The 144,179-nt window shown below is 39.5% G+C and overlaps 1 protein-coding gene and 1 long non-coding RNA gene across 11 annotated transcripts; one reads left to right on the forward strand and one right to left on the reverse strand.

The window, feature by feature from the left end:
- Positions 1-2,643: 2,643 nt before the first annotated feature.
- Positions 2,644-118,157, forward strand: tbc1d4 (TBC1 domain family member 4). 10 transcript variants are annotated; one of them, XR_010004395.1, is made up of 21 exons: positions 2,644-3,243; positions 54,897-55,499; positions 57,513-57,602; positions 59,846-59,950; positions 63,224-63,356; positions 68,909-69,000; positions 69,302-69,412; positions 70,851-70,973; positions 75,555-75,629; positions 76,820-77,046; positions 81,105-81,254; positions 91,023-91,183; positions 98,462-98,671; positions 103,043-103,201; positions 103,535-103,693; positions 106,211-106,455; positions 109,104-109,263; positions 109,664-109,833; positions 111,222-111,398; positions 113,750-115,029; positions 115,152-118,157. XR_010004395.1 is itself a non-coding variant. In XM_008106892.3 (20 exons), exons 1-20 carry the CDS (start codon positions 2,776-2,778, stop codon positions 113,966-113,968), a joined length of 3,834 nt encoding a protein of 1,277 aa, XP_008105099.1. In that variant the 5' UTR covers positions 2,644-2,775; the 3' UTR covers positions 113,969-114,972. The 10 variants fall into 10 exon arrangements, 9 of the variants coding, with proteins under 9 accessions (XP_008105099.1, XP_008105100.1, XP_008105101.1 ...); XM_008106892.3 differs by lacking the exon at positions 115,152-118,157 and having other exon boundaries at positions 70,854-70,973; positions 113,750-114,972; XM_008106895.3 differs by lacking the exons at positions 2,644-3,243; positions 115,152-118,157 and adding an exon at positions 31,452-32,580 and having other exon boundaries at positions 113,750-114,972.
- LOC134297601 (uncharacterized) lies at positions 51,780-61,177 on the reverse strand. The gene is made up of 3 exons (XR_010004396.1): positions 60,966-61,177; positions 59,146-59,292; positions 51,780-52,090 (listed from the first exon to the last, which is right to left on the reverse strand). It is a non-coding gene; the product is annotated as an uncharacterized LOC134297601 (long non-coding RNA).
- Positions 118,158-144,179: the final 26,022 nt, after the last annotated feature.

Here is a 144,179-nt window from a genome sequence, read left to right on the forward strand (position 1 = left end):
GGAAATGGGGAACCTCGGTAACAAAGAAAGAAATCTCTTCCATATGTTCCCTTATCCACATCCTGGTGGGTTCTGACCACTGGCTTACGGGCCCCGTCTTGAGGGGGCGGCCGTCTATGGCTTGCACCACACGGGCATTCTTGAAGTCATGATATTGTAATCCCAGAGAGTCGGCATACTCTCTGTCAATGAAGTTGTTGGTGGCTCCGGAGTCTATCATGGCGTGGATCATGACGGGTCCCCTTTTTGCTGACCATAAGGTGACCACTAGAAGGAACAGGACCCCGGTTGGCGGCTCTTGAATGGGTTTTCTGACCGGGTTGGCGAGCCTCTCTACGCCCGGTCGTTGGCTTCCCCCGCCGGCTGTGTGCCAGCCGGCTCAGACGCCTTCGTCTCCGTGGAGGACGCCGCCGCAAGACGGGCGGCGGGCTTCCCTTTGGCTGGACACTCTCTGGCGAAGTGGCCCCCATTTCCGCAATACCAGCAGAGATTTAAGCGTTGGCGACGGGCCTTCTCGGCGGCATCTAACCTGGGTCGCACGTTGCCCAACTGCATCGGCACCTCCTCGCTCCCTCTGGGGTATGGGGTTGGTGGTGGGGGTCTCCACACTGGACGCGGCTGGACGCTGGCGGGAGCGGGGGGTTTTGCCCCAGTTCTACCGCTCTGACCACGTACCCATTGTTTCCTGTTGGCAATCAAGACTTCAGCCCGTAAACATTGGTCAATGAGTGCTTCGAGGGACTGGGGAGGGTCCACCTTGGAGATTTCTTCCAGCATTTCAATGTTGAGACCCTCCCGAAATTGCCCCCTGAGGGCTACATCGTTCCAGCCGGTGCTGTGGGCCAGCACTCGGAACTCAGCTATGTACTGAGACATGGGTCTGTCTCCTTGAAAGAGGCGCCGGAGTTTATGGCCGGCTGCCTCCAAATTGTCCTCGATTCCCCAGGTCTCCTTAAGGTGATCCAAGAAGCGTTGCGCTGTTCTTAGGTGGGAAGAGGCTTGATCGAATAGGGCCGTCGCCCAGCTGGCCGCTGGTCCGTCTAGAAGGCTGTAAACCCACGCCACCTTGATGTCTTCTTGGGGAAACTCGGCGGCACGGGCCTCTAGGTAAGCCTGGCACTGGCGGCGGAAAACTTGGACCTTGGAAGCTTCTCCAGAAAACTTAGTTGGCAACGCCATGGCCGGGAGGCGGACTCCGCGCTCCCTCAATCCTTTTATTTCTCCATCCTGCGCGTTGAGTCTGTCACGGATGCGATCCACTTCATCTTTGCTGATGGTGTAGCTGAGCGGCTGCCCAGCCGGCGCGGCTCCGGTCGACATTCTGGCCTTGGTTAATTGGTGCTTATGGGTGGCGGAGTCAAACTGTCAGGACCCAGGCTGCAAGGCACCAATAACCAAACACAGAGGCCAGAATCTAACTAATATCTTTATTGAAGGAATATATAAAGTTAATAAAAGCAAGTATATGAAATTGTCCAAAAGCAGACCTTTCAGGAAAGGTCTCAATTAGCCCAAAAAAGCGATGTCCAATATGAAATATTAAGGTCCAAAGTTGTAATCCAATAACCGAAACACTCACTTTGCCAGGCAAAGTGAGGGGAGATGATAAGGTCCTTTAGTCCATAAACTTGAGCAAGGCTAGGAAATAACTTGATACTTGAAACAAGGCTTAAAACGTGGAACAAGGTAACAAGGAACAAGAACAAGGTCCGTGGAAAAACTTGGTAAAATCCGTGATACAAGGCAATGTTTAGTCCTGGGAAACAAGCAAGGTCCGTAGGTAAACAAAGGCAAAACAGGAGCGAAGGCTGGAAAGCAGGGCAAGGCTTGAGCAGGAGCGAGGCTTGAAACGGAGCGCGCTGTCCAGACACAACTCGCTCCGGAGGTTGACGAATTGACTCCGCGAAGTTACTTCGCGGGTAAATCACCTATATAGAGTCTAACTTTCCCGCCGAAGCAGTTCTCTGGGAACCAGAAACGAAAGCTAATCTTTGAGACCAGATGTTTGACTCCTTAAGGATTCTCACGAAAAAGGAGACTTAATTGGCTGAATTCTTGGCTGCTATCCTCGCACTCCTGCGCGAAGCAGCTTCCAAACCTCTCTGTTGTTTACAAAACTCATGGCGGGAGAACACAGGAGAAGTGGGCTCCGGATTTGTTTGACATACTTCTGGGTCACAACTTTCTTGCAGGTGCAAGGTTCCCAGATCTGCCTGGGAAAGATCTGGCTGAGAAGATTCCAGTTCAGACTGGGAAGGTAAAAAACCCAAGTTTTCTTCATCATCAGGTATTACAGTGTCATAAACAGGACTACAAGGCCCATGAGTCATCACAGGTCAAGCCAGTGCTTCCCTCTCCTGGGCTAATGTGGGCTGCAAAGGAAGGCCCTGAGGGCAGGGAACAGCAGCAGCGAAGGGCGAGAGGGAAAGGGAAAGGGGCGGGCCGTGTGTCGTCGTGCCTTTCCGCCTTCCTTTCGGCCCTTCTCCGTTCCGCGAAGGGACTCCCTCCGGAGGGGAGGCGCTTTGTGTGGAGCTGCCAGAGGGCGCCCTCCGCTTCCCCCTTGGTCGGCCGGGTGGGCGGGAGGGAGGGCGGACTGCAGCAGGACGGGGCGGGCTCTGCTTCCCTCCAGGAGCGGAGCGGGAGCCCAAGGGGGCGGCTTCCCCGAGAGGTCTGCAGCAGAGCGCGATCCTTCCTTCCTTCACCGCAAAAGCAATCTTTGCTTAGCCGAGTGGGGAGTGCTGCTGCTGCTGCTGCTGTGCCTTTCTCGCTGGAGCCATGGAGAAGCCGCAGCCCCGCGCGGAGCCCTTCTCGCACCCCTTGGAGGGCTCTCCCCCGCCGCCGCCGCCGCCTCTCCCTCCTCCTCCGGGGGAGAAGCGCTTCAGGCTGTGGTACGTGGGCTGCTCCTGCCTGGACCGCCGCACCACGCTGCCCATGCTGCCCTGGCTGATGGCCGAGATCCGGCGCCGCAGCCAGAAGCCCGAGCCCAGCGCCGTGCCGCCCCGCGAGGTGCTCCTGCTCCTGGGCTCGCCCACCCTGCGCTGCGTGCCTTCCTCCTCCTCCTCGGCCGCTGCCTCCGCTTCCAACCCGGCCGTCTTCATCTTCGAGCACAAGGCGCAGCACATCGCCCGCTTCGTGCACAACAGCCACGACCTCACCTACTTCGCCTACCTGATCAAGGCGCAGCCCGAGGACCCCGACTCACGCATGGCCTGCCACGTCTTCAGGGCCGCCGAGCCCGGGCAGGCAAGTCCCGCGGGAGGGACGGAGGGAGGGAGGGAGGCGCGCCGGCTGCGGAATTGGGGCGCAGCAGGGGACAAGCTTGGCAGCGGGAGTCCTGAAAGGTCTTTCGCCTTCCCTGCCCAAGAGGGCTGGGGACTCACCCAGGACTCAATCTGATACCATTAGAACTGCAGTGGGTCAACGCTATGCAATCCCGAGAGTTGCAGTTTTGCAAGGTCTTTAGCTTTCACTGCCTAAGCGTGCTGGGGCCTCACTCAACTGCAACTCCCATGACTGAATTTGATATTACAACTGCATAGGTCAACACTATGCAATCCTGGAAGTTGTAGTTTTGAAAGATCCTTAGCCTTCTCTGCTTAGGAGTGCTGGAGTCTCACCCAACTGCAACTCCCAGGATTCAGTTTGATACCCCTTGAAGTGCCATGAATCAAGGCTATGCAATCCTGGGAGTTGTAGTTTTGCAAGGTCCGTAGCCTTCTCTGCTCAGGAGTGCTGGGGCCTCAGCCAACTGCAACTCCCAGGATTCAGTTTGATACCCATTGAACTGCCATGAATCAAGGCTATGCATTCCTGGGAGTTGTAGTTTTGCAAGGTACTTAGCCTTCTCTGCTCAGGAGTGCTGGGGTCTCACCCAACTGCAACTCCCAGGATTCAGTTTGATACCCCGTGAACTGCCGTGAATCAAGGCTATGCATTCCTGGGAGTTGTAATTTTGCAAGGTCCATAGCCTTCTCTGCCCAGGAGTGCTGGGGCCTCATCCAACTGCGACTCCCAGGATTCAGTTTGATATTACAACTGCATGGGTCAACACGATGCAATCCTGGGAGTTGTAGTTTTGTAAGGTCTGTAGCCTCTGCCCAGGAGGGCTGGGGCCTCACTGAACTACAAACTCCAGGGTTCAATGTGATACCCCTTAAACTCGCATGGGTCAATTCTGTGCAATCCTGGGAGTTGTAGTTTTGCAAGGTCTTTAGCCTTCTCAGCCTCACCCAACTGCAGCCCCCAGGATTCAATTTTATACCATTAGAACTGCCATGCAATCCTGGGAGTTTTAGTTTTACAAAGTCTTTAGCCTTCTCTGTCCAAGAGTGCTGGGCTCTCGCCCAACTGCAACTCCCAAGATTCAATTTGATATCATTACAACTGCCATGGGTCAATGCTATGCAATCCTAGGAGTTGTAGTTCTACAAGGTCTTTAGCTTTCACTGCCTAAGTGTGCTGGGGCCTCGCCCAACTGCAACCCCCAGGATTCAATTTGATACCATTAGAACTGCCATGGGTCAAGACTATGCAATCCTGGGAGTTGTAGTTTTGCAAGGTCTTTAGCCTTCTCTGCCCAGGAGTGCTGGAGCATCACCCAAGGACTACTCCCATTACTCCACAGTATTGAGTCATGAAAGGGGGTCAAGCTGCATTTATTCTACAAGGCAGATGCACCCCTTGTAGGCATGGGCAAACTTCGGTCCTCCAGGTGTTTTGGACTTCAACTCCCCAAAATCCCAGACAGCTGTTAGGAACTGTGGGAGTTGAAGTCCAAAACACCTGGAGGGCTGAAATTTGCCCATGCCTGATCTGCACTGTAGGATGAATGCAGTTTGATACAATTCCATGCAAAGCGTTGCAATCCTGAGAGTTTACAAGGCCTTCAGCCTTCTCTGCCCAGGAGTGCTGGTTCCTCTCCCAACTACAGTTATAGCATTGAGCTATGGCAGTTCAAGGGGTGTCAAACTGCATTCATTCTACAGTGTAGATACAGCCCTAGGTGACCTTGGCCAAGTTACACTCCTTTAGGGTGCATCTATACTGCAGAATGAATGCAGCTTGACACCACTTTCTCTGCTAGGGCCAGGGCCGGTCCAACAATGAGGTGAATTAAGCTGTCGCTTCGGGCGCAAAACATACGGGGGCGCAGTCAAGACTGCTTTTTCTGTTGATTTCTTGTAAAACATGATGTTTTGGTGCTTAATTTGTAAAATCTTAATGTAATTTGATGTTTAATAGGCTTTTCCTTAATCCCTCCTTATTATCCAACATTTTCGCTTATCCAATGCTTTTATTTTTCAGTGATTGGTTTTTTTGGGGGGGCGCCAAACTTCTGTTCGCCTACACTTGAAAAATACCTAGGGCCGGCTCTGGCTAGGGCTCAATGTCTTTTTGGTCCCTTTTTGCCAAATAGTGCTGGTGCATCACCAAACTATAACCCCCACAGCACTGAGCCATGGCAAAGGCGAGTCAGATTGCACTCATTCTGCAATGTAGGCACATGCTGGGATAAACACTTGCACTCACTTTCCTTCCTGTGCTCCTCCTCCCCTGAAGCCAGGCCTGCCTCTCTTGGACAGCCCTTTCCCTCCTGAAAAGCACCGCCTCTCTCTAACTTATATCACTGTGGTTTTGTTATGTTGCTAAAATGGTGCGAGGGGCGACCTGGGAAAGTGCCAAGGCAAGGATAAAAATAAATATACTTGGGCAGGTTTCCTACGGAGGGAGGCCCCGGTGGTGTCCAGGAAAGCAAGTCCTGCATGGGATTTTGTAACCTCGAAAAAGTGTTGCCTCCATAGGCAAATAAACAGGGATATCGGGAGGGCAAAATGTGCCTGCATAGATTAACATGCTTTTCTCGTACAGGAATACTGAAATACTGTACCCCCAAAATTGTCCACATGGATCACTACGAATGCAACTTCTTTGCTTTCTGGGGGTTCAGTGTGCACAGACTTGGTTTCATGCTAAAAATTATTTAAAACATTGTGTGTGAAATTATTTTCAGGCTATGTGCATATGAAAGGTAAACAAAACTTGTGTTTAGACTTGGGTCCCTTCTCCAAAATGCCTCAGCATGTATGTTTATGCAGATGCGGGTACAGTAGAGTCTCACTTATCCAACACTCACTTATCCAACGTTCTGGATTATCGCATTTTTGTAGTCAATGTTTTCAATACATCGTGATATTTTGGTGCTAAATTCGTAAATACAGTAATTACTACATAGCATTACTGCGTATTGAACTACTTTTTCTGTCAAATTTGTTGTATAACATGATGTTTTGGTGCTTAATTTGTAAAATCATAACCTAATTTGATGTTCAATAGGCTTTTCCTTAATTTCTCCTTATTATCCAACATATTCGCTTATCCAGTGTTCTGTCGGCTCATTTACGTTGGATAAGTGAGACTCTACTGTATTTCAAAATCCAGGAGCAAAATTTAAAAAATGTTGAATGACTGAAGGAAGATTGAACTTGTGCCAGGAGTACAGCTAATAAGCTTTGGTTCATTACATCACCCTTCCTCCTCAAATATTTGGAAAGCTGGCCATTATCTGCATGATATGGTAATAACATGACACTCGGAGGCTCTTTATGACCTCTTTAAACTTTGCTTGCTTCATAAGGCTCACATACTGTAGTGGCAAACAAACAGACACTAGAGATGAAAAAAGGGGGAAGTCCTTTACCTCTGTCTGTGTTAATTGTTTGTCATTGTGTAAAAGGCGTTAAATGTTTGCCTCATATGGGTTCATCCGCTCTGAGTCTCTCTGGGAGATAGAGCGAAGTATAAATAAAGTGTATTATTATTATTATTATTATTATTATTATTATTATTATTATTATTATTTCTATTATTAAAGTCCACTTCTGTTGAAGGGTTCTGATTTCTCATAGTTTGCATTGCGGTTTTTAACTCTCATCACAATTAAAAATATTGCAGTCATAAATTAGTAGCAGTTGAACTGGGATTTGAACACAGCCCTAAGAGTTCGAATATGATACGTGTAGATGTTTAGAAGTGAGTGGAAATTTAGAAATGTAATTTTCTTGCTTCTGCTTTCATAAATGGTATTTTATGTATTGTCGAAGGCTTTCACGCCCGCAATCACTGGGTTGCTGTAAGTTTTCAGGACTGTATGGCCATGTTCTAGAAACATTCTCTCCTGATGTTTTGCCCCCATCAGTGGCAGGCATCCTCTAAAATCAGGACAGTAAATAAAGAACAACACTCTGAAAACAGGGGAATTCCAGACAGGAAACAATCAGGGCCAGCTAACACCTCCCAACAAAAGATTTCCCCAAGCAGGAAACAGGTGGACTGCAAGCTGCAAGGCTTTTCAGTGCTAATCAAGGTGGTTAATTGCAACATTCATATTTGCCTCCAACAGACAAGAGTTCTTTCTCCCACCCTGGACCTTTCACAGATATATAACTCTCACTGACCTAGTTTCCAATATACCTCACAACCTCTGAAGATGCCTGCCATAGATGTGGGCGAAATGTCAGGAGAGAATGCTTCTGGAACATGGCCATACAGCCCGGAAAACTCACAGCAACCCAATGGTATTTTATTTCCCTAAAGCGCATCACAGAATGAGATAGTCCAAAACAGGCACTTTTTACATATTTCATAGATGGCGTGGAGGTTTGTGGGAATGCCTAGATGTCTTGAAAATTGTATTAATCTGTTCATATGAAATCTCTGGAGGAAGAAAGGGATACCTGGATGTGCATGTCTATTGAGTTTGAAAGGATATTACCCCAAACTGATGTTTCCCGGATGAGTATCATGTTTTCAAGGTTTTCGTCATAATTTCTTGAGAAGAATTGCCATGAATCATATATTACTATCCAATTCTATGCACATTTCATCCAACGAAAAATTTATAAACTTGGATAGTAATACATGAAGACAGTAATGGGTTTGTGAGTCTTCAGAGATCTAGAGTTTGAATTCGGAAGCATAGATGTTTCAGGTCAGTGGCAATGATACTTTGATGTTTTCAGAGGCTGTTCTGTGAATTGCAGAGGCATGTGCGTAACCAAAAGTGGCTTTACAAATGAACTGTGGAGAATGAATGGATTTGCAAAGGTGTCTGGTTAATAAAAATAACTAGGTGAGAGCCTTCACTTTGCATTTTGAATATTGTGAATCATAGTGAGACTGTACAAGTGTTTGGAAAACAACAGCTAACACTTTTCCCCCCAAAAATATGCTATTCAGAATCAGTCATGCGAGTCCTGTGACTCTGCATTAATGAAGGGACTTCTCTTAGTGCTGTTCTCTGAATCAGTTAGTGGAAGCCAGCAGTCAAAATAGGGCAGTGGGGGTAGGGAAAGAAGGGGGGAATGCATGTACTGTTTCGGATCTACGTGTATGTATGTTTGATTTAAAACTATAAACATGCAATTGAATACAAAACACAATCACACTTTCATTTAACCTAACAATAAAAAACAAAACAAAACGTAATACTGTACTGCAGTAAGCATGAAGTGAGCACAAATGCTTCAAAACCCTATTCTATTTCCTTTTGTTTTCTTGCAGCAAACTCTCTGAATGCAACAGTCCAATGCATGCTTACTGTTTGGTCACCGGCCATGATATCTAGGGCTTATATCCAGGGCTTAAGTCCCCTTTGGGGTGAGAAGAGCAGATTATAAATGTCTCAAATAAATAAATAAATAAATAAATAAAGGGGAAATGTAAAACAAACTTTGAAGGGTACCATTTGAGGACAACTTTCTTTTAGAAAATATGCCAAAGATATTTGTGCTTCAATTTTCCTAATGTATTAGCTAAGCTGACACGGACTGGTTGTAGCTGCAGTCCAATAGTAGCACATGGTGGGCCTGATGTTTCCAAATAGAAACAAAACCTAAATAGGGTAAATGGTTATTCATGGATTCTTATAATTATTAATTCTTATGGCTCTTAAATCATCATCAACATCATTAAAACAAGATATAAAACACGATTAAAACACATGCAACAAGATGCATAGTTAAAATACAAGTTCAAAACCTCTCATGAAATGCAGGTTAAAATTTACAAGTTAAAATTCACAGATTAAAAACCAGAAACCAATTTTACCACCTCTCTTTTTATCCTGGAACTACCTTTAGATTGGCTTCAAACGCATGCTGTAGTGTTGCGAGGCACACAAGTAGAAATATCAACTACAGTGTTCCCTCACTACTTCGCGGTTCATTTTTCGCGGATTTACTGTTTTGTGGTTTTTCAATAAACTCTAAAAGACAATTTACAATTTACAGCCTAAGGAAGGGAGGAAGGAGAAGCCAAAGGGAGAGAAAGGAAGCCCAAGCGGCAACAGGAGGAGAAGGTGGCAATTTATCAACCCAGAATTGGTTGATAAAGACTTAAATAGTGTATAACTACTGAAATAATGTATAAATATTAAAATAAATATAGTATCCCTACTTCGCTGATTTTCACTTATTGCGGGTGGTCCTGGAACCTAACCCCTGCGATAAGTGAGGGAACACTGTATATAAATATGTGGATATGCATAAAAATACTTTTTTTTTTGGCTTAGACTTATTCTCACTCCTCTACATTCACAGATGTTGGGGCACAGGTGGAAAAAAATGAGGAAAAAAAATTTGAATAAAAAGCTATTATTTTAACTCCAGGGAATATCCCTTTAGGAAACTCTAGTCTAGACCCTTCTGTATGTCTCTGTAGTTGACTAAAGATTTCTACAGATAATATATTAATCAAATCTGCAAAAGTGAAACTCACAAATGTCGAGGGCTGATTTTATAATGTGAACCAGAAAGATGAATCACTTGATCTTTCTGTTCTTTAATATCCACTCGTCCAACCACCAGAAATCAGTTTTAGATGATACCAATGAAATATGATGTACCAGGTGCCCTCATGATCACCACATATCAAGGATATACAGTACATGATTAAGAGGCAGAATTTGCAGTATAATTTTGCTTTCTAGTGTGAAATCTACCATTCTTCAATATTTGTAGGGGTGTAGATTTAAGGTACACTCAGACGGGCAACCTGTTTTGGCTAGTATGTGTTTGGATCAATTCAGTTCTGGATTACAACTCCTTGTCTCTCTTAGCTCCTGGCTGGGAGTGTCTGCAAGTTGTAGTCCCAAAGTACATTTCCAAAGCTTAGTTACTACAGAATGCACAGGAACAGGGCGAAAGTTAACCTTTTTGTAATGTTGGTCATTTCCAATAGAAATGATGTTAGCGTTGGTTAGATGTGATCTAGCTGAACTGGTTGATTTCCAAAAAGGCTCTTAGGACCTCATCACACTTACCAATTTAAACGTCCTTGGATGCTTGCCAGCCAGTTGAGGGATGGATGTCCCTCAACGTCCAACAGAGCTCTACCCCCAACCAGCATAGAAGCATCCTAGGATGCTTCCTTTTCAATGGAGCCAGCACACTTCTACCTGGGTTACGTGACGCTTCCCTGTGTAATGGGGAAAGTGTCACCGCGGCTACTATTTCGCCACATTATGGCATGATGTGTGTGTGTGTGTTAAGATTCTTAGGTCTGAAGGTACACAGTGCACCTCTGTAGCTGATGCTAACAACCATGTATTATCTCCATAGTCATTTGGACTCCTCCAGTAAAAACTGAGACAGGTCCCAGTTTTGGGCCTGTCTGGATGGGCCCCTAGTTTTCTGTAATGGGTGTCTTTTATGTCCTGCAGAGGACAACATAGGCTGGCACTGCAAGTTCTTTGGCTGCATGTTTGCGTTCCTCATTGAGACTGCTGTAGAGATTGCGCCTTAAGCTTTACATCAGATAGAAAACCATGGGCAACTTGCATGAATGGAAAAAGTGTTACGTGTGTTCTTTGAGTGTTCTGTGGTGGAAGTGATCAACTAAGTGTGCAGCAAGACTTTTCAAACAAACTGGCGTTTAATCCCGGTTAAAGAAAATAAAGCAAACCGGCTATTCCAAGGAAAGAGATAAAAGTCTGCTTCCTACACTTTGCTTTCCTTTATGTTCTGACTGAAGTAGGTTGTTTGATTTTTTCAGCTGTTTTGTTCCTAGTATGTACTTTATATCAGGGAAAACAAATCAGATTCTTGGATATTAGCATTAAATTTTGGTCCACTGTCTTGAACCTTAGCCTTAGAGTTAGTGTCTTATTTTAATATAGGTGGATATATAAAGAGCTAAACTCTCACTGTAGAATTAATATAGTTTGATATCACTTTAACTGCCATGGCTGAATGCTTTGAAAGTATGAAAATTGTAGTTTGAAGAGTCACAGAGACTATTTGGCAGACAAGGCTAAAGACCTTGTAAAACTACAACCACATCACTGAGCCATAACAGTTACAAGTGGTTTCAAAATCCATTAATTCTACAGTATAGATGTACCCAGGACTGTTTCCCAACTGTAAGTGGCTTAAATCGGGAGTGGGCATCTGTGCCCTCCAAACATTTTTATATTGCATCGCTTACCATCCCTTATAACTGCCAATGCTGAGTAGCGCTCATGGGGAGTTCCATCCGAGCGCCATTAGGATGACCACAGTTGCCTACTTCTGCTTTAACTTCAATAGAGTTTCTGTTTTTAAGCTTTTTTTCCCTCTCCACCAAAGTCTGAGGAGAATGTTTTAAATCAATATAACAATGATATGTTGAAAGAAAGCGAAAAAATTGTAGCTTAATCCAACAAGATAGGTGTTTTCTCGGTCAGTTGACAGGTGAACTAGGGAATTGTGATTCAGTTTTTGTTGGAAGGGATTACTCCCCACCCCAAGAAGTCGATTCTCTTTTTCTGTGTACTTCTGAATTCAAACTTAAACCTGAATTCCCAGATCTCAGCAGCGGCCAGGAATGCATTTACATAACTAAAACTATTTTGACTGTCTTTGTCTAGTTTATTTATTTATTTACTGTGCGTATACCCCGCCCTTCTCACCCCCAATGTGGAACTCAGGGCAACTTACGAACTATGGCAATAATTTAATGCCAGAACCAGACAAAAAAGAATAACAATAAAACAATATTATAAAACTGTGTGTGTGTGTGTGTGTGTGTGTGTATATATATATATATATATATATATAATATTTCAGATGATTACAACATATGAAAAGTCTAGCACCAACTGAGCTTTGTAAACATTAATCCAATTGCTTTCGCTGTTCTTATACAGATTCTGTCATACTTATGGGTCATATTAATCCTCAAAGGCTTGCTTAATACATCTTTTGTGTGATGAAGACATCAGTGGAGCTTTGAAAACTTGCATGATGTGTTTTGTGTATTTCAGCTGGCCAATAAAGTTATCACTCTTTTGTGGATTTTGGATTTTGTTTATTTAACTACTATTAACAGTCAGCATTTTTAAAATAGAAATTCTGGACTTCTTAAATTTATTTATTTATTTATATTTTAGAGTTTTTACTGAGTTTTGTATATGACTTACGGCGTTTTAGTGGAGCATTTTAAAAATGACATTTTACATCTACTTTGCATCCCAACCTTGAAAGAAAAGAGGAGTTAAAATCAATTACATAAATCAATAGCTGTATATTGGATTGTATTGGAGAAGGCATATAGACAGGTATTTTATTACCTAAATTTAAAAATGCTTTGTATTTGCATGGCAGGGGTGGATTGGATGGTTCTTGTGGTCTCTTCCAACTCTATATTTCTGTGCCTAGGGTCCTTTCTTCATAGATTTTAGGAGTGGATTGCAGACTTACTTCAAATGGCGTTCACATACTACAGTTTCAGAGCATGATCATTGTGAATAAGTAACAGTTGGGTCTAGATTTCTTTTTGTTTAGTGTTTTTTCTCTCAGGCAGTGTTTTCCTTGTAGAGCTCATTCAGTTGCCCAACGTGTGGCAGCACATCATCATATCTGTTATGATGATGTTTTATGTCTAGAAAATATGCCTGCCACTTTTCTTGCTGTTGTATATCTTCAAGACATTTCTGACTTATGAGACCCTAACCTAAGGCAATGCTAAGGAGCAACTTGAGAAACTGCAAGTCACTTCTGGTGTAAGAGAATTGGCCATCTGCAAGGACGTTGCCCAGGGGATGCCTGGATGTTTGATGTTTTACCATCCTGTTGAAGGCTTCTCTCATGTCCCCGCATGGGGAGCTAGAGCTGACAGATGGGAGCTCACCCCATTCCCTAGATTTGAACCGCCGACCTTTCGGTCAGCAGTTCAGCTCGCATAAGGGTTTAACCCATGAGCCACTGGGACACCTGGAGCTGAAAGTGTATGAATTGCCCCAGGGATACCCAGTGAATTTCTGTGGCCAAGAGCAGATTCAAACCCTGATCTCCAGAGTTTTGTAGTCCAACACTCAAACCACTACACCACATTACTTCTGCATGCTACCCTACTGTTGTTTTAAAATGAAATGTGTTTATGTACCCTCAAGTCCCCTGTTGACTTATGGTAACAAATGCAGTACTGGACTATAAATAGGAAACTGCTGTAATTGTAGTTAGGAGCAGGCCTGTCACTTCTTTGTTTTCAAGTATGCAATAAATAGTGAGCTAGCTTTGAAGATTTGTAGTTAATATCCTCATTACTGGATTTATTAACTGTATCAATGGGAACAATAAGAGATAATGCCTTTGTGCAAAAGTGATCAGAAGAGGTTTGTTTAAAAGACTGTTGTGTTAAAACTGTATGTTTTTTTGTTTTCAAAGGCAAGTGGGATTTCTTATCTTTAAAGAACACTTATGGTTTTTACAAAGACATAGCCCATGAAGTATTCTCTTCCATGGTGAAATGTATTTTCAACAGGTTTGCCCAAACATTTGCTGGCTGATGTGGAAGAGGAAATGACACAAAGAAATGTGTTCCAGTTCATTTTGCTGTGGCCGATTCTGGGCTAGCTAAATACCCTTTTTAAAAATCGTGTCAGAAGCAACTTGAGAACATATTACAAGTTGCTTCTGGTTTGAGAGAACTGGCCATCTAGAGAGATGTTGCCCAGGGAATGCCCAGATGTGTTACTGGGAGGTTTCTCTTATATCCCCGCAAGCTGGAGCTGACAGACGGAAGCTCACCTGGTCTTGTGGATTCGAACCGGCAAGCATCAGGTCAGCAATTCAACCTTCAGGACAGCAGTTCAGCCGATACAAGTGTTTAACCCATTGTGCCACCGTGGCTCCTAGCTAAATACCCTTAATAATAATAACAACAACGACAACAACTTTATATCCTGCCCTATCTCTCTGTTGGGGACTCGGGGTGGTTAACAACATAAAGCGGCAATATTCAATGCCGTATAATACAACCAACAATAAACAAGACATAATATAAATTAAAAATGACACAGTAAACGTTAACATAAGCAGTAATAAGATCCTTACTTCCCAAAACAGCAACATAATTTTCTAAGAGAAGGAACGAACAAACCATTGTGAAAATGTGTGTCTCTGTGTGTATAAAGTATTTATAGTCAGTGATGTATACTGAACAGAAAGTGGGATTTCTTGCTTTCAACACTTGTGATATTGTCTGAAGTGCCTCTTCAGCAAGGTTATCCTTTTTCTAAACCAGCCTACTGGCATAAGGCTCTATGCAGCAGTTACGATCTGATAGACTGCACATCGCAGCAATTTTCTGGATCAGTGCCACAAACCAGGAGGGAGCCGTGCCACCCAATATTTCCATACATGAATGCCTTGGGTGTGAATTTCATCTCTGGTTTAAGGCATGCTGCAGAAGCAGTGGTAGATATTGCTAATAAATGTATGAGTTACAGATTTTGCTCTCTCTTTGTGTTTGAAGTTGATTAGCATTTTAAGAAAATAGAGTTTATATCCTGAATATAGCTCACTCTAACCACTAGAATACCACCCCTTCTAAATGAAAGCCTGCAGAAATAATATAATTCCTATTTTTCATGTACTGTTGGTCTTATTCTGTGTTGGAATGCTGCATTGAACTCTACTCTGATATAAACCTCCTGCCTTATGCTACATTTTGTGTTTTTTGGTAACCAGAGGTGCATCTTTAGTCCAGTAATAGATGGATGAGGACAAAGTGATATTCAGGCATTTGGAATTCTGCACTAGTTGCCAAACAATTGTACCAATTGAACTATCAGTAATCCAGCACTGAATGAAGGCTCCTCTCTGACTTCCTGCTGTATTTGGAAAGAGGTTGAGGCAATGTTGGTTGAAAGCAACCACAAATTCCATCTGGTTGTAGCTGTTCTGTTTAGACAGTGTGTTTGTTTGCTTCTTGGCTCTCTGGGTTGTATAGGCATGCCTTAACTGGTTTGGAATACACTTTGTGCAATTGATTTTGAGTTATAGCAGTAAAGATGTCCTTTTTGTTTTGGATAGCTGAAGCAATTGGCATGGGATGAAAGCTTAGGGAAAAACCCTGACAATTTCCAAACCTACATGTCAGTGAGTGGGCCAGTGAGTACTCATAAAACTCATAAAACAGTACTCATAAAACAGTACTCATAAAACAGTTTTCTTTCCAAGGTTTCATTGGCCCAGGGATAATCTCTCAGAGGTCACCATCTAGTAACAGTAAAGGTAAGACCAGGGGTTGGCACATATGGAGGAGGAAACAAAAACAGTCAAAGCCTCTGATAAAGTAGCTCCCTTTAACTATTATCTTATTGTGTTGTTGAAGACTTTCATGGCGGGCATCATTGGGTTGCTGAGAGTTTTCCGGGCAGAATGGCCTTGTTCTAGAAGCAATCTCTCTTGACGTTTGGCCTACATCTATAGTAGGCATCCTCAGAGGTTGTGAGGTGTGTTGGAAATTAGGCAAGTGGGGTATATATATCTGTGGAAAGTCCAGGGTGGGAGAAAGAGCACTTGTTTATTTGAAGCAAGTGTGAAAATTGTAGTTGGCCACCTTGATTAGCATTGAAAAACCTTGCACTTTTAAAGTCTGGCTGCTCTCTGCCTGGGGGAATTCTTTGTTGGGAGGTGTTCACTGACCCTGATTGTTTCTTGTCTGAAATTCCCCTGTTTTTTTTTAGTGTTGTTTTGCACTCAAAATGCCAACATGGCCATATAGCCCGGAAAATTCACAGCAATCCACTTTTTTTCTTCCTTGGCCTCTATCTAGCTAGTAGATTTGGAAAGATACTAAAGCAGTAGTTTCAACCTGTGGCCCCCCCAGGTGTTTTGGCCTACAACTCCCAGAAATCCCAGCCAGCTCACCAGCTGTTAGGATTTCTGGGAGTTGGCGGCCAAAACATCTGGGGACCCACAGGTTGAGAAACTCTGTGTTAAAGGAAGGGCAAAGAAACATAGACATTTGGCATTGGAGTACAACAGTGTGTCTGGGGAAAAACAATGGAAAAAGGCCAGGAAAGAAAGAGATTCTGTCTTAGTTGTGTATCTGCCTACAACAGGCAAGATAAACAGCAGTTGCCTTCTGAATCCCTTCCTGGGTATGAGTCAACAGTGAACAGAAAAAAAAAAAACAGAAAACAGATAAGCCTGCATTATCAGATAGACCTATATGTTAAAAAATATAGGTATATGAATTTGGCCACCAGAATAGAAATAATAATAAAAGTAAGGGATGGTGAAAAAACAATTCTCTGGCTGCATATTGGAAGCTTTTAAAAGGGCTCTAGAAGGTTTACAGCATTTGTTTACTTACACAAGGGTTCCCTGAACTGGTTGTTTCATTTCACATGTGAACATTGATAATTTAACTTAAAGTTTGCTGAAACATGTTCACTTGCCTATCTTTTTGTGATGTAGTCACTTAACCTTATTCTTCCCATGTCATTTCTGCCTGTGGCACCACACTTTCTTTGAAAGAGGTAATGCCCAGGAATACGTCTATTTTGTTAACCTGTATTTCGCTTCTGTTATGTTGTTATTCCCTTCAGTTCTGAAATGATCACTTGCAGAGTGGTTTTGAAATTAGGTTATGGACTGCATTGAGAGGTTGCCAGTCCTTTATTACACTTTTAAAGTGCACATTAGATCATAGAGTTGGAAGGAATCCAAAGGTCCATCTAGTCCAGCCTTCTCTCAGTGCATTAAAAAAGCCTTGAGGGGTAGACACGTGATGTCTGTCTAAAAGGATGGTGCTCTTGTTGATTTTCTTCTTCTTCTTATGTTTATGAAGAAGATAGCAATCTTAAAATTGTGGCCAAAACTGACAAGATAAATAGCCCAGTAACACATATTTTCTTTTAAAGTAAATATTAACTATAATTATTTCATAATAGTTTAGTTATGATCTTAATCTGGTGAGGGAACTTGCATTAAGTAGACAGTTTTATGTATCCATATATGCATTTACATTAGAGTCTCGCTTATCGAACCTTTGCTTATCCAACGTTCTGTATTATCCAACACAGTCTGTCTCCTGCCCGGATACACAGCTGCTTCTTTAGACAGCAACGCATAGTGGGCCAACATGCCCAACAACAATAGAAGTGCAGCCATGCTCCCAAACAAATGGTAGATTTATAGTTAAACATGATGTTTTGGTGCTTAATTTGTAAAATCATCACTTAATTTGTAAAATCATAACATAATTTGACATTTAATAGGTTTTTCCTTAATCCCTTCTTATTATCCAACATTTTCTCTTATCCAACATTCTGCTGGCCTGTTTATGTTGGATAAATGAGACTCTATTGTATATGCTACCTGTCATACAGATTATTATTAATTCCGAGTAATGTCCTTTAAAAATTATTAATTGATGTTGAAATGTTAATAAACATAAAAACATAATAACCACAACCGCAGCATTTCTGGCAAGAACATACCGCTGTTGTTTTGACCAGAATCAATTACATGTGTCTCTCCAAAACATCATTTGTGGTGGTCTGGACCTTCATTGAAAAAGAAATAGATGGATGGCAAATAAAATGGTTCTGCTGATCCGTAGACATCTGTTTTCGAGTGTTATCTTTTCTAGGAGATCAGTTGTCCAAATTGTCCATTGTTCATTTCCCTCTTTTCACGAGCTGCTATTAGAAATAATGATATCAGTACATCGTTCTGCAAGTTGTGGTTGTTTCCTTTGAATATTGACATAAAAACTAGATCATTTCTTAATAGTTTGATTTGTGATGTTATTTATTCTACTTACAACACATTTCCAAAAACCACACATTTTTCTATACTGGACCCAGAGACAAAGGAGAGAGCTGAGTGCTCCATACCACATTCAGTAAAGTGGGAATGTGATTGCTGTTATTGATATGATTTAATTTCCCATGGGTATTTTCTTTACTTAAAGCTGAGATTGATTTGTAAAGTGAGGAAGACCATATCCTGTTCTATGTCCCTTCAGGAATTGATATTTTGACATCACTGTCCCATGCAACTCTGAATCTGTTAAAGGAACTACATCTTTTTGCCATTTGTTCAATTTGGAAAATTGTCCCCTTGTTTCATTTTTGTCTGCTACATAATTCCTCAAAAATGTTTCGTGCTCTGATAGATGCTGATATGCACATTGTTGACTGTACCAGTTGGAATATCAACTTCTGGGGTATCTTAAAAAAAATGAATGACAGCCCTCATTAATGTCAGGATTTAAGTAGATTTGCCAGAGGGTGAGAGGGGGCTTCTTTGTTTGATGCCTGTGCCAATCTGTACACATAATAAAAGTGAACATCTGTACGTGTGTATGTGGCACGGGTGTCCGTTTATACAGGCAGCCTTTGGCCTCCACACACAGGCTATAGTTCCCAGTGCTGAGGAGCCACCAATTCACTCCCTCCTAGGACATTGCAGGTTACAGCAAACACATCCCAGTATTCCTTTCCCTGTCCATTTGCATGACCCAGCCCAGTGCCTCTCCTTTAACCCTTTCCTATCCTTTCCTATGGCAGACAGAAAACAGGAATTGATCAGCAACTGAACATACTAGGGAGAGAGGTTTGGGTAGACTTTACCATGATTTATAGGAGTTGTAGGGACTGGGATGTATAGTTCACCTGCAATCCAAGAGTACTTTGAACCCCACCAATGATGGACCTGGAACTAACTTGACACTTAGACCCAACATGGCCAACTTTGCATATTGACCTTTAACTCTGGCAGTTATACTTAACCTGTATTCCGTGAGCCCTCTGAACCCCACCAATGATGGATCTGGACCAGACTTGGTGAACAGACCCAATGTTGCCAACTTTGCATACTGGTGAATTTTGGAGTGATTGCCCTTGACGTCAGAGTGTTATAGCTCACCCGTTTTCAGAGAACACTGAATCCAGCAGATGACGGATCTCGACCACACTTGGCCAACTGTGAATACTGGCAGGGTTTGGGAAGGATTGATCTACGATTCTGCAAATTGTAGTTCACCCACACGCTCATTCATTTTCTAATGGGAGCATTCATAAAAAATAAAAGCAAAGACTGGCTTATTTCAAATACATAGCATTACAAATTACCAAACTGATATGACCTCACATCAAAAAATAAACAATGCCTTTCTCAAATAACCCAGGCATTCCTGGGTCCCCAAGCTAGTGTTTAATAAAGAGGATTAATTATGATATTTAATTAATTATGATACATTTCCCCCCAAAATTCTGTTTTGTTTTAAGTCAATATAATTCATTAGATATTTCCTATTAATGTGATTTTATTTTATTTCGTGTCAAAAGCATTGCATAATAAATAAGTTAAAAAGTGATAAAATAAAGGAATCACAAACAGCTAAAAAGTTTTGGAACAAAAGAGGGCAATAGCAATCGCATTGTCCGTAGCTTTAAACAACTCCTCCTCCGTGCATGAGGCAGGGCATTGTGGGCAAGCATACACATGAGGAGTTGTTTGTTCAGCTCCACAGTCACACAAGGTGGAGGATTCCTCCAGGTAGTGCCATCTTGCCAGGTTGTCTTTTGATCTGCCCACTCTGCTTCTCAGTCTATTTAGGGACTTCCAAGTTGCCCATTATTGTGTTGTCGAAGGCTTTCATGGCCGACCTCATAACCTCTGAGGATGCCTGCCATAGATGTGGGCGAAACGTCAGGAGAGAATACTTCTAGAACATGGCCATACAGCCCGGAAAACATACAACAACCCTGACCATTCTTGGTTTGCCCCTGGAGGCAGACCCTCATGGGGGGCCATCTAGTTGGGATTTCCTGGTTTAGCTGCCCAGAGGGACACCCTTGCTGTTGCTGGAGGAACATCAAGAGGAGTGATGGTTCTCATGAAGCTCCTCCTTGACCTGAGTCTACTGGGAGGAGGCTGATAGTCATGCAGTGGGTGGCTTTCACAATGTTCGACCTTATTTCTCTTACGGTTAGCAGCAACTTCCCGTCGCACATCAGGAGGGGCAATGCCAGCTAGCTTATAGAGTTTATCAACAGGTGTAAGTTTAAGGCATCCTGTGATTATTCTACATGTTTCGTTCAGTGCTATGTCCTCCTGCTTCACATGGGCAGACTTGTGCCAGGCAGGACAGGCATACTCTGCAGTTAAGAAAGACAAGGCCAGGGCTGATGTTCTTATTACTTGTGGGTCTGCACCCCATGCACTGCCAGTCAGTTTCCGCAGGATGTTATTGCATGCAGCTACTTTGTGCTTGGTGTTCATGCAGTGTTTCCTATAAGTTAGTGTTTGGTCTAAGGTGGCACCAAGATATTTAGGATGGAAACGGTGTTCGAGCTCTTGGCCTTCCCAAGTAACTTTCAGTTTCATGTTGGCTTCACGGTTACGTAGATGGAAAGCACACACTTGTGTCTTGAAAGGGTTAGGCTTCAGGTGGTTGTCTTTGTAGTAGCTGGAGAGGTCTTTCAAGGCATTAGTGAGCTGGTTTTCAACTGTTTCAAAATCTTTTGCTTGTGTTGTCAGGCCAAGGTCATCAGCATATATAAAGCTCTTTGTCAGTGGTGGTTGTGGCTGATCGTTCGTGAAGATGTTAAACAAGGTTGGTGCAAGAACGCTTCCTTGGGGTAAACCATTCTTTTGCCTCCTCCATCTACCTTTCTTGCCCTGAAGCTCCATATAGAAGTTGCGGTTTTCCAGAAGGGTCTGGACAGTTTTTGTAAAGTCAAAGTCCCGGGTAATATGGTAGACTTTAAGCAGCATTTTTCTATGTTGCACCATGTCATAGGCTGCCGTAGGGTCCACAAAAACTGTTCCCGTAATGCAGCCTTATTACTGTGATCAGATGCTTTCAGAACATGAAATGTTACGGCTATCCTAACTTCGTTGACTGTTGCATAGTGGATGGCATAAAACCCTAGTGTGTGGCGTCAGATAGTTGCTGATTGGGAGTGAATTATGTTTGATTTGATGAGATGTAATTCTTAATCAGTGTATTTGTGTAGTGGGCCAAAATGGATGAGAGAATTTTGCTATATTGATTTAATAACAACACAGTTGATTTGTATGCATACAGACTATCCAAATTGTGCTCATTAGAAGGAAGCCGCCTTCCAAAATGTTGGAATAGTCAAGATAGTAATTACATTAGCTTTATTTCTACTTTTTGGGAAGCCTTGACCTAATGCATTTTTGCAGTGCTCCTGGAGACTTCTAATTGCACGCTTAGAACGTATTTGTACTCTGCATTAATGGCTTCCCCGAGTTACAAACATCTGACTTACATATGAATCATAGCTAAGAACAAGGGAGAGACAACAGGAAGTGAGAGAAATCTATCTCTTGGAAGGAAAATTGACTCCTGGAAGAGTGATCATGGGGAAAAGGGGTCTCAACTAAAGCTTTACCAATAATCCTTGTTTCCACAAGCCAATTTTTTCAAAATCCATTTGTCACAGGCATAGAAAATTGGATGAAATCTTCTGAACAGCAAAACAAACACCACAGGGGTGTTAATATTTCTGTATGCTATCCAAAGCGATATATATGACTGGAGTTATACTTAAAAATGTCCTGTTCCAACTTGCATACGAATTCAACTTAAGAAACCTACAGAACCTATCTTGTTCGTAACTTTGAGACTGCCTGTAGTTTATGTTCATCTGATATTTTTTTTAAAATTGGAAGAAATTGTAAGACTTTTTTTTGGCTCTACTTCTGGGATTGCCTCTTTCTTGTGTAATTCTTAATACTTCATACAATTAGAGGAAAACTGTATCACTCATCTTAATAGTAGTAACAAATTTGCCTGTGTTAATTTTGATGGATTCAATTTTGCCTTTGTTGACTCTGGATTTACAAAGTCAAACTAACAGATGAGGTATTTTATTTCCATACTCATAAAATGCTCTCCTTGTTGCTTGGATCTATTGCAAGCTCTAAATCTTGCACATTTTGTTTATGATTTCATTGTTTGGAACTATTTGGCCTTCCCATTTGTTTAAATTTTTGTGCCAGCGCCTCAGTTTGGATGAACAGTTATTTCTTTCATGCATTTCACATCAGCTCCTTCCTTGATGCAGATTTCCATATTATAGCTTTAGAATGCTCAATTCAGAGCAACTTCTTGTCTTTCCAGATAATGTTTGGATAATGTGTTGTTTAAGGCATTCATGGCCAGAATCACTGGGTTGCTATGAGTTTTCTGGGCTGTATGGCCACGTTCCATCCAGAAGTATCATCTCCTGATGTTTCGCTCACATATATAGCAGGCATCCATCCCCACTTGCCTAGTTTCCAACAGACCTCGCAACCTCTGAGGATGCCTGCCATAGATATGGGCAAAACGTCAGGAGGGAATGCTTCTGGATCATAACCATACAACCCAGAAAACTCACAGCAGTCCAACGTTTGGATAGATTTCCATGTTAAAATCAGCACCTGTCATACATTTAAATTTTTTTTTGCAACGTGCTAGAGAATGGCTGGAGTACCTTGGTGTGTTGCATATGATCCAAGGCACAGTTGACTCTCAATAGAAGAGTGTGACATATAATTAGCACACAAGGAAGACAGGAATATCTTAAGCGGGAGCAGGAACAAACTTAGAGTGACCACAGCTTGATGTATTTCCTAAAAGAAGCTGTTACAAAATTGTGTAAGAAAATGCACAAGTTAAATTTATGCTACACTACTCCCCCCCTTGCTTTCCTTCTTTCATTTCTTTCCCTTTTCCTCCTCTCCTGCCTTTTCCATTTTTTTCTGCATTATCTTACATTAAATGCACTCCTAATGCCTACGGCTTAGATTTCATAGTGAAGTGAGGTGGTTATCCCTACATGTTCAACCCTGAAGAACTTTAAGGTTCTAAATTTTGCAACAAGCCCAGTCTCTTGTGGTTGCTGCTTAACTTTGAAGTTATGTTATGTGTAATTATTGTTATTTGTAATCAAGGCAGTGTGGTGTAATTATTCAAGCATTGCACTACAACTGTGGAGAGCAGGGTTTGAATCCCTGCTCAGCTGTGGAAGCCCACTGGTGATCTTGGGCAAGCCACACTCTCTCTGCCTCAGAGGAAGGCAAAGGCAATCTTCCCCACAAGGAACCCTGTGATAGGTTGACATTAAGGTCACTATAAATTGGAAACTTCTTGAAGGCACACATTATAATTTGTATTTCTGCTACAAAGCTCTGTCCTAACTTAAGCAATCAAAAGATACATGTATTTTGGTAAATCTCAATAGCAAGAAAACAGAATTGATAGAACAAGATTTCAACACACAAACACAGTGCAATATACTACAGCTATGCTCAATAGCTTCAGGAACAAAATCTCCAATTATTAATATGAGCAGAAGAGAAGTGCCAAGAAAGTTCTGCTGGCTTCATTCAATTCAAATGACAGTAAATGTAAACAGTTCCCACAGTAATAATGGAAGTTGACTAAAGCAGTGCTAGAGAGAACATTTAATCAAATCTGTGAATAATCAAATCTGCAAAAGTCGAACCTACAAACAGACCAAGTGTTATTAATCACCATGACCCCTTGAGGAGGAAGGCGGGATATAAATAAATAAATAAATAATGTATTCCTATCACACATAGTGTATATAGAGATTGGAAGAAACTAGAAACTTGAAATTGCTAAAAGAGCTTGTCTTTAATTTTTGGAGAGGCAAAACTTCGAAGTTTATATTAATTGAAAATTCTCAAACTCCTATACAGCCTCCAAAGGACTTGAAGATAATTGCAAAATAACATAAATCAATTGACTTTGGCATCAAGAACAAATGTAAGATGTCCTTGCCATCACAATATCACAAGTTCTGGAGAGAATTAATTTGTGAAGTCTGATCAACATTTCCAATAAAATTTCTGCAGAGTGAGCATCACAAAGCTCTGGAAATATAAACGACTCGGCACTTTCCCGCTGCTGTTGTGCGGTATTTTATATAAGAATATCCTAGGGATTAAAATGTGTTTTGCTTTCCGATCTATTCTAAATATAGTCCTTATTAACCATTTGTTCATCAATATTAAACCTTTCTATTCATTCAGCTTTTGTAGTTTTTAGGTCCTTGTCTTTTATGTATCTTAGTGTATTTTTTTATGGTTTGATTAGTGGATATTTTTTCTGTCAGGAGTGACTTGGAAAACTGCAAGTTGCTTCTAGTGTGAGAGAATTGGCTGTCTGCAAGAACGTTGCTCAGAGGACGCCTGGATGTTTGATATTTTACCATCCTGTAGGAGGCTTCTGTCATGTTCCTGTATGGGAAGCTGGAGCTAACAGACGGGAGCTCACTCCACTCCCCGGATTTGAAGCGCTGACCTTTCATGCAGCAGTCCTGCCAGCACAAGGGTTTAACCAATTGCGGCACTGGGGACTCCTCGTGGATGATACTATGATATCAGTCATATTTCAAGTGTAACTGCATTGCTTTCTGCACTTAAAATTTCTGTAGTGAAGGCTCATGTAGTAGTATGTTGTTGGGGAAAGCTAAGAAGGTCTTGGGTCCACTCAACATTGGAGAGAAAGAAGAAGAGAAATGCAAGGCATGCCGTCTCTTGGGTTATAGCTTCTCTTGCACAGAGGAGGTTTTCTCACAGGTCTAGCCTGCCATAATTACGTATTTCTGGACAGGATTCTGGAGGACCCTTGAATTATTCAGTGAGAAGAGCACTGATGATAGATATTTCTGAAGAAGAGCTTGGTCACTTTTGCCAATCTTTTCCTGGAACGTATAACTGCCAGGAGTGTGCGAAGTGTGTTGTATATCAGTCTGAACAGAAAGTGGTGGTCTCTGAGCTGATCATATGCTTTCCATCCCTGGAGGGTTTTTTGGAAAGAAAAGAAACAATTGCAGTGAGTAGGCAGAAATGTGATACCGATCCTTTGCACATTGTGATGTTCACATCAGCTAGTCATTACATTTTCCCGTCAAACTATTTAATATAAGAATATTTAAAGCTGTTTAACACAATACTGTTTAAATTTAATAACAGAACTAGCACTAGCAAACAACCTGCTTAGCTGGTGAAATGTCCCCTTGCAGTGTACCTTTGTTTTGAAATGCTATTTTAAACTTGATTGTCTTAAAGTCAATATTATGCTAACCAGATAAGAAAAGTCTGCTTTTACTCTGCAAAATGAGTCCCAGTGTTACAAATGAAAGTGCAACAATAATGGATTCCATTTTGTTGACGCAGTTGAGAATGTTCTGAACTTCAGAATTGAATAAACCATCTGTGAGAAATAGGTGATTTTAACAACAAGATTGCTTTCTGAACTTGGTAAATATGGACAGTTTGTCCTTGGTGCATTCAATACTCTTTGGATTTGCTAGAGGTCCTCTTATTATTACTGCAGGGCATCTTTTATTTGGTTCTGGTAGAGTATCAACAAATTTGCTCATGCTTTCAAAAAGTATAATTTGATTTGTGTACTTATTCTGAAGGCAAAGCAGTTTGGATATTCAGACTCATTTGTCACTGAAAACTGGTTTCTGATTGTTCTTATCTGGTGTACTTAGAAAATACCCTTGAGAATGTCCCTAACCTTTTTAAAATTAACTTTGGTATAGTTAAAAAGTAGTCCTTCTTTACCAGTTATCTGTTGTCGTATCCTTCACAGAGCTTCTTCTGGTGCCTGTAAAGCAGGCATGGGAAACGCTGGCCCTTCGGGTGTTTTGGACTTCCAACTCCCACAATTGCTATAAGTTAGCAATTGTGGGAGTTGAAGTCCAAAACACCTGGAGGGCCAAAGTTTGCCCGTGCCTGCTGTAAAAGATAGAATTCCTAACAATGGGGGAAATGCATGAGAAATGAATTCTGCTGCACTCTGTTTTCCCTTTTTTCACTGGCCCCATCTATACTGACTAGTTCGAAGCTCACTTCAAACTGCGATATCTAGACAAAAAACTCCCACAAAAGTGTGTGAAAGAAAACCTTTAATGTGCACGCATGCTCTGTGGTTTGTGTCACACCATTTGGGTCTCAAACCGGTTCCAGTATTTCCTTTGTAATCACTTAACAGTGAAACCACTTTCTTAAATACCACTTTGAAACCACATTAAATTGTCAGAGTAGATAGGGCTTTTGACAGAGAGATCAAACCCATGCAATAAAGTATAGGAGCATTTTTAAAGCAAGGTAATAATAAAAACAGACAAAAATAAAAGCAAGGCAAAAATATAAAAGAGCTGGAAAACCTGGCTACAGAGAGAAATGTCTATCACTAATAACATTAACTGGCCATTTGAGTTCTCATTTTCTTGTAATAGGACCTAGATGGAAAAAATTGGTATCCCTTCAAGTTCATTTCTTAAAAACTAATTTTTAAATATTCTCTGTCATAGTATTTGATATTTAAGTGTGGTTTGCTTTCAACAGTGTATCTTACCGAAAGATGAGGGATTCAGCTCTATTTTTTAGAAACATTTTTTCTGTTCATCAAGCAACTATCAGAGGCCAAGTGAACGCTGCTCTTGACCTATGGACAGCATTTAGTCATCATCCTGTTTTTCTGGCCTTCAGTAGTAGTTTTCTTATTACAAGAAAATATGTGTCCTGCACCGTAATCCAAGGTTTTTGTAGCTTCCTAATTGTATTCAGTTTATCTCATTTTAAAAGGGAAACATATAACCTGGGGGTTAACACAACTGAGACTTCCCAAATCTTTCAAGCAAGAACTTCTGGGAAATTGACATTTCCAAGTAGTCAGGGCTTCGAAAATGGGTACTTTTAGAATATTGGGCAATGATGTTACTTTTGTGACACCAAACGCTAGAATAAATAATTCTTCCAAGTGTTGTGGGGTCCTTTCTTACAATAATTGTGTTATATGGGAAAATTAGGATAACAAAAAGCTTGAACAGTTGTAGCCTTGAAGTATCAACCCATTTTGTGTTTGTGTTGTGGGTCATGTGAGTTCCCAGTAAGGTCAGGAAAAAGACTCTTTCCTCCTAGGATGGACAGAGATGAATAATGCATGGCATGTGGCAATGTGCAGCCTTGGTAGTCTTGAGGTTTCGGAATAAATTAACTGAACCAACACTTCATGATCAGGATATATTATCATCCCCATGGCAAGACTTTATGAAGAGGTTAGTTTAGTCTGGGACTCTAGACAGGAAAACAAAAGGCCAATGTACGAGCCAGAGCTCGCTATTAAAATACATCATTGATATTACGGTAATATCCCTTAGGAATCCTAAATACGGGCAAGCTTTCAAGGTTTTAGTCCACTTTATCAGGTAAGACCCTGCCTCCCCCAAAAGGAAGGAGACAGAGTGGAAGTGTGGAGTGACAAGTTGGGGTTCAAGTGACAGCTAAGAAAAGAGTTCAGTTGAAAGCCTCACTTGAACCCCAACAGGTCTTCTCCATTCTTCCACTCACAGATTGTTCATTGGTGAGTAGAAGGATAGAACTAGTGTTTAGCTTTCACATCTATTCCAAATATAGTATCTTACATCAGAGTAAACATTCATAGGATGGGGGGTACATACCTTTGCAGTCTCCTGCCACCTCCCTACATTTTACTAAATGAATATTTGCCTTTACTTTTAAGAGATGTTGTTGATCATACCTCTTGCTTTACAGCAGTGGTTCCCAACCTTTGGTCTTCCAGGTGTTTTGGACTTCAACTCCCAGAAATCCTAGATGGCTTACCAGCTAGTAGGAATTGTAGGAGCTGAAGCCCAAAACACCTGGAGGACCAAAGGTTGGGCACCACTGCTTTAGAGCATATTGTGGTCAGTGTGCTGTAATGATTTGTGTGTTGGACTAGGACTCTTGAGAAAGCAGGATTCAAATTCCTGTTCAGCAGTGGAAACCTACCGGGTTATCTTGATCAATTAACATTGTCTCAGCTTCAGAGGAAGGCAATGACAAATCTCTTCTAGATATTCAACAACCTTTTAACAGTTACGTTTTCTTACATTTTGATCTATGCATACTTACTTAAGTAAGTCTTACAAACTTTCATCTTTGAATTGGTTTGCAACCGTAAATGGTTAGCTTTATCAATTGTTCAGTGAATACTAATTTAGGTTAAGAAAATAATCTTAAAAATCAACTCTGAATAAATCATTCAGTTGATCTGCAAGATGACCCTAGTAAAATACTTCTGTGCAAGATATTTATACTGTAACTGTTGCTATCTTTAGTTATGCATTGCAGCTTAAAATCTCATTTAGAGCTACAAGATGAGATGGCAGACAGTGCAACAGCTGTAAGACTTGTTCCAAAATTATTTTTTCTTTCTGACATGTATATGTGATCTGCCAATAAGAAAACTAATTTCTTATATTCTTTCAACATAAATTTACATACTCTACTGGCTTGGTAATAATTAGCTGGGTTTGCATCCCAGTGCCAGAAGCTGACTTTGGAACTAGAATTGGAAGTATGCTTTTCTTATCAAAGAGAGTAATTGAGTTTAGCGAGACTTAAGATGAGTTAGTGTAGCATTCTGTACTTCTACTCCAAACAGTGGCTGTTAAAGTCTTCAGACTTGTCTTTTTAAAACATCCTTTCTGCTCTTCTGTAGTTTTTCATCCCAGGATGTGCAAATTACCTTCAGGTTTTGAAACTTAAAGTTTCCTGTATAGACTTGGGTTCCATTTCCAAAACATCTCATTATGTAAATAGATGCAGTTACTGGTATTCTGAAATCAGGACAAAACCCCAGAAATCCTAAGCATATTGGGTAAGGGATACTCAACCTATATTCATTTTATTGCAATTACTGTCATTTTCATGTTTGAAACAAAAGGTCTTGTATAATTTTTCTAGTTAGTGAAACACTGTTACTAAACACATGCCAAGTTTTGAATAGAGAATGATTTTTATTCATTTGTGCTTGAATATACATACAAGAATATGCAGAACACATACCCACTGTTTTTGAACTTTATAAGAATTCATTAAACGCATTCTGTACATAACCACTCTTCTTTCATATTAGGTTTACATTTTATTTGTATTTAGGTTTATGTGTATATGAAAGCTTTGGCTACAATTCTGGAGACAAGGATAGGAATCTTTGTCAGCCATGGAAATCCACTGGGTTCCCTTTGGGCAAAGTAAAGGTAAATGCCCTCTAAGCAAATATTTCCAAGAAAACCCTGTGGTAAGGTTGTTGTAAGTCACAAATAACATGAATGCACAGAAGAGCAACGATTGCATATACCTCAATGATAAATTGAGATGGATACTGGAAAAACCTGTACTATGCCTTTTTACATAATACTGGAAAAATTTATGTTGTGGAAATCTTTAGTGGGCCTACTGCATTGTTTCTTGTGCAGCTAGGAAAATCTTCCTCCCTGTGTAAGTCACAAAAATGTTAGAGGAAGCTTTCAAAGCTGATGAAAACTAGTTGTAGTATAGTGGGCAGATTTGATTTAACTCATAATCTAAATAGGATAGTACCTTACTGTGAATTGGCAGAGATTATCTGCTTCATCCTTGAGTTTTGTAATTTTATATAAGGGACACCATTTTACTACGGCATTGTATATAAACAAGGACAAGAACATCCATCGATTTTGGTATTCATTGGGCAGTCCTGAAACCAAGCTTCAGTGGATGGATACCAATAACAACAACAACAACTTTATTTATATCCTTCCACCATCTCTCAAAAGGGGCTCGGGGCGGCTTACAGAACAGCACACAATAGTGCCATAAAACCACATAAACACAAACCAAGGACCCACAGTATTTACAAAATATTGCCAGTGAATAAGCAGGGATGGAGGTTGCAGGAGAAGGAGCAGTGCATGTTGGAAGTTCATTTTTTGTGGTAACACAGATATCTCAAATAATTTGAAATCCTACACCTTTTATGTCAATGACATTGAGTTAATTATGGTGATATAAACAAACAAACAGACAATGAAAGCATAAACTCACCGTTGTACAAACCTGCATTTGTGGAATTTAAGCCAGGTCTGAAAAAGGAGTCCTATATCAATTTGACCTTGCAAATACATACCATGTGGGAGATGATCAGTGTCTTAGAAATTTAAAAAAAGTTGGGGGATGGTTATGTTACTCCTTCTGGCTCCTTTTTTCATTCTAAATTTTCCCTTCCTAGACACAGCTGGGTTGAACAGGGAACCACTTTGGGTACGTTGTTATATTCTTTAGTATTCACTCCCTGAGAAGCTGCTTATATGTTTAAAGAGAATGTTGATCCCCCCCCCCCCAAAAAAAAAAACAACATATCTGTTTCCTCCTCCTTTCACCAAGACACTTAGGGTTCTGTGTCTGGAAATATTCCACTTAATTTTTACAAGTTTATTCATTTATTATTTATTTACAATATTTATATTCCGCCCTTCTCATCCCGTAGGGGACTCAGGGTGGATCACATTGCACACATATAAGGCAAACATTCAATGCCATAACATAGAACAGAGACAAACACAGGCATGGGATGGCCTTGAACTCATGACCTCTTGGTCAGAGTGATTTGTTGCAGCTGGCTGCTAACCAGCCTGCACCTCAGCCCGGCCTTAGGATCCAGAGAGAGACGTACAAGACAGTCAGTCAGACAGACTAGTGAGTGAGGTTCAAGCTCAGGATTTTCTTGGCCAGATTTGGTCAGAAAAGACAGTGACCTTCCTCTGAGGTTGAGAGAGTGTGACTTGCCCAAAATCACTCTTGTTAGTTTCCTGGCCAAGCACGCATTTTGATTCTGAACTCTATTTGTGGTCTAACGCTCAAACCACTACTTCACAATGCCTCCTTTATTTTGTATAGAGTCAGAAAAAAGCTGAAAACTGTATCTTCACCTAAGTTTTGTCCAGTATTTCATGTTATATATGTATACTAGCTGTGCCCGGCCACGCGTTGCTGTGGCGTTGTCTGGTGGTGTTGGTGAGAAATTGTTGAGCTAGTGGTGGTATTGAATGTCTGTTTTATGGTTGTCTTTATGTTTAATATGCACACTGAAGTGGATTATATGGCAGTGTGGAGTCAAGATAATCCAGTTCAAAGCAGATAATATAAGATTCTAAATAGGTTATATAGCTGTGTGGAAGGGCCTTGAGTCTACATTGCCATATAATCCAGTTAAAATCTGATAATCTGTGGAAGAGGCCTAAGTGAGGCCTTACTGTGCCTGTCCCCTGGGCTGAGTAGGTTGCTAGGAGACCAAGTGGGCAGAGCTTAGCCTTCAAACTGGCAGCAATTGGATAAAAACTATTATTCCTCTCCCTGTAATTAGGACTTTATTTTTCTTTTCCTTTTTGTTGTATCAACCTAGAGCCGTGAATGATGGGTTGTGTTGTCAAATTTCGAGGTTGGGGGGCCTGTAGTTTTGTTGTTTTGTCAGCTGCCCTGACGCCATCACTCTTTTATATATATAGATGTTTAATTTTGTTTCACAGCAATGTAGTTGGTGCTGATGCATTTGTGTTTGACTCTTGAAATCGTAAAGCAAGGTGTGGTGCAAAAGCTGTAAGAGAAGGAAGAAAAAGATTTTATAAAAGGCCCTCTCAATGTTTGCCTTCTACTTCCAGTGGCCCTATTTAGTATAGCCAGTAGTAAGGATTGCTGGGAGTTGCAGTGGAATGTCATCTGGAGGACTACTCTCCTGTTTTGAAAGAAGGAATAGCTCTTGAGGGACACCTGAAAGTCATGCAGTGGGATTTAATGACCCCATTGGGATTAAGAATTAACTTTCTTTTGGCAGTACTAATTAAGCTAATGATTGACATGAAAGAACAATAGTCTGCAAAACAGAAGACTTCTGTATTCCCAGAATCAAGGCAAATTGCAGTCTGCAATATAGGGTTATTAGCCTCTGTATTGGAAAGTAAAAAACATTGCAGGTGGGAGGAGAACTCACATTCCCTACAAACAACAAAACTGTTCTTTTGTATATTTAAAGAATAAATGTAAAGTGGTGCCTTCAAATTCCTGTAAATCAAGTTCAAAACCCAACAGTAAAGCAGCAGGTGATGGTGCTTAGTTGTATGCTGTGAAAAGCAAGTAGGAATGTGTTTATCAGATCTTTTGGCGAACCTCGAGTATTAAAATGCTTTAATTGGTTCAATCGTGTTCCCGCATAAAGGGCTAGACCAGCAGTTTCTCAGAGGGTTTAGAGACTAGGTAGCAGGTCTCTCATTTAAAGACCCATCCTTCAAAAATATAAAAGAAAGGTGTGCTCTGACTTCATGCGTCTCAAAAGATCTTTCTTTCCCCCTCTCCCAATTTTTCTAAGATGGAGGCCTATGCCATATTTCAGTTTATAGCCAGATTCAGAAGAAGACGTTTGTCTAAAGTAAGTTTTATGGAGCTGAGCCAATTGTTTTTATGTTATGTTGAACTCATACTTCGCCAGTAAATCTATCTGAGCACTTTTTAAAAAACAAAGAAAACTTTGGAAACTGTTGTGAAATATGTAATGTTTTTTTCTGTTGTGAAGTCCATGGAAATACTGCACTACATCTACGTTTTCATTTATGTGGTTGAGAATGTAGCACGGAAAGGTTACTTCTATGGACCTCTGCTGCCTTGGGGGATGTGTAGTCCAAAAACTATGCTTTTCCAAGATAGGGTTGAGAATAATAAAAAGGGTTGGCCTAGTTCAGACCATGTTGCATTGATAGTGACTGATTTCACGGCAAGTAAAGGCACCATAACCAAACAGGGAATGTAAAGTGAATTCCCTATCATTGAGTAGGGTTAAACAAATTGAAAACTTTTTTGTTATTTTCAGATAAGAAGCAGTATTGCTCTGCTTCATCATGTATTTGCATGAAGTTAGCAGCCTGTGCAGGGCTCTGTTTGTGCTGCTGTCTGTTTATATTTCTATGACCATAGAAGGCTCTGCTAATTGGGGGTTGGAGATAAATAGATGCTTTAAATCAATGTCTTCATTCCTGTAGTGTTTTGTTTGGCTTTCAGAACATTTGAACTTTAGGAAATAATTTCTGGAGAAGCTTGTCTGCTAGTGAATTGACCCAAGTACAGTTGCAATAGTTATCCTGGATTGGATTTCAGGGAGTGTACTTAGGTGTACTTTCTATTCATGAAGAGTATTTGCAAGGGATTAAGGAATACCATTTTATTGGCAGTGGCACTGTGTTGTGAGGAAGATTCCTGATCTTCTATATTCGTATTTATAATAGAAAAATAATGATGTTATATCATTTGTGGCATTTTATAAAAACAAATAAGATTGTTATTCACTTGTTAACCCTTACAAGCAATGAATTAATTACAGGTGAAGTTGCTACTTTTGAATACACTAGTATAAACTTCTTCAAATATATACTAGTATAGGACACAATGCTTTATCTATCATTTTTGACCTGTCCCCCAATAACCTGGATTTTGTACTTCATATTCTCGTATTATACTGGTGGTCCCCGGTGGCGTAGTGGGTCAAACTGCTGAGCTGCTGAATTTGCTGACCAAAAGGTTGGCAGTTCATATCTGGGAAGTGGGGTGAGCTCCTTCTGTCAATCCCAGCTTCTGCCAACCTAGCAGTTCGAAAACATAAAAATGTGAGTAGATCAACAGGTACTGCTCTAGTGGGAAGGTAACTGTGCTCCATGCAGTCATGCTGGTCACATGACCTTGGAGGTGTCTACGGACAGTGCTAGCTCTTTGGCTTAGAAATGGAGATGAGCACCAACCCCCAGAGTCGGACACGACTAGACTTAATGTCAGGGAAAAACCTTTACCTTACTACCTTTACTATTCTATAACACTATGTTACACTATTTTTGTTCCTGGATTCTAACTGTCATTTCCTACTTGGTTCTATCATAAAAACTTCGAAAAAATTATTAAACTTTGTTTCTGCGGGACATCCTGCAGCACATTTTGCTATAGTTTTCCAATGAATATCTTATAGAGTCTCAACCAATTCAACATAGTTTGTGGCAGCCTCAAAAACAAAGTTTATAGAGTATAACAACTACTTTCAAAGTAAGTGCCGCACAATTAAACAGAAAATAACACTTTCAAACCAGGAACACATTTTTAAAATTTCTGTTGTTATTTGCTGGGAGAAGTGGGAATGCCAACCTCTGAAGTGCTTTCATTGGACATTGATTCAATCAGTCAGTCACTTTATTTATTTCCTACATTTTCCCCAAAAGTGGAAATCACTATTCTGTTGCAGTGTGCTTTTGTGTCTATACCACTGCTTGTTAAACTGTGGAACCCAGCCCCAAATGGGGTCCCATTAGCTCAATGTTGGGGTTACAAAAATGACAGCAATGAAAAGTCTGTTGACAACAATGTGAAATGTTTACAGTGGATTCTGAACAAAATGATTCCGCTGTATTGTACAAAAAGGAAAAGTTAGTCTGTTTAGCAAGCCTTGCAAAGGCTGAATAATAATAATAATCATATCAACAACAACAACAACAACTTTATTTTTGTATCCCACCCCATCTCCTCAAGGGGACTCGGGGCGGCTCACATGGGGACCAAGCCCAACAACTTACATAAAATACAACAATATAAAACACAACAATATAAAATACATAACAATCACAACAAATTAATATTTCAAACTCTACAAAACATTATTACTACATGTTTTATCGTTATATCCATATAGCTGGAATCACATAAAAAAGTTATTGAGTGGAAAGGGATCTCACGTGGAAAAAGATTAAGAACCCCTGATCTATATCAGTGTTCCAGGGTAACATGCATCTCTTCATGATTTGCAGAAACTTCCAGATTCTGCTTTCTATCTCCCTGTTTGCTTAATGGCTCTAGCACATTGAATTGTTATCAAGAGTCAGCACCTAAACGTACTAGGCACTTGAAATGTGTGTGCTGATAAACCCATAGTAATACACGTTTCATGCAGAAAGTAACTATTTTGCTTAGATGTGTGTAGTCCTGCCAAATGCATGGGTGGATGGGAGTCCAATGCCAGGTTTGTAGGCTGTATTTCAGAAGAAAGAATAGGGCTCACCAATTCTGAATGTTTTTTGTTAAAGAAATGCTTTGATTTTTAAATACTTTTAAAAAATCAAATTTATAAAGTAATGTGCATTTAAAAATAAAGAAATAGGAGAAAAATGTTGAAAAAAAAGAAAAGGAGAAGGGGAAGAAATATGTGACTAATACATAGTAGAATTCTGACACACACGCATAGACCCTATAATAAAATTAATTCATGCAGTTGCTCTAAATTGACAGCCAACCTGAAGGCATACAGACACAGATGCACACAAGGTAGGAAAAAGTCTACTGAGCTACGTTCAGAAGCTGAGGCTATTGTTGTGATGTATCAAAAAGAATAAAATATTTTTTTAAAAAGAGAAGAAGCTGAGGCTGTTTAGGCAAGGATATTAGGAAGGGTTGATACAAAGACATAGGTTAAAGGTAAAGGTTTTCCCCTGGCATTAAGTCCAGTCGTACCCAACTCTGGGGGTTGGTGCACATCTCCATTTCTAAGCCAAAGAGCCGCCGTTGTCCGTAGACACCTCCAAGGTCATGTGGCAGGCATGACTGCATGGAGCGTTGTTAGCTTCCCGTCGCAGCAGTACCTATTGATCTATTCACATTCGCATGTTTTCGAACTGCTAGGTTGGCAGAAGCTGGAGTTAACAGCGGGAGTTCACTCCGTTCTCTGGATTTGAACCTGCAACCTATCCGTCTGCAGGTTCAGCAGCTCAGCGCTTTAACACGCTGCGCCACTGTGGGCTCCCGATACAATTATATAGCTTCCTCTTAAAGAGAAGTTACACTGGCCAACACATTTAGACCTGCTTCTGGGTATATTTGACCGGTTCATTCCAAAATGGCACCAGTTTTCCCCTATCAGCTCTAGTTTTTGTGATACAGAATATATGCCACATACTAGTTGCCATCTGCTCACCCATAGATAACTATTTCTAAGAAACTAGAGCTGATGCGGTCTATCCAATGCCATTTTCTGACTCAGTGTGCCAAATAACCCCAGGAACAGGCCTAAAAACTAAGACATCAATAATTTTTGTTGTTGTTGGGCTGTGTCATCTATTCTATTCTGGTATTTGTACCTTCAGTTTTCCATATCCATGGATTCGGCATCCACAGATTCCACCATCCGTGACTGGCAAATATGTTTACAATCTCAAAAGCAAACATTGATTTTGCCATTTTGTATAAGGGATACAAAATGCACAAAGGCACAAAGAAGAGATATAGTAGTCATGGGCGATTTCAATTATCCCGATATCTGCTGGAAAACAAACTCAGCCAAGAGTACAAAGTCCAACAAATTCCTCACTTGCCTTGCAGATAATTTTATGGTCCAGAAGGTAGAAGAGGCAACAAGGGGATCAGCAACTCTTGATCTAATCTTAACAAATGTGGAAGACCTGATCAATACAGTTGAAGTGGTTGGATCCTTAGGGGCAAGTGACCATGTGCTCCTGCAGTTTGCAATACAAAGGAATGCTGAAACTAAGACAAGTCAAACACGCATTCTGGACTTTAAGAGAGCTGACTTCCAAAAAATGAAGGAATTACTGAGCGGCATTCCATGGACGCCGATATTAAAAAACAAGGGAGTTAAGGATGGATGGGAGTTTTTCAAAAGTGAAATACTCAAGGCGCAAATGCAAACAGTGCCAACAAAGAAGAAAAATAAGACAAGTGCAAAGAAGCCAGAATGGATGTCCAAAGAACTTCTAACTGAGCTAAAGCTCAAAAGTGACATGCACAAGAAGTGGAAAAGGGGAGAAATCACCAAAGAAGAATTCAAACGTATAGCCAACTCCTGTAGGGAAAAGGTTCGCAAGGCTAAAGCGCAAAATGAGCTCAGGCTTGCCAGGGACATAAAAAACAACAAAAAAGGTTTTTTTGCTTATGTTGGTAGAAAAAGGAAGAAAAAGGAGGCGATAGGGCCACTGCAAGGAGTAGATGGGGTGATGGTGACAGGGGATAGGGAAAAGGCAGAACTGCTTAATGCCTTCTTTGCCTCGGTCTTCTCACAAAAAGAAAGCCATCTTCAACCTCAGCAACATGGAATGGACGAAGGATTGGGGGAAATCCAACCCCAAATAGGGAAACAAGTTGTCCAGGAACACCTGGCCACTCTAAACGAATTCAAGTCCCCAGGGCCAGATCAGCTACATCCAAGAGTATTGAAGGAACTAGCGGAAGTTATTTCAGAACCACTGGCAATCATCTTCGAGAGTTCTTGGAGAACGGGAGAAGTCCCAGCAGATTGGAGGAGGGCGAATGTGGTCCCTATCTTCAAGAAGGGAAAAAAGAACGACCCAAACAATTACCGTCCGGTCAGCCTCACATCAATACCAGGCAAGATTCTGGAAAAGATCATTAAGGAAGTGGTCTGCAAACACTTAGAAACAAATGCGGTCATTGCTAATAGTCAACACGGATTTACCAAAAACAAGTCATGCCAGACTAATCTGATCTCTTTTTTCGATAGAGTTACGAGTTGGGTCGATACAGGGAATGCCGTGGATGTAGCATATCTAGATTTCAGTAAGGCCTTCGACAAAGTCCCCCATGACCTTCTGGCAAACAAACTAGTAAAATGTGGGCTAGACAAAACTACGGTTAGGTGGATCTGTAATTGGCTAAGCGAACGAACCCAAAGGGTGCTCACCAATGCGTCGTCTTCATCATGGAAAGAAGTGACAAGTGGAGTGCCGCAGGGCTCCGTCCTGGGCCCGGTTCTGTTCAACATCTTTATTAACGACTTAGACGAAGGGTTAGAAGGCACGATCATCAAGTTTGCAGATGACACCAAACTCGGAGGGATAGCTAACACTCCAGAAGACAGGAGCAGAATTCAAAACGATCTTGACAGACTAGAGAGATGGGCCGAAACTAACAAAATGAAGTTCAACAGGGACAAATGCAAGATACTTCACTTCGGCAGAAAAAATGGAAATCAAAGATACAGAATGGGGGACGCCTGGCTTGACAGCAGTGTGTGCGAAAAAGATCTTGGAGTCCTCGTGGACAACAAGTTAAACATGAGCCTACAATGTGATGCGGCAGCTAAAAAAGCCAATGGGATTTTGGCCTGCATCAATAGGGGAATAACGTCTAGATCCAGGGAAGTCATGCTCCCCCTCTATTCTGCCTTGGTCAGACCACACCTGGAATACTGTGTCCAGTTTTGGGCACCGCAGATGAAGGGAGATGCTGACAAGCTGGAAAGCGTCCAGAGGAGGGCAACTAAAATGATTAAGGGTCTGGAGAACAAGCCCTATGAGGAGAGGCTTAAAGAGCTGGGCATGTTTAGCCTGCAGAAGAGAAGGCTGAGAGGAGACATGATAGCCATGTACAAATATGTGAGGGGAAGTCATAGGGAGGAGGGAGCAAGCTTATTTTCTGCTGCCCTGCAGACTAGGACACGGAACAATGGCTTCAAACTACAGGAAAGGAGATTCCACCTGAACATCAGGAAGAACTTCCTCACTGTGAGGGCTGTTCGGCAGTGGAACTCTCTCCCCCGGACTGTGGTGGAGGCTCCTTCTTTGGAGGCTTTTAAGCAGAGGCTGGATGGCCATCTGTCGGGGGTGCTTTGAATGCGATTTCCTGCTTCTTAGCGGGGGGTTGGACTAGATGGCCCTTGAGGTCTCTTCCAACTCTACTATTCTATGATTCTATGATTCTATGATTTGACTATGCTATTTCATAAAATGGGGTTTGAGTATCCACAGATTTTGATGTCCACGAAGGGGCCTGAAACTCAACTCCAGTGAATAGCAAGGTTCCACTGTAGATGGAATCACAATAAAATGTGCCAGACTTCTTATTGCTTTTGCTGTTGTTCAGGGATGGGAGCTATTATGCCAGATACAGCAAAAAACATTTTGTGATACATGTAAAGACTATGTATCACAAGCTGTGTGCCTTCAAGCTGCTTCTGACATATAGTAAGCCTTAGGTAAACATATCATAGGGTTTTATATGATGGTATGAACTGGATGTTACAGTATTTGAAGCCAGCAGGGAAGCATTTTAGTGTCATGAAATTCTCTTGCAGATCTTAAATTTATTATTTATTTATTTAAAACATTTATATTCTGCCCTTCTCACCCCGAAGGGGACTTGGGGCGGAGCACAACATATATACGGCAACCACTCTATCCCTGGACATAAAATAATTATAAATATACGCAAACATTAAAATCAGTTAAAGTAGTCGTATTTCCAAGTATTCATAAATCTTCTAGTATGAAATGGTTGAATCTAGCTTGACCTGATGAATAAACTTGGATCTTGTTGTTTCAGGAGAATTTTGGAATTGCCAGTATCTGCAGAAAGTAATCCTCTGTTGAAGTGTTTTCCAGTTTACTAAGTTTATTTCTCCTAGTGGTTGCCAGTTGGGAGTAGCCAATTTCCACACTGACTGGATTTTGAATGCATCTTCGTTGCATTCCGTATTCATTGTGTCTAGCAGAAGGCAAATTCCTACACAACTTCTTAAACTCTGTGGCTCTCAGTAAGTTGTTCTCTTTGCAGTCACAATAGAAATACAAACACACTCTTGCAAAGTGGACTCAGGGCTATTTAAGCTGATGCTGCAGTAATAGATTATTAATTTTTAAAATTATACAGAACTCCTTGTTCTATAAATATAGCAGCTTCTTGGCACGGGTAAATACCAGAAGACAAAGAAATTCCCTAGTGGTTTTTGGACTTCTGCTTCTTTAAGTAACTTCCCTTATAAACAATCCCATGCAATAAGGACTGTTTTATGAAACTGTAGTATTACAAAATCATTTCGTTTTTGTGGTCTGGGGATCCTCTATTCAGTGGAATCAAAATATTCCTGGGCTTAGCTAAATTAGCAATTGGATTCAAACCAAAAATTATTTTGTTTCTGTTGTGAAATGTTTCATTTCGTTGGCACAGGATGGTGGCCAGTAGAAAAGGGGCTAACATTTGTCCTGAATACTCAGCATTCTGCTTCCTACTCATCTCTTCCATATAAGAGCGTTTTATCTTTAAAACAATAAGAGTTTTTCATTCTTAGAACCTTGGAGGGAAAAGTGTGGTCCTTGATGTGTTCTTAACTGTAATTCTTATGAGACCTGGAAAGCATTGCTAATGCTAGAACTATAGTACAACAACACCATATTTCTTCAATTGTAAGACACTATTGATTGTAAGACACACTCTAATTTCTGCAAAAATGCATAAGATACATCTGTAATTCTAAGATGCACCCCATTTTAGAGATGTTTATATAGGGTAAAAAGTGTGTCTTAGAACTGAAGAAATGCAGTATGTCGGGGGCTTCATTCACCTGTTAGACCAGGCTTCCTTGTCATGATGTTTTTGACTTCACTGCACATTGGGGTAATACTGACTGAGGCTGAAATTGGACATACAGAACATCTCAACCCACCAAGTTAGAGACAGCTGAAGTCAACAATGTTGCTCTAATGCAGATGGGAATAGTCTGAAACATGTATTGGCCCCCAGTACCATAGTTGTTCAACTTTGGATTTGATCTTTTTTCTTTTTTGCTTTACTGCCCTGTATAAAAATATTTTTTCCATTATTATGAAAATGTGAATGTTTTTCTCCTTGTGGTTTGCGTGAAGAAAATAAGTTGACCAGATAATTACAAAATAGTATTAAGAGACATTACTTTATTTGGGAAAGAACACTTTTAATAATGGAATGAGTTGGCTTAATTACCATATATACTCGAGTATAAGCCGAGTTTTTCAGGCCTTTTTAAGGGCTAAAAAAGCCTCCCTTGGCTTATACTCAAGCCTTCCTTTCTCTTCCTCCCTCTTGCACACCTTCCTTTTTCTTCCTCCTTCTTGTGTGTGAGAGGAGAAGGAAGGAAGGAAAACAGGAGGGAATGTAGGGAAAAAGGAAAGATGGGAAAGAGAGGGAATGGAAGATAAGAAAAGAAAGGAAAAAAAGAAGGAAGCGAAAAAATAATAGTTGGCATGCTGTGACGAGAAGGGTGCCTTCCTCTCCCGTCCTTCCCACTTTCTCCCTTCCCACCTGTTGTTGTTGTTACATTTATTATTTTACTCAATGTATTATTATTTCATTTTTTATTTTACTCTATCATTATTGTTGCTATTACCTTTATTATTTTATTCTATTTATTATTATTCGAAGGATACTGTGTTTCTCCGAAAATAAGACATCCCCTGAAAATAAGACCTAGTAGAGGTTTTGCTGAATTGCCAAATATAAGACATTCCCCGAAAGTAGACCTCGGAGGAGAGAGCTGCTGCCGCCGAGGAAGGCACATGTGGCACGAAGTAGGAGGAAAATGTGCGCACCTTTCCCTCTTTCTTCTTCACGCCGTACGTGCCTTCCTCAGCGAAGGAGGAGGGAGCTGCCACTGAGGAAGGAACCTTTACCTATCATTGATTTGAACACCACTATTGCAAAACTCAGTGATGTAAAGATCTGTTGTGGATGTGCAGGTGTTCACAGAGCCCCAGTGCAATGTTTGGGACAGAAACATCACATTTCTCTAGTAGTGTCCAGAGAGTTTGGATTGCAACTTGTATCAGCCCTTTCCTGCCTCCTCACTCGCCCTGCACACACCTTTCCTGCCTCTTTACCCCTAGACATGAGCGCAAAAAGAGAGAGCTATTCCGTCAAGTACAAGAACCATGTACCATAGATTGTTGTACATGGAAATAATGGTAGTAACAAGAAATTTTTGATAGGATTCACAGTTTGTCTGGTTATGCTGGTTTGTGATGACAACTCTATAAAGTATATAATAAATGTTTTTTTTGTTCAACAATAAATGTGAATTCTTCTTCATGAAAAAAATAAGACATTCCCTGAAAATAAGATCTAGCACATCTTTGGGAGCAAAAATTGATTTAAGACCCTGTCTTATTTTCAGGGAAACAGTGTATGTAAGCACATTTACATTGAAGAAGGTTAGAGTAATGATTTAATCAAAGTTGGACAGTCTTATCTTAGAGTTTTATGTAAATATTCAAAAACATTTAATCAACTATGCCTCAATTAATGTAATTTTATTGGTATATATATTTATTTTTGTTGAAATTTACCAGTAGCTGCTTCATTTCCCACCCTCAGCTTATACTCGAGTCAATAAGTGTCATAGACAGAACGCCACCAGATAAGATTCAACACAGTTTATTAAAGATGCAGAACCAAAAATGCTCATAAAAAACAAAGAGCTAGGCAAACACTCGCCTTCAATATGAAAAGTCACTCAAAACGGTTCAAAAGATAAACCGGATTAAACAGGAGTTTAATCCGGGTTAAACCAAAAATGCTTACTTCAGCCTGGCACTTTAAACAAACAAAAGCTGGTAAACAAAGACTCAATAAAACATAAATACTGGCAGCAGATTCCTCTCTGCTACCCAACAGCTGTGGTTGAGTAACTAAGTTGTTACTCCTCCGTGCAGCGGGCGAACTCCGGGTCCAAATACATCAATCAGGGTTGCAGCGGTCAGCGGGGTCCCAATCCGGTCCGAGGTCGATAGCCAGGTGCAGGCGTCTTAGGTTCCACGAATTCCACCGATAGCCAAAGAAAGGGTAGTCCAAGGTCGTAGTCAATCAGTCAGTCAGTCAGTCAGTCAGTCAGTCCAGCGTCAATCCCGAGTAGGTAAATAATGTCCGTCAAGAAGACGACGGAGGTCCAAGCTAATAAGATTAAACACAGGTTGCACAACAAAAGCCCACACAGTTCCTCCCGCCGTCTATGCCCAGTGTCCTTGGCAACTTACGTATTCAGCAAACGAAACACACCCGTCTTCAGGAAATTCCCAACAAGAGCCCAAGCGTTCGTCCAGATTACCTTGCCCAACGCAATTAGCCCTGGATTCAAGACCCCATTTTATGCCAGTTACAACTCCTCATCGCTATCAGCTGTTACCCTAATTCCAGGTGCCTCATCATCATCATCCTCATCAGAGCTAAAACATCTTTGACTACGCCCCACAGCATCCCCAGCTGTGGATCCCGTTCCATCCCTCCAGCTCGTCCACGGGTCCGATCCTGCAACCCGCCAGTCGCTTCCCATGCTATCATTACCAGGAACACCCAAATCCTCCCTCACACGAGTCCATTCCATGTCATCCTCCTCTGAGCTAGCCACCTCTTCCTCCATTCTCTTGGTAAAACCCTCAAAGGAGTCTTCGTCAGTTGATTCTGCAAATATGTCCCGCAGCCGTTTCCTCTCTCGCTCCTCAAGAGAGTCTGACTCTCGAGGAGTCTTACGACCACGTCTCCCAGTATTGGAGCCATAAGGCTCAACCATAACAATAAGTTTTCCCAGTTTTTTTTTTGGCAAAATTAGGCGCCTCGGCTTATATTTGGGTCGGCTTATACTCGGATATATATGGCAATTTATTTTCACCTCTGGAACAATTTAATCCAATATATTCCTCTAGAATTGGATTTTTAATCTAGGAATTTACATAAGGAATTTAGAATATGAAGTACAGTCAGCCAGGAGTACCCATGGCCACCTGGTAGATCCACAAATTTAATCATTCAGGTCTTGAAAATAGTAAAAAAAATTCCCAAAGACAATCTTTGATTTTGCCATTTGTATAAGAGGCACTTTTTACTACACCATTGTATATAATTGAGATTGAGCGTCTATAGATTTTTGCATTCTGAAACCAAGTGGATACCAGGGGATAAGGAAAATGGATAAATGTCATTATGGATTAAAATTTGGATAATGGTTCTGGGTTCATCTGTTTGCTGCGTTTGGGTTTTTAATTGTCTGGGATAACAGCTCGATTGTAAGTTTGAATATGTGCATTGCTAGAACTATAGCAAGTGGTGGACAGTTTATTTATACTTCTTCCCAAAATGTTTTTTTCTTGCTTTTGCACTGAAGCAATGTAATTTGTTTCCATGAGGCTAGTCAGATAGATTGAATGAACGTAGATGTTGATGTTAAATTTGCTGTTATTGAAATGAGTAGTTTGTTGCTGTCATTGGAAGCAATATTGGTACAGAATAGACCAGAGGGAAGAGGAGGAGAAGATTTCAGTAATTCCTTCCTGTTTTCTGTTTTCTTTAGCACCCACTTCTTTATACATTCCAAAGTGTAAGGTCATAAATCTTCACTGATTTTGTTGGCACTCATGAAAGTGAAAAAACCCAAAAGGTTCCCCCCCCCCCTTGCTGGATGTGATCACAATTTGTTTTATACATTTTTGTGATTTTTCTTTCCCCCCCAAACTAGATTGCATTTTGTACAAAATACACTGTTTTCTGCACCAACAGAAAAGACTGAGTTTTATGCCTATTATGGAGCGGAAGTTTGTAGTTATCCTCCATTTTGCATGCTGAGCTTATTGCCATTGCTATGTAAAGATGATTAGAAATGAACATTAAACATTTCCTCTCTAGCTGTCATAACTGGCTATTTTTCTTGTAGCTACTCTTGTATTTGGCGAAGTAGGTTTCATCTTTAAAAGCTTGAGTAGGCAACTGAAATTCAGCCAGAAAAGTGCCGCTTTGCTCTTCAGCTGTCTTTTATCTGAATTGGTTGTGTATGAAGAAACTACTTGAAAAGTTGAGCTTTATGCATTTAATAGTCAGTTCTGTTCCGTCTTTGAAAAAGGCCGGAGTTCAATGTCCTGGGAATAGTCTTATTTCTAGTTATCTTTTGCTACAATTTTCCAAGTAACAGTGTTGCTTTTATTAGAGGAAGTAATTGAAGAAAGTTAAAAGACAGTGGATGAGAAAATTAATTAACCTTATGTAGTTCAGTCCTTGCGAGCTATTAGGAGAAAATGTTAAGACTCCAAAGTGCAGTAAATCAAATTAATTACCCAGCCGGGTACAGGCAGTTGGGGCCAAGAACCAAATCTTGTTGTGGGAATGTTATGACTAATTTAGTTCAGAGTTTGTTTCCCAAGTTAAGAAGCTAGGATGCTTTGTGTATTTTGATAGATAGGTTAAAGTGAATGGCAGGGATCCAGAAAGAGACTTTGGGCAGGCCCAAGAGCCTTGATGCATGCAGTGGGATTTTTTTACTCTCAACAGTGGACTTTAATGTCATATTCTAGTGGGTTTAAGAGCTTTCTTCGGTTTTAAAAAGCATTTTGACTTGTGTCAGAGGTATCTACTGAAGCCTAGAGAACTGTCCTTGTAGCCTAGGGCCTTCACTGCTCAGGCTGATTTTTCTGGAGTGCTTCCTTTAGGGACAGTGGAAGCTTTCAAAAAAAGACAGATTGACACATGGCTGTCATGGTGGTAGTGGGCATTTTATGGGATTAAGGCTGTATAGAGAAGGGTAAGCTCCAACCTATTGCACTGAATGTGTATCAGTTAAGCTTGGAAGATCCCTTCCACTGAGTGTAATGAGAAGCTTTCTGCACACCTCACTTTTGAGGAGGGAAGCAGGATTTTTCGTGAAGTATGTGTGGGTTCAGAACTTGTTCCCTTTTACCTTGACTCCATGTGCTTCTGATGTGGTCTTACTACCAATGGGATGTAACCCCCACAAGAGAAGCAAAAGGAAAGTCATCCCTTAGCCTCTAAAAGCAAACTGTGCATTTTGAAATACTGTGCTAGAATTTGGAAGGGTTACTGCCAAGGAATAATACCAGGAGCTGAGAATTATATGCAGAAGGGAGGAAATATCAAATCTTCGGAATAGTTCTTGCTGAAGAAAGCCCAAAATGATTGAGGGGGGTATGTTTTTTAGATGGCTTCAAGGCATATCATGCTACTGTTTCTATTGCTGCATGTACTGTATATGCTTCAGAAATTATTTGTTTTGATATTTTGTCCAGCCTTGAAGAATCTTAGAACTGGAAAGGACCACAAATGATAGAGGCCAACCCCCCCAGCCTCCAGGAATAAACAAAGAAATAGTTCTGACACGGTTTGAATTTACACTGCCCTTATATCTCAGGATCTGATCCCAGATTACCTGTTTATCCCAGTTTATCTGGCAGTGTCGATTCATATAACTCCATCCAAAGAAGATAATCAGATCCTTGGATATAGTGCAGTGTAGATCCAGCCATGTTTTATTTAAAATATGAGGCTCCTTGGTTTAGAGATGGGGGATGTGGTGCGTTTTTGCCTCCAGCATCCCAAAATCTTGGATTGCCACTGCCTGTCACGTTCTCACTGGTTCCGCTGAGCTAAATCCAAACCCTATTATCTATTTACATTTGCAACCTGAGAGGAAAATGTAGGCCTGTTCTTCTTTAGCATGTAAACAAATGCATGAGAGTTTGAGCACAGACCCTGAAACAGATTTCTGTTTGTTTCAGGATTGAATATGCCTGAGCCCAGCCGTATCGGTTTGTAAATCAGGTTGGAACCGTTCGGTTAGAATATTTCCCCAGTAATTTTGTTTCAGAGGTTCTTTACCTTTTTAGTGCTTTGCCTTGTCCTCTGTGTAACTCAAGTTAGGAATGTGGGCATAGCTTTGTTGGGACTGTAGGGACATGTTATGTGCACCTTCTCATAAAAGTGATTTTATCTTTGACCTTGAAAGATTGACTCTTTTGGCTTCTTCCCAGATTAAAAAAATACAGGTATGTGCTGTGGAAATTTCAGTTAATGGATACTGCAAGGACATAAATTGTTTCTAGTTCTAAGAGGTTCTTGCCTGCAGAATGGATTTTGCTGTAAACATGTGTCACTCCAAATGTCCCAGAAAGCTTTGTATAAATAAAAGAGAACTTGCTGAATCTGAACAAAGCATTTTGGGTATGTGATCAACCAGATGCCTGCAGGAACCCCTCAAGAGAAACATGAATGAAACAGGACCCTTCATCATTTTTCCTCCAGCATCTAATATACAGATACTACTAGACTGCATTTCTGCAGTCATAACTGTATTGAATCCCATGTTTAAAAGGAGGACTACGAAAACTAAATTTAGTGGTGACACATTCCGAAGTTGAGATTTGCATTGTGTGAAGAAGTATTTCTTGTTGTCTATATGGGAGCCCTTGGTGTCGCAGTGGATTAAACTGCCGAGCTGCTGAACTTGCTGACTGAAAGGTTGGGGGTTCGAATCCAGGGAGCAGGGTGAGCTCCCGCTGTTAGCCCCAGCTTCTGCTAACCTAGCAGTTTGAAAACATGCAAATGTGAGTAGATCAGTAGGTACCACTCCAGCGGGAAGGTAATGGAGCTCCATGCAGTCATGCCGGCCACATGACCTAAGAGGTGTCTATGGACAATGCTGGCTCTTCGGCTTAGAAATGGAAATGAGCACCAACCCCCAGAGTTGGACATGACTAAACTTAATGTCAGGGTAAAACCTTTATCTTAGCTTTTTATACTGAGTATTTTGCTATTCAGCTTCAATGTATGTCTTTGGGCCCTTCCAGACAGGCCCTATATCCCAGGATCTGATCCCAGGTTTTCTGTTTATCCCAGATTATCTGGCAGTGCGGACTCATATAATCCAGTTTAAAGCAAAAAACCTGAGGATGAGATCCTGGAATATAGGGCCTGTCTGGAAGGGTTCTTTGGGTTCTGCTGTTATGGAACAAAGAAAAAGTTCTCCCTATTAACTTCCAAAGAATGCATAATTTTCTATATGCTTATGTCTCCTTTATTCTAAGTCAGTTAGCCCCAAGTATTGTAACATTCCTGTGTGTACATGCACTTGGGAAATAATCTCTTGGGTGTCAGAATATCTTGCCAAATTTGGAATACGAGGGACATTGATAGGAACTATAGGGGACTTGCTCCAGATTTTTGCTTATTTGTGAGATTGCCCCTGCAATTTTCCATTTGTGTGATCATCCTTTCCAAGGTGCAGTGAGCAGAAGTATACATAGTAGTATAGATTTGTATAAGGGAAATATGAAATGGACCATTGTTTTCCTCAGTTCCAGTTATTCTTGTTGTGGCATTTGCCTTCTTTTTAGTGTCCACCTCATATTGTGAATTGTATACATGTTTTTTTTTTTTTTTGCTTTCATAATGAGGGCTCTTTAATTGGCTACATAGGAGCCCCCAGTGGAGTAGTGGATTAAAGCCTCGTGACTTGAAGGTTGGGTCGCTGACCTGAAGGCTGCCAGGTTCGAATCCCATCCGGGGAGAGCGCAGATGAGCTCTTTCTATCAGCTCCAGCTCCATGCGGGGACATGAGAGAAGCCTCCCACAAGGATGGTAAAAACATCAAAACATCCCGGCATCCCCTGGGCAATGTCCTTGCAGACGGCCAATTCTCTCACTCCAGAAGCAACTTAAGTTGCTCCTGACATGAAAAAAAAATTGGCTACATTGTTTCATTAAACATTCATAAGATGCTTCTATACTGTAGAATCAATGTAGTTCAATACATGTTTAACTGTCATGACTCAATGCTTGGGATTTGTCATTTGGTGAGGCATCAGCATTCTTTGGCAGAGAAGGCTAAAGACCTTGTAAAACTGTAGTTCCCAGGATTCCATAGCATTGTGTCATAGCAGTTAAAGTTGTGTCAAACTGCATTAATTCTACAGTCTAGATGTACCCATAGCTAATTTCCATACCATTCCCATGTGTGGAGTCAGAAATGCTATACAGTACCTTCACATTTGAGGATTGATTAAACTCTGAGTGAATAGTCCCCACAAAGCTTCAGATTAGAAATCCACTGCTACTTCAATTGTCAGCAGTCTTGTTCCAATCTATTTAAGATGTGGTCCACTCCTTTTATAAAGGACTGGCACATTCCCAAATATTTCCCTGTGCCACCCCCTTTCTGAGACTTCTCAGCTGTGCCTGTCTAGCTGGTCCTGTGAATGGAACGGGTGGCATTTTGGCTAAGCCTACTTTTCACAATCCTGACTTTCACCTTTTATCTAGTGACCTGAATTTGGCTTCCAGGATCTCACAGCTACACTGCTCCTACATCACCAATGCCAATGTGCACCACAAATGTTGACTCCACCTCATCTGTATCTCCCAAGCTCCTTGGTGCATGATGTGTGCAATTTTTGTGCCATTAGAAATCTGTTTTAACTATGTCAAATGCCCTCCTTCTGCAAGACCCCTAGAAACATATCCTTAATAGCAAAGGATATCTACTTGCATGAGTATTTTTGAAGGATGATCTGGCACTTTCAGCTTGGCACTTGAAGCTAACTACTCACTGCATCCAACAAAAAACTGCAACTTCTCTCCTGCAGGTAGATAAGTATCCATGTGATATTTTGTGCTTCCTAAGCCCATGTTGTGTTTCTCCCTGCCTTTTTCACCTAAAGTAATTACTAGTAGAAGGTTTTTCCTTCTCTTCCAGATGCTAAACTCCTATGTTTCATCTGCTTGTGTGTTTCATTTTCCCCCAACATTATTACTCTGCACCTTGCATATCAGAAATTACTCCTTTTCTTGCTAAATAAATTCTGATAGGCACCAATTTGATTCTATAGTACTAGAAGTGTTTTTAACTTGTTTCAAATATGATTTCCATGGTGAGAATTAAAGCGATATTCTAGCCTAGGTACTGAAGGTACTGGCTGGGTAGGCTTGGTGTGTGTGTCTTTGTGTGCCTGTGCAATTTCAATCCTACATTTGTAATTAACTAAAACATTAACTATCAGTGGGAGCAAGCTTTCATGGTGGAGCTTTTTTTATTGTGTCAGAAGCGAGTTGCTTCTGGTGTGAGAGAATCGGCTGTCTACAAAGATGTTGCCCAGGGTACGCCCAGATGTGTTACTATCCTGTGGGAGGCTTCTCTCATTCTCTCATATCCCCACACGGGAAGCTGGAGCTGGCAGATGGAAGCTCACCCCATCTTGTGGATTCGAACTGTCGACCTTCAGGTCTTCAGATCAGCAGTTCAGCCAGCATAAGGGTTTAACCCGTTGCGCCACTGCAGTGGTGAAGCTACACTGCTTTCTTTAATATTCACTTGATTTTGGATTTATTGTGGCAAAGAACAGAAAAAAACATACTCAAACTTTTTTCTGATGCAAGTCAAAGCAGTTCATTTAATCAAGCCTTTCTACTTCAGTGTCTGCAAAACCAGAATGACCCATAGTGAGATAATAATACAATTTAAATTGGTCAAAAAATGACCACTTCTTTTTTTACATTTGTCGTGCATTTTCTTACAGGGAGAATAAGAACTTCTTGTCACTGGCAAATGGTTCATTTCCTGGCAAAATTCAAAGTGCTAATTATGAGTTGTTAAGAAATTCTGCATGACTTGAGTCTAGACTATATTCTAAATAAAGGAATGGATCCTTGTATGTGAATGTGGAAGAAATAATACCTTTTGTACACAGTCTATCCAAAATCTTAAACTTCTGTACCATTTTGATAAGGATTAAAAAAAACCAACAGAGTAAAATAAAGATCATTCTAACTAATTCCATACAGTAGTTCCTTTAGACACACAAATAATAATTACAGACATCCTTACTCTTCAAAATACCCATGCTACTCTAGTGCTTGCATGTAGGCTTGTACAACTGAGATCTACTTGCATGGTTTTCTGAGTATTTGAGAATTTCTCGTTATTCCAAACCTATACTGAAGTTTAGTTTCATAACTTTTTTTAAGTAGAAGCGCGAATTCAGGCAGGGTTGCTCCCCAACTTGACTTCTATCCATACTTGACAGCAGCCTAACTCGACTTGGTGCCTTCTGAATATTTTAGGCTGCAATTAATACGGCCCACAGTAAAAAGGTTGTAGATGCTAAAATCGCAAATGCCTGGAAAAAACAGTGTTAGGAAGTCTATTCTGGAGCACAGCATCATTACCCCATCTTCTAGATTGAGGTTTGCTTGGCTAAGTCCATAATGTGATGGATGCTTGTATGGGATAGTTGGGGCTAAGGGCCCTTCCAGACAGGCCCAGTATCCCAGGATCTGATCCCAGATTTTCTGTTTATCTCAGATTATGTGGCAGTGTGGACTCATATAATCCAGTTTAAAGCAGAAAATCTGGGATCAGATCCTGGGATATAGGGTCTGTCTGGAAGGGCCCTTAACTGTAGGTAAAAGCACACAGAATTGCAGAAGATAAAAGGTAAAGGGTTCCCCTTACGTTAAGTCCAGTCATGTCTCACTCTGAAGGTTGGTGCTCATCTCCATTTCTAAGCCGAAGAGCCAGCGTTGTCCGTAGACACCTCCAAGGTCATGTGGCCAGCATGACTGCATGGAGCGCCGTTACCTTCCCGCTGGAGTGGTACCTATTGATCTACTCACATTGGCATGTTTTCGAACTGCTAGGTTGGCAGAAGCTGGAGCTAACAGCGGGCGCTCATTCCACTCCCGGCATTTGAACCTGTGGCCTTTCGGTCTGCAAGTTCAGCAGCTCAGTGCTTTAACACACTTTGGCACCGGGGCTCCTACACAAAATAGTAAATGCCTAAATAGTTGACTGTGCTATGTCATTTGTAGGTAGGGACTCACATGAAGAAATGCTACTCAACATACAATGAGTTCCGGGATGAATTTAGCTAGCATTCCAGAGGAAAGGTTAGGCTAAGACAGTGTCTTTTGTTGCATACTTTTCTTGTTGTAGGTATTTTTGCTGTATCATGGAGGATTGTTTGCAATTTTAACACCACAATGAGACTTGGGCTCAGTGTTGTTGTTTAAATTAAATGCAAAAAATGATGATGTTCCATTTCTAATATGTTGTCTCGTTCCTTTCTTTAAAAGCTGGTACTGAATAAAAGAGGTATAGGAACAGAGCGGTAGAAACTGAAGCAGTGTTTGATGATAGTGCCACACAAATTATGTCACTTGTTATTGAAAACGGATAGTGCTTTCTCATTCCTTCAGACTGGCACAGATCCATCGGCCAAACATGGCATGATAGTATCATATAGCAGAACGGGTGGAGTTACAGCGATGCAGCATTGGTTGTAGTTTCTGGCTGGATTCCATCCCTAAATGGGAGAGGAAGGGTAATGGGGATTTATCAGAGCTGTAACAAACACTTCTGTTGAATGTATATTTAAAGTATCTGTAACTGTTAGTAGGCAAGTTACTGCAAAGCCTCACTGTCCTCTTTTCATCTGAGTTTCCTGTTTCGACTGAGTTTTGCAGATGCCAAGAAGTGAACATAAAAGAGTAGAATCTCTACTCTTACACAACCCAAAGGGAACAACATGTACCCATTTCTCAAAAGGTTACATGTTCATTATAATTTTAGGTATAACATACTATCTTGTATAAGATATAATACAATTTCTATTATTAATCATTGTTTTGTTGGGGGACAGCGACAGTTCTATGATCAGCTTCCAGTTGAAGTTGGCCGTAGAATCATGCAGAAAAACTTCAAAATTTTAAAATAAAAGTTCTTTCAGATAAACAAATATTTTTTTAAACATTACACCAAAAAAATCTTTGTGTTTTCATTTTTGGGCCTGTTCCTGGGGCAGATTGAGATAATTCCATTGGATAGACTGCATCAGCTCGAGTTGCTTAGATATGGTTATCATGATTTTCTATGCACAAGTAGATGATATGTGGCATTATTCTTCTCAACATAAATGGTCATCTTTCTGTCTCTGAAGTTCTATAGAATTTGAGGATTTCCTTCATTGTTCTTTAGGAATTTCACTAATAAGGTAGTTTTATGAATGAAGATTATGTTAAGCTTGCAAGAACCACATTTATCCATTTTATTTCATAAATTCATAAAAAGAATGTTGTACAACTTAAGATGCATTAATTGATATATATGTTCATTAGACTTCGGCAGACTCTACATTTTAACTGCTCTGATTCAGTGCTATGGAATCCTGGAATTTGTAGTTTCGTGAAGCAACAGCATTCATTGGCAAAGCTAAAGGATTTATAAACCTTCAGCTTTCAGGATTCCATAGCATTGGGTCATGGCATATAAAGTAGTGTCAGACTGCATTAACTCTAGAGCAGTGGTTCTCAACCCCAGGTGTTTTGGCCTACAAATCCCTGAAATCCCATCCAGTTTACCAGCTGTTAGGATTGCTGGGAGTTGAAGGCCAAAACATATGGGGATCCACAGGTTGAGAACCACTGCTCTACTGAGTACATTAGCCCTCAAATAACCCATGCTTGTCCTTTCTTTGTACAGATTCCATAACAGAAGAGCACTATCTGTTTCATAAATGTGATGGAATCCTTATCATGCTATTAGGCAACAACTTTCTGCAGACCTTCTTCATACCATATTGCAGTGTATTTTCTATCTTTTTCAATTGGGGGGTCAACCTGTACTGGCTAGATTTTTATATTGCAAGCATGGAAGCAGGCAGACTCCCATAAGTAGAATTGCACCTGTACTTGACCTGTTGAAAATAGGCTCAGAGGTCAAAATGGGATTTGAAATTCAAACAGGAAATTATTTTGCAATGTGCAGGACAAATTTTATTATAATATTTCAATTCTCATATCCTACCTCAAACTTGGAAAAGTTACTTTTTGAACTATGATGCATAGAACCCTCTATCCACTAGTGGCTTCTTGTGGCATGCAAATGTACCAGTAGCTATGTATGTTAAGGTTTATATACTTTATCAGTGTTGCTTGGATTGTGAATATAGCCTGTTAAGATCCAAGGCATATTTTATCTGTGGAAGCGGAATACTTGAGTTCTAAAAAAGAAGTGACACAGATAGGCTGCATCTCAGCTTGTTATAGCAGCAACTCCACTTCCTTCCTTAGTCTTAACGATAACAATGATCTTGTCCAGACAAACTCATAGAGACAGGAGGTCACAAAACTGCAGGAACTGCAGATGAAACATAGGTGAGCAGAATGTCCTGAACTTGAATGTCTGACCTTGCATGTTTTTATTTTTCTTTTGCATGCAAACTGCAAAAGGTATGTGAAATACAATCCTCAAGGGCAGCACCAAATAAGGAGGTTTATAAGAAATGGAAGAAAGCCATTGAAACAGTGGGTCCAATTGGGGTCAAAATGCCTTTGAAATGCATTTGAAAACTTAATAAGCAGTATATTTCAGTCTGGTTTTCATATATTTATTTGTGCATTTAGCATATGTTTATTCTTGTATGGAGAGAGGGTTGGATTTCTTAGTCATCTTGGAAAAAACATTTATCTGGGATTTCTGTTACATTGTTTGCCTTTTATCTGAGATCTCGCTTTTTTAAACCAAATAAATTGTATTAATACTTATTCTAAGCAAATGAGATCACACAACATCATACATAGATAAAAAGCCATATGGGAAGGGTTTCTCAGCTTTGTTGCAGTAGTTCTTAGTTTTGTTTTTTGTTTTTTAAATATCCATAAAACATTTCATTTGTTTTGGACTATTTCCTTGCTGTTCCTACCACCAATTGCAGCATTTTATTTTAATTTTGAGATATATCAAAACAGCAAAGTATTTATATCTTCTCCTTTCTGTCCTTAAAAATGTGTTTTAGAATTAATGTTGTAGTGCGTAAATGAAATGACCCTTTTGCGCTATAACACTAGAACAACAACAAAAATAACAGTAACAATCAGATAGGAGAAGATTTGCCTTTCATACTAAAGTATCATCTCAGCAGATTTAAGAAATTGCTACAAAAGAATGGAATGTGTGGGTCTGGAAGTGACAATAATAATCCTCAAGTGATCTATTACAAGGACACATCTGGAAGACCCCTTTGCAGCACTGAAAGTTACACTTGTGTACCATTCAAATTGAATTAGATTTGTTAATGATGGTGCTTGTTCTCTTTCTTTCTCTCATTTAAGGTTCCTGATGTCATTAGTAGCATAAGGCAAGCTTCAAAAGCAGCTCTCAAAGAGGATGTCAAGCCCAATAAAGACAGTGAAGATGCTTTCTACAACTCCCAAAAATTTGAGGTCCTCTACTGCGGAAAAGTGACTGTGGCTCACAAAAAAGCCCCTTCCACTCTGATTGATGACTGCATTGAGAAGTTCAGTCTGCATGAGCGTCAGCGCCTGAAGCTGCTGAGTGAGCACCGGAATTCAGAATCCAGCACAGACCTTGCTGGGGGTGATGGGGACATACCGACATCTCCTTTTGACAGTCCGTTTGAGGAGGAGGAGGAGGCAGATAGCCCAGATGGGGGTAAAACGGGGATGTTCATAGTGGGAAGCCAGACCAATCTGGCCAGCCTGGCGAGTTGTCGTGTCTCCTTCCCTGAACGGATTTTGGAGGATTCTGGGTTTGATGACCAGCAGGAGTTTCGCTCCCGGTGCAGCAGCGTCACAGGTGTTATGCAAAGGAAGACACACGATAATTCAAAAACACAGTCGCGGCGGCGACATGCAAGTGCCCCCAGCCACGTCCAGCCTTCAGACTCTGAAAAGAACAGGACGATGCTGTTTCAGGTGTGCTTTTCAAGAATCCAGTTTAGAGTATTTATGGTTTTTGTAATGGGAGGGAGGGGACGTGAGCCAGATGACTTCACATAATACACCTCCCTAAACTAAAGAATGGAGTTACATTCTGCTGCTACACCAAATGTTTGTAAATTAGCACACACACAGAAAATCAGAAAATCTGGAATCATCCTGGGATATAGGGCAGTATAGAAAGGGCCTTAGTGAGGTAGAGAATGAGTTACTTTTCTTACAAAAATCTCAGTGACACTTGCCTGAACTTGTATTGTAAACTTCTTTAATGAAATACTCTTTTCTGATCGCTGCAGTTACAAGAAATCTAAATTTTATCAGTTAACTTTAATACATGAATGAAAATATTTTGTAGGACGTTCACTTTTTATTCATAGAGCCAACTGAATAAGGGAGTAAATTAGTGAGAAAGATTAAAAGATTCTCTCACACATAACTACAGTAGAGTCTCACTTATCCAACATAAATGGGCCGGCAGAACATTGGATAAGCAAAAATCTTGGATATTAAGGAGGGATTAAGAAAAAAGCCTATTAAACATAAAATTACCAAAACATCACGTTTTACAAGAAATTGACAGAAAAAGAAGTTCAATACACAGTAATGTTATGTAGTAATTACTGTATTTACGAATTTAGCACCAGAACATTGCAACATTTATTACAAAAACAATGACTACTAAAAGGCAGACTGTGTTGGATAATACAGAATATTGGATAGGTGAAGTTTGGATAAGTGAGACTCTACTGTATATGAAAGGAGGGACGTTTTTTGGTGGCGAAAAGTGTGCTCAGGCTGTGGGTATCTTATTAGTATCAAACATTGTAAAAACTGAAAATCTGAGCACTTCAAAGTGTTACTCCCTGAAATAGATGTAATTGAGCAATTGGGTATCTTTGAGCCTGAAAGTGATTATGAGAATTTGTCTCTTTCTCAAATGATTTCTAAGACATTGAAAGTACTACTCCTTTTCAAGATGCAACGATGATCATATAGTCCATGACTAGAGCTTGCTGAACTGGACACAATAAGTCTGAATTTGTCATTGGCAAATCATGTTTTACCCTGACCATTACTGGAATGTCAGCTTATGGTTTTGATACAGGCAAATGATGTAGTTGGAGTTACAGTCCAGAAGCATCTAATCTTGACTTCTACTCTTGTCATCCAGAAACATTTACCCTTGATTGTGTATCCCTAGATTCAACCATCCACAACTTGAAAATATCCTCTCCTCCCCCCAAATTCCTAAGAGCAAATCATCATTTTATATAAGAGACAATGTTTTATTACACCATTCTATGATACCTACTTTATCTGAAACTGAGGTGGTTGCACTTTAAAAAAAACTGTCCATGCTCCCCAAATGGCCACATATTCTGTTGTTTTCTTACAGAATGTAAAAAACACAATCAAAACCCATTTTCCATGTTTTATAGGTTAACATATGAGTAAATTTTTGAATTAGAAAGTAGAAAAGTAACTTTTTTGAATTAGAAAAGGAGTGACACCAAAATAGTAAACCACAAAAGCATTGACCCTGAGACTGCAATGAGCCATTAGCATCTTGCAGACTACATATCCACTGAAACGTATAAGTCCCCTGTGCATCTACCAGAATCTGGGGTTTCCTTTCATAGTTCCTTGGTGAAAATTAGTACTATTTTTAAATAAAGTGTGGTTCACCATACTTGATGTGTTTTCAGGGGATTTTAGAGCTAAATATACAGTTGGCCCTCCATATCCACAGCTCTGCATTCTTGGATTCAATCATGTTTTAAAATGTTGTCCCTTATATAACATGGAAAAATCGTGGTTTGATTTGGGATAGGTTTTTTTGGGGGGGAGTAGGGTATTTTGAAGCCAAGAATGCAGAACCCCATGGAGAGCCAAATGTACAGCAAGAAGCATGTCCTGACTCTTCAGGTTTTATGTTTTCATTGTGAATTGTCTCTTGTCCTGACACAGTTCCTTTCTTCTTTTTTTAAGGTTGGACGATTTGAAATTAATCTTATCAGTCCAGACACTAAATCCGTTGTGTTTGAAAAGAACTTTAAAGATATTTCCTCATGTTCTCAGGTAAGAATTTTATTTGGAAATCGGAAAATGTTTGGACATGTTTACAGCAAAACAAAAATGGCAAATTCAGTGAAAGCAGAAGACACGAGTGGGAGCCCTTTGTAAAATCTGCTTAGTTGTTTCCTGTTTTTAATTACAGGATTCAGCACATTTAGGTAAAATATAATTTGCAGAAAAGTGACAGTAGCATTGAAGAGAATTCCTGTGTTGTATCAACAGAGACATCTGTTAGATTTCACAGTTTTTCTGAGGATATGTCACTTCCAACCTTCCAAAGAATATGCTAATGATAATCAAGATTTTTCTTTATTTATTAAATAGTGAATACTTTCAATATAACACTTTGCATACTTATTTAAATGATGCTTCAGTTCATCCTATTAAATAAGGTAAAGCAGCAGAAAACATGGATTTTACGGTCTGAAACTAACAATACTAGTCAGAGGTAAAAATGAAAAACAGCATTTGAAATTAAGGCATTTGTTCAGCTTTGGTTTTTAAAAGGCAGATCTAGTTAAAGGCAACTCCGCTATATACTTGTGTGTATGTTGAGGACAGGTTTTGAGGCCCAAATTATGGCTTTTCATATGACCCGTGGATAAGTCGAGGGTTATTCCAAAGAAGGAGGAAAGTTGCCCTTGGTAATTAATGTTATAATTTTCCTAGCCAAGCATTCAAATGGGCATTTCTACTCAAAGAAAGCATGTTCATTTTTGAAAACTTCTATGGTATAATACTAACCCTTATCCTCTTAAGAAAAATAGCAAAATGCATTTCTCATAAGAGTGCTTAACTTATATATAAGCTATTTTAGAGTTCCTTGAGCCATATATCTTACTTTGTTCTGCTCCCCCCCCCCCCCCGGAAACAAAAGCAACCTGCCTTAACCCACTTTTTGAAGAGTGAGGTACACTAGTAGATGTGTGGGTTCATAAAGGTCCTGCAAAAAGGATTTTTTTCAAAGCTCTTAATTTTGTACCAGTAGACCATGAATGTAAACAGTATAATGATGAAAGTTCAAAGTAGCTATGTGGAGTTTCCTTGTACTGTGTAGAACAATAAACAATGTTCACAATTTGAAGCATCCTCCTTAGGAAACTAAGATGAAAGAAAGAGCAAAGGGCCAACTTGCCGTAACGCTGGCTCTATGTTTGGTTTTTTTTAAAACATCACACCATCTCCTGTATAATTAAATTAAATTAGAATATGTGGTGGTCCTGCAGATGTCTTACGGTAAAAAGCGAGCCTGTAATTATTTTTGCCCTCTATCCTGGAGCAGCATACAGAAAACTTGGCTGCTTTTGTGCCATTTGTTTATCTGTCTAAAGATGTTAGGTTGATTCTCCCACAAATGTTCCATCTGGTGGGTGGCCATTGTCTGCAGTTCAGAGGTGGAGGAGGAATTCACGTCACTAGGATTGCCATCATTTTCATTTCTCCTTTTGGATAGTGGCATCAGAAAAGATTAGGACCTGTTGTAGTGTGACGATACAGGATTTCATGCTTGCCTTGAGTCCTAACATCTAGTGAGAGATCACATTACCTCAGAAAGTCCTCTGTGATGAGGAGTATGAGGTCAGAGCAACTAGAGAAAAACCTTATCCCATTGTGCAAAGGAGGAAGAGCCTTCTCAGTTCTCTCCATTCATGCTGCTGGTGGCCCTCTGTCCATTCTGTTTAAAGGGTTGACCCTGATGTTAAATAAATGAACACAGTCATAAAAATGATCCTGGCCATAGAAAGAAGTCCATTTTCTTTTTACTGCATAGGCTAGTAAAATATTGTTTAGTTTTCGAAAGAGACAGTACTGTGTAGATTCGGGTAAGTATACACACTGGATAGCAGTGCTAAATTATTATTTTTCAGAATAGTTTATATGTGTATATTCAGTGGAGGCTTGTGGCTCTGATGTCATCTGCTCTGGATTTAGACTGAATTTCCAAGGAACTATCCAAGATGCTGAACCTACCTCAGATGACTTCAGCTCCTTTGATCACTTTTTCAAAGTTTAGACTAAAATCTAGAATAGATTTGTTGCCAAGTGTCCAAGTGACCACTATGTATGTGCTTTTATACATTCTCTCATAAGCCAGCAATGTAAGGATTGTAATTTCCACAAGGAATATTGGAAAGGACTATATGGGATATATGAGTACAGTTTTTTTTCCTGATTTCAAAGTATGCTGACATAATCACTGATACAAATTTTGATAGTATCCTGGCTTTTTCTTTCTTTCTCTATAGGGCATAAAACATATTGATCATTTTGGTTTCATTTGTCGGGAATCTATTGAAACGGGAATTAGCCAGTACGTTTGCTACGTATTCCAGTGTGCAAGTGAGTCTTTGGTAAGCTACAATTCTTTCAATATTATTCAGGTTACTCTGTGATTTTTATAATGAGATGAATAAAACTTCAAACTGTGATGAGTTTCTTCCCACTTTTTGTAAGAAGAGAACTAGTCTGTGTTACGATGTCCTTCTGACTCAAACTACAGGAAAGGAGATTCCACTTGAACATCAGGAAGAACTTCCTCACTGTGAGAGCTGTTCGACAGTGGAACTCTCTTTCCGGGGCCGTGGTGGACGCTCCTTCCTTGGAGGCTTTTAAGCAGAGGCTGGATGGCCATCTGTCGGGGGTGCTTTGAATGCGATTTCCTGCTTCTTAGCAGGGGGTTGGACTAGATGGCCCATGTGGTCTCTTCCAACTCTACTATTCTATGATTCTATGATTCTAATTCTTGTTTGGACTTGTTCATATAATACCAAGCAGCAAGAAAAGAAGCAACACAAGTTACCAGTCTTATAGAAACTTGGAGCTGTCGGAGTGTCTTACAGGCTGCCCATCCCGGTCACATTTCCAGCAGATCATTCTCTGTTTGAAGGCAGCTGATTCCATTGTTCAACTGTTTTTTCCATAAAGAGATTTCTTCTAATGTTCATTTGAAATTTCCCTTCCTATAACTTAAGTCCAGAAGATCTACTTCTGTCTTCCATATGATAGACCTTCAGGCATGTGAAGAGGCCACTACTTTTCCAAACAAAACTTGCTCAGTTACTTCACCTTAGAACTTGATTTCCATAGTGCCAGCTATTTTTTTTTTTTGCTCCCTCTGAACCCAATTCCATTTGTATTCATCATTAAAATGCAGGCCCAGAAGTAGATACTGGATTCCAGAAGAGAGTTGATCAGTAAAGAATTAAATAATTTACCTGACTTGGAAATGATAGTTCTGTTAATGAAGTCTATGTCACATTCATTTTTTGCAGCCACATTGTATTACTGATTCATACTCAGCTGACAATTTACTACAATCCCCAGGATGCATTCTGACACCTATTATTGCCAAGGCTATGTTCTTACCTGAATTTGAGTGCAGATCATGTATCTCCATCTAGAACATGTGGATGTATCCACCACTTCCTGCCTGTTGTCAGGAGGTTCTGTACTCATCTTCCTTCTCTTTCTGCCAATATATGAGTCATGACATCACCATGAGGTAGGAAATGAGGGCACAATCTGAATCAGCATTCATTTATTTGCCTTCACGGTGGCTGCAAAGTACAGGAGCATCCAAGAAGCCACATTACTACTGAAACACTTAGTCCCATTCCAGAGTCTTTTGAGCAATGGTTTCTAAATTTGTGCCTGCAGATTATGTTTGCCTACAACTTTCAGAAACCGTAACTATTGACTTTACTGATCAGAGCTTTGGGAGTGCTACTATGACAGAAAGCCATTGATTGAGAAAATAAAACGATTGGCATTCTGGGATGCTGTATCAGCAGAACTATCTCCTAGTTATAAGGAGGATGCCTGCCTATTTGTTCCTAATGCATATACATGAGATTTTGAAAATACTTTTAATTTCAATTCAGGTATCTGTTATGTCGTATGTAAAATGGGGCTAAGTAGAATTGCCCAATATGAGATCTAGAAGCCTTAAATAATTTCTGAATGCATTCACATGAAATGGCCTTCATATACCTGCATATCTTTGTTGATAACAGAACAGAAGATTATTTTCAGTTATAAGGTGCTCACAAAACACGTTATAGCATACATTCAATTTTTTTCTTACCTGGAAATGAATGGAACTTGTTAGTCACTATCCACTTGAAACACATTGGTTTTAATGACTCAGTTTTAGGAAGGACTAACATGGGATTTAGCCCTTAAACATTGTATTGATAACTAATAGCATCTCAAGAAGTAGAATTTTATCCTTTGGCATCTATGATAGATAAGACTTAGGTTGAGGAATATAAATGTAAATGATCAAGAGAGATTGATGGTTTATTTAAAAGGAGAAAACTGTTTCTTTATTATTTATTTATTTCTTTGCCGTATTTCTATCCCAAGGGGAACTCAGAGTGGCTTACATCTTGGCACAATTCGATCCTGCATCAAAGTACAAACATAAAAAAAATTATAAATACATTAAATAGTAAAACAATAGCATATAAATAGAATTAAAATAAGATTTAAGACAGCAATTAAAACAATCACAAAACTATGATTAGCTTTTGAATAACCAGCATATCCCAGTTAAATATCAATGCAAACACAAAGATCTTTTAAACAATCTATTATGTTGTAAATAGAAAACTAACCGTATGCCCAAATACTATTATAGTTGTTTTAATGTTCAAAGCGTAGAAGAGAACCTACTGTAAAACGCTAATCACATTCCAGTGTTTTGGAGACTGAGGGTCTGGTTTTCTTCACTAATACATGTCTCTTTATTTTAATATATATGAAGGGAAAGGAGATACTGAAAAGGCTTTTCTATGAGGTGTGGAAATGGATTTGAATCACTATACTAGGAGAGGGGAAACTTTATGACCTCTGACCTCTTTCCCCATAGACAATGTACAGTCTGCCCCCTCTAAAGTGAGGGAGTGTGGGAATCTTGCATGCCTCTATTTGTGATCATGTCCGGGCAAGGCCCAGACTGGCGTCTGGAAACAATAAAGGCTGATGGGCTGTTCATCTGGTTACTAATAGGCTGATAGTTTAGCTTTGGTTCTTTTTAACCTCAGAGCATAAAGGAACAGCACCCATCCTTGGGACACACTACATAAAGGAGCAGCTCTTGCCTGGAAGTGATGCCCATAAATTTATGACCCTGATCAGTTATCTTTAAGTGTTGGACTATTATCTGATTGGAAAAAAAATTATTGAAAATCAAACAAACCTAACTCATGATAATTAAATCAGTGTGAAATAGAGCTGGAGCCTGTCAAAAAGAGCAACTTTAAGCAGCCCATTTTGTAGTAAAAATAAGGAAAGTCCACTACAGTTTGGCCTTATTAAAATGAATGTGAGGTTTGCACTAGTGTTTTTAATTTCTTGGAGGGCTTCTGGAAGGCTGGGTCTACACTGCCTTATAATCCAGATTGCTGAAGCAGATCATCCACATTTGTCTGATTTGAATCCAGTTCAAAGCAGATAATCTGGATTTTATATGGCAATGTAGATGGGGCCGAAGAAAATCCCTTTATGTATTGTGTCCCCCATTTCTAAATTTGTGAATCTGAGTAAACATGTGGAATAGGCTTTCTCAGCTTTATCTATCTATTTATCTTCTAATCAGGTTTAATATTATTTTTCCCCTCCAGGTTGATGAGGTCATGCTCACGTTGAAGCAAGCTTTTAGCACTGCTGCAGCACTACAGAATGCCAAGACTCAGATTAAGCTTTGTGAAGCCTGCCCAATGCATTCATTGCATAAACTCTGTGAAAGGATTGAAGGTACTTGTGAGCCTTTGTTTCCTTGAAAAACATTGTGCTTCCCCCCACTTTTTATGATGCTCAAGATCTACACAACGTTGTCTTTTGATACATTGCAAACTGTTCTGCACGTTGTAATATGGAGTTACCTTGTTTGGTCTCTCATTGCTCACTTGCATGTCTAAAGATGCTGTCCTGTGCACACATGGGCGTAAAGCCTTTTGTACATTTAGGATTACCTTGCATATTTATTCCATATTATATACATATGAAAAGAATCCAGCTTCTTCAGCTGTGTTTGCTTCCTTCAGAATACTGAGATGTGAAAACTTGCAGTTATATTCAATTTGGTTCAGTACATAGTAAACCACCATCAGTCTTAAGATTATGCAAGTCCTTATAGCCTGTGTTCCTGATAGGTTATCTGCCAGATGGTGAGAAAGAAACCTTTAACAGGCCCAGCTAATAATAGGCTGGCAGATCCAGTCCAAGTTTACCTAGTCCAAACATTGCACAGAAGGACTTTTTAAGCTCTAAAAATGAACCATGGAGCCAGTGTCTTTCCCCCTTTTGCTCCTTCACTTTGTGTTCAAAGGTGTGCTGCCTTTAAACAAAGAAGTTCCACTTGGCAGTGATGGCTGTTCCTCATTCCTATTAAGGCTTGTTGCAATCTTGATAAAGTAAACATACAAAAAAAAAAGGGATTTGATTGGGCTCTTCTGCTTTATCATAGTTTTTTTGTGTGCAGGCTTTGGCAAGCTGAAGAAGAGAAACGCCTGTTTTCTGCATGATTAGAAAACATACATATCCAGGATTCCTGATTGTAGGGAGGGTTTTTAGACATAGAGGAGGCATTCTACTGGCTGACCATCGCACTTCATGTGGGGAGAGTGACAACAGAGGGGTCAGAGTTACTAAATTCCCCAACTCATGTACATTATATTGCAAAACACAGAATAGAATATGAATTAGACTCTATCATAGTTTATCAGTGGTGGTTGAGAGCTGGCATGGCGGACAGGTTTGAGTTTTGGACTATGACTGAAGAGCAGGATTTTAATTTCTGCTTGGGACATTCTCAACTTCCGTGAAAAATAAGGGCAAACCTCTCTGAACAATACTGCTGAGAAACCCCTGTGATAGGTCACCATAAGTTTGAAACAACTGGAAGGCACCCAGCAACAGCAACTGCTAATCATATTATCCAGGGCTGAAGAATGGTGATGTTTTCTCATAATATTTGAGAATTATGAATACCAGATACTGCAGGCTGTATTTCAGAGGAAGATCTGGCAAAATCACCAGCGGGTATTTCTTGCCTATGAAATTAATGGTGTTGCTATAGATTGAAGGCACATACACATGTGTCTCAGACTGGACTGCTATATATCCCAGGATCTGATCCCAGATTATCTACTTTGGGATTATGTGAGTCTACACTGCCAGATAATCTGAGATAAGATAATGTGAATCAGATCCTGGGATATAGTGCAGTGTAGATCCAGCCATAATCCAGTATCTGATCCCAGGTTATCTGCCTTGAACTGTTGGATTATAGAAGTCTTCACTGCTATATAATCCAGTTTAAAGCAGATAATATGGGATCAGGCCGTGGATTATATGGCAGTGTAGAAGGGGTCTTATACACTTTTAGTAAGGCCCTTTCTACTTCCATATAAAATCCAGATTATCTGCTTTGAACTGGATTATATGGCAGTGTAGACTCATATAATCCAGGTCAAAGCAAATGTGGATTATCTGCTTTGATAATCTGGATTATAAGACAGTGTAAAAGGGGCCTTAGTGAGTTCCACTTTTAAAATACATTTAAAACTAATCATTAAAAAAGAGAAACACATAGAGGATAAATCTAATTTTGTTTCAAAAAGCTCTTTTTGTCAGAAGCTCCAACAACTTCGTTGGATTGATGATTTTGCCTTGACTGCAGTGCTTCCCTGCTTATGATGCTAATAGTTACTGATCATAGACAAACATTATTTTTAATTAAACACACTAGCTTTTTTGCTGGATTATAAATACAGTATTCCAGCAAAAATATACTACAATCAGATAATCAGTAAAGCAGTAAAGACTAAGAGCCCATGTCAGGTTGATTAGTGATTTACAACACTCAGCAGTACATATTGTGTCAAGAAAGAGATGATGGATGTCAAACACTTTCAAAACTTGAGACAAGCCAGAACCCTTGTTTCAGGATTGCCTTAGTCAGCATTCATCATAAGAGGATGTGTTGCAATGTCAGCTCCCTCTGGTGGGCAAAGAACAAAACATGACAAGTTTTTTTTCTCCAAATGCAATCCAGTTTTAAACTGAGCTCTTATAGGAAAAACAAATTTTCCACTGCTATATTTTTCCCTTATAGCAAGGGAAGAGATAGAAGATGTGTGCTTCAGTTAAGAGATATTTTTCTGAATATTCATTCTTTAAAAATGTAGCACCAGAGGCACAAAAGATACAGAAAAAGGTGGCATAGATTCCCATATCACAACAGAGAAGTGCAGTTTAATATGTTTCAGCAATTTTTTTCCTAATATTAACAATATGAATGGCACTCCATGCAGTCATGCTGGCCACATGACCTTGGAGGTGTCTATGGACAACGCCGGCGCTTCAGCTTAAAAATGGAGATGAGCACTAACCCCCAGAGTCAGACACGACTAGACTTAATGTTGGGGGAAAACCTTTACCTTAACAATATGAACATGTGAAATGAAACAGCGAGGTTAGGCAAGCCCTTCATAGGTAAACAAAACTTCTGAACTTTCTAGAGAACAATTTTTCAAAATGCATCTAGTTGCGACTTTTTCTTTCACCAGGTTATTATTCTTCTTATTAACTGTATGTATATCCCACCTTTCTTCCCATGGGAATTCAAGGTTTCCCGCAAGAGGCAGCATGGTGTAGTGGTTTGAGCATGAGCTTAAACACTACACCATGGTTCAAATCCTTGCTTAGCTGTGGAGCTCACTTGGTGGCCTTGGATACACTCTCTCAGCCTCAAAAGGCAAAGTCAACTCCCTTCTCAACAAATCTTGCCAAGAACACCCCATGATAGGTTTTCCTTAATGATGTCATGAGTCAGAAATGGCTTGAAGGCACACCAGCTTTCACCAGCTTCCATTTTTCTAAGAGTTTCTATTTTGGTCTGAAGATCTACACTGTTTTGTTTGAATACACTGAGATTAGGTAGTGAGGCAAGCTAATCTGCTTTCACCTCTTTTCTCTTGCTCAAGAAGAGATTCTGGAGGAAGTTCTTGTTTATCTTTTCTGAGCTGTGCAGGTACACAAAGCTGCAGTAGGATCAGCAAGAGTCAAATCACATTATTTTCTAGCTGAAGTTTTATTGCATTGTTTACGGCAGGCACAGTGCTGCAACCTGACAGTGAAAGACTGTTTTTCTCCAGTTCTTCATTAACTTCCCAGTCCCAATGCTGCTAAAACATTTGACTAGAGAAAGGGTGAGGGAGAAAATGGTTCTTGGGCAAGTGTAAAAAGGAACATTTTTGTTAGGGCATATACCTGTAAAAAGGGAATGTTTCTGTTTATCATGCAGTAGGTAGTATCTGCAAAAGTAACTGAGTATTGGATAACCTTTTTTGCACCCAAAGAGGGTCAGTTTTTGAAACCGGGGCCACCACCTTCTCTTTTCCTTAAGGCATAGAAAAGAAACAAGAAAGAAAATGATACAGGATTGTTGCCTTTGAGGCAGCAACAACAACATCCTCAAACACAATATTATGTTGATAAATCAGAATTTTTCTCAGAAGCCACATTGCTCTAATAGAACACTTGAGTCAAACCGCTGAATAAGATGTTTCCCCTTCAGGAACCAAATGTGAAGGCTTAGGGTATCATGAAATTATCTTTACCATTCCTATTGAATGTAAATTATAAAGATAATTTTCAGACGTTCTATGTTGTTTATTCTAGCCTAAGTAAAATATTTACTCACAGAAATGTCAAGGAGCGTGTTCTTTGTGTGCATGCATCTGGTGTGTGCATGCATGCACACAAAGAAAGCTGGTGTGTGCATGCATCTATACATACACAACACCTTATCTGGACAGGGGTCCAGCACTACATTCAGCCCACTGACCTAAAGAGCCAATATTTAAGTACACACTTAAGTGACACTTCTCTGACTCTGATGATACACAATTCTGAACATAGATGTTTTCTAGTCTCTCCTTCAAGATGGAAGCATTTATTCCAGGGTGATGAATGTATCTGAACAGTGTAAGGCTAGAACTGGGGATGAAGATGTGGGTGGCATGTAAGCCATATTCCCAGTGTTTCCAAGCACCCATTTGTAAGAACCTGCCTTGGACCATAGTGCTTGAGTGTGAAAATGAGACCGCTGCCCTTTTCAGTTGACAGTAGTTACAGAATGGCAGTAAGCCCACTCTTATCAGGGTCCCTGCTCAGGGGAGCTTTGCAGTTGCTTTCCATCAAAGGATTTTAAAACTCTATGTGCAAAGGTGTGACCTGCATCCAGGTACTTAGGGTTATTGGAGTGTGTGACATACCTGTACATTCATGCTTCCATCTTCAATTTTAACACTTCATGAGCCTTGTATCACTTGGTCATTTATAACTGAGGACACATTGTCCAAGGTAGACTCACCAGCTGAAAAGCCAGAGAAATGAGATCTCCATGTATCTAATAGTAATAGCAGAAGGACATACAGACAAGTAAAAACTATTTGAGAGAATTTGGAGCTGTGGCAGTTCTTGTGATGCCCCTTTTGCTTAATTCAATGAGTCATGATATATATATGTATGTATGATGAAAAGGTAGATGCAGATACAGTAGAATCTCACTTATCCAAGCTAAACGGGCCGGCAGAAGCTTGGATAAGTGAATATCTTGGATAATAAGGGGGGGGGGGGTTAAGGAAAAGCCTATTAAACAGCAAATTAGGTTATGATTTACAAATTAAGCACCAAAACTTCATGTTATATAACAAATTTGACATAAAAGGTAGTTCAATACGCAGTAATGTTATGTTGTAATTACTGTATTTACGAATTTAGCACCAAAATATCACGATATATTGAAAACATTGACTACAAAAATGCATTGGATAATCCAGAGGCTTGGATAAGCGAGGCTTGGATAAGTGAGACTCTACTGTATTTATTTTTTGCAGCTAGCAAGCAAGCTTAACGTCCTTCAAATTTATGTACATAGAGAGAAGGACAGACAGTCCATCTTGGATTATATATTGGATTATATACGAGAATTGTATTTATATTTAGCTGCTTGTTTGTTTGAAATTTCTTTTTATTTCTTTTTTACTTCATAATCAATTTAAATAGAATGATATGAACTAAAAATGCTTCTTCATGGAGTTTTAATTTTTTTTAAAAAATGAAATGTATTTTTGATGTTCTGTCATGATTTAATATGTGTTATAAGGTGCATATCCATCTATTGTTAACCTCAGGTTTTATATATGACGTTCTACAGCTTCATGCAAGAAAGGCAAAGAAATAGTTTGTCAAATAAATGTAACTTGTTTGATCAATGCCTGTCTCTACTCTGTTTTTAGGGCTTTATCCACCAAGAGCTAAACTTGTCATTCAGAGACATCTGTCATCCCTCAGTGACAATGAACAAGCGGACATCTTTGAGCGTGTTCAGGTAATAAACTAATCCTTGTTAGCATTTGGGCTTCAGTAGCTAGAGGAGAAACACCAAGAATCAAAAGCTCTGCATCTATAGTTAATTTATGATCCCTCTTTGTCACTGCATCACCACAAAACCTAAATAGTTTTGCTACTCACATATTACAATTGCACACTCCTGATACTATTTTTAAACTATAGTGAAATAAATTAATCTTGAGACCCATTAACGAAAGTATGAATTACCTCTAGTCTTAGAAATATCCAAGCTAAATAATGAATCTGTCCAAAATCTACCTTCTTTTTTTGCTTCACAGAAAATGAAACCTATTAGTGACCAGGAAGAAAATGAGCTTGTGATTCTACATTTGCGACAACTATGTGAAGCTAAACAAAAGACACATGTTCATATTGGAGAAGCACCAGTGGTAAAAATTTTATTCTGTGTTGTTATGTTGTAATACTATTTTCTTAAAAACATTGATAAGAAAAAGCAGCATAGGAAAATGTAGCATATAAAAAAGTAAAACTGATTTTCAGAAAAAATGAAACTGGCACCTAACTAGAACTATGGTAAATTAAAATCATAGTGCCTTCTTAGAATAATCTTAGTGCCTCAGAATAATCTTAGTGCCTCCTTAGAATATGTAAGGAGGTGCCAGTTGATTAGATAAGCGAGGAGAATATGTTATTTTCCATATCTGATTTACTCTGGTGGAAAAACAAAAACCTTACAGCTGACATCAGGAAACATGACACTGTGGTTTAGGCTGTTAAAATACTTAGCTCACTGCAGAGTGAACAGTTTCTCCATCACTAAACCTGCCAACAAGAGTTGATAAAATCTAGGGAATGTCATTAGTTCTAACTCAGTTAATCACAGTAGTGTTGTAAGTATAACATTCAAGTTGTTAGAGGACTAAAATGTTTCATTTTATAAGCATTTTGTTTTGTTTTGAATATAATAATCTCATTCTTGACTGCTTTTCTTAAGAGTATTAAAAATGATTGCACACAGAATTTGAGAATGGTTGCATATAGAACAGAACTGCATCAACAGTATTATAGCAAATTTAGGGTTGGCTAATATTTCCCCCCACTTCCCGTACTGACGTTAAGGATAGGGATTGAGATAGTCAGTAGCCTAGGGAAAACTTGTGAGTTTCTGTAAGAAACCAAACTCAAATTAGGGACTTACTATAACAGTCTCTCAGAGCCTGGCTAGAAATGATTGATGTTGTGTATGAAAGAATGTAACACTGACTTGTCTGGTATATGATATTAGCTAATAGCACCAGCAGGATTTTTCAGTCTTGATCTGGGGAACAGTACTGGAAAAAAGCAAAATTACATTTCTTTCTTCATTTTTTATATACCGTGTTTCCCTGAAAATAAGACAGTGTCTTATATTAATTTTTGCTCCCAAAGATGCACTAGGTCTTATTTTCAGGGGATGTCTTATTTTTCCATGAAGAAGAATTCACATTTATTGTTCAACAAAATATGAACATTTATTATATACTGTACAGTAGTTGTCATCACAAATCAGCATAACCAGTCAAACTGAATCCTATCAAGAATTTCTTGTTACTACCATTATTTCCATATACAACACTCTATGGTACATACATTTACTAATCCTGCATGCTCTGGTGTTCTGTTCAGCAGGCATGCTTCCAAACAAAAACTTTGCCAGGTCTTACTTTCAGGGGAGGCCTTATATTTAGCAATTCAGCAAAACCTCTAATAGGTCTTATTTTCTGGGGCTGTCTTATTTTAGAGGAAACAGGGTAGATATAGGTGAGAGGGATGATAATATGATTTGGATGCTTTCCGTTGATTGTTTGATAACAAAACTTATCTTAGCAGAATGCTTCCAACAACACAATTCCTGAAAATGCAGCTAGTGGTGGCAGATTCAAACTTGACATTCTGAAAAACAAGGCCAAGAAATCTTTGACTAGTTCTCTTGAAAACATCTTCTCAAGGGTAAGTTTGATCTCTCAGTAGCAATAGATGTTTCACAGATAACATTGGCCAACACACATTTTGGTGCCTCAAATGTTAGACCTGTTTCTGGATATATTTGACCAGCTGATTCCAAAAATGGCACCAATTTCACCTTATCAACTCTAGTTTTTGAGATACAGAACCTATGCCATATACCCGTAATCATCTGCTTGTCCATAGAAAACCATGATAACCATATCTAAGAGACTAGAGCTGATGTGGTGTATCTGATATGGGTTTCTGAATCAGTTCCCCAAATAACCCCAGGAATTGGCCTAAAAATGAAGACATCAAGATAATTTTTCTGTGTTATCAACAATATCACAAGTAATCTACTAATGCCTTCTCATATTGGTTGGATAGGAACCAATCTCTATTTCGAGCAATGCTTTTCGTCCAGTTTCAGGGGCCATCCAGTGAACTCAAAGTTGTAGCAAGATTTTTCGGCATTACTAGGCAATTTGTTGGCTTTGGCTTCTGTGTGCATTAGCTTCCTTTTGACTCATTTCTCATTTAAAAAGCCCACATGAATATTTGTATGCATTCTTATGCACAGTTTCTCACACTACATGTTGTTGTTATTGTTATTTCTTGCCCACCTCCCGATGGATTGGGAACAGCAATAAATTAAAATGCAACATAAACTATCAGTTAAAAACACATAACTCATAACCCAGTTAAAACATCAGTTTAAAAAAAATAAAATCAACACAGTTAAAAACAAGCAATGCATAATTTAAAATGCACATTTAAAAATCATCTGAATAGGCCTCCTAGAAGATACAGATCTTTGTTGTTTTTAACTTTCAAACAGCATAATCAGCTGTCAAATCTTCTCTGGCAGGTTATTCTGTCTAGGGGCAGTCATCATTAGCCTAGTCCAAACTGACTGGAGTAAATGGCCCCCAAAGGACCTAAGAATAGGGGCCGGATTGTATGAGAGGAGATGACTCCATAGGTAACCTGGACCCAAGTCGTGTAGGGCTTTAAAAGTAATGATACTACTTGGCAACCAAATAAGAGATTTTAATATAAGTGTTATATGATCACTCTCTAGATGTATCAGTGACCAGTCTGGCATTTCCGAACGTTACTTTCAGTGACAAATAAACATGTTTATATGCATGTTCTGATTTCAGAACTTAATTGCAGAAGAAAAAGGCAAATATAGAAGAATTACTGTTTTGGCTTGCTTATTGCAAATCCAGTGCAATCAGGCTGTCTTATCCCAAATTGGGGCAGGGCTACTAAAATTCATGGTCATAGCCACTGTTCCCTTCCCACTTCCCTCTGATTTGGCTTTCAGGAGGAGGAAAGAAGAGAATGATAAGAAGAAACCAATGTTGGGCCTAATATCAATGTTACTGGTATCTGAAATGCTGATTCCAAATGTCCCACAATATTAAAATACCACAACACAACAGTATCTCATAGATATATTTTATATTAACTGAAAAATTCAAAAGAAAAAGCAGTCAAGGAACCCCATAGTTGTGTTTCTTCATATTGATTTAGCTTCACTGTAAGTTGAAAAAGCTGAGACACTATCTGAGGGTAGATAGTGAAGGGGTGAAAGACAAAATTAGTTTTCAGTTAACTGAATAAATATGCAGTAACCTGTATTCAGCCCAAAAGCTCATAACTGCAACATATGCCTCTTGTTTTCAAGGCATGTCAAGCTGAATATTTGGTAGCTTAAAAATGTAATGTGAACAGTAAGCACATTTTTTGAACATCGAAAGGAAATATTGATGCTTCCCTGAAGCAAAACTCTGAGCTATTAAAATACCTCCATTTATTTGTCTTCTTGTTTCATGTCTGCCAATAAATACTAGTTTCACTTTCAAGAATTCTGTTCAACATGTTTTAGGTGTACAAATGTTCAGTTATCTTGAAAGAAAATGACATTCATTTAAAAGTAAATATAGGTCATCATATCAAACCCTGTGTTTATCTGATGAAATAACTTTTTGCAATGAAAATGTAATACGAGGGTTATCCAGAAAGTAAATTACATTTTGGAATTAAAAATGAACAAAGTATAGGAGAAAACATTTACCATATGCAGTTGAAAGCCACACCCAAATACCACTTCTCAATATAGTCGCCATTCAAATCTAGGCACTTATCATAGCGATGAATGAGCTTCGCAACTCCTTCCCCACAAAACTCTGCCACTTGCGTCCTCAACCAGCTGGTCACCCATTCCCGCAGCTGCGCATCGTCGCCAAAACGCTGCGTTGATTTCATGGACTTCTGAAACAGATTCACAAAAGTATGGTTAAAAGTAGTTGTAGCATAGCACTTCCTCCTTAAATCTTCTTTTGCCTGTATGACTCCAACTGATGGCATGAACCAATACTATTATCTGTATTGGCACACGAATGCACAAAACTTAGTGAAAATAAGATTTACTAACCGAGGACCTCATCATATGGAGGTCCTCAAACTGGGGGATGGCATGGGCATCTGTGAGGCAGCATGGCAAATCAGTCGAACAGTGGGATAAACTGTTGGGCAGCGCTCCACATTGCCCTTTTGTCATCCCACATGGAAACCCATCTGGCCCTGGCTTGATCCTGCGCTGCCCCCAGCTTAATTTATGACAGAGGCTTTCAACGTGTGGGTCCCCAGATGTTTTGGCCTACAACTCCCAGGAATCCCAGCCAGCTTACCAGCTGTTAGGATTTCTGGGAGTTGAAGGCCAAAACATCTGGGGATCCACAGGTTGAGAACCACTGATTTTTGAGAACATAGATAATCACCCATGTTCTCAGGGATTCCACTTAGCATGTATCATCCATGACTAATCTGTTATAAATTGATTTCAGTGCTATAATTGGCCAGTTCTTTGATTATGGGAGGAAAGGGGTACCTTCTTCGGCACTCAGTTCTATGTGTACAATGTGCCCTTTGCATCTGCTTAGGTTTGGTTCCAGAACCCCAAATGGATATCAAAAGCCATGAATGCTTTAGCCCTTTAACACTGGCCAACACACATTTTGATGCCTCAGATGTTAGACCTGATTCTGGGTGTGTTTGACCCGCTGATCCCAAGAATTGCACCAGTTTGCTCAGCTCTTGTCTTTGAGATACAGAACAAATACCATAGACCAGTCTTCATCTGCTTATCCATAAGAAATCATAACCATATCTAAGAAACTAGAGTTGAAGTGGTCAATCTAATGTAATTTTCTGGATCAGTGTCCCTAATAATCCCAGGAACTGACTAAAAACAAATACACCAAGAATTTTTTTTGGTTGGGCTGTGTTACATACAGTGATGTAGTAAAACCAAGTCTTGCTTTTTAGAATTAAAAAGAAATTCATGTTGTGGATGGTGGAATCAACAGAGGAGGCCCTGCTCTCTGTCCCACCCCCATCTCAAGTACGGCTGGTGGGGACGAGTGATAGGGTCTTTTCCGTGATCGTCTCCCACCGTTGGAAATCCCTCCCAAAAGAAATAAAGATGGCCCCCTCCCTCCCTTCCTTCAAAAAACATCTGAAGACTCATTTTTGCTCACTAGCATATGTTGAGGAGGAGGACTAGATAACAAGAAACAACTACCTGACCTCTGGTTTGAGAATTATTACTGTATTTGGGCTTTGTCCCTCTATGTTAGCCCAGCTACCATCTCTAGTCACACAGTTAACTTTGTGAACTTTAGTTGGACCCTGTAAATGAATTGTGGATGTCTTATGTTTAGATTTTATGTCATTATATAATTTTGTCTGATTATGTTTTGTTTGATTTATTGATGTTAGATTCTAATGCTATTCTCATATGTGGGCTTATGCGGGATTATTATGTTGTTATTTGTTTCATGGATTGAAACAAACAAATTGATTGTTTGTCTTTTTTATGTTGGAATCCACCTCAAGTCCCACTGGGGAGATAGGGCGGAATATAAATATAAAGTTTTTATTATTTATTATTTTTATTATCTGTGGATGCAGAATTCATGGCTATTCTGGGATGATTGTGTATTTAACCCTGAAAGTCCTTAAAACCACATCAGTATTTGTGATCCACTCTTATTTTGAAAGTAGTACCAATTTTGCCATTGAATCCTGCTTCTTGGCAGGGAGTTGGACTGGATGGTCCACGGGATCTCTTCCAAGTCTGATTCTATGAATCATCATCATAATCATAGGCAATCACTCATGGCTGAGTATGATTGTCTTCCAAGGGTAGAGTCTTGGCGGTGGATTTATAAGTGACTATGAAGACCTATTCTGGTGTCTTTTCCTCCACAATGAGGACGCAGATATCCAGATGGAAGGTGATCTCAACAAGGGTTTGCTTGACACGCCTTCCTCTTGGCACATTTCTTCCAGTGAATCTCATGATAGGGAAGCCCCAGATTCAGACAGATATACAAGGAAATCATACATTTTAGTGAACATGTAGCCTGTGGGATGCCAGTGGTCCATTATAGGCCCAGACTCTGTCCTTTTGCTCTTTGGTGCCCTCTTTTTATACCTCAAAGCATGTTTCTTATATGTTAAATTACAAAAATAGAAAGTGGGGTATAATAGAATGGCCTTTATATTCTGTAGGGAGCAAACAGAATGCGCGGCCGTCTGGGGAGCATGGACAGTTTTGAAAGGTGCAACAACCTCACTTCTGACAAAGTAGGTAACATGCATTTGAAAAAAAATGATGTCAAAACATGAAATATAAGACTGGGTTTTCTTATTTTCTTTTTTATGCCCCATATACATGTATGTATGTGTGCACACATATTTCTCTCCATCTTAATTTCTCTAGTATGTTTATTTTATATTTGTAAAAAGATTTTTAAATAATGGTATATAAGTAGCCCGTTACCTTGAAGCCTGTAGTTAATGTCAAACTATTATGTTTGTAAAAATTAGGAGGATTAAAGAGGAAATGGACACAAATATTTGCGAGCAGAATACTAGATTTGTGTGCATGTGTGTATATATATATGTTTTGTCTAATAATAGCGAACATTTTTGGCAAGGCTGCTTTGAAATATTTTATAAGAGAGAGCTGGGCAGGTTTAGCCTGCTTATATATCCCCAGAATAATACAGAAGCAAACTATATTAAAAACCCTATTTACTTTGTAGGCACAAAGTCAGTGACTTTTTGGCAGTTTGAAAGTGAATTCATTTGGGGGAAATAAACATGTAGAGCCAAAAGCCTTTGTTTATGCCAATTCACTTGCTATCTCTAAAGCCATGACACTTTAAATCTATCATTCTTTGCTGGTAGCTTGCCTGTGCAGCATACAAAAACAGTTCGTTGTTCACTTTCCATTTATTTCCTGTTTAAATTCTCAGCTACGCAAGCACTTGGGATTACCTTCCTCCTGAGAGATGTGGACGTGGAATGTTTTTTGTGACTTCTAATTTTCCTGTTGCGCTTAACATAGCTTTTTAAAATAATAGAGCCGTTTTCCAGGATACTGCTTTGACAAGACAGGAAACCCTGTACATGATATGTCAAGGAAATGAATGCAGAAGCCAATATGGATTGGAACTCAGGCCTGGGGCTTGCTTTTTTTCCGCCCTCTCCTTCCTCTTTGCATACCCCAGATTTTTATCTAGTAACGTTTTGACTCTTTTGAGCGCTGTTCAGAGTTTGTCGTGATATTGTCTGAGGACATGGCACTTCCCAGGGCAAAGGATGTTTGGCACAGCTATCATTAGCATACAATAGTCTGGTTTCTTTTTTATGAAGAACGAGCGGCTTCAGCTCTTTCCTTCACTAAGCAGTAGATCACTCTGACATGCTTAAAAGTTGTGGGTCAGATCGGACAAAGATCTTCATTCGTGTCTTTGCCTGCCTGCTTTTAGGACTGTTCCTCTGGGGAGTCCCCTCCTCTGACCCCTCCTGCGTCGCCCATATCGTCCGCCTGGCAGCCCTTCCCTGAGGAGGATTCTGATTCACCCCAGTTCCGACGGCGGGCCCACACCTTCAGCCACCCGCCCTCCAGCTCAAAGAAGAGGATCACTTTCCAAGAAGGGAGGTCCCAAAGTGTCAAGTCTCCCCTCCTGAGGCAGAATTCTGTGGAACATGGCAGGTGAGTCTAGGGTCAAGCCATGCAGCTGTAGATTTGGCATAATAAGGGATGGAACTTGCATGGTTGCTCTCAATTTCTCGATTTTTCCTTGAAGGTGGCACATATCTCGGAACTTAAGGTCAAGAGCAGTTTCAGAATAGTAGCAGGGTTTTTTTTTTTTAATAAGCGACTAAGCACATATTATTAGGCTTCATTGCAATTTAGAAAGCAATAAGAACCTGGTATAATAGGTATTGCTTGGATGTTAGGAAGTGGTCTTTTGAGTTCATTTTGCTCAGAAGTTCTTTTGTGAAAACTTGGCTGGAATGTGTGAGAGAAAAAGAAAAGTAGCTAGACCCATTAATTTGTGAGCAGTTAAAAAAAAAGAAATTGTAAGATGCACTTAGAGCTTTCATAAAGCCTGTCTGTTTCAGGGTCTTTTATGTTTTTGGACAGACTTCACTCTTATTCTGCGTTATTGTTGAAGAAGTCCACTTCTCTCTCCATTGTTCAAAAATCTGTCACAGGCACTTTATGTTTTTTCTCAGCATTTATGGGCCGTTTGTTTTCTCAAAAAGTGGCTGAGAAATTATCAATATAGTAAGAAGATCTATCAAAAAGCACAGTTTATGCAGTGAGGATGTTAAGCAACACAAAAGCAGGAACAAAACTGATAGTGGCACCCATTCAGCGTCATTCACTCAGTTTTGAGAATCTAGATCTCAAAATGTTGAAAATTTGGTGAGAAGAAAAATAATGTAGGAAGGCCATATCTTGCATTCCTTTTAATAGTGTGACACAGGGAAGGTTACATTTAGTCCATTAACGATGGCAGCTTTTGAAACAAGCAGGTAACAAATGGAGATCAAATAATTTTAGAGTAACATGTTCTCAGAAATCTATTTCCCTTTTATCCCTTTACCCTCTGCATTCTGCAGTAAATACAGTTTCCACACACTTTAGAAAGGCTCCCCTGTGTGTATCCCATGTTGCACTAGTATAACCTGGCTATGACAAAGTTATATGTGACAGTAGATAGGTCTTTGGTAGTCTTAGACTATCCTATAATGCTTATGGATGTTGAATATTATTATGCAATTGCTGTCAATTTTTTTTTCTGTAAGCATGAAATCTTGTAAATAACTACCTGGGCATCGGTCACGCTTCTGAGTAGGCAATGGTTGCAGATTAATGCAATTTGGAAACCTGGTAGTTTGACGTAATTACGTATTGTTATGTGCCTTCCAAGTTGTTTCCAACTTATGGCACCTGTAAGGCAAACCTATCATGGTGTTTTCTTGGCAAGATTTGTTAAGTGTGACTTGTCTAGGTTCACCCAGTGGGTTTCCATGGCTGAGCAGGCATTTGAATCTTGGTCTCCAGAGTTCTAGTTAATTCAAAGTTCAAACCTACACTACAATAACAATAATACTGCAATACTTTAATATTGTAGATCAGTTCCAAGTTTGAGAATAATATCCTAAAACTTGAAATGCCAAAATCTACTTGCATTCAGATTTGTAGAGTTAAGTTCCTCATGTGGGCATTTGCAGGGGTTGAGTGTATACCGGAAACTTCTTGAGCACTACTACAGAATTTGGCTATAAAAATCCATGAAGCACTCTCACAGCACTCTTTTAAATTGTGTGTCCTTTAGTACTAAGCCATTACCTATATTATCCAAGATGGGAGGATTCGTGAGGCACACTTAGAAAGAGCTGTATAAGAATATTTCTACATTAGAGCTCTTTCTGTTCTTTTTCCAGGGTAAAAGAAGTTAAGGTTTCCAAGAGGCTAATGTTCTGATCAGTCTTGTTTGGTTTCTTTCTCTGTCCAAATGTCTGATGTGACAGCTTGTTAAACAAATTAACTATATAATTGGCTATTACAATGCCACCAGAAGCCCTAATGGGTGATATCCTTGCTGTGGAACTACACATCCCCTCCTCCTCAGTCAGAGGTTATACTTTCAATGATATCCAACACTCAGTACATTTTGTATGTATGCCTGTAGTCAAACAAGAATGTAGTGTGGCAGATGCAGTTTAAGCCCCTTGTTTCAGTTTCCCAACCTGTGTGCAGTTGTGCTACTATTATAGCTCCATTTAAAGTTCAGGATGTTTCTCTAGCTCTATGTTGTAACCTTTACCCAAACTGATCACCGCAGATTGCCCTAAATAGTAGGTTTGCTTGATAAGGGGGAGTATTATCTCAGAATTTTTCTCTCTGTCTGTATCAGTAGTTTAGCTTAGGACAGCATAGAAGAACCCTTGACTCTCTAGATGTTGTTGGCCCACAGCACCTAAAGTTTTTCCCATCTACAGTTTCCCCATCTTCAGCTTCTCTAAAGTGGAACTCTTTTTAATATACTATTTAAGGGTGGGGGGAAGGAGCAAAAGCCATTACAGACAGTCCCCAAGTTACAGATAGGTTTGTTCTTAAGTTGAATTTGTATGCAAGTCAAATAAGTATGTTTTTAAATTGTAATTCCAGCCATTTTTTTTTACATATTTTGCTTTGGATAGCATAGGGGGTAAGGGTTACCACCTCGTGGTGTTCAGAAAACTTCACCTTACTTTCTGTCCCTATCATAATTGGATTTTGAAAAATTAGGCTTTTGGAACAAAGATTGGTGATAAAACTTCAGTGGAAAAACCTTTTCCCATGATAACTCTTCCAGGAGTGAATTTTCCTTGCTAGGAGTAGATTTCTCTCATTTCCTATTGTCTCACCCCCGTTCTTTACTATTAGTTGTTTGCAAGTCAGATTATTGTAACTTGGGGACTACCTTTATTTGGGAGAAGAGTGACCTTGAGTGTTGCAGATAAATTTCTTTTTTTTTTTTTTTCAAACTCTAATCATGATGGTGCAGTGAAAAAGGAAACTTGGACAATTATTGTGTTAGGCTTGCAAGCAGCATTTATTTGCCCAGTACTGTGGAGTTACAGCTATGCTTTATCAGCAGATTTTCTGAAAGAAAAGCAGCTTTAGAATAGCATGATGATGGGCTATTTTTGTGCATATCTGTAGACTCAGATGTTTAGTAGCACAGACTGAAATGCCCACTCTTCTTTAAAAAAAACCTCGAAACTATTTTATTGTATGTATTTGTGTTCCTATCCTCCCACCAAATAAAGAAATGTATAAAAGCTAGTTTGAATATTTCAAATGTAATTGGGGTAGTAAATTTAATTTCTTGTTTCTCTTATTTCCTTCCCAATAACAATTTTATCTGGATTTATTTTTTATAGTATGTTCTGTTATTTAATAACAACCTTTGATAAAGTGGGATTTTAAAAAACTATCTTGTGAGAAGCAAACAAACTGTTATCCACACATGCACTAGCAGAAAACAGTGATAGGAATTATGGAATTGCAAAACCCTACATATAAATAGAGGTAATGACTGTATAAGATAACTTTAATAAAAATGTACATTAAACACATACAGAAATTTTGGCATTTAGGGATTACACACGCAAAGGTGGTGAAAGGCTATTATGGATGGAGGTAATAAAAATAGAGATGGCTGCCAAAAATAGCAATTGTCCATCTCCCTTGCATTTGCATTTCACAAATGCAAATGCAATTGATTCACAATCTTCAGAATGATTGTTTCACAATCATTCTGAAGATTTCTGAAGAACAGGAGTGAGTTAATTGCAAGGCTGATGGTTTCAATCCCAGCCCAAGATTTAACCAATGGTATGTTGGTGGCTCAACTTTCCCCTAGATCTCAGTGTATCACAGGGCTTGGGACTTTAAAATGTAATGAAATTTGGGGAAGAGGTCTGACATCTGGGTGGTTCCTCATAACAGAGTTCTGCTGTGGAACAAGGCACATGATGCCACCAGTTTGGGTTATTTTCAGATTTATGCCCATCACTTTAACTTAACAATGTACTGTATATATAATGCAGCTAATTCACACACATTTTTGGTGATAACACCAGTTATGATTTAGATCTAAGATGATCTCAGTCTCTGATATGGTGAATATTGACAAGAGTCCAAGAGTTCTTGGAAAAATGTTGTACTGAAACTTGTTTGCTCCATTTTCTCTTATCGCCTGCTATCAGGCCAGCAATTTCCCGACGTACTTACAGTGAGAGTGAATCATCTACATCATCCAGTCTCCCTTCTTCCTTCTCTGCCCCATCTTTCCTGAAAAGCTTTTACCAGAGCTCAGGAAAGCCATCTCCACAGTCCGAAAATGAACTCTCCAAGAGGTGAGAGCATTGGCTTCTGTCTGCCCTGCAACATTGCACTTCCTACAAAGCTGGCTTGCAGTAGGACTTTCTTTTTTGGCTGCCACTCACTGCTCAGATGTATACTTTATTTCACGAGAATCTCTGAACAGTGCGTTTCTCTGGAAATGCTTGTTTGAAGTTGCAACAAAGACATCTTGCTATCTATCTGTGTATATATATATCAACATTGCCAGACCTAAGCGGCAAAAAATCATGAGGGTCTTCTTCAAAGCTCATGATGTTATTCTGTAACAACTGAAGGGGGCTTTTTTTGTTCTAAAAAAGGACCTGAGGTGTGAGATACAGAATATTCTGTTCTGGAGGCCCCCTATACATCTCACCAACATTCTTAATATTCTTAATTTAGACTTGGTTGAGAAAGTCCTTTATATATTTTGACCACGAACAATGGCAAATACTTTTCTTTCCACCTCAGTTGTTGATGATCTATCTTTAAAGATATGCTAATTAGAACATCTTATACATTACAAACGACTATATTTGTTAAACAATTGCAAGCAAGGCTATGAGATTGCAAACATTCAACCAAGTTCACATTATCGTTGCATTAACTATGTAAAGAATACATGATGAGTTTTTTTTTAAAAAAAAAACAAGCTTGTTTTTTGTGTGTGCTAAGCATTGGCAATGTTGATTTTAGTGTGCATTCTACTAATTAGCATCTTGAGAGTGTTCTATAGATGGGAGGAGTTCCTCAAGTGTGACTAACATTGAAATTATTTTTGATAAATGCTTTAAAAATAAGGAACGTAAATTGAACCATCTATAGTGGAGTCTGGTTTTTGATGTGAGTGAAACTGGTGTACAAGGTGAACTTTTATATGATCCCCTGAATATTTGCTCCAGTGCCGCAGCAATGTTTGGACTCATAACACAATTACACATCATAACAAGTGTAACTTATCAGTATGATCCAAAATATGAAGGTGATTATTATGCAAAGTCATCTATATAGACCCATTCCTGTTCTCTTTCTTGGAGACTGAATTGACAAAAGATTTTTCTTACAACTGAATACATCTTTGTAAGTCACATGATGAATGCTGGAAACGTCTTCTCCATCTTTGGTTTCTTAAGAAATCTTATATTGGTTTGTTTTGGAAAAAATATATAACTTGAATGGCTTTTGAAATGTGGTTGCTCATAAAAACAGACTGTTCTGCTATCTATGATTCAGTGTTATGTGTTTTTTTACTACCGTAAAATACTTATATACTTGTGTATAAAGTGACCTCATGTATAAGTTAAGGGAGGTTTGGAAGCCAAAGTTATGGTATTACCCACAGATAAATAAAGGGTCATTGTGCAGAGAAGAGACAGCAACAAACAGCAACAACAAAACTTTATTTATATACCGCTCTATCTCCCATGGGGACTCAGTGTGGTTTACACATGGTAAACATTCAATACCAACATACAGCATACAACAGTCCAATAATAAAAAAAACAGCTTAAGCATAATAAAATAAATAAATAATGTGTTCTTTAGGTATAAAGATAGTTTCAGATTACTCAATTGGGTGATTTAACAACCAATTGGCTTAATTTCCGAATAGAACAAGATACCTGTAAGAGCTAGGGTAAGGCCAAACAGTAAAAATAAGATAAATCCAGGGGCAAAGTGTGAATGGATAGCAGGGAGCATAGGCCAAGATTACACTTCAGACATGCTGAGTAGCTAACAAGGGTTAAACTAGTTAAATTAGCACCCATAAACAAAATCAAAGGAAGTGGGTAAAGCACAGAACAGGTAAAGCGCAGAACAGCATGAATGCTGACTAAAGGGGCCAGCCGCCCAAGCCTCCACTGCCATTTCCCCACCCAAGCTTTCAAAAATGTGGTGCCATAATGGAGAGAGGAGAAAGAGTTGGTGATTTTTTAAAAATTCTGGGATGGACTAAGCTCTTAGCTTTTGCAACTCTACTCAGAGAATGGGATCGTTCCTTCTTTTAATAAGAGTTAAGGTACAGTACTCACATTGACCCATGAATAAGTTGGCCCCGTTTTTTAAAATTGATTTTTGACTAAAATTTCTAGACTTAATGAGTACTGAATGCCTGTGAAATGAGGCTAGTTGGGAACAATGCAGCACTGAGCCTGGGTGTGGGGTGTGGGTGGGGAAACACCTCAAGGGTTGCCTAAAAGAGTAGGCAAAGAGTATGCATCCAATCTGAAATCCTGGGATTGCCTCCTATAGAATTCTGGGGCTTATAAAGTACTCAGTCAGAGAGATCCTGGGTCTCACTAAACTATAATTCCCAGAATTCTACAGGATGGGATGCATTCTCTTTGCCTACTTCTTCAGCTTTAGTATGATAATGCACTGGGAGGCAGAATGTGCAGCTGAACCCTGCCTAGAGGGAGGCAGTGAGGGCAATGCTTTCCGGTTCTTTGCCCAGAGAGGCTCTAAGGCAATGGTTCTCAACCTATGGGTTCCCAGATGTTTTGACCTTCAACTCCCAGAAATCCTAACAGTTGGTAAACTGGCTTGGATTTCTGGGAGTTGTAGGCCAAAACATCTGGGGACCCACAGGTTGAGAACCACTGCTCTAAGGCCATGCAGCCCCTTCACAGCTAAGCAGCAGGAATAACTGGGTTGCCAGCTGGGTGCTCTTCCTCTACGGAGCCCTGGCCGGGAGCAGCCTCTTCACCCCTGCCTCCTTGCTTGACATCTGGGTCTCACTGGACCTTTTCACGTATATAGGTTTATGAGCACAATTTTAATGTGCCATTGAATCTAATGCGCACCTCTATTTGGGCAATGTAGTTTAGCCAATAAAGGTGAGCATTAGACTCAAGTAAATATGGTATACAGGCAGACCCCAAGTTTTGAACAAGATAAGTTCTGTAGGTTTGTTCTTAAGAACACACACAAGCTTTGGATAGCATAGGGAAGAATTAACAACCACGTGTTGCTTATTTTGCTGTCTGTGCCCCTGTTCAAAAGATTTCACCTCACTTTCTCTCTCTGTGATAGTGGATTTTGAAAATTTTGGCTTGTTGTGGAAACAAGGATTGGTGATAAAGCTTCACTGGAGAAACCTTTTTCCCATGATAACTCTTTACAGGAGTGAATTTCCCTTCCTAGGGGTAGATTTCTCTCACTGTTTTCTCACCTCTGTTCCTAACTATGAGTAGTTTGTTAATTGGATCTTTGTAACCTGGGCAATAGAGCAAATCCCAAGCAACTGAATTCAGCAGTTGTCTATCTTATGTATAAAAAAGGAGATCAGATAAGTATTGATATGAGTGTTTGTTTCTTATTTACAAATGGATTCTCTCTATGTTTTATTGATTTGTTTCATGTATATCCCTTCTTTCTTCCAACAAGGGATCCAGTGTGACGAACTCTAGATGTTGAACTCTCTGATATTTAGACATACTGCTTAGCATTTTCTGTCGTGTTTTTTTTCTCAGTAGCAAAATAAATTCAAGAGAGCGTGTTTGTTTGTATGTATGTTTTAGCAGAAACACCTATAACACTTCCAGCAGCTAGATTGGAAGTGCATGATCTTTCATGGGTTAGAGAAGTACAAAGAGATGAATGACATCAGAACCTGTCAGTTGGAGGATTAAAATTGATAGGAACTTTACAGCCTCTGGGGAGAAATGCTTTCATTTTTTGGAGACGATGAATCATATTGGTTAGTTAAAGTTGTGTGAACATTTGAGTTTTTGCTTTCTCTCTTCACTGTCTGTGTATACATGTTTTGGCTTTTCAGTTCCTTAAAAAAAAAGATACACACCAAAGAGGTGCTTTTTATTATTGTTGTGTTTTTCTTCAAAGGAAAGGAGAAGTTGAACTGAAAGCCAATCTGAAGAGAGAATGCAAAATCTGTCATAGCAAACAACAGAGACTCTTGACTCCCGTAGACTTTGTGGATTAAATGTAAAACAAGATTTCAGCATATGCAGAAGGGGAAAATAATATTAGGATGACAATCAGACAAGAATGCTACAAAAGTCTAGCACCTCATTTTTATGGTTGGATGGAGTTGGTGGATGATTTCTCTCAGTAGGAAAATCCCTGCTTGTATTTAGAGAAACTCGGTAGTAAATTAATAAGATGTGAAAAAGGAAGAAAAAAGAAGTTCTGCAATTGCAACGTAGTTTTTGTACTAGACTTGTTTCGCCTTTAGTTTACAAAACTAGAGAAATACTTCAGCATGAACTCATAACCTATCAAAGGTAGGTTAAATATTTTGGTAATTACTTTTAGATATTACACAGTATGTCAGGTGCCTAAGGTTAAAAGTACGAAAAGATAAAATGTTCAAAGCTTTTCCTTCTAGTTGTGATTTTATAACCAGCGTGCTGTTTCAGTTTAAAGAAATTGGGACTTCAGATGAGATTAGGATTATAATTAACCCATGACTGCTTTTCTAGTCTTTTTACTGATTTTATTTAGAAATGCAATATAACCTCCTAAGGCAGTGGTTCTTAATCTGGGGTCCCCAGATGTTTTTGGCCTACAACTCCCGGAAATCCCAGCCAGTTTACCAGCTGTTAGGATTTCTGGGAGTTGAAGGCCAAAAACATCTGGGGACTCTAAGTTGAGAACCACTGACCTAAGGGCAATCTTATGTATTTTGCTGTAGCCAAAAGAGTTTTAGGATCTGCAATGCTGTAGTATTAACAAAACAAGCAGTGACCAAAGTATAAACAAATTTAACTTATTTGAGAGCTTTATTTGTGTGTGTGGGAAACTAAGACCAAAACAATGAAGTATAAGCAACAGTGAAGGTTGTTGTTCTTTTGTTCATATCCTCTGTTGGCATTCTTTTTAAGATGGGTGTGCCTTTTCCTTTGAAACTTTTTAAAAAGAATCTGATAAAATTCTAGTCTTGTTTGTGTTCTGGAAAACAGTGCAGAATAGTTGGGCTTCAGTGAACTCCAACAGCGAAACAGGCATGTTTTAGAGATGACTTTTGAGTAGTAGTAAATTGTTATGTTCCCCTCTCTCTAGAATACATTTTCCACAACTGTCTTAGATTTCAGCTTGTTTTTTTCCATTAGGAATAAATGATGACTAATTTCTTTTAGAAACAAAAACTCCCACAAGTGTTTCCTTAAGACAGCTATGTAAAGACAGCAAAAGATTTGAATAAAATCTATTCTAACACAATATTTGCCTAAAATCTGGAGAGAAGGTTTAATGTCTGAGTAGAAGGGTGACATGTATCTTTTATTCTAGCCCTAGAGTATTTACGTGGTCTAATAAATGCACCCCATATATTTTCGTTGTATTAATGCAATATATTTTTGACAAAATTTAGTGCTTTTATTTAGTGCTTTGCTGAAATGCCATGTGCCCACACCCACCTACTATTTTCCTGTTCACTATCTTGGACTTCTTCCTTTTCACTGGTTCTGTTTTTGAATATGGTTTTGGGATTTTTTGTTTGGCCTCCATATGATGATTAATTGTAGGATGACACCCTAACCTTTTTGTTTCCCTATTTGGTGCTTTCAGCAACCAACAATTCAGATTATTAATATCACATAGTGAACTGTTGTATTGGTATTAATTGTTTCTTTGAAAAGTTGAGTGAGACTTATAAAAAAGATACATGATAGACCATATTGATTTGCAGGCATAAAATACATCATCTGTGGCTAGTGCAAGATGAAACTGAAATTATCTTCTTTCTTTCATTCTTCAGTGCTAGTGCCCGCTTATAGGTGAGAGAGCTGCATTAGATTCTGTCCCATGCAGATTCATATCTTGCATCCAGGTGTTGTCTAGATATGTGAAGCTCTGGAACTTATCATGCATGATTCCCCTAAAGACATATATAACATTGTGGATGAGGAAACAAAGACATCTCAAGGCTTCAAAGGTCCACAGTGGCTATCTAGTCCAACTCCTCCCTTGCAGGATTTAAATATTCTATGTCTTAATATTTACTGAATTGAACACTACAATATTTGTGTCTTAATATTTGCACTAAAATGTGTGATGCAATACCAGATAGTTATTTTTGTTCTTTACAATATTCTGCCTGCTTGATCTTTATGAAACAAATTGCATTCCTGAAAGATGTCCATCTAACATCTGTTTGAAGACTTCCAAAGAAGGAGAAACCACTACTCCAGACAGTCTGTTCCACTGTCCAGTAGTTCTTGCAGGTTTTTGCTAATGTTTAGGTAGAATATTTTGTCTTATAATTTAGTATTTTGATTGATGTTGTAGTTCCTGGGACAGCAGAAAACAAATTTACTCCAGCTTCTGCATGATGTTCCTGGAGATATTTCATAGAATCATAGAATCATAGAATCATAGAATAGTAGAGTTGGAAGAGACTACATGGGCCATCTAGTCCAACCCCCTGCTAAGAAGCAGGAAATCGCATTCAAAGCACCCCCGACAGATGGCCATCCAGCCTCTGCTTAAAAGCCTCCAAGGAAGGAGCCTCCACCACAGCCCCGGGGAGAGAGTTCCACTGTCGAACAGCTCTCACAGTGAGGAAGTTCTTCCTGATGTTCAGGTGGAATCTCCTTTCCTGTAGTTTGAAGCCATTGTTCCGTGTCCTAGTCTGCAGGGCAGCAGAAAACAAGCTTGCTCCCTCTTCCTTATGACTTCCCTTCACATATTTGTACATGGCTATCATGTCTCCTCTTAGCCTTCTCTTCTGCAGGCTAAACATGCCCAGCTCTTTAAGCCGCTCCTCATAGGGCTTGTTCTCCAGACCCTTAATCATTTTAGTCGCCCTCCTCTGGACGCTTTCCAGCTTGTCAACATCTCCCTTCAACTGTGGTGCCCAAAATTGGACACAGTATTCCAGGTGTGGTCTGACCAAGGCAGAATAGAGGGGGAGCATAACTTCCCTGGATCTAGACGCTATTCCCCTATTGATGCAGGCCAGAATCCCATTGGCTTTTTTAGCAGCCGCATCACATTGTTGGCTCATGTTTAACTTGTTGTCCACGAGGACTCCAAGGTCTTTTTCGCACACACTGCTGTCAAGCCAGGCGTCCCCCATTCTGTATCTTTGATTTCCATTTTTTCTGCCGAAGTGTGATGGATATCATGTCGCTTTTTAGCTTTCTCTTCTTCAAGTTAAACAATACCTGCATAACATTCTTCACAAAGCCTGGTTTCCAAACCTTTGACCATCTTCATTTCCTTTCTGTTATATATTTCAGTTTGCTGACATCTTTTTTAAACAGTGGTGCCTAGAACTGTTCTTGCCTCTGTGTAGTACTTTACAGTTCTCTCTGTTGAAATTCCGTTGTTTAGCTTTGGTGCAGGTCTGCAATCTGTCAAGGTCATTTTGAATTATTCTTTCCTTTGGAATATTAATGTGGTGTCATCTGCAAATGTGACAAGCATGCATTCTATTTCATCATCTAAGTCATTTATAAAATGTTGACACAACACCAGACTGAGGAAAGCAAAACTAGGAGAAAATAAAACAGAACATAAGGGATACTGAGCTCTGCAAGAAGGGATGTTCCTACACTTGAAAACATAACCTATTGTAAGGTTATCCCTGCCTCCAATTTCAGGTTGAAAGAACACAAAGAAAGGTCCCAAGGGCCCAGCATTAAAAGTTGTTATAAGAAAAATAGGAGAGCAAGAATAGAGCTTGTCTTCTAGAATGCAGTTGCTTTTTAATCCACTAACACATCGAAATTTGTTTATGTTTTGATTGCTCTCTCTTCTCTCTTTCACAGTTTCAAATATTTACTTGTAGATATGCATACCATGCAGAGATAGTTTCCATTATTTACTGAGGCTAGCATAAATCTAGTGCTTTACTGTGTATTGGTATGGTAACAATGCCCAGAAAACAACATTTTGTCTTTTTTCCATACGAGTTCCATTACATTCGTCTATTTGTTTAGTATTGTCCATCTGGATGCACGAAACGAAAGATGCAATTTTTGGACGAAACAAAAGGTGACACGAAAGAGAAAGCTGCACGGTGACGTGCTTCCTTTCATTTTCCTTTTGTTTCAGTCCGCGTAACAATAAGCAGGTACTGACAGAGGGCTGCTTTGCTTCCCCATGACATCTGATGTGTACCAATGGGTGTTAATAATAATAATAATAATGTTAATATTAATAACAATAGTTACTCTGGGACCTAACCTGAGTCTGAGAGAGGTCTGCTTCCCCATGACAGTTGATGTGTGCCAATGGGAGCGAATAATAATCATATTAATATTAATAACAATAGTTACTCTGGGACCCTAAGCTGAATCTGAGAGAGATCTGCTTTCCCATGATAGCCAATGTGTGCTAATGGGTGTTAATAATAATAATATTAATAACAATAGTAATGTGGGGAAGACCCAAACATTTTAAAAGTTGGTGGGCTAAAAAGGGTTGAAATGCCCTCCATGTGTGGTGATTTTCACCCCTCTAGCCCAAAAACTGAGCCGGGGGAGGGGGGGTGAGCCTTGGAAGCCCTCCCATTGCCACCAGTGGTCCAAAATTTTTCATTTTTTCCATAAGTGTGATGAAGATTCTATTTGTATAGGTGCCCCATTTTCAGAAACTGGGACAAATGCAAAACTGATACAAAACGAATGAAACTAAACAAAACAAACAGCGATTCCATACAAATGCATACCACTAAACCCCATAGCCTTCACTGAAAAGGTGAAGTGAGCAGAAAGTATATGAAAGTTGCCCAGTGATTTTTGATAAATCATTAAATTCTGAGTCAAATTATCATTGTCTCAAAACCTCTAGGCTGCAAGAATGTCTGATTAGTAGTAACTTATATGTAGATTTCTGTTTGTATTAACATGCCATTCCAGGATAAGACTTCTATGGATGAAGCATGCTGCTGACTCAGGCCCAATTTTGCATTTTGCTTCAGTTGGTGAATCTCAGGAGGGTAGTAAAACCACGTCGGCCTTGGAAAACCATATGGCACCATGTAAAACAACATTTCTGTTGCTGATGTATAAATATTGTAACTACGATAAAATGAGATACGATGGACATTGATGGCAGTACAGTTTTAAGAGGGTGATACAGTAGACAAGAAAATAAAAGTTTCTTTCTGGCACCTGGTGTTCCTATTTTGTCTCCCTATGTCATATTTTGCTTGCATTTAAAACCATTAGCTGCAAAGAAAATGAATTACAGCTCTTTAGAAGTTGATGTTTGGTTCTTCTTTTGTTAACCTGCACAAAAATGCCTTCTTAAATATTGATGCAGTGAGAAAAGAAAAAGATTGAATATATTCACTTGGAGCTTCATTCCAGGTGTCTGGTGTAGCATCATCTATTCAGAAGGCCTGGCAGGTCTTTGCATCTTCAAATAACTGTGATAAATAGTGTTCCTGATTTGCTAAGGATGTAAAGTACATGAGTGACATAGAAACAGATTTGTGAAAATGAAACCTCATTTTGATCATGAGGTTTTTGTAATGTACAGTTTCTCCTTGTCATTGCAGTGCAGTATTGGTTTTGAGCATTGTTTGCTCAATGTGTAATGATTCCAAAGTGGTATTATGGGATTCTGGTGCTCTGTGTGTGTTGTGTGTGAGAAATTTGTAGCGAAGGTTGGAATCTGGGGAACACTTGGACCAAAGTGAGATCAGGCTCCTTAATAGAAAAATCTGGGGACGAGTAATGTATGATGATTACATTGATACAATGTAATCCTGTGTGTGTTTTAAAGGCTGTTTTGCTGGCTTTGCATGGATTTTTCCTAGACTTTTATCAATCCTAGATGATAACAGGTTGTTGTTTTTTTTTCTCCTACAGTGATGGAGAAAGAAGAAAAAGGACCTCCTCTGTATGCAGTAATGACTCTCTGAATGCTGGAGGAATCACTCTTACTCCTCGCCGAATTTCCTGGCGGCAGAGGATCTTCCTAAGGGTTGCATCGCCCATAAAGAAATCTCCCTCAGCAATGCAACTTCAAGGTCTGTATGCATTTGAAGAGAGCAGTCTATGAAATCCAATTTGATATCCTTTTCTTTTTTAAAGAGTGGTAGCTTTCAATTTGTTCTTTAAAAACGGACATGTTTTACAATGTTTACATATAATTTCTAGTACTGGGATGTCTTGCTTGGTGCCTATTTGAATGTTAATATCATCCAGCTATTATTGCTGTCCCCTGCTACCTTTGTTGCTTCATCAATTGGGGGCCTTCTCCCTGCAGATGGGCTATTGGAATTGGTTACTCTGTGAGTAGAAGTAGTCAAAATCACAATATTTTAAAATAGGCTGACTTTGCTGCTTAAAAAAACGTCATATGGTATTCATAATAGTGATATTAATCTTATGTAAATCCTTTTGGGTGTCTTATGGGCTGAAGAGCAGTGGAAAGTCCTGTAAACATAATAAAGCCTTTTAAATGAATAGGTCATTGCAATGTTTTCCACATCTTGTGAATTAATTATGTGTGGCATGACGCTCGATTGGATATCCACTAACTGCTCTCAGTCTATACCAAGCTAATTGTAAAGTTTGAGTCTTTATGCCTTTCACGTGCTAAGAAAAATCACGATGGGCTTTTAAAAAAACATTTGGTTGTAAAAGAATTAAAGCCAAGCTTTGAACTTGGTTTTAAAGGTACTTAATTTTACCAAATTTATATCACTTAATCTCTTTAATTGATTATGATCTCCAATACAAAAAGAGATACTATAGAGGTGTATGCACAGGACACTTTCCTCTCACAATTAATGAAAATGCAGGTGAAACTAGTTTCACACCTTCTGGATGAGATTATTACACACTTTCCTTTCCTTCTGGAGGGCAGATGATTTAGCGTTTTCTCTAACAGTGTTCATGCCATCTACCAATTAAAAGTGAGCTACAATATTGGCATCTAAGTATTAGAATAATAGAATCATTGGAAGAGACCTCTCGGGCCAACCAGTCCAACCCTCTGCCAAGAAGCAGGAAAATCACATTCAAAGCACTCAAAGTATTGAGGCAAGGTGGGTTGCATCTAATTACCGAATTTACTTGGCTATAATACTGATGAGTTAAATATCATACTGATTTTTGGGATTTAAGAACAACATCTATACATATTTATCATGTTGTATTGCAAAGTATGCATTGGCAAGCTCAGTCTAAGGCTTAAAATACATCAGGTCTTCAATTCTTTCAAATAATATAACAACCTACTTTTCTGATCAATGAGACTATATTTTGCTGGCATTATAAGAACAAGGCTGATATTCAGTGTATCCCAGGTTAACCTATAAACTTTTAAATGGTTTCAGTTCAAGTTGCCTTCTTCTTCATTCTTATTGTGAGAGTTTGAATTTCCTTCTGACATTATCGTTTGGTCTAAGAGATGGAGAGAAAGTGGCTGCTTTATAGCTTGCAGACTAGTGTTGATATTATGTTGATAGACAGTATGATCTGGTCCTCGGTGTGTTTCAAGTCTGATTTACTCATTTTTCTTGTAAGGATAGGCAACACAAAGCATGTCAGTTGCATGTTTCCCTGTCAATTTTCACAGCCTTTGCCACTTTCCCTTCTGTTGCACTGCTGAATTTTGGCAGGATTGTATAACAAAATACTGAAGATACAAGAACCAACAAAGCAGAATAATATCATGTTGATTCTGATTTCCAAAAACCCGAAAGAAGGAAGCAGGCTTGAAATGTTTAACAATAAAATAGAGCATATACATATAGCAGTAAAAAAACAACAGCGGTTGTTGTTTGTTTTCTGGGCTGTACGGCCATGTTCCAGAAGTATTCTCTCCTGACGTTTTGCCCACATCTATGGCAGGCATCCTCAGAGATTGAAGTTGAAGTTGTCCACATGCTTGTGGATTTCAGTGGCTCCTCTGTGTAGTCTGACATGGTAGTTGTTGGAGTGGTCGAGCATTTCTGTGTTCTTAAATAATATACTATGTCCAGGTTGGTTCATCAAGTGCTCTGCTATGGCTGATTTCTCTGATTGAGTTAGTCTGCAGTGCCTTTCATGTTCTTTGACTCATGTTTGGGCAATGCTGCGTTTGGTGGTCCCTATGTAGACTTGTCCACAGCTCCATGATATACGGTAGACTCCTGCAGAGGTGAGAGGATCCCTCTTGTCCTTCGCTGACCATAGCATTTGTTGGATTTTCTTTGTGGGTCTGTAGATAGTTTGTAGGTTGTGTTTCTTCCTCAGTTTGCCTATGCGGTCAGTGGTTCCCTTGATGTATGGTAAGAACACCTTTCCTCTGGGTAGATCTTTGTCTTTACTCTCATGGTTTGTTTTGGCCTCACAGCTCTTTTGATGTCCATGATGAAGTATCCATTGGCCTGTAGAGCCCAGTTTAGATGGTTTAGTTCACCTTGGAGGAGGTGAGGTTCACAGATTCTTTGTGCACAGTCTGTCAGGGCTTTGCTTGTGCTTCTTTTTTGACTCGGGTGATGGCAGGAAGAAGCCAGGAGATGAAGCTATTCAACGCTAATTAAGGTGATTAACTACAACATTCACACTGGCCTCCAACTGACAAGAGTTCTTCTCTCACCCTGGACTTTCCACAGATATATATAAACCTTCCTTGCTTAGTTTCTCCATACCTCACAACCTCTAAGGATGCCTGCCATAGATGTGGGCAAAATGTCAGGAGAGAATACTTCTGGAACATGGCCATACAGCCTGGAAAACATACAACAACCCTGTGATCCCAGCCATGAAAGCCTTCGACAACACAGTTAAAATACAATTAGCAATATTAGAGTAATCAGTGCTGTTATCTGAGAGTGACTAAAGCTGCATGTATTCATTCTCTTTTAGAGCCCAGCCAGGTTCTGTGACATTGTTTAAATGCATCACAGTTACCATATTATAATTAACTAAATAACTTTGTATGCCTTTAACCCTTTAAAATTCTATTTATATGCTTTGATCTTGTTATTAAAGCATCTTAGGCCAACAACCTATTTCCCTGTGGCTTTTTACATTCAGTTTTGATCAGCTTGTTATTAGTCTGTTTTGTCACTTCCTAAGTCTTCAGTACTTTGATTGTATTACTAATTGATTAGTGTTTCTCCTCCTTTATGTGTACTTTAGAATAGTAAAGCAATATCCCTTTAGAAACCATGCATAGTGATTATGCCCCTTGTTTTAAAGCCTAAATGAATTCCTTCAAGCACAATTCCACTTCATAAAACACATGCCTATTTTAAAGTAAATTTATCTGTATGTTCAGGGTTGTAAGTGGTGCAGCTATTATAATGTCTATACCCCTAGATTTTGCTTCAGCCTGAATACACTAATGTCTGTCTGGTTTTGTGCTAGTTCTGTAGCAGGATCTGAATTCTATTGGTTTTTTAATATTTGTTTTGGGGGAAATGCAATTGTAGAATGGGACTAAATACAGGAAGATTAAATTAGACTAGACTAGAATAGAATAACTTTATTGTAATTGTACATTGTACAATGAAATTAAATGCTTTCCCCAACACACATCATAAAAACAACACACCCATCCCTCTACACCCCAACCACCACTGCACAGCCCCCAAAGCTACCTCTCCGGCTGTTTGTCCTTGTCATTCTGTACTGTCTGCCAGATGGTAATAATAAAAAAAGAATATGCTGGATGAGATGGATCCCTAAGAGTGCTCTGATCTTTCTTAAGGCTGGAGGACTTATAAAGTTCTTCCAGAGAGGGCAACCAATGATTTTCTGTGCAGAAGTGGTGACCATTTGAAACACCTTCCTATCTGCCTCTGTGCAGTAACCGAACCATGCATAGAGGCAGTAGGTTAGGATACTTTCTATAGCACAGCTGTAGAAAGTCACCAGCAGTTTTCCATTCAGTTATTGGTTTTTTAGAAGTCTTGGAGTACAATCTGTGCTAGATACTCTTTACCAGCACTGCCGTATGAACACCCCAAGACAAGATATTTAATCTTACTGTGAGTAAAACATGCTTAAAATATAAATGAGAGAGCATTTATGTTGTTCACTTTTCTATACTTTCCTAAGGGAATAACAGTTATTTTGGTAGGGGCGGTAAAAGGTTCTAGAATCTCCCAACTAGTGTAGGATTTGAGGAGTTAATAGTGTCTGGAAGATGTTGAAAAATAAAGTTCTAAAATTCGTTGGACGATTATGAGAGTTATAGTTCCAAAAGTAGCTTTTCCAAAGTTACTTTTTCTGTTATTTTCATCCATTATGAGCTTTTCTTCAGCCTGCTCACATAGTCATGTCGACAGAAACTGTTAATAGCCTCTGAGAACTGTAGCAACAGTTTTGGGTGATAATCTAATAAATCGCTAATTGCATTTGACAATTAGCTTTTGAGAAGTATTTATTCAAAGCAGGCTACAGGGCAGATGAGAATATTTCAGACTGTTCAAAGTCTTTTCATCTTGCACATTTTAAAGGCAATTTGTTACAAACAAGGGAATACCAGTTTCTGGCACTTAACTCTGAAAAATGTACAGAATTATAAATGCTTTCTGCACTTCTGACCGGCTTTCTATATTCAGTAGTTTTACAAAGATTAAACATCCTTCATTTAACATGCATTAGATTCAGAATTACATTTGATATATGGTGCTGACTGTTAGCATTGTCTGTCAGCATGCTGGAAGCAAATTGTGAATGCCAGAAGTCTTAAACGTTCTGTTACGTAAAGGAGCTCTGTTCAGTGAGACAGAGAAAAATCACAAAGCTGGGATAATCAAGAGTGGCACGAAGAATCCAAGATAATGGTCAATAAAATTGTGTCCTTTTGGTGGTAAAGGTGTAGTTGTTGCAGTAGTGCCTTGTGCATAGGTCCTGTTGGCTTCAGTAGAATGAATGTATGCTAGTGAGTATGAAGTGTAGTTAGTGGTTTGAGTGTGCGACTCTGTGATTCCCCAGTTAGCCATGGTAATCTTGCTCTCATCATACGATCTCGACCTAAGAGAGAGGCAATGGAAAACCTCTTCTGGATAGATAAGGTCCCCATATGTTAGAGTTTTTTCGTGATTTGAGAAGCTGCAAGTCGCTTCTGGTGTGAGAGAATTGGCTGTCTGCAAGGACGCTTCCCAGGAGACTCCCGGATGTTTGATGTTTTACCATCCCGTGGGAGCCTTCTCTCATGTCCCTGCATGGGGAGCTAGAGCTGACATATGGGAGCTCTAACCAGTTAGAGTTAATATGAAGGCACATAATAACATACTAGTGGGTGCACATTCACAGCCGAAAAAGACTGCACATTCATTTTTACATAAGAAAAGATAACAAACACTCTATACTATGGAGCAGGGATCCCTAAACTATGGCCCTGGGTGCATTAAGGGGTGCTTTGCTAGTGCTTTTGGTGCACAAAGGCAGAAGGAGGTTGGACTAAATGGCTCAAGGAGTCTCTTCCAACCCTCTTTATTATTATTATTATTATTATTATTATTATTATTATTATTATTATTATTATTAACATTGACATTGAGGCTTGGTGGCCATCTGCCAAGAGTGCTTTGCTTGTGTTTTTGGCGCACAAAAGCAGAAGGGGGTTGGACTAAATGGCCCAAGGGGTCTCTTCCAACCCAGCATCATCATCATCATCATCATCATTATTATTATTATAAACACAACAAGATGAGTCCACAGCAGACACTCTGCTGGCTGTTGTATTGGATCACACGTCGGACACTTCCCAAGTGTTTAGGGCTGTGTGATGTATTGGCGAATAATGTGTGCAGATCCCAGTAAGATGGCCTTCTGCAGCTGGCAGGTGGTAATTTTGTCAGCGCCAACTGTATTCAAGTGCAGGCCAAGGTCTTTAAGGACTGCACCCTGTGCTGATCACCACTGGGACCACCTTGATTGGCTTGTGCCAGAGTCTTTGCAATTTGATCTTTAAATCCTCATATTGTATCAGCTTTTCCAGTTTTCTCCTCAATCCTGCTGTCACCTGGGATTGCAACATCGACAATCCATACTTTGTTTTTTAACATGATCGTGAGATCAGGAGTATTGTGCTCCAAAACCCTGTCTGTCTGAATTTGGAAGTCCCAGAGTAGCTTGACATGTTCATTCTCTGTCACTTTTTTCCGGCTTGTGATCCCACCAGTTCTTTGTCGCAGGCAGATGGCATTTGTGGCAGAAATTCCAATTAATCATCTGAGCAACGATGTTATGCCTCTGCTTATAGTCTGTCTGTGCGATCTTCTTGCAGCAGCTGAGGATGTGATCTATTGTTTCATCTGCTTCCTTGCAGAGTCTACATTTGGGATCTGTCATCAACTTTTCAATTTTGTCTTTGATTGCATTTGTTCTAATGGCTTGGTCTTGGGTTGACAGAATCAGGCCCTCCGTCTCCTTTTTCAAAGTTCCATTTGTGAGCCACAGCCATGTTTTTTCTTTGTCAATTTGGCTGTCAATTTTTCCCAGGAACTGTCCGTGGAGAGCCTTCTTTCGCCAGTTTTCTCTTCTGCTCTGTATTGTGTTTTTACGGTATTCACTCTTTGTCTTTTGCACTCGAAGCAGTTTACTACTGTTAACTTCCCTCAGTGTTGGTTCTTGACTGCCTTTCACATAATCTGCCAGGGCATGTTTCTCTTCTTCTACCGTTTGTTTCACTTGCAGAAGCTATTATTATTATTATTATTATTATTATTATTATTATTATTATTATTATTATTATTATTAACATTGAGGCTTGGTGGCCATCTGTCAGGGATGCTTTGCTTGGTTTTTTTGGTGCACAAAGGCAGAAGAGAGTTGGACTAAATGGCCCAAGGGGTTTCTTCCAACCTCTTGGTTGGACCTACTGGTAGTTACACTACCACCAGCACAGCTCTCAGTCATCATTGGAGTAGTTAAGCCCCCCCACCACGGCAAGGTGGCACCTACGGGGGGATTGTTGTTGTTGTTGTTGTTAACATTAAGGCTGTATTTGTTCCTGTTTTGTTTTTTTTACCTCAAAATAAGTTATGTGCAGAGTGTATAGGAATTTGTTCATAGTTTTTTTAAAACTATAGTCCGGCCCTCCAATGGTCTGAGGGACTGTGAACTGGCCCTCTGTTTGAAAAGTTTGGGGACCCCTGGCATGGAGTTTACAATGTACAGTTAGTCAGAGTGCGAAGAAAAAAATGGGGCAGAGATGACTAAATGTGAATATTGGCATCTGTAGTTACCTGTACTTTGAGTAATTTGCGATAAAACTTTGATGATGATGTTAGGAGTTGAAGTTAATAGTTCTGTCAGATAAAGCGCAGGTAAAGTGCATGGCTAACTGTCTTTTGCAGATGGGATGGATGGAAATGAATTGTTACCACTATCTCCTCTGGCGCCATGCTTTGATGAAGACCCTCTCATTTCAATATTGCAAAATGATGACGGCCAAGAAAAGTCCGGGGAGAAAAAGAACTCTGAAGAGTTGCAGAGTCTGTGGAGAAAAGCCATCCATCAGCAGATACTGCTTCTTCGGATGGAAAAGGAGAACCAGAAATTGGAAGGTTAGTGAAGGTTCAGGTAAAGCATTGCAGCGACTTTCCCCCTACCTGCAAAGTGACTACCTAATGAGTTCCTTATGGAATTTGAAACAGAATTAAATTAGCCAATGAAATGATGTCATTGTCAAACTGTCAGGTGTGAATTTATTTTGTTAGCAGGCTTATACTCTACCCTTTAATATAAATTTAGAGTAAAGATAATTTTTGAAAAGTGACAAATCCACCCTACCTTTAGGCATGACAGCTGGTCTGAGTAGGGCCTGGGATCCCCATAGAAATTCACCATTGTGAAACCATATTTTATTGTCATATAGAGAGACAGTTCTTGCTGCCAATTTCCCCTCTAATTCCATGGCATTCCTTCTACCTTCCCTTTTTGCAGACTTCCCCCTCTGGCTAGACTGTGCTCATTTATTTTCTCTTCCTCGCACAACAGTTCCTCTGAAACATATCATGCTTTTAGGGTGGAAAAAAAACCAGTACTGGCAGGCAAGTTCCCCTAAAGACAGCATGCGTGCCTCCGTTGGTCTTTGTGGTCACTTGCACATGTGAAGGGTAATCTGATGTATGCTTTACACACACTCTGTTTATACAGGTTGATAGTGAGTCCCAGCTAGCATGGCTAGCTCCCAAGATGTTTTTGTTACAGTACTTCTACTAACTGGGAAATAAAGTGGGTGGGAGGGAGAAACTCTTTTAGCACCAACTGAAATTTTTATTTTCTTTCCTTTGTTTTTTCCTCCTCTGCTGTTGCACACAGATTACTGTGACCAGTAAGCTCTATCTAAGTCATGTCCAAACACGTTTATTAGAATGTTTTTTTCCAAAGATAAACTACTGAATGCTTTATTTCCAATTAGTTTATGTACTCATCAGATTTCAGTAGTAAAGCTGGATCCTGGACCATATGCTAGAAAGTTTTGTATGTATGAAGCTAGTATGCTGAAGAAAAGAGAGCTCAATAGTTTCCCCTCTGTTCAAAGAGTTTGTGTTTTGAGAGCTATTCATACCTACAGCCCTCTGTTTTCAGCCTACGATTGTTATCAAATTGAACAAGTTTTGCCATTTTATTATACTGAGTACATAAATTGATCCTTGAATAAGATACTGGGCGTACACTGTGTGGCTGAGCAATGCATTTCCTGAGTTTTTGAACCAATTTTGTAGCCCTTACGCACAATATAAATGGAGGAAGGGAGTGCTGAGTTAAGAATTCTTGGAATATGGGCACTGAGTGGCACAGAATCTTGAGTAGTTAAGTGATTTTTGGCAAATCAAGAGTCTCTTTTAAATGAATTCAAATCATGTTATGTAAAGGTGAGACTTGTTCAAACTTTATTGCAGCCTTTAGAGTTTTATTTTGATTATGCTTTAATTGCTGTCTTAAACTGCCTGGAAGCAGCTTATGACTATCTCTGCGATGACTATGCAAGAAATGCCCAGGAAAGCTTGCGGTGGAAAATTCACAGAACAAAGTGGCTTGCTTTCTTTTAACATTATGGCCAACACCTCTTCTCCCAATAGCAGATGGTTTTTAATCTTCTTTCGCAATGAGAAGTAATGGGAAATCTGTTTGAGTGGAAATTTGTAATCCATATGTGCTCAGTTTTTTGACTTGCATCATCTGCACCATATCACTTGGTCTTTAACATTCTATTATTAGATGACAGACTGGATCTACACTGCCCTATATCCCAGAATGTGATCCCTGATTATCTTTTTGAAATCAGTTGTATGAATCTACTCTGCCAGATAATCTGGGATAATCAGATAATCCGGGATCGGATCCTGGGATATTGGGCAGTGTAGATCCAGCCTTAGACAATCCTCTGTTGTAAACCTGCTCCTGCCACCCTTGTCCACCATCAGTGGTGATACTGGCGGTGCTGGTGGTGTGTGTGATAGACTGCAGAGGAATTCTTCCTCACCTTCTGCAGGTTTCCTATCCTTTTAACATCCCAACTCTCTATGTACTTTGCCTTAATCATCCCAATGTGAAGCTTTCTAACAAAGCTAATAAAAAACCTTCTAATTCTTCCTAATGCTGCTGAGGAGGCTTGAATGATATTTTGTTTTACAGAAGGTAAGATGCATGGAAATATTTCCCCACCCCCAATATACCCAATCCTACATATGTGTGCAACATAGTACAGCTGGTAATTCTCATTATTAACTTTGAAACCTGAACTAAAGAGCAAGGTGAAAAGTGGGAGTCGCATGCTTTCTGCTTGCTGCTAGAAATTATATTTGTCAAGCATATTGATGGATTGATAAACCAAGAGTGTTGGGTATGGGCTATGCTCCATCTTTCCTCTAACAAGGGCTACCTTTTGTGTGCTTCTGCTCTCCCTATTTGTAGGAGTAAGGCGCCGCAGTGTCATAATGGGTTAAATGTGAGTGAGCTCCCATCTGTCAGCTCTAGCTTGCGGGGACATGAGAGAAGCCCCCCAGCAGAGGATGGGTACACATTCGGGTGTTACCGGACTATGTCTCTGTAGCCGGCCAATGTTCTCACACCAGAAGCCCCTTGCAGTATGTTCTCAAGTCGCTTCTGACACGATAAAAAAAACTGTGAATTAGAATCAGACGTCTATGTATCGATCCTATTTCACTAATGGAAGGCCTGTTACATTAGCAATTCCATGTAGAGCTAGCACTGGTGTAGCACCCAAAACAATTCTGATTGATGATCTGTAGATTCAGTTGGGCCATAACTATATGAGTAATACGCTTTAGTATGATTTGTGAACATTACATTTGATATAGAACTAAGCTAGAAAGTAAAGATTTGATAAAGGTTTCAGCATTTTATTTGGACATACGGTCTTCTTGAGAAAAAGAAATCTCTTAAGAATGGGGAAGGGCAGGTAAGCTTGAGGGCTTTCCCACCTTTCCTCTCTATTCCTGCTGGCTGCCCCAAAACTCTTATTTTCAGTAAATCTATATTTTCTTTGGAAAACAAATTATGGTTAATACTAACTAGATACTCACTTCAACTGTGGTTTGCCAAACAGATTCTGGTAAGCCCTTTAATCTCTGCAATAATCCTAGTTATAGCTTTCCTTCACTGTGTGCCATTATAAGAAAGCCAGCATTACATTTTTAAGATTTACAAGTTTAGTGTTATTATCAAAATTTATATTGACAGGATGGATTTATTTGATACTTCTATTTTTTCTCTCTCTGCAATATATTCATAAGTTAGTGGAATCAGATATATTAAGAGTTAAGAATCTCACTCTACATTACTGCAGACATATGATGACAGTCCATCAATACTGCATTTGCCTTCGACAGTTGAGTTATTTTGCTATATATTCATGATTAAGCTTAGAAATTTTAGCTAAAATCAGTCCAAAAAAACTGATCAACTCATTGGTAGGTCGTTATACCTAAAATCTCATCCAAAAGGGAACCATGGCCTTCTATGAGTTGAATGGTGAAAGGTAAAAGTTTAGTCTGCCCTAGGAAAACCTAAAAGAAGCACCATCCCCTCTACTCTTTGGCCTTTTTGAATGTCTGGGTGGGAAAAACGCAGTGGGGGCTGGAGCGGCTGGCCCTTTGAGGTGGCATTGGCGCTTTCCCCTCTCAGTGGAATGAGCCTTGACTTGTACTTGAGGTCGACATATACACGATTATATACAGTATTTCTTCGGCCCTCCACATTTGGGGGTTTCACTTTAACACATCTGATTATTCATGGATATACTTAATCTGTTTCTGTAGGAATCTTTAGGTCTTCCTCCATGATTCTATGGCCAACTTTCACCATGGAGTTGTTCTGTGGAATTTAAGACCTTTCTACACTGACATATAATCCAGATTATCAAAGCGGATAATCCACATTATCTGCTTTGAACTGGATTATATGAATCTACACTGCCATATAAACCAGTTCAAAGCAGATACTCTGTACAGTATTTTACATGGCAGTGTAGAAGAGGTCCTAGAGATTCCTAGGCTGGATCTACACTGCCCTATATCCCAGATTATCTGCTTTGAACTGGATTATATGAGTCTACACCGCCAGATAATCTGGAATAAACTGATAATCTAGAATCATATCCTGTGATATAGGGCATTATAGATCCAGCTTAGGAGTCTTATGTAAGTTGGGAACTGCCAATATGATACAAACTGGACCAATGTTCAAGACCACCTTCTAATCATTCGTCAAAACAGATTTGAATTTAGAAATTTGCGCACAGCAAGAGAGCAATATTCTAGGCATCCCTTTCCACCTTTAGTCCCTTACATCACCTTTTGTGTGGCCTACAGGTCTGAATCCTAGTTTAAATAGCTGAAACTTGGTGGTCTTAACTGCTGATCTGTGACTCAGTCTGATGTTGTGTTTTCCCATGTTTTCTTTTCCAGCAAGCAGAGATGAGCTCCAATCCAGAAAAGTTAAGATGGACTATGAGGAAGTTGGGACTTGTCAGAAAGATGTGATCAATATCTGGGATAAGAAACTATCGAACTTCAGAGCCAAAATCAAATGTGACATGGAAGATATTCATGCAACTTTGAAAGATGGTAATTTTTGAGTGCTTTATACTTTATTTGTAGAAAAAGAACCCTGAAAATTACTCACATAATAATGTGAGTCAGTGCCCTATTTCTTGTCTCCTTGCACAGTTCAATTGATGATGATATGATGATAATGATAAGAATAAGAAATTTTATTTATTACCTGCCTCTCTCCCTATGGTAATGCAATAAAGAGATGAAATGCATAAGATAGTAAATACAATAAACTTCTAAAAGAAGTGATTGAATATATTTGAACACTGGACAATCATCTACCTATAATTTGTTGCTTCTCTTTCTCTCCCCCCCCCCCCCCCCCCAATTTCCTAATTTATTTAGGTGTACCAAAAGGTCGCCGAGGTGAAATTTGGCAATTTCTTGCTGTGCAGCATCGAGTAAGACATCGTCTGCCAAATAAGCAGCAACCCCCTGACATCTCTTACAAAGAACTTCTCAAACAACTGACAGTTCAACAACATGCTATCCTTGTAGATCTAGGTAACTTCTGTCATAGCTTATTGTGAAAACTACGGCACAACAAAGATTTGCTCTGCTACTGGAAGAAACTGTAACCTTTCATGCTGGCTTTCTTTAAAACGCCTGAGAAGTATAAGAAAAATATTTTTTCAATAACAACTCCCAGAATCCTAAGCCAGTATACACCCATTCTTCTGATTTCTTTTGCTATCTGCAAAATGCGTTTTTTTTTAAAGAAGCTACTTTTGGTGCCTACTGCCAATTTTTATTAATCTATTGTGCTGTCTGTATTATTTAAGGTAATTCCTTCATGGCTGTCTGTTATTTTGCATCAGGAAATTGCTTCTGGTAATGAGTATCCTGTTTTCCACTGACAGAAGGAATGTTGTTTTGGTTGGTTTTATTTTTCTGTTCCTTATGGGAATGTCATAGTGCAGGAAGCTACAGAAATGGAGAGTCTTTCGTCTCGCAGTCCTACAAAGTGGCAAAATGAATTTGTCATTCTTTTATTACCCAGGTTTTACTAGGAAGCATGGTAGCATTCTTCTTTCTGTTTGTATCAGATGTGTCTCTGCTTGGTCAGTCTCTTGACCTATCCCAAGTTCCTTCTACACTGCCATATAATCCAGATTATCAAAGCAAATAATCTGGGTTTTATATGGCAATGTAGAAGGGGCTTCCGAAACTGACCAAACAGAAACAGATTTGATGTTAGGGAGATTAGGTTGGCACCCTCCCTACCATCCTTTAAGAAACAATTGAAAACCTGGATGTTTGGGCTGGCCTTTGGAGAGACAGCTATTGGATGACCAGCCTCATTATAATTCTATTCTGAATGTTATTAGGCTCCTTTCATCGGGGTATTTTAATCTAATGATTTTATCTTATATTGCTGCTATTGTCCCCCCCCCCCCACCTTTGAAGTTGACGGATTTGCATTGGTGGTTGTTTGATATTATTACTGTTATATAAACCTTTGTTTTAACTTCTGTTTTATCATCTTCTTGTGTTTAAAATTGTGTATATTGTTTAATGTATTTGCGCTGTTACTTTTGTAACGTTGTGAGCCGCCCCGAGTCCCCACGGGGAGATGGTGGCGGGGTATAAATAATTTTTTTTTAATTATTATTATTATTATTAAATGATTAACTCGAGAGAAAATGTGGAAGACTGATGTTACATATGACCAAAGCAGCAAGTATTATCCATGCACAAAATTGTAAAGAATCAACTACCCCAATGAAAGAAGGTTGGTTCACAAAAGGGTGTGAATTTGCAGAAATGGAAAAACTCACATATTGATTAAGGAGAAATCGTTAATCAGTTTCAAGAAAGACTGGGATTTATGATGTTTCTTCAGCAAAGATGGAGTTGGGGTTGAACCTTCACTATAGTTTTTTTTTTTTAATTAGAAGAGTGTCACTGGGGTGCTATGAGTTTTCCGGGCTGTATGGCCATGTTCTAGAAGCATTCTCTCCTGATGTTTCACCTGCATCTATGGCAGGCATCCTCAGAGGTTGGGAGGTGTTGGAAACTAGGCAAGCGGAATTTATATATCTGTGGAATGTCCATGGTGGGAGAAAGGTGTTGGGAGGTGTTAGCTGGCCCTGATTATTTCCTGTCTGGAATTCCCATGTCTTCTGAGTGTTGTTCTTTATTTACTGTCCTGCTTTTATAGTTTTTTTAAATACAGGTAGCCAGATTTTGTTCATTTTCATGGTTTCCTCCTTTCCGTTGAAATTGTCCACACACATGTGGATTACAATGGCTTCTCTGTGTAGTCTGACATGGTAGTTGTTAAAGTGGTTCAGCATTTCTGTGTTCTCAAATAATATGCTGTGTCCAGGTTGGTTCATCAAGTGCTCTGCTATGGCTGACACATTTGCTTGAGTTAGTCTGCAGTGCTTAAGTCAGTGGTTGTCAACCTGTGTGTCCCCAGATGTTTTGGCCTTCAACTCGCAGAAATCCTAACAGCTGTTAAACTGGCTGGTATTTCTGGGAGCTGCAGGCCAAAACACCTGGGGACCCATAGGTTGAGAACCACTGGCCTAAGTAATAAGAGTGTCATCTTATGGGGAAAGGATGTATGAATGTTTTATTTTTTTCTTTTAATGGGTGTGGAAAATTTAAGAAATAAAACTACCAGGCAGAGAATGTAAAGCCCTTAGATTAGGCATTTCGATCTGTACATAGTAAATGTCTAGTGGTTGTAGTAGTACTGTGGTTTTTTATATTAGGAAATTTTATTTTGTCTTACGGATTGCATTCTTGCATTTTATGTCTGTAGATTTTGTGTTAGTTTTTTTCTGAATAAAAATATCAATTAAAAAAAAGAAAAAAAGCTGAATCAATTAATAACCAGCCCAAATAATGTTACACTGGTAATTAAATTATCAAAAACAAATCATCTTTACATATCGTGTTTTGACTGCTTACATTAGCCTATAGTATTGCTGCTATTTTATGTTTTATGTATGTGCAGCCTTTCTGTAAAAACCTCCTGGCAACCCATTTCTTCCCTTCCTGTTTTGATTCCAGGAAGGACCTTCCCAACTCACCCCTACTTTTCTGCTCAGTTAGGAGCCGGGCAACTGTCACTCTTCAACCTCCTGAAAGCGTACTCCTTGCTGGACAAGGAGGTGGGTTACTGCCAAGGTATCAGCTTTGTGGCTGGAGTGCTGCTTCTCCACATGAGCGAAGAGCAAGCCTTTGAAATGCTCAAATTTCTCATGTACGACCTTGGCTTCCGGAAGCAGTATCGGCCTGACATGATGTCACTACAAGTAAGCCAAAAGATCATTTCAGTTTGGAAATGGCCTCGTTTTTTAGGCCATGAGACAGCATTGCATAACATGCTTTTTGGTTTATGAGTTGAATTTGGATGGCCAGCTGGTTCTGTTTCATTTGTCCTCTCTCTATCAAATGCTACCAGCCACATTCATTACTTCATCCCTCTTGTCTTTGTAGTCCTTCTCAGAATCACCTTGCCTTGGTTCTCTTTCCTACATTCTCAGAGCAAGCGGTTATACTATTAACTGCCTCAGTGCTCAGCCTATACTTTGCTGTTATTGAACTTAGCTTGCTAGGTCAACTGCATTAAAAACACAGAGACTACCTTGTGGGAAGCTAATTGGCAATTAGAGTGGCTGAATGAGAGGCCTGGTTTGAAGGCTGTGGTAGTTGGTAGTTTCATAGAATATAGGGAAGAATATCTACCTGACCTTGACGGATTGGTCGTGGTGTCTAATGACACATGATGTAAAATCCAACATAGGTAAACATATTAGGGTCTCCCCCCCCCCCCCCCCCCGCCCATAACAAATAACAAGCATATAGGGGAAGTGGTTTTAATTTGTATAAGAACGGTAGTTCATGGGATAGGAAGATGTAACCCTCTTCATCTCCACTCTGGTCCTGATGCAGATTGCTCTTCGGTTTCACACTGCTGTTAAGTCTACAAAGAAAAGCTCCTAAAGCTGTTTAGGCCCCTTCCACACTGCCAGATAATCCAGGTTATCAAAGCAGAAAATCTACATTATCTGATTTGAACTGGATTATTTTAGTTTACACTGCCATATAATCCATTTCAAAGCAGATAGCTGTGTAGAAAGGGCCTTAGAAGAAAATAGAGAGGCAGAGCTGTATATTTATATGTGAGAGTGGGGTATAGCTAGAAGTTCCTTATTATGATTCTTGAGTCACGAGAGAAAGATACATGGGAGATGTCTTCCAGGTACAGGGCCTAACCCTAACCCTTAACCAGTGGTTCCCAACCTGTGGTCCATGGAACACCAGTGGTCCCCAAGAACTAAAATATGGTCCGCGTCCTCGCCGTTACTACACTGTTGCAACAAGAGTGTCTGGTTTTGCGAAAACCTCCTATATTGCCAAGGCTACTGGGATGTCGGGAGGGGAGAGGCTGACTACTCATGAAAGGCACGACAACAAACCTCCTGACTTCTGCTTCTCCTCCTCCCTCCCCCTGAGCAGAGCCATTTCATGTGGTGCCGGGAAGTGTCTTCGTTTTTAGGCCTGTTCCTGGGGTTATTTGGGGTGCTGATTCAGAAAATTGGATTGGATAGACCACATCAGCTCTAGATTATTAAAGTATGGCTTTCTGTGTGTGAGCAGATAGCAACTACTGAGTGGCATATGTTCTGTATCAGAAACTAGAGCTGATGTAGTCTATCCAATGCAATTTTCTGAATCAGCACCCCAAATAACCAAACCAAATCTAAAGTTGACCAAAACGGATTCGTAAGCCTTTTGATATTAATGTTGGAGAGTGGTCCCTGGTCAAAATGGTCCCTGGCCAAAGTGGTCCCTGGTCAAAAAAAGGTTGTGAACCACTGCTCTTAACCAAGAAGTGCCACAAATGTCAGCCATTGCTGGCCTCAAACATGGAAATTACACATTGTTAGGTCAATTGGATCCAAAGAAGTGATTTGCTTACAAAATACACACAGAATCATAGGGTTAAAAAAGACCACATGGGCCATCCAGTTCCACCCCTTGCCATGCAGGAAAAGGACATTCAAAAAGCACATGAAAGGAATGAGGCTGCTGTACTGTCAACCGATTTCCAGATTTAAATCAATCTTCTTTCTTAAGTGTAAGCCTGCATTAACAATGTCATAAGAATTGTCAGCTAATCAATACTTACCTGCCTCTCGTTTATTCTCTGAGGAGATTAAGGGTCTGTGGCTGGAACTGTAATCAATTCAAGACTAAATATTGAGCAGAAGGTCTTTTTTTATAGATATTTCCTGTAAGCAGGAGCTTTTGTATCTTGGTTTATAAAAGGAGAAGGCTGAAGTGCTGAGGACTTGTTAGCTTGAGAGGGACATAACAGAAGATTATAAAAAGAAGCAACCATTATGCAAATAAAGATGCATATGGCATACAATTAAAAATAAATGCTGTCCTCCCTTTTGGTCAATAATTGTGGTTACTCTGGCCAAAATCATTTGATTAGGTTGGAACCAGCATAAGTGAAATGCTACATAGGCATAATTCTTAACTGGTTGGGTGAGGCAGAGCTTTAGGAGCACAGCTCAGGTGAACATTGCATATAAAGTCCCAACTGTTTATGTAGTTGTTCAGTTATACAAGTGTAAAGCCCAGAAGTACCAATAGGATACTGGCCATTGTTAGTGACAATTCAGATAGATTCACTAACCCTATGTTATTACTCCATAAATGTATCTGGAAGTACTTGTGGCACTGTTAGAGAGGAGTAGGGGACATTATACCATCTGGTGGCATACATAATGGCACGCAGACCCAACTATATGTCACAATGCAGAGGAAAGTGCTATCCTCTCAGGCTTGACTCATAGAAGAAGGAGGAGGAGCCAAATTCTGATAAGTAGCAAGAACCTATTCGAACTCTTTTGAGACTTTTAAATGTCTTTTGCATGTTTCAAAATAGATCCAGATGTACCAGCTGTCAAGACTACTTCATGACTACCACAGAGACCTCTATAACCATCTGGAGGAGAATGAAATCAGCCCCAGCCTTTATGCTGCACCTTGGTTCCTTACTTTATTTGCTTCACAGTTTCCATTGGGTTTTGTTGCCAGAGTGTTTGGTAAGGTTATATATATATATAGTCACGAAATGAGGAATACTTAATAATTCCTGGGGACTGAGTAGATTAGAATGTTTTTCCGTCTTTCTTTTTTCATATAATTAGGGCAAGGGTTAGTATTAATTTCAATTTGATCATGTCAAAATTGGCAGGAATGTGAAATGATTATTTTTGCTTTATTTTTTTCATGATTTTTTTAAATCCCAGATATAATTTTGATCCTACAGTTCTTATCTAATTATGGAATCCGATAGATAATGGTTAAAAGAGAAAAGAAATATGTTTTTGTCTCCTGAATCCTTCAGCTTGATCAACTTATATTGCTATATGAATGAACTATACCTTGCAATGAATTGGTGACTAATCTATTTTATTTCTCACCTCTCCTTCCATGTTGTAGATATTATTTTTCTTCAGGGAACAGAAGTCATATTTAAAGTGGCACTAAGTCTGCTTAGTAGCCATGAGGAACCTATCATGATGTGTGAGACTTTTGAAAGCATTGTTGAGTTTCTTAAAAATACTCTCCCAGACATGTCAAAGCCCCAGATGGAGAAGATTATGACACAGGTAATGTCCTTTCCCTGGCAGCAGTATTTAATCTGACACATAATTTCTGGTTTCAGAATTTGAAATATGAATCAGAACCTCCAGATTGAATCACACATCTTCTGTGAATTCATTAGGTCTGGATCTACACTGCCATATAAGCCAGTTTTGGAATGCAAATTAACTGTTTTGAACTGGATTATATACTCCTATACTGCCATATAATCCAGTCCAATGCGATTAATCCACTTTCAGAAATTGGATTATATGGCAGTGTAGATGGGGACTAGTTTATATTAAACAAGCCATTTCCTATTCAGACTTGACCTTCATCCCTCTGTGATAGTACCTTAAATGCATGGTTATTGTGAGGATTACAGATGTAATATGTATGAAGTAGATTCATATATTTCATTATACAATACAGAGCAAAGAGATCAAGAAAATTTCCCTCTTATTCTATAACTTATTCTTTTGTACATGGTAAGTCTATTGAACTGCACAGGAGTTGTATTTTTCCAGATAGATTAGCCCAGTTCTCACATTTTGACTTACAGACCCCATGAAAATCATATGTGGCTGATTCCTAAAGGTTGGTGCTTTTGGCTGAGTGACTCCTCTTGGCATTTTCTTGGACACGTATTCTGTTCTCTTGACTCATGAAGAGATACTTCTCTGGGCGCTTCCAGACTGCACAAAAATCTGGGTTTTAAATGGGGGTTAAAAAATCCTGGGACCTGTCTGCAGGTTTCCACCAGACCCACGAGATTGGGTCCCCGCATCCTCATAGGCATCCTCTGTATTGGAACAAAATGGAGGGTGGATAGGGGACATCCGGAGGAAGGTTTTTATATAAATATAAGCAGATTTGCATGTGAGCATATGAGGTTCAGCACATAACGGAGGGAATTTTTAAAAGGTTCCGCTGGATTTCTCTCTTCCCTCAGTTCAAGCTCTGTTTAATATTATAAAGTTTAAAATAAAGAGTTTCAGAGTTCCAATTTCTCTCCATTTGTGCTTCCTTTAAAGCAGCTGTCCGTCTGTTTCATAGCCCAATCAGCTAATAGACTGCTGCTTTGGGCTTTTCAAAAGCGGGTGTGTGCTGGAGCAGTCTCCTCAGGAAGACAGATGGAAATCACATGTTTTCATTGAGTGCAGGGATATACAGCTGGAATCGGGATAAAAGGGGACTATTTTAACTCGTATTTTTCATCTGTTGCAGCAAATCAGCATGGATTTAGCTCTAGCTTCATGTAGCCACATCCCCCTTTTAACCTGGTAACTTCCGCATTTTAGGTGCTGTGTAGAAGTGCCCTCTGTCTCAAATTCAGAGAGTTCATGTGTGTAGTCACCCAGATTCATTAGAACCTAGTTTCTCATGCTGGGGTATAATTTTTCTTACTTTGCAGGTATTTGAGATGGATATTTCCAAACAGCTTCACGCCTACGAGGTGGAGTACCATGTCCTGCAGGATGAACTACAAGAAAACACAAATCCATGTGACGAGGGGGAGGTACCAGAGAAACTTGAAAGGGCAAACAATCAGCTGAAGAGACAGAATATGGACCTCCTGGAAAAACTACAGGTACACCACTAAAAGTTAATCTCGATTTTGGCAGAAGATCTGTGACTAAAATACAGCAAGGGAGAATGCTTAGAGCAGGCTAGCTACTTCAGCCATTCCTGACAGTACCTTATCTTTTTCTTTAAGGATACTTATCTGAGAATGCAGGGAGATGATTGTAAGGGAATTATTATCTATTTCCACTGAACAGACCCTGCTTCCAGATTGTATCTCCTCACCCAGCCTCTCTTTTTATTTTTTTAAACTTAGGATACGCACAGTCATTTGTTAAATGTTTGGTTTGGTTTTCACAATCTTTAATGTTGGGCCCAGTGAATAGATTCTAGCACATGCCAGTCATGAAAGATATCACTTAGCACATAGGTGATAGCATTGAGAGAATGACATGACATAGCTCTTTCTAAGATCCTTTTATGCTGCCCAGTTATATTATTTTGATGCGATCAGCTTATGCAATCCTGGGATTTGTCATTTAGGGGATTACTAGAGCATTCTGGTGAAAATGTCTAAACCTTTTCTGAAATTTCGAAGCTAAATCAAAAGGCTACAATTTTATGGTGTGAAAGGGCTCTTGTACTGCATTGTTTTGGACTGCATGTGCGGACTGCTGCTGCATGTTCACACCTCTCATAAACATCATTGTCTTCTAATGGCATGCCACTATGACCTAGGATGCATTTTTATAATTGTCTGTATAAGGGCCTAATCACACCCGGGGGGAGGGGGAGGTAGCGTCTTCTTCCCATCTTGTTCCGTGGTGTTGTATCTTTAAAGATGCTTCTCTCCCCATTTCTAGTTAAACCATGTGCTTCATTCTTCGTCATACAGGTAGCTGTTGTCTCCCTGCATTCTGTCATCCATGGCATGCCCATGTCATAGGTTTTTAAAACAATTAAAAATATATATATTGTGCAATTGCAGAATTTCAAAAGTTTAAATTTCAAACAAAAATAATAAAGGAGGATCGAAGTCAAAGGAGTAATGGTGGCAGAAGGAGCATCGAAGGGCATCAATAGTCTGCCCAGCCTGAATAGAGATTGCAAATGGGTCAATGCACCATTTCGCATTTCATGGAAAAATACCAATTTCTGTGTACTTCTAAGCACAGGGAGATGAGTGGAGTCTATTCCTGCCCGTCTTTAAATTCACCACATTATAAGGAGTTGGATTCCCACGGGCAATCCACATGATGGGTTGTGTGTCGTTTGATGGGATCCGTTGGATTCCATCTTTTAAGTGTGTAGAAACGCAGGTCACATGATGAGGTCCTAAGTAATAGTGGATGGACTTAAGATATCTGGGTTGAAATTCCAGTTTCACAATAAGCAAGTATTGTGTATATATTATTATTATTATTATTATTATTATTATTATTATTATTATTATTATCCTGCTTTTCTGCCAAGAGTGGGTTTTAAAGTGGAGTACAATGGTTAAATGCCGCAAAAATTACATAACATAAAAATTCAACCAAAAAAATCATATAACCAAATAAACGGAATACATACTACATAAACCATATATGACAAATTAATAAAACCTCTGATTAAATTAAATGAGTTAAACCAGTGAACTGCTGAATTTGCTGACCAAAAGGTCGGCGGTTCCAATCCAGCTATTAGCCCTAGCTTCTGCCAACCTAGCAGTTCAAAAACATGCAAATGTGAGTAGATCAATAGGTACTGCTTCGGTGGGAAGCTAATGGCACTCCATGCAGTCATGCTGGCCACATGACCTCTTCGGCTTAGAAATGGAGATGAGCACCAACCCCCTGAGTCGGACACAACTAGACTTAATGTCAAGGGGAAACCTTTACCTTTACCTTACCATTAAAAAATCCCTGACCCTCAGGCTACTGAGGTTATCCATTAAAACAGTTATACTAGGATCCTAAAAACCCCATTTCCTTTAGGCAGTGTAAAAGCATTGCCAGAAGTTCTTTTTAATAAACTAGACTGGCGATACTGGTCTGTATTTATTTATTTATTTTAAACAAAATCCAGCATGTAATGAGGAAATGTTCTTTTTCCATGATAATAAGGATAAGATGAGAAAATTCATACAGAATATTTAAACTTGTTAATGCAGATAAGTTTTAAAAGATATTTATGTGGAAAGTAACACATTTTTCTTCCCATTCAGAACGGGAATTTTTCCTCCAATTCAGAACGGGCCCCCACAATGCCTAATGAAGCTTAAAAGTGTAAATGTCAGAATGTCAAAATGAGATGCTTTATAAGCAAATAGCAGACTCAGTTTCCTGAGAGCTGGGCTTGAGATAACCCAAAGGGCACCATCTGTTCCTCATACTCAGATATTTGCAGGCTCATCCTTGTGCTCTTTTCCGACAGGTGGCTCATGCTAAAATCCAGAGTATGGAATCACACCTGGAAGATGCTTTGGCAAGAGAGAACAAAATGAAGAGTTTGATCCAGTCACTGGAAAAAGAGAAGGCATTCTATCAGATGACTGTTGAGAAACTGTGTAGATATTTGCCTGATGAAGCACTCTCTGACTGCAGGCAACTGCTAAAGGAGGTGAACTGTAGCCCAAGCAAAATCCTGAAATAAGCCATAAATAAAGAGTTGCAGGCAACATGGTTCTGACAATATGAAAAAAGGAAAGTGATAACAGGCTGCTGTAAATGGTATCTGCATCATCTCACACGGGTACTGCAGCAATAGAGAGGCCTTTTAAACCTTGATATGCAAATCCCAGGTTAAATGTTTTTAATAATGCGTGTACAGTGTGCAAAAACAGAAGTAAAAGATTGAATCTAATCAAGACAATTAGATGTATATTTAGGATTGATCAAAGGGAAAAGGGATGAGTTTTTACCCTTGAAGATAGCATAAATCTCAGCGTGTTCCCTTGACACAGAGTGAAAGGAACATGTTGCCTCTTTTCTATAATATTGATTAATACTTGAAAAGAAAAGCAAGAATGTAATTTTTTCCCTCCAAAGAACAGCATGTTTCCCATTTTAGTGGGGGATTTCTTTGTGTTGTCTGTAGGGTTTTTTTTGTTTTGTTCGTTTTCATGGGGGGAGGGGGAATCCCTGTACGCTCTTATGTGCCTGTAATTAAATCTACTGACAATTGCACACTTGCGGCAGCCATTCTGCCTGGCTGTCATTCTGCAGCTGTGCTGCTGAGGAGGGTTATCAGTGCCAAGAAATACTGTGCTGAATTCCCTGATTTATTTGTTGCCGACTGTTTGTTGCTGGGAAAAGTGAGAAGAAATAGGAGCTGAAAACTAGGAAGGAATGAGAAAATCTTGACAAATTTCCTGGGAGCAGGACCATGAGGCTTTGATGCTTACCTAACCATAATGTGACTTGAGTTCTCTCACTCTAAATTTTTACTTCTTTTTCTTTCTTTCTCTCTTTCTGCCTTTGTGTTCAGATCCTCTTAATTTTACAATCCGAGAGATATTCGTCACTGCTTTGCAATCTCCCTGCTCCTTTTCCTAATAAGAACAATGTTGTGGCATCATCCCTTTGGGGCTTTCTAGAGCTCCTGTTTATTAAATGCAAAAAAGGTGCCCAAGGGCGTTTTTTTATTTGTTGAAAGAACTTTCTGTCTTTGTTTAATGATTCTAAGATCAGATTTGTTGATCTTTTCAGACAAATGTCTCAATATCAGGCATGGGCAAACTTGGGCCCTCCAGATGTTTTGGACTCCAACTCCCACAATTCCTAACAGCCTAACGGCTGTTAGGAATTGTGAGAGTTGGAGTCCAAAACACCTGGAGGGCCCAAGTTTGCCCATGCCTGCTCTATATTAAACAGAAGCAGCACTTTGATACCACTTTGTCTTCTGTGTCTCCCTCCTACAGAATAATTGGATTTGTCAACTGGTAGTTCTATGGTTCAAGGAGAGCACAGGAAGCCATTAGTAGCAAATCAAAAGCACTAGACAAACTATAAATCCCAACACCCCACAGTATGGTACCATGGAAGTTAAGGTGTCATCCAGTGCTATAAAACTGCTTAGTGTAGACACAGCAGCTATCAGTGCTTTGACATGTGAGCTTGAATGAAGGCACACAATTGGTGTTAGGCACCAAAAGCCTACCTATAGTTTTGGGATTTTAATACTTACCTTCACTTCAAACCACTGGGGCAGGTGTTGTTTCAAACCCTAACACTTTACACTATTATTTTCTCCTGATCTTTCTTTTTGATAGCTGCAATAGTATTTTTGAAATTAGACTAAATAGGTGGTTCTCAATGTGTGGGTCCCCAGATGTTTTGGCTTTCAACTCACAGAAATCCTAAAAAGCTGGTAAATTGGCTGGGATTAATGGGAGTTGTAGGCCAAAACACCTGGGGACCCACAGGTTGAGAACCATTGGACTAAATTAATGATGAATATGAGTGGTGGAATGAATGTTGTAGCTTGAGCAGGAGGAGATTCCACTTTCCTTGAAGTTTAGATTTAATCCAGTGTGAAGGGGGATGTACAGGGAGCATGTTAGATGGCCAAGAGTTTAAAGCAATCAAATAAAGAAAAGAAAGACATATTGTGTTAAATGACAAATAATAGAAAACCCATACTTGACTTTTGCATTTTCCAGAGAGTGACACTAGGAAGCTCCACTGTCTTGTGGGGAAGAAATACAGTTGTAACACAAAGTCTTTTAGGGGCAAGAACAGCAGAGAAAACTGCAAGGCAGTAGGAAACAGCACATGGGTGGCATCATAACGAAGAATCACCCCCAGGTCACTTTGTTACAGCAAGGAAAGCACTACAGCCCAGTATTCTGCAAGTTTTGATAATTTCTCAAACCCCTGTGAAAGAGAGAAGCAGATCCCCGTGAAAGAGAGATGCAGAACAATCTTACCTCTCTTGCAGAGACGTGAAGAACTTACGCAAAGGAAACTGGTCCAGCACTGGAATATTTTTCAGATGCATGTCAGCAAGTGGGCCATCTTAGTTTCCAAGTTATGTTTGAAGTTAGGATTAAGCATAGCTGTTTCTCTCCCCGCGCTCTCTTTCTCCTGTGCATCAGTGCATGAAATTGAGAGCAGAAACAGACTAACAAAAGCCATATGTGATATATATATTCCTGAGGCTGTGAGACTACAGATGGAGGATGAAATGTTTGAAGGCATCTCTCATAATCAACTTCCTGCACCCACAGAACTCTCTTGCTAAAGAAAGCGTGCTATAATACGCTTTGCTGCAACATGCTAATTTTATGCATTATATGGGAAAAGCTTTCAAACATTGCATCTCTTGTCTATTGACATGGTACAGGTTTAGATAAATCATGTGGAGCTTGTATTAAGTTGTGCATACATATATAATGTGGAGAAGCCTTCAGTTTGAATTCTGTTTCATGCAATAAAAATACATGATGTTTACAGGTTTCAATGAGCCAAACAAACTTTGTCAGATTTCTCCCTATTCCTATTCTGCTTAAAGGGCCAATAACAGTCCAGCTTTTCTTCTTCTCTGTATTGGATAAAATGTATGCATTAGGATTCTCTTAAATGCATAGAAGATGCATGTAAAATGTGGGACCCTCTAGAACAGTGGTTCTCAACCTGTGGGTTCCCAGGTGTTTTGGCCTACAACTCCCAGAAATCCCAGCCAGTTTGCCAGCTGTTAGGATTTCTGGGAGTTGAAGGCCAAAACATCTGGGGACCCACAGGTTGAGAACCACTGCTCTAGAAGTTGTTTCCAGCACTCATAACTAGCAGAGTCAATGGTGAGGGATAATAAAAGCTGAAATTCAGATGTTTGGAAAGCCACATGTTCCCCAGTCATAGTGCAGAATATCACACTTCATATAAAATTTAGTAGCCTCAAAGAAGCATATCAGCATTCATTGTGTTAACTTTTTAGGAAGATTGTTGTTCAGATTTAGTGGTCTGTACAAATACCTGTTCCATAGTAAACTTTAAATAAATTAAAAAAAACCTAAGAGATCCAAAAACTTAGATCCCATTGGATGCTTTCCAGGCAGCTTCTGTCCTTTTAATTACCTGAAAACGTGTTATTTTGGGTTGTTTCTGTCAGACCAGACACTGAAATCAATATTTGACCTGACAAAGCTATGAAATTAGCAGTTGATCGTAACACAAAAAATGTGCATTTATCATTTTGGAACAAGCTTGAATTCTTGTTAACAGTCAGTGGGATTTCGTTACATTCTTCCAGATATTTTTTTTAATAAGCAAAGTGCCAAATTAAGCCAAGTGTCTTATTCATACAAGTGGGGTGAAGTGAAGGAGGGTCAAGTGTGGAGAGGGTGCCAGTGTTTCTCATGCAAATAATAAGCAAAATGTAGAGGAAACCTGATTTGGTTCATGATTACTTCCACGTGAGTCTTCCCCGCTTCTCCCTCTTGTTAGATAGAGGATAGCTTTGATGGAATTATCGCAGGCACGGTCCAACAGATATGAAAGGAATGAATAGAGGAAAGGTTTTCCAATAAATTGTGCCTAGAATTATTTTCTTCCCATTATTGCTTCTTACCAAATCAATCTATTCAAGTTACATTAGTAATTGTCTTTTACTATATGGAAGGAAAAAGTGTTTTGCTTTAATTAGAGGCAATTTTGTGCAGACAAGATTACTCTGAGAGGACTGTTGGAACTGTATTATTGTTGTTAACAAGTTTTTAAGGCACACACCGGTATTCTTTATTTTTTTATTTTTTTTAGGGGCACAGAACATTTCAACCTGTGTTGGACTTGCTGATTTGTTCATATATCACCTGAAAAAAAATCCAATAAATGACATTGCTGCATTTTCTTTCCTTGTTTCCTTTGTTTTATGAATCTTTTGTATGTGGAGTCAGTGTATACATCTTCTTCTTTCAGATTGGTCACTCAGTCAAATTCACTACCAATAAATTCTTGTCTAATATTAGTATAGAGTTGGCTCTCCACATTTGAGGTATTGACCTTTGCTGTTTTGATTATTTGTGATTTAAATATTATCACTAAGAATCTCTAGGCCCTCTAGTGCCATTCTGTGGTCGGTCAATTTTTATTGGACACTGACTATAGACCAAGCATGGGCAAACTTTGGCCCTCCAGGTGTTTTGGACTTCAATTCCCACAGTTCTTAACAGTGGTAATTGAAGTCCAAAACACCTGGAGGGCCGAAGTTTGCTCATGTCTGCTATAGACCCATGCTGGAGGACCTAAGAGATTCCTAAACAGAACACCTCTTTAGGAATGAAATTAATAAATGTAATTTGGGCTGTTCTTGCGGGGGGGGGGGGGGTGCTGCTCTTACAGTGCTGCCTTTACATTCAACTGCTGTGCTTTAAAGTGCAACTGTACAATGCAACTACACAATATTAAAATGCTACACTGCTTGCTCAAACCTGGAAGTTGCAAAGCTCTTGGGTTCCTTGGGAGAAGATGTCTGTTATGAAGAAAGCTTCAAGCATTATGGTAAGATATCCGCACCCTCCATGATTGTGCCATGACACATTCACCATGCTCTGAATTGGAGTGTATGGGAGAATTTTCTCATTAAATTATTGTTGAAATAAAAAGCAAAAGATGTCTAGAAATCCTTGAGTTACTAAAAAGAAAAGCAGAAAATAAATATTTTCTTGTGTGGCATTGAGGTTGTGTTCTTTATTTACCGTTTATCCAAGGGGTCATTTTAAATATTTACAACTGTGGCTTGATCTATACTGCCACATATTCCAGTTTCTGAATCCAAATTACCTGCTTTGATATGTATTACAATATGTAACAAAATCTGAAACATTTTCTGTTCCTGGTTTTAAAATGTCATTTTCTTTTTAATTGTACGGTACTTACTTTGAAAGTACAGTAGTGTCTCACTTATCCAAGCGAAACAGGCAGGCAGAACGTTGGATAAACGAATATGTTGGATAATAAGGAGGGATTAAGGAAAAGCCTATTAAACATCAAATTAGGTTATGATTTTACAAATTAAGCACCAAAACATCATGTTTTACAACAAATTTGACAGAAAAAGCAGTTCAATACACAGCAGTGTTATGTTGTAATTACGGTATTTACTAATTTAGCACCAAAATATCACGATATATTGAAAACATTGACTACAAAAATGGCTTGGATAATCCAGAAACTTGGATAAGCGAGGCTTGGATAAGTGAGACTCTACTGTAGTTGTTATACTCTAGAAACTTTGGTTTTGTGGCTGCCACAAACTATGTTGAATTGGTTGAGACTTGATTAGATATTCATTGAAAACTATAGCAAAATGTGCTGCAAAATGTCCTGCAAAAAACAGTTTTCCATGTTTTTATGATAGAACCAATTAGGAAATGACATTAATAACCCAGGAACAACAATCATGTTACATAGTGTTATATGAGTTTACACTGTTATATAATTCAGTTCTAAGCGGATAATCTGCATTGAGAAAATGAATTACATGGCAGAGTAGATGGGGCTGAGATTTGTAGTTTACAGAGGTCCTCGGGCTATTTACATCACCTGTGGAAACGGGAAAGCCACTTGCCACAGTTCTCATGGCATTTTGCTATGTTTTCACTCCCCCCAACACTGACCATATCTGTCTTGTCTCTGCTCATGTGTGGACCAGATATAGTTGGAGAACAGTTTGCTGGTAATTTTGTTATACATTTATGATATAGTTATTATAGGGTACCCAGGAGTTTGTCAGTATATGATACCAAAATGATCTCATCTCAAGCCATCAACAAAAGTGCTGAAAGGGAAAGGGCAACCACAGGTCCTAGGAATGAGCCTGGTGACCTGGGAGACTGTCTTATCCCCTGTAGATCCATTTGGTTTTTGCTGTCATCTGAAGAGGCCCTCCTTTGTGAGTCCAAGCATTCTTCAGCTTCATAGTAGGTTGGAGCAGAGTGTATAATACGATAGCATCAACTATGCAAAGCACCTATTGCTCTGATATTTGACAAGTTCCAATAGATGCATTTGATTGATTGAGTGATTGATTGATGCAACTTTCACTCTGTAATCCAACCTGCAATTATTTTTTTAATAATGAATGGGCTGGTCCATGAGGTCATGCAGAGGAAAAATTGGAGGAAATTAATGGACACTCAACAATAATAGTTAAGAAACATTATAGAGAAGAATGGAAGCTGAACCCCCCCTTTCCTTTTCATACTCCCCTCACCCCCAACTCACCCCCTCTCCCGAAACCCCTCCTCCCACCCACACCTGCCCCCTCGCACCCCATCCCTGTCCACCACGAGTGAGGTATTTTACCCAATCAATGTAAAAAAAACCCTTAATACGTTTTTTAAAAAGAGCTGGAAGTGACTGAATGAATAAAATACAAAAATGTGTTTTGATTTATATATGATTTATTATTGTGTACAGTCCCGAGTTACAAACATCCAACTTACAAATGACTCATAGGTAAAAATGGGATTGAGAGAACTGGGCCAGGCTGTGGTGCAGCTGCTTTGTAGCTAGCTACAATAAATTACTACTGACCGAAAGGTCATGAGTTCGAAACCCGGTTCAGATTGAGTGCCTGACCATTAAATAGCTTAGCTCATTGTTTACCTAAACAACCTGAAAAGACAGTTGCATCTGTCAAGTAGGAAATTTAGGGAACGCTTATGCGGGTAGGCTAATTTAGCTAATTTATGTCACCATAATGTCCAGCAGCGTGCGTGCAGAAGATGAGGAAGCACTCCATCAAGGACTCGGTGTCACAGTGGATGATGAAGCAGCAGCTCCCCCTGTGGCCAGAATCAAGCATACCCTCATGAAGCTGGAAAATGTTAATAGCCTCTGTGTCTTTGCCTGTGTGTGTCGTATGTCTAATGACATTAAATGTTTGCCATGTATCTGTCCACCCTGAGTCCCCATCGGGTGAGAAGGGTGGAATATAAATACTGTGAGTAAGTAAGTAAATAAATAAATTCCTGGAAGAGTTATCCTGGAAAAAAGGTTTCTCTACTGAACCTTTATAGCTGGAGTTATATTTAAAATGTACCTGTTCCAACTTGCATACAAATTCAACTTAAGAGCAAACCTACAGAACTCATCTTGTTCATAACTTGGGGCCTGTTTGGAAGATTCAGGTGAAGACGGATACAGTGCAACCTTTATATCTGTGAGGGATATATTACTGAAATTTGCATGGATAAGTGAAACCATAGATAGTAGACATGTCCAAAAAATCGTTTTGAATCGCATATCGGAATTATTTCGGATTGTTCTCGCTTTTTGATACGCATTCTGAGACATTGTCTCACAGCGTAACCAGCAATGTAATTCGAACCGTTGTTGGCCCATTCTCTAATTGTCTCTTAATGTTTTGTTATTCCCCCCCCCCAAATTTTTTAAACGTATTTTAAAAATATTGTTTTTTAATTTTTTTGTTTCTGCAACCTACTTTGAATGGGAGCTTAGCTCAGCCTAACATGGTTCTTTCTCTTAGCAAGGGAATTTCTAGTTTTCAAAGTATCTTTGCACTCCTTGCCAGGGCATTGCTTGGTCCATTTCTAATGGAAGGCATTGGGTTGAGGCTTGTGGGATTACATAGCCAGAGACACCATTGATTTCCAGTGTCCTTCTTGCTTACAAATATAGCAAGGGCATTTCTAGTTTTCAAAGTATCTTTGCACAACTTGCAAGGGCATTGCAAATTTGACGAGGATAGCTCAAGAAATGAGGGCGGGAGAGCCCTGTATAAGCCCCCCCCCCCCCGGGTTCCCTTTTTTTTTTGTTGATTGCGCATGCGCGTCCGCCATTTTAGAAACATTTAGAATCATTACGAATTTTTGGAAATATCCAAAATTTTTGGGTGAAAAAATCGGAAATACTTTCTATATCGAAGCGCCAGCGCCCCCTACTTTAGAAACGAGAATTGAAACATTTTTTTCATCGATCGGACATGCCTAATAGATAGTATTGAACCCTATTGAAATTACGAGCTTCCTGTCCAAGAATGTCATAGTGCTGGAGGACCTAGAAAATGCCTAGAGAGGTTATACTTTGTGAGAAGTGGATAAATAAATGAAAGCATTGTACCGGTCCTTTGTCTATAGGGATCATACTGTATAGGAAGGGAGGGAATCAAACTCTTCCAGTCACAGTTGGTTCTGGTTTCATGTGGAGGTGTGGGTTGTGAACAAAACTCCCCAATTGGGGACCCCTTTTACTGCTGTTGCCTGCTTTTTCACCCCTCAAGCCAATAGACACTGCTGTTATTTTTGCACTGAAGCACTTAGATGAGGGACTGGCTATAGTCTGAAGATGCTGAGTGTTCCCTCTCCCTCTATGTCAGTGGTTCTCAACCTGTGGATCCCCAGATGTTTTGGCCTTCAAGTCCCAGAAATCCTAACAGCTGGTAAACTGGCTGGGATTTCTGGGGGTTGTAGGCCAAAACACCTGGGGACCCACAAGTCGAGAACGACTGCTCTATGCGATTCCAGAAGTAAAATCCTGATACAGGTGAGACTAGGCCAAAAATCTTGGCAACAAATCTTTGCAAGGAATATTGTTGAATCGCACATGAGAATACCCCAAAGGTTCCCCCCCCCCCAAAACCAGCAACATTAGGCAAAGAAGTTTAATCTTAACAATGGATCTTGTGCAGTAAAACATGAGACGTGTCTCAAAGGCTATTTCATGTCCTATTTCCCAGAGGTTTCACTAGTTTCACACAATTTTGATGACTGTGGAATAAATTCCTTTGAATGTGCAAAACCATCAGCTACAACAAAGAAAGAGTTTGAGAATGCATTATAGGAGGCCATGAGAGAGTTACTTGCTCAGGCACATTTTTATTAAGAATAACCAGCATCCTGTGTTCCAACAGTGAAGCTTGTGAAGAGAAAGCTACTCTTTTGGACAAACCTCTGAACTACCATGTGGATTTTACTCCTAAAAAAGTAGTGTTTGAATGTGCTGTACAACCAGTTTCATGGTAAGTCACCTAAAATTCTGAACCAGTTCTTGCAAAAGGAACGAAACATATTCTGCTTTTGCAAAGAAGCATGATTAAACCAGGGTATTATTGGGAGTTTGTTGTTGTTATGCCTTAGGTTGTTTCTGACTTGGAGCAACTCTAAGGTGAATTTATTGCAGAGTATCCTAGAACTTGCACAGTGTATGACTTGCTCAAAGGCACAGTTGGTTTTCATTCTTGAGCAGGGATTCAAACTCTTGTCTCCAGATTTGTATTCCAGCGCTCAAACCTCTACGCCACATTATAGACAGGAAAAAAAAAGCAATGTTGCTCCTTTTGTTTTAACAAATATACCAGAGACAATGTCACAGGGCCAAGGATACTACTGTTCTGTGTTTGTGTGCGTAACAGAAAATTTTTCCCCAGATTAGCAATGTGTGATATAAAATGGTTTGATGTGCAGTTACATTATAAGTCACCATATTTTAATCCATAAAGATGAGTTTTATTTCTAGCTTTCACCAGTTCATTTCTGGGTCCTGTACTAGTTTTTCAAGCTAAAGCCATTTATCTAAACTCACTTAAATTTAGTGCAAAAAAAATCCCAAATAAGCAGGGCAAACATTTCATTTTTCAAAACCTGAATCAAAACAATTTTATTGATCAGCCAATTTGTCTTATCAAAACAGACATATAAACACAACATATAGTATCCATCTAGTCCATCTAGTCTTTGAAGGTATCAAACATGTCACATCCCAGACAAATTGCACAAAGGAATCCCCTTTTATCGCCTTCATTTTATATCTGCCAGTTATTTCACTGCTCACTTCCCCTTCAACCATGCAGGCTGGCCTGGCCTGGGTCTTCAAAGCAGAACAATTAGAGATGAGATGGATGGAATATGCATGCTTATCTCATTCATTTTCATTACAGAAATAAATGGGGTTCAGTCAGTTCATTTTTAAAACAAATGCTCACCCTGCTGGCCATCAGAAAGAAGAAAGATCTAGTGCCTGGAGCTCTTTCTCTTCCTTTCCCTTACAAAAGGCAAAAGAATAATAAACTTGCGTCTTGTGTTCAATATATTTTACATTTTCTTCTGTGAATATAAATAAATGTATTTGTGGAAATATATTTAAACATGTATTTTATAATGTTTATTAGGCTTGATCGATCCATGAAAAATTTGATTCTAAACTCGTTTCAAAACTAGAGGGGGCAGTTTTTCGTTTTTGTTGCTAATAACGAATTTGGCCCCCGAAATTTTTCGAAATTAACGAAAATTCGTTATTTTCGAAATTAATTCGTTAATGGCGGACACGCATGCGCGGTCGCCCCAAAACAGCCCCGGGGGGGGGACTTAGGGGGCTCTCCCGCCCTCATTTTTTGAGTGATCTTCTTCAAACTTGGTACAGTGGTAGAACACATTTAACACTGATAGCTCACCAAAATGTGGAACGTTTCCCTTATCCTCTGATTTTTGGCAAATTTTCATAGCTTTTATAATAAACCATTTTTTAATAATTGCAGAAATCTGTTCCTGGTTTGAAAGTCTTATTTCCTGTTTCATTGGGTTGTCTTTACTGTGAAAGTCATTGTTCTACTTCAGAAACTTTGTTTTTGTGGCTGAAACTTTGTTAAATTGGTGGACCAAACCATAATATGTTCCATCCATGTCGCTTGCACAAAGTTCAGGCAGTGTCATAGATTTTGCCATGTTTCTATGACAGAACCAATTAGGAAATGACATTTATCACCCAGGAACAGAAATCGTAGTACACCATCAAATCATTCCTGACAGATGGCTATCAGCCTCTGAATAAGGAAATTAGTTCCTGGTTTGAAAGTGCTATTTCCTGTTCCATTGGCTTTTCTGGGCTGAGAGTGTGTGACTTGCCCAAGTGGGTGGCAGAGTGGGGAATCATGACACAATTGGAGTCCAAAATTCAAACCTCTTCCTCCCTCCTTCTCTCTAAACTTCTCATACCTTCCAAGAATTCACATACTGTATGAAAGTTTGGTCAAGATGGTCAGAGGAGGGCAACTAAAATGATCTAGGGTCTGGAGAACAAGCCCTATGAGGAGTGGCTTGAAGAACTGGGCATGTTTAGCCTGCAGAAAAGAAGGCTGAGAGGAGACATGATGTATAATATGTGAGGGGAAGTCATAGAGAGGAGGGAGCAAGCTTGTTTTCTGCTGCCCTGCAGACTAGGACACTGAACAATGGCTTTAAACTACAGGAAAGGAGATTTCACCTGAACATTAGGAAGAACTTCCTCACTGTGAGCTGTTCACCTGTGGAACTCTCTGCCCCGGACTGTGGTGGAGGCTCCTTCTTTGGAGGCTTTTAAGCAGAGGCTGGATGGCCATCTGTTGGGGGTGCTTTGAATGCGATTTCCTGCTTCTTGGCAGAATAGGGTTGGACTGGATGGCCCAAGAGGTCTCTTCCAACTCTACTGTTCAATGACTCTCTGATTCTAAGCGAGGACAAAAGGGGGTGGAGAATGTTAAGAGGAGAGAGGGCCTGGAACACCTGGGAATTGTAGTTTTAAAGCGGGCATAATACTATTGGAGAAACGTTTGCTTCAGCCCAATGCTTTTATAAATGGTCAATATTCAGAGGCTTCCTTCTCCTGCATTTTGAAAGCTATTATGATGAAATTTGCCAGAATGGAAGCAAAAATTAAGTACTCTTTGCCTATCAAGTTTCATAATGTTTGACCCATCCACTGATTTTTGGGGATTTCTGAAGCAACATTTTTTTAAAATGTTAGCAGATCGATAGCCACGCCTCCCTGTCCTTCTTCCTTCCACTTTGATTGGCTTGCTAAGGCTTCTGGGAAATGGAGTTTTTTCTCTCGTTATGGCGAATTGCTTCATTAATGGTCAATATTCAGAGGCTTCGTTCTCCTGCATTATGAAAGCTATTATGATGAAATTTGCCAGAATGGAAGCAAAAATTAAGTACTCTTTGCCTATCAAGTTTCATAATGTTTGACCCATCCACTGATTTTTGGGGATTTCTGAAGCAACATTTTTTTAAAATGTTAGCAGATCGATAGCCACGCCTCCCTGTCCTTCCACTTCCTTCCACTTTGATTGGCTTGCTAAGGCTTCTGGGAAATGGAATTTTTTCTCTCGTTATGGCGAATTGCTTCATTAATGGTCAATATTCAGAGGCTTCGTTCTCCTGCATTATGAAAGCTATTATGATGAAATTTGCCAGAATGGAAGCAAAAATTAAGTACTCTTTGCCTATCAAGTTTCATAATGTTTGACCCATCCACTGATTTTTGGGGATTTTTGAAGCAACATTTTTTTTAAAATGCTAGCAGATCGATGTCCCATGCCTCTCCCTCCCTCCCTCTTCCGCTCTGATTGACTGAGAGGCATGCCAACATGGCTTCTCCTCTACAGCTTCATCCGAAGACATCAGAAACAAACGAAAAAAGGTACTTTTATTATTCAAATTCGTAATATTTGTAAGGGCAGTGAGCAGATGGTTCAATATTAATTCAAAATTGCTTACGAAACAAATTTTTAACGAATTTAACGAAATAACGAAAAATTTGCTCAAGCCTAATGTTTATGATGATTATGTGGTTTTAGCTATGTCAAAACCCACGTTGAGCCACAAGGAGAGGCAGGTGAGAAATAATAATAATAATAATAATAATAATAATAATAATAATAATAATAATAATGGCAAAGTACTGGAACACAACACACATCACATCACAGTTGTGGAAAAGAAAAAGGTTTGGATCATTGATGTTGCCATCCCAGGTGACAGTCACATTGACAAAAAACAACAGGAAAAACTCAGCCGCTATCAGGACCTCAAGATTGAACTTCAAAGACTCTGGCAGAAACCAGTGCAGGTGGTCCAGGTGGTGATCGGCACATTGGGTGCCGTGCCAAAAGATCTCAGCCAGCATTTGGAAACAATAGACATTGACAAAATTATGATCTGCCAATTGCAAAAGGCCACCCTACTGGGATCTGTGCACATCATCCGAAAATACATCACACAGTCCTAGACACTTGGGAAGTGTTCGACTTGTGATTTTGTGATATGAAATCCAGCATATCTATCTTGTTTGCTGTGTCATAATAAAATGATAATAAGTATTAGTATTACTGGTATGTTATGCAGGCAGCCTATTGTGAGTTGCACTCATCTGCTTAAATAGCATCTTGATACAGCCACATTTTTCTGAGTTATGCAAATTTATTTTAGCTGTGTCTGCTGGAGTTTGGTTCCGGGACTTTGCTTGGATACCAGAAACCATGGATGCTCAAATGCCATGATATACACTGGTTTGCTCAATATAAACTGGCTTTAGGTTTACTTTTTAGATTTTTTTTTTTGGTGTGTGGAGGATATTTTCAAGCGGTGGATGGTGGAACCCATGGATGCAGAATTCATGGATGCAGAAGGCCAACTATGCTGTAAGATATCTGGGTTGTATCCAATGTGTCCATCTACCAGCAGCATGGATTTCCCCTCCTCACTCCAATTGCCTGTACTTTCTCCTCCAATCTACTGGGGAAGGTTGTGGGATCCCTCTGAAGCAGTAAGGTATGTGTGGGAGATGTAGTGAGAGGAGATGAAGTGCTCTTGCACAAAGTGAAGTCCGCTTTTGTGACTTTCAATTAAGCAGACAGAATTGGATCTAGACTTGTGATTTTGCCACACAAGAACTGCTATCCCACAGCATTCCTACAATGTGAGATAGCAGCTACTTCTTGTCGTGCCACAGGGCAATATTGCATACACCTCTAGGTGGGCAGTGTAACACTACCCTCCTACTGTGCTACTTCCTCCCCTTTGTAGTTTTTGTTTTCTTTTTGTTTGTTTGCTGTAGAGAGAAAAAAGTAAAAAAATGATTTTCTAGATGGGAGAGGAGAAAATGCCACCACAGAAGCCATGGGACCTCAGGCTTAATCGCATGAAAATATGTCCTGGGATTGTGACATGATTGGGGCTATTAAGAGGCTTTACTCATCGGTAGCTCCTGACAGCTTCATCACAGGGAGGTGGTGGACCAGCAATGAGCATCTTATGACACCGTGCCGATTCACCTACTGTGTTCATTCACCACCTTTGTACAAAGACATTCTTAGTTCTACTAAAGATTAAGCCTATTGAACTCAATGGGATATAAATAAAGTTTATTATTCAGATTTTGATATGAGTAAATTACGTCTGAGTTCAGTCAGACTGTCATGCTTTCAAGATGTACACCTCCCATAATCTAAGTACAAGTATGTCTGCAATCAAATTTGTCTGTGAGACTCATTCCCATAGTAATCCTGTTTTAAAGATACAAGACGCATTTTTTTTCATATATTGAATAATTAAAATGTTGGCCATGCTTAATTCCTAGGCTTCCACCCTATCTGATATGTATCAATCTGCATATTTAATAAGGTTACAATGATAGTGGTGGGTTTGTGTTTATAAACTATTTTCTGCATTAGCATTATAAAAGGCTCCTCCATCCTCCACAACCTGGGATTTTTGAAAATCGACACTTAGTTTTTATTTTCAAAGTTGCAATGCAATTCTAGAAATAAACATGGTTCCAAGAGGATCTCTTTCACATCTCATAATGGAGATTTAGGACTTTATGCACGAAGGGCAACAAACCAGCATTGCACATGCACTATGCTGTGTGCATCCTTCTGCCAGTCTACCTCCCATCACCATGATTCTCCTGTCCTTTAACAGGTAAATCCCATCAATAGTTCTCAATCCTGTAACGTTTTTGTCAGCTACCTTGGTGCAATGGGTCTGTTCTACTTCAGTGCTGGCGTGCTGGCAGTGAAGTGACATCAGATGGCAAATTTCCCTCTTCTCCCTCTTTCCCCCTGTTATTCCTAAGCTGTCCATCTGTTTTCTTTATATTTTATAGCTATACTTGCTTTTTCGTTTGTTTTTAAATTTAACTTTGGAGAATTATGCAAAAATAATAATAAAAGAGGAATAGCAATAGTGCTGGGAGGTGGGATTAGTATGGTGTGTGGAAAAACAATTACAAGATAACAAATTGACAAATTGGTAGACAATTGGCCTACTAAAGAGAGGTGCAATATTGAGGGTGCTCAATGCAATATGTATCTGCTATCAAAGATAATGTGACCGCAGTGGAATAAAGTCTTTAGAGGGCTGTAAACAGGCTCTTTATCATGCCCTCTGTCAAAAATTAATGATGGCAATGGAGATTGCTTTTCTTCAAAATACAGCACACGGTGTTGGGAGAGGTATGCAAGTGAGTTTAAAATAGGTTCTTTTCCTCATTGGGCTACCCCCAGAGTTTTCCAATGTTTCCATCGATATTCTCTAGAAAGGGAAGCAAATTTTCAGTTCTTTAGAAATTTGGGGTAATATTTATAGTCACTTCCAATGGATGTTTTATATATATGCATATATAGAGAGAGAATGGGAAAGAAAGAGTATGCATGGATTGATTACTATGGTCATACCTAAAATGTTTCCTGGTGGAAATTTGGGATTTTGCAAAAAGTACTTCCTAGTCCTCAATGATTATGATTGGTTTTCTTCCACACTGTAATCCTCTTGGATTACGATAAAGATGCTTACAGCGGAAACAAACAGCTTTTCAAATCTATCTGTTTCATCCCGAAAAGTAATGGGTTAAAATAAATCTATCTGAGCATACTGGGAGCTGATAGGAACTATTTTTGGATGAACAAAACATTTTGGAACTTCACAATAAAGTCAGAAAGGACAGGGACAATATCTTAAAACTGTTTTTATCAATTAGTTTGGAAGTGCCCTTTCATTCTTTGAAATGTGGGTTATTTGCTGAACCAAACGAGAAGTGACACATATTGGAAAGTTAAGCAGTCCTTCTAAAAATTATCCTTCCCTTATGTGAGTAGAGAAATTTGGGGCCAATTTCACCAATGATTAGGGGGTGAATTCACTAGGCTGCTGTGTGTGGTAATCATTAGTGATTGGATCACAGCTTCATTTGTTTTTCTGGAGGCTTTGCAATGTTGGCCCATGCATTTCCAAACAATGTCAGAAATTATTTGAAGGAACTCTGCAACAAAGTCCTGTGCCAAAAATGTGTCATCCAATTTTCCCCGGAAAAATTATTTCCATGAAAGAGGATTTGTAGGGAAGGGGGCCTTTTGAATTTCTCTGGGTGATGTTTTTGATCTCACCATAAGATAGATAGGTGGATGTTGCATTTATTTTGCTTTATTTTATATCAATTACACATCTTTTTGTTATTGAAAATTAGATCCCAAAATTAAGGGCCGGGCTTTAGCACAGCAGGTTAATCACCAAACTGCAATAAATCTTGCCAACTGGAAGAATGAGAGGTTGAAGCCCGGATCAGGGTGAGCTCCTGACCTTTAGCCCAGCTTCTGCCTACCTAGCAGTTCGAAAACAAATGTGAGTAGATAAATAGGAACCACATTAAAGCAAGGAGGTATTTAGGCTGGGCATTTTGATCAGAAAAAGGAGGATGTTTACAAAGAAAGCAAACTCTTCAGCAGGGAGATGGAGCAACAGCACTGCCGGTGGCCAGAACCGAGCATAGCCTCCAAAAAGATGACAAAAATGGGAAAGCCTATCTCTCTCTCTTATCTGTTGTCTGTCTTGTCATTGTTATAATCGGCATTGAATGTTTGCTGTATATGTGTTCTGTGATCCGCCCTGAGTCGCCTTTGGGGTGAGAAGGGTGGCATATAAATGCTGTAAATAAATAAATTATGAGAGGTGGCTCAATTGAGACATATAGTGCAGTCATTTTGCCTTTTACCATTTTGCCCTGTAATAAAACTTTTTGAATTTCCTTGGAATTATGTCTCACCACACCTCAGACTATAGAAAATTATTCCCCAAATTATCACAAGTTTTTCACAATGAACTGGAATACTAGAGGGAGACACACAATGGACTTTTATCAGAGGCCCTGGGTTATCTTTGTTAACGTTTCTGCTCCTATGCCCAAACCAAATCCACTCATGCGACCCCCACTGAGACAGCCATCATCTTAAGTACCCATTGTTTACCTTGACTAACACCATTGTATCAACTGGAAGCTAGAATATTAAACCTATTATTGCTTACCCCACTGCATTCCTTTCTGATCGGGCCCCTTTCATGGGTGGATCGATAAACTGACACAAATCTTTAAGATAATTTCCCACTTTATTTCCCACCACAGTAAAGGCCCACTGGCGATGATGTTGGATGGAGCCCTGGACCACTCAGGGAAGAGATCCTAGCCAGACATTTTCTGAGCTAATCAGGAGCCAGTGTGGCTGACTTAAATAGCTATCAACATACAATAAATATGCTATGAATTTACCATTACAGTATTTCAGTTCTTAGGAGTGCTGTCTCCGCTGACATCCTCTGGCTATTGAGAATAAAGCCTTTGATTTTGCCTTCAACCCATCTGTGTCTCATCTGGCCTTCTGAAAGATTGCTGCAAATTTAGCAAAACTGAAATCACGCATCTTCATCCCTCGGCAGTATTCTTCACTGCCTACCCTTCCTCACCTGGAAATGCTCTGTGGTGGGAGATACCCATCCCCAAAAAATCTCTTGTGGGTCTTTTTCTGAAGTGTGGAAAGCCAAGGGTGCCAGCTTCCATGCTAAGGTAAAAAGTAGACTCCTCCACTACCTGATGAAGAGAGCCTAAGAAACTGAAATGTCACCCATAAACAAATGCTTGAAATGTTTCCCTTTTAGAAACTCATTTCAAATTTAATTTCTTTTCTCCAAAAGAAGGTGAATATGATTGGGAAAAATGTGGAAGAGAAGTTTGGCACAGTATGAATCACAGCCAGTGGTCTGGACTGAATACAGCATAATGTTTATGTATAAAAGAGCACATGGCTATAAAGAAGACTGCATAGCTTATGCAAGGATGTAGTGTACTACTCTTTGTTTAAGGAGCTGGAGAAAAATATGTGGATAGAAAACAGTTTTGATGCTCAAACTAGGTTGCTGGGATCACCAAGAGCAAGAAGCAAGTTTAGCCTTCATCCAAGACACATACCATATAAGTAAAAGGGCAGCATTTGCTCCTTTGGGGAAAAGTAAAGACACAATAAACTCTGAGCTCTTCCAGATGGGCCTTTCAGCATGCTTTAAGGCCTTCATTGTGTGTCAAATTTTGCACTATTTCTCACAGGTTGATAATGTCCAGACAATGTCCACCTCCTGTTCTTCTTCCATTCTTTCCCCATCAACTACTTTTTCCGCTATTGGGAAAAATCATTTTTTTAAAAAACAGGACAATGGATCATTGTATTTTTCTATGTTTCAGGTATATGAATGAACGGTATGTTTCTCATGTTGTGTAAATTTACACTTTCCAGTGGCTGCTCTTTGCCATTTTTACTCTGGATGTCATCTTGTGCTCATCTCATTTGTTCAGCCATTCTTCCCCAAGAGCAACGTCAACCGTTTGCCTGATGGAGCATTCATTATGTGTATGTGTTCTTGTCAGAGACATTTTAGAAATTACCTAGTGTTCATTCCATAACTTTCTGTTTATAATATGAAGATTGATAATATGAAAAGTATAATTACAGTACACTGAGGTGGTAATGGTAGTTGTGGTTCATTCAGAGCCGGCCCTAGGTATTTTTCAAGTGTAGGCGAACAGAATTTTGCCCCTCCCCCCCAAACCAATCACTTAAAAATAAAAGCGTTGGATAAGCAAAAATGTTGGATAATAAGGAGGGATTAAGGGAAAGCCTATTAAACATCAAATTACATTAAGATTTTATAAATTAAGCACTAAAACATCATGTTTTTACAACAAATCAACAGAAAACGCAGTCTCGACTGCACCCCCATATGTTTTGTGCCCGAAGCGACTGCTTAATTCACCTCATTGTTGGACCGGCTCTGGGTTCATTCAACCCCTGAGTCACAAGTAACAATTCCCCATGATGTCTATCATGCATGATATTTTCACACAGGGTGTTCCAAATCAAGCGTTATATTAATCTCCATGCACTTTGTAGGGTGATTGGATGATGGAGACTCCAGTCATGTACCAAATTAAGAAACATCAAGAGTGGTTTGATTAAAATGATAATGAGATCCAACAGTTAATTGATAAGAAAAGAAAAGCCTTCCAAATATGGCAGAGAGACACCATCTGTGCACCTAAGAAAAAAAAATCTACACTAGTGCAAAAGCTGAGGTTCAAAGAAGTACCAAAGAACCCAAGATCATCTGGTGGACAAAAAGGCTCAAGATTCTTTAAAAGCCACAAAGGTCATCTATGGCCCAATAAATCATGGCATACACCTTCTATGTTCATCAGATGGAACCAAACTTCTGCACTACGTTGGAAAGAGGAGATCTACAAGCCACTCTAAATGCCTTTGCAGAAGCATATGAAAAGCTTGTCCTCTCACTGAACATTGAGAAAAGTGTTCTTTCAGCAGGCACCAGCCAATCCTTCTGCTGTGCCAGAAATACAGCTTAATGGTGTAACATTAGAAAATGTTGATCATTTCTGCTACCTTGGCAGCCATCTCTTCACAATAATTGACATCAACACTGAAATGCAACCTCTTCTGGGCTCTTTAAGTGCAGCATTTTTCCAAATGAAGTGAGAGGGTTTGAGGATCAGGACAGTCGTAGGAATACCAATTTGCTTGTTTATAAAGCTATTGTCTTCCCAACCCTGTCATATGCATGCAAAACGTGGACCATCTACAGACATCACACTCAACTTCTGGAACAATTCCATCAGTGTCGCTTCTGAAAAATCCTGAAAATCTCTTGGGAAGACAGGCGGACAAATGTCAGTGTTCTGGAAAAAGCAAAGACCACCAGCACTGAAACGATGTTCCTTCACCATCAACTTTGCTGGACTGGCCACGTTGTCCGAATGCCCGATCACCATCTCCTGAAGCAGTTACTTTCTATACTCCCAACTCAAGAATGGAAAATGGCAGGTTGGTGAACATGAAAAGAGATTTAAAGATGGGCTTAACTGTGGCATAGATACCAAAGATTGGAGGGACCTGGCCCTCAAGCATTATAACTGGAGGTCAGCTGTGAACAACAGTGCTATGGAATTTGAAGAGGCATGAAAGGGAGGGCGAAAAGGAGAAATGTGTCAAGTGGAATGTGCGTCAAGCCAACCCTTGTTGGGACTATCTTTTATCTGGAAATGAATGTTCACACTGAGAAAGAACATGTAGATCAAGATCACAGTCACATACGGACCCACTGTCAAGACCCTATACTTGGCAATCATACTCTGCCACAAGTGATCGCATATGATGATGGCTTTATGGGGGGATTGGATGATGTATAGACTTTATTGGGGGGGGGGGCAAGGGAGTCATTTGTTTGGTGATGGGAATTTCACTTCTTCAAAATCCACATTAGAGGGTTAATTACAGGAGGTGGAGAAGTGAATAGGGAGATTCCACCTTTTTTGTCCCTTCCTTCTTCTTGGTTCTCCCTTTCAGGCATATTTTCACAGCTACATAAAGCGTATTGCATCTAATATTAAACATATGTTTATTCAAATAATAATTACAAAGAATATATTCTTTTTAAAAGTTATTAACAACAGGGAATAGTTGACCTGTAAAAAAAAATCTACAGTTTTGCTAATTTGTAAGGAAGAGTAAAAAAAGAATAAAAATAGAAGACACCATCTGCACTAGCAAAACACAGCAGTGTACTGGTGCACTTCATATATTAATCTGAGTCCTTGCTAATGCAAAGTTACCATCAGGGCTGCTTCCTCAAAAATTCTTCTAAATTTTGTACCTCCCCAAGACACCACTAGATGGCACCATATCTTTGAAGATTTTGGGTGATTAATGCTTGGACTGCTGAAGAGCATCCTCAAGGCTAGTTTTTTCCCCCCTCTGGCTGATTTTTTAGATTATTGTTCTGTAAAGATGTAAACATTATGTTCATGTACAGAAAAACACATACAGCATGCATGTTTGCAAAAGTGTGACTGATGGTTTTCTTCTGGCTGTTATGAAATGACGTCATCTTCCATAAGCTCCAGTGTTCCTTCTCGAGCTTTTCATTCTCTTACACAAAAGAATTCTTAGGGCGGGGGTGGGAGACACCTTTCCTCCATTATCTCTGTTCACCTTCTTGCTCTGCATGTTCTCTTCAAGATTCAAATGACAGCAAGTTCTAGCTTGCAAATCACCTTGTGGAATTGCTTGTTGTCAGTGTGTGTGCATGTTTGAGTTTTGATTGTACCTCGGCATCCTTATCTTTTGTGTTGATGCTCTGACATTGAAAAGGTTAATATGCTAAACTACTCTTGAGAGATATAGGGTCATAAGAGCTATAAGCGCTGCTTTGGATCATGCACAGAGAAAGGCAAGATATAAACCCACTCATCTGACAAACAAACAACAATTGTAAGGCGGCATCAATCTTTTTGTACACCCAGGTTATCAGTGTAGTTATTTGTTGTCATGTTGACTTTGACCTATGAATGGGAGGTCTCCCCAGGTTCAACTGCCTGCTCATGTCTTGCAAATTGAGACTTGTAGCTTTTTTTATTACACCAATCCATCCTCTTTTCCAACTGCCTTGCACTTTATCAAGTACTACAATATTTTCATTAGAGATATTGTCTCATTATGCGTCCAGAGTACAATAGCCTCAGTTTAGCCATTTTGGCTTCAAAGGGGTGTTTGGGCTTAATTTTCCCTTGGACCTACTTATTTTCTCTTAGTAGTCCGTGATATATGTAAAACTCTTCTCCAGCAGCACATTTCAAATTCCCCCCTCCCTCTCAAATACCTTCATTGTGCAACTTTCACAACCATAAAGAGAAATCAGATATATTATGCATTGATTGTTCTGACTTTGCTATTTAATGGCATATATTAACATGCATTATTTATTTTCTTTATAGCCATCCTTCCATTTCATAGACTTCTGATTACTATGGTTTCTCGTTGGTGAATGTCTGAGCCATAGTATAGAAAATCTTTAACTATTTCTATGTCATTTGCTTTTAAGTTATATAACTCATGAGTTGTAATTATTTTTGTTTTCTTAATATTCAGCTGTATAGTGATTGTACCGGTGGTGCAATGGGTTAAATCCTTGTGCCAGTGGGACTGCTGAGTAAAACATCGGCGATTCTAATCCGGGGAGCGGGGTGAGCTCCCATCTGTCAGCTCCAGCTCCCCATGTGGGGACATGAGAGAAGCCTCCCACAGTATGGTAAAACATCTGGGTATCCCCTGGGCAACATCCTTGCGGACGATAAATTCTCTCACACCAGAAGCGACTTGCAGTTTCTCAAGTTGCTCCTGGCATGGAAAAAAAAAGCTGTATGAGTATTTTCCATTTGCTTCAACAACATAATTGCAGTGAGACAACAGGCCGATATGATGGCCCTTACTTTACATCTGTCACTTTTAACTTTTCCTTCTTGACTGTCTGAAGAATTTCGACTGTCATCCAGTGAGACTTTCTGTTTGGCTTCTGTATTATCACATCTTTTGCATTCTTCCCTGATAATGTTCCTGGCTTCAGTTCACAGTTCTTGTCCCAATCAATTAAGATTAGTAGTACAAATCTGTTCTCTACATGTTCTTAAAATTCTATAGGGATATTCTCTAAATTGTGTTTTAGTACAATGATTAATATAGGGCTTATCTGCACTGGCTGAAGGTAGGAGGACTTTTTAGGACTTTTTATTTCAATTCTTTCAAATTCTGCCTGCATATCTCTTCTCCCAACTCCAAATATTTGTTGCAATATTTCAGGTTTTCTGTTCCAAAGTGGCATTTGAACTTCAGATCCACACAGATACTGTTTTCCACCCACCCTTCTTTGGGGATTGTGTTTAATTGTGTATTTATTTATTTATTTATTTATTTATTTATTTATTATTAGCCATATTTATATCCTGCCCTTCTCAACCTGAAGGGGACTCAGAGCAGTATACATAAAGGCACAATTCAGTGCCATACAACATATATCCAGCAAATAAACATCTATATCAAAACAACTGCTAAAAGCATTTCAACAATTAAAATCATTAAATCACGTAATCCAGTATCATATTCCAGGTTGTTCCAAATTATCATTGCACCATTCCACATTCACATATTGCACAGATATATTATCCAAAAGTTTGGTCCCACATCTACATTTTCAGTTTTGTGTTTTCTTCCATATTACATACTTGCTCCTTCTTTCCAGTCCTTCCTCTCTCGCTGGTCACACTCAGGCTTGTGAAACATTTCAGAATTTGAACTATCTGTGGCTTGGACTTAAAAATAAAAATAAAAAGCAAACCTTGATTTTAGCATTTTATGTAAGAGATACCACTTTACTACATCATTGTACATAATGGAAATTGAGCATCCATGGATGTTGGTATATCAAGGGGGGGGGGTCCTGAAATCAATACCAGGTGGACTCCAAGCAATAAACCAAATGTCACACAAATATCCAATTCATTCCTTGCACCAAATCAGGAACAAAACATGGGATTTTCTGGTCCTGTTAATCACTGTTGACAAATCCCCAGTATATTTGTAAGTGTTTACTTCAACTTTTGATATGAGCAGATCATAACCTGTACCACAATCTGCTCCTTCACTTGTTTTTGCAGATGGAATTGAGTGCCTTCATCCTCTGCTTTCAATTATGTAGTTTACTTCAAGGAGCAATGCCCAATGCTTGGGCAGGGAATGAAAGGAAGAGAATGAAGAGATGACAGAGAGGATAGTGAAAAAACAGCAATATGCTATGACTAGGAGAGGAAGGAGGAGGATGCAAGAGTCATAAAAAGTGGAGGTACATGGCTGCTATGTTTTGCTCATACAAAGGAGCTCAACTTTATGGATGGAAAAGCTTTGTTTTTCTATATAGTTTTCCAAGAGCAAAAAGAAGGTTGCCATGCAGCTCAGAGGTGAATAAAAGGAGATTTGGATTTCTTCTATATTGGTGATCCAGAGTTCTTACTGAAAAGACTAACACAGTACAGTGTTTTTACAATTTCATTACCAAAATTTGACAACCGGGGGTAAGGGATAAAGAAGCAGAGACAACATTTCCAATTTCAAACCACTTGTCCCATCTCACTCAATACCTCAGAAAAAATGGATTACAGAAGAAAAATGACATGATTCCACAATGCCTTTTGACTGGCATCCTTCATTTTGATGTACCCAAATCCTAACTCAGAAATAACTTCACACTTCTTTTTTAAATGTCCTTTTCGGTCTATTCAGTTATCTGATAGAGTTTCTGTTTATTTTACATCTTCTTTAGGAAAAAGGAAGAGAGCTAATACACTGGCCATTTTCTCTTCCTTTTGCTTTCAGTAAAGTTTTAAAACTGGATTTATGACTCTGCAATTATTATTATGGTAATAACAGGCTATGGACTCATAAAAATGTGATTATAGTGACTTCTTTTCATGATTAAAGAGCCAGAGAAAGGCAGTGCTTACAATAAAGGCCATGCTCCTTCCTTTTCTTCTAGTAAGAACATATGGCAAATGTTAAAGTGGGGTTACCAATTTGCCTAAACAAGCCCCTTGAAATAAACCAACAAACTAACAACAACAATAGAGCAAGCAGAAAAACCGTCAGGGTTGCATTTGTGCTTTCCAGAGCTGTTTTCTTTGCCAAAATCAGCAGATGAAGCTTTTCATAACAAGGATTAGAAAAGAAACCTCAGAAACTAGCTACCAAGTACCTATTGAAAAATTGGCAACCAGACATCAGTGTCAAATTGCTAAATGTACAGATAATCTAGTTTGTCCCAGTTTGCATAATCTTCAAGGGTATTTTGTTGGTCTTAGGACAATTAATAGACTGATATTTTCAAGGCATTTTTTTTAAAAAAAGAAGTTTTAATTACTCAGTGCTTGCCAACTGGAATGTATACTGCACTTCTTTCTAGCAATACGTCTTTTTCAGACACTCCTTTGTTGTCCATGTGGATATATGAATAACATTTGACACAAGTAGCACGTATTCCAGATTTATTTAGTTATCTTGATTCTCATTATGAGAGGAAATGAATTGTAAATCAAATAGATTTTTTTGTTTAATGCCTCACTTTTCTCCCAATATTAGGCCCAACATGGCTTACCATATGAGTTAAAGACAAATAGAGTTCAAACAATGGATAAGCCAAATATTTAAAAACAATTAAACGAAGAATCATATTAAAACATTAATGTAAAAGTTTTTTTTAGAAAAGCTCTTAAAGCATAATATAAGGGGTGGTCTCGGCTTTATTATTTAAACATCCTTAAATATGAAGACTCTTGTAAACTCAATGAGAAATTCTCACAGTGTGTTTAGTGTGGTGTGCTCCCAAGTACGTATGCATAGCATATTCTCTAGGCAGCTTTTGTTATTCCTGGGAGGGCTCAATGAGAAAGGCTATATAATACCTCTATCTGTTATCTGTCTTGTCATTGTATAACAGGCACCGAATATTTGTCATATATGTGTTCTGTGATCTGTCCTGAGTCCCCTTGTGGGAGAAGAGTGGTATATAAAATAAATAAATAAATAAACATTCTGTAAATAAATAAATAACTACACAAGAGCCTTGGTGGTCCACTTCTGCCAGCAGAATTTTTGGTGTATTCAGTCCTTTCTTTTCTAGTCTGGGGGTGGGGTGGGTGGGTAGGGTTAAGTCCCCCACTTCTTACTTGGGATCCATGTCTATATTTCACCTGAACATTAGGAAGAACTTCCTCACCGTGAGAGCTGTTCAGCAGTGGAACTCTCTGCCCCAGAGTGTGGTGGAGGCTTCTTCTTTGGACGCTTTTAAGCAGAGGCTGGATGGCCATCTGTCGGGATGCTTTGAATGAGATTTCCTACTTCTTGGCAGGGGGTTGGACTGGATGGCCCATGATGTCTCTTCCAACTCTATGATTCTATGATATAGAATTTCATATGCAGAACATGATGGTTTTGGGAGCTGGCAAGAAGACAATGGCACTTGGGAACAGGGTTTAGGTGCATGCATCAATTTCTAATACTGGTTTGGCTTCAGATATGCACAGGCAAACACCTTTAAAGGGTTATAACTATTTGGTTTGATAAAATTGTGTCGTGTGGGATTTGTTCATATTGTATTTCTCTTTCTCTTTTCTGTGTTTATATTTAAAAATAATCATCATAACAAATCTAAAATAAAAACTTGACCGGCTACTTAGATCTAGCCATGGCAGTATGCAGCAATAAAATTGTAATTCAGTCTTTAGATGAGTTGTGTGCACCTCTTCCTAAGGAGAGGAGAACGTGTTTGGGACTGGAGGAACAGAGAAGAGTAAGTTCTCTGGGGTTTTGTGTCTTTACAGAAGGAAGCTCCTAGAGGTTATATTGAGGCTCAGTGATACTGAGCTTTTTAGTTAGTTAATTGGCTAGTCAATTGACTGAAAATACTCCTAAATCATTCAGCAAGGTTTTTCTCATGGTAATTATAGCATTCCCAAATTCCTAAAACATCCTGAAGAATTTCATTCCCCCCCCTCTGTCTGTCTGTCTGTCTCGCTCTCTTTAATCCCCCCCCCTCCACATTTTCCTTATGTAAGCACTGTACTCATTTCTATTGCTGGTATATGTAAGTTTGTGTTTGTCTTAGTTCCCCTTGTATACTGCCATATAAAATCCAGATTATTTGCTTTGAATTGGATTATATGTCAGTGTAGACTCATATAATCCAATTCAAATCAGATAATCTGGATTATATAGCAATGAAAAAGGGCCCTCAGATGTCTGTTGGTAACCTTCCACAAGACTGTCTGAATCTGCACAAGGGCTATATCCCAGTTCCATGCACAATATCCTGTACTGTTTTCAAACACCAGTTGATCTTGAAAGCCCCACATTTCTGCTACATGAAATCACATCATTACAAAAGGCCATTTCTACCTAGAATCATACATTCACTGTATTCCCATTGCATTTAGGACCCTTCCACACTGCCCCTATATCCCAGGATCGGATCCCAGATTATCAGCTTTAAACTGGAATATATGAGTCTCCACTGCCAGATATTCTGGGATCAGATCCTGGGATATAGGGACAGTGTGGAAGGGTCCTAAATGGCATGTATATGGCTCTTCTACTGATCCATTTGTTTCTTGCAGCTTTGAAGCTTTACCAAGCTTTTCATTTTCAAAACAAGAGGGGTGAAAGCTCACATTCCCTGCCCTGTTTCTGGACATATCCATGTTATAAGAGGTGGTTGCCCACCTGGAAGAGAAAGCACTGCAGATCTAATTGCAAATTCTCTCAAACATTTTGAAATTCTAGTAATTGCATGCAGAACATCCTGCATCCAGCCCCTATGAGGCCCATGTAATGCTTTGGTATTAGCTGTTGGAAGTCTAATTTTTAAACTGAAAAAATTGGTGAACAGCAAGAATACCATTTTCTGCAGGTCCAGGACCATGTGGTGGTGTTGCCACGTTTGTGATTTGACATGGGTGATGTGGAAGCAAAGCTATTCCAAGATATTTTGCATTTTGATATGACAGACAAGATGATATCCCTCCTCCATTTCACATGCAGACTGGCCGTTGAATCTTACTTCAGTGCTGTAAATGGGTGGGAGGGATTTCTTTACCATTTCTAATGACCATGTGTTATTTTAGGGAAATAATGCAACATTGGCTATATGGCACATATCACTCTGTCCCAGAAGAATGATCTGGAGACTCTGCAAAAATGACCATCTCTACCTTCCTAACATCTGTTACCTGTGAAAGTTGGCTCACTTTGCCTAATGGTAGGGCTGGCCCTGAATGGAAGTGTCAGTTACACACATTGGTGTCTCTTTGTTGCTTGTTTACGTTATGTATCTTCAAGTCAATTCTGATTTATGGCAACTTTATCATTGGGTTTTCTTGGCAATATTTGTTCTGAGTAGGTTTGCCATTGAGAAAGTGTGACCTTCCTCAGATTACCCAGTGGATTTCCATGGCTAAGCAGAAATTCAAAGCCTAGTCTCCTGGAGTCTAGGCCCAACACTCAAAACCAGAACTCTGACCTGGCTTTTATTTGTGATCTGTGACGCTTTCTCTGAATAAGTGCTGCAGCTTGTATAGTGGTCACAGGGACCATTTTACAAGCAATGGTGGTTATGCAGATTAGCTTTTGAGTATCAGTTTCACAGCCCAGCATTAATTTACCTAACTGGTCATAGTCATGCTATCCTTTCCTGTAGTCCCAGAAATTTCCATAGGTGGTTTTTATGAAGGCGATTGCAACTGTGAACTTCCCTCTGTGGATGTACATGTTTATATAACAACCATCGCCAAAATGTATGTTATGCGGTATAATAATAATAATAATAATTTCTAGGTGGGGCACGATCTGGAATATAGTGCAGGTTAAACATCATTTAGTAAAGTCCTTTGAGGGTTTTAGAAGCAATGGTGGTTTCTTCTTTCATGTGTCATCAACATAACAAAAAGACAACACAGAAGACAGCATTTCGATCAGCATTGCCTGCAGATCTCTTGGGAAGACAGGCAGACAATTGTTAGTATTCTGGAAGAAGCAAAGACAACTAGCACTGAAGCGATGCTCCTACGCCATCAACTCCACTAGACTGGCCACATTGTCCGAATGCCTGATCACCGTCTCCCAAAGCAGTTACTCTACTCACATCTCAAGAATGGGAAATGCAATGTTGGTGGACAGGAAAAGAGACTTAAAATGGGGCTTAAAGCCAAGCTTTAAAACTATGTCATAGACAATGAGAAGTGGGAAGCCCTGGCCCTTGAGTTCTTTAGCTGGAGGTCAACTATGACCAGCAGTGCCATGGAATATGAAGAGGCATGAATGGAAGGTGAAAGGGAAAATCGTGCCATGAGGAAGGCATTAGTCTTCCACAAGCCAACCCTGATCAGGACTGCCTTCCACCTGAAAACAGATGCCCTCACTGTGAAAGAATGTGAGGGTCAAGAATAGGGTTCTGGAGCTGGGGCGGGGGGGGGGGGGGGGAGGCTTGAGAGGCTTCAGTCACCTCCCCCCCCCCCAAATTCTCAGTGTGGTCCGTGAGAAGGCCTTACATCTATTATTTAAACTGTTGTGTTTATTCATGTCATGATCTGATCACCATGCTTAATATATCCCATATACATGGGGGTATTGGGATAACAATACAAAAGGTTTGCTAGGGTAGATCCTCTCTCACTCAGACTCAGCTCTCCCCTCCTCCCCCGAATCAAAATCCTGGCTACGGGCCTGGGCTCTACTAGCATCTATGTACCCACCACCAAGACACTACACTTGGAAGGCCATCATACTCGGACAACGAGGGATCGCCTAAGTAAATAGATAAGTAAAACAGGGAAGGGTAGCTTGGGGCCGTCTAGATGTTGTACTGAAACTCTCAGCCTACCTTACTTTTGACTACAGTATGGTACTTAGAGATGATGGGAGCTGAAGTCCAGGAACATATGAAGGGTGCAAACTACTATATTTAATATTATATATTAAATGTAATATTACTAATAATATTACCATATAATGATATACAGTAGAGTCTCACTTATCCAACATAAACGGGCCGGCAGAATGTTGGATAAGCGAATATGTTAGATAATAAGGAGAGATTAAGGAAAAGCCTATTAAACATTAAATTAGGTTATGATTTTACAAATTAAGCACCAAAGCATCATGTTATACAACAAATTTGACAGAAAAAGTAGTTCAATATGCAGTAATGCTATGTAGTAATTACTGTATTTACGAATTTAGCACCAAAATATCATGATTTTTTTAAAAACATTGACTACAAAAATGCCTTGGATAATCCAGAACGTTGGATAAGTGAGACTCTATGTAGTACAATATAGTAATTTAATGCTTATGTTGTGCTATGCTAATAATATAT

Source organism: Anolis carolinensis, chromosome 3, assembly GCF_035594765.1.
Source record: "Anolis carolinensis isolate JA03-04 chromosome 3, rAnoCar3.1.pri, whole genome shotgun sequence".
NCBI classification, from domain to species: Eukaryota; Metazoa; Chordata; class Lepidosauria; order Squamata; family Dactyloidae; genus Anolis; species Anolis carolinensis.

What these genes read in the sequence shown, in the direction of transcription:
- tbc1d4 (XM_008106892.3), top strand. Translation starts at nt 2,776, where the DNA reads ATGGAGAAGCCGCAGCCCCGCGCGGAGCCCTTCTCGCACCCCTTGGAG. An exon ending in GAAAATGAACTCTCCAAGAG is followed by an intron (nt 81,255 to 91,022) that starts GTGAGAGCATTG and finishes TTTCTCCTACAG; the next exon opens with TGATGGAGAAAGAAGAAAAA. An exon ending in CTCAGCAATGCAACTTCAAG is followed by an intron (nt 91,184 to 98,461) that starts GTCTGTATGCAT and finishes TGTCTTTTGCAG; the next exon opens with ATGGGATGGATGGAAATGAA.